This window comes from Siphateles boraxobius, unplaced genomic scaffold (genome assembly GCF_051911475.1).
Source record: "Siphateles boraxobius isolate OS27281-9 unplaced genomic scaffold, OSU_SipBor_1 11, whole genome shotgun sequence".
Lineage (NCBI taxonomy): Eukaryota > Metazoa > Chordata > Actinopteri > Cypriniformes > Leuciscidae > Siphateles > Siphateles boraxobius.
In genome coordinates, this window is record NW_027508711.1 from 5617920 (window position 1) to 5762098 (window position 144179).

Below are 144179 nucleotides of genomic sequence, written 5' to 3' on the forward strand. Positions count from 1 at the left end.
CCACTCTGGCGACCTTTGCAACAATCTTTCTCTTCCTTTCTCTCTGTAAGTCTTTCTTAAATTGTTAATGTTTACATGAACTTTACCTCTCGCGTCTCATTTTTGTGTCTATAGTTGGCTAGTGTTTAACAGTTTTATTTTTGTTAATGTTTACATGCTCTTCTTGCTTTCTCCTTTCTCATGATTTTTCTGTCTTGAACAGTCTTAAATTGCTAATGTTTACATCTAAGGGTGTGGTGAAAATCTAGTGAGCTTCCCTACATAGGAAATTACCCTCTAAGGCATCATACTAACCTAATAAGTGACTGTTTTGAAACGCTACAATGGGCAGCAACAAATACACGACACACAATAGTGTTTTATATTAGCATATTGCTAAGCTAGCAAAGTGATATGCATAAAAATATATAGCATGCACAAATATTGGTTAAAATAGTCCATTGTTAATTACATGGAACTGGTTTTATCAATGCATTTGGGTGCTAAAATGAATTATATTTCTGATTTTGCCCGCATTCTCCACCATTTATTGTGGCCGAGATTGTCACAATGCATTCTGGGATTGTCTTCCCTATTAAGTATACATGTGATTTTAGATTCTGTACAACAGCCTAGGCAGTGTGTATATGGTGTTGTCTAGCCTAGGTAGGGAGGCTTACTAGGTTTTGGAATAAGCCCATGTCTTTCTCTCAATCTCTCATTCCTTGTGCCTATTTCGGTTTTATTCTCAATCTTTATCTCTGATATTGTCAGTCAGTCTCCAGGACATGTGAAACCTCTCTCTTCATAGTTTATTTTGCCAGTCTTACTCACACTCTCTCTCTCTCTCTCTCTCTCTCTCTCTCTCTCTCTCTCTCTCTCTCTCTCTCTCTCTCCTCCTCCTCTCTCCTCTCTCCTCTCTCCTCTCTCCTCTCTCCTCTCTCCCTGTCTCATGGCAGGGTCAGGACTAACAGAGTATGATAAAGCACAACAGATTTAAAATGCATGTTTTTCTCAGGTTTGAATATATACATGACTAAATAGAAATATACAGCTACATAGAGAAAATAAAAACTAGTGCAGATGTTCTACTAATGATATTAGAGGATTGATTTTTTTGCTGCTGCTTGCATTTGAAAAACAAAACAAAACCAACAAAAAAAAAAAGACAATAATAATGTTGTCCTAAAAGTGCCAGTGACAGGGGTGCCGCGTGCTGTGGGTGTTTTTTCAATAGCGGATTTTCTAGCAGAATATAGACTATTTATCATTCATATTAAAGCAATAGCGCCTCCTGCTGGTGTGACTGCTAGTACGTAACTGGTCGAGTAAAAAAAAAGTCTGTGTAAAATGTTAGAATTCTCTTTTGGTGGAATTTTTGTACCTTATTTATTACTACTACTAATGATGAATTTAAAAGTGGCTTTGCTAAAATGTTTTTGTTTTGTTTTCATTTTGTTTAATTTCAAAGCTTGTACATTATCCTTTTTGTATGTGCTCATTTTGTAATAAAAACTGTTGAAATGCTTGAATGGCTGTTTTGTGTCTTGCACTTTTACAAGCACATTCTGCTTTCAATTATCTTTCTATATAATTCCATTGTCATTTGAAAAATCCAGCTGAAACCTTGTTTTACATGGTTTCTGGCTGGTGAAAGCAGGTTGGTTGAAGCTGGTATAGATTTGTAATGTGCTCAGTGTTTTATTTAGTTGGATTGTAATTCGGTCAATGTATTGAGGGAGCAGTTCACCCATCTTAACAGTAGAGGGCCAAACAGACTCTTTTGAATGCTTATGGAGACAATATATGCACAATTTAAATATAAACAAAATTAACATTTTAATGTACACTACATTCACTTAAATATCCTGTCATCTTTTACATTTATTGGTGAATATATTCAATAAGAGATGCAAGAAAGTATATATAATATGCTAATTTATTTTAATAATGTATGAAACCACTTACATTCTCTGTTACCAAAGCAATAAATAATTCACTCTCACTTTTTATCACCTAACACTGCTGTATGTATGACACAGATGAACTCAGAATCATTAGAGTCAAGGTGAAATTGTGTTTGCAATGTAATATCATTTTGCAATGAGGCATATACTAAGTTTGGGGTTGGTAATATATATATATATATTTTTGAAAGAAGTCTCTTATGTTCCTCATGGATAAAAAAAAAGTTATATTGTGAAATATTACAATTATACAATAACTGTTTTCTATTTAAATATATTTTAAAATGTAATTAATTCCTGTGATGCAAAAGCTGAATTTTCAGCATCATTACTCCAATCTTCAGTGTCACATGATCGTTCAGAAATCATTCTAATATGCTGATTTGATGCTCAAAAAAGATTTCTTATTATCGATGCTGAAAGCAGTTGTGCATTCAAAAGAACATAATTTATTTTAAATAGAAATCTTTTGTAACATAAATGTATTTACTGTCACTTTTGATCAATTGAATGCATCCTTGCTGAATAAAAGTACTAATTTCTCTAAAAAAAAAAAAAAAAACATTGACCATAATGAATTTAAACACTTTTGTGAAATGTTTCATATTTTTGGTAAATTAAATATTTACAATAATTTATACATCTAAGAGACACACATAAACAATCCCTGTCCATTCTAGCCCTGGGTGTTGTCATTATTCAGAAAGGAGAGTTTATCCAGGTAGGTCATTGCTTTGCAAACCACCAAGCTATAATATGTTTCCAGCATGTTACAGCCCCTCCCTTTCCCCGCCCCTAAATCCTGCCAAGCCACACCCATCAGCCCCGGCCCCATTCCTGCCGAGCTGAATAGGAAGTCATAACAGCAGGGGTTATAGCGAATGTGTCGGTTGCCAGAAAATCGAGCACTGTGAGTGGCCACCACGCCTGCCCGTCTTACACACAGGCCAATCAGAACGTCGGACGGGAGGGGCAGCGATACGTCCTCCGAGGCGACATACACTTTTCTCACAACATCTTGAGATAGAAGGAAGGCCGGGCCAGAGCAGTAGTCTGGAAGGTATTTATCAGGATACACCTGATAGGGCAGGTAATGCGATTTGTCGGGGTTTCTCTCAGGTGCGGCCCGATGGATGACCCTGCCGAGGTAAAGGTCATCCGGATTTGTTCTTAGTCCCAGCAGGTATGTTGTAAGCGCAGGAAGATTTAAATAAACAGAATCCTCAGAAAGAACGATAAATTGGGCTTGTGGGCAAAAAAGTAGGATCCAGCGGAGCGACATTTTAACTTGTTCCCAGTTTCCTCTCTGCCAGTCTCCCCTTGAAACACCTCCTTCGAACTGCACGATGTCACCATACCGGGCCGACTCCTCCCTCATCCTATCTTTCCCCGCCCCTAAAGGGGAGGGGCCAGTGAAAAACAACGTCCGCACAGCAACACGGTGCACCGAAGTCTGATTGGCCCAGGAGTTTCGGACCGCCTCCCTCTGGCTCAAGTTACCAGGGGAACTCAGGACCACCGTGAGGATGAGGAGGTCCTGATGATGAAGGCAGGGTTCGGTATTAATGGGATAGAGCTGCGAGGTGTTGACCCTGGCTTCAGTCAGGTCCAGTTTGCGTGCACGCTCCCGGACCTCGAGGACAAAGCGATCAGTGTAGGCAGCGGGTGAAGACTGCAAGAGAAACTCTTCGACTATGTCACCTCCAAACAGCAGCGCATGAAACAAGATGACGTTACACAACAGGAAACACCATTGATGAGTCTGCAGCCGAAACACACAGATCTGGGAGAGAGAGTGGAACAACAAATGTGACCAACAACTTGAGTGTAGGGTCAATCAGTTGCAACATTTTCATTTTAAATCAAATACACAAACAGTTAATCTCTAATCTCTGCTAAAAGGAACACCTTAGACCATGCAGCATGAACATGGCTGTTCTAGTTGGTGAACCAGCATAGGCAAGCAAAATCTAGTACAGTAGTGCAACATTTGAAGTGGATCAAAAAAGTTTATCAAAGATGTCCTAAGACAAGAACGGTATTGTTTAAAATTCATGTATAACATTGATGACAGGTTTTGATCCACTTCAAATGTTACCTATGGTATTTAATCAGCCTGGTTTCCGGTGTCCATATTAAGGACCAGTATCCAAAACATAACATGTGTTGAGTTTTTTTTTGCAATTTTGCAAAGAGGCTATAGGCACCAATAGAGAGGAACAATGATAGGAACTGAGGGACAAATATTTACTTACCTTCATGATGTCCCTTTAGGGTGTCTTTTTTTCTCTCTTCCCTTCTAAATCAAAATTCCTATTCAGTTTTCTGTCCCATGAACTAAAGTACCTGCTGCTCACCTGGACGTTGTTTCTATAGTAAACTGACACCAGACAGGTAATGGTAACATAACACAGCTCCGTCTCCACTGGGCAAAGATGTCCAGCTTCACCTACAGTAATAATGGATGATGTCAGGATACATTACTCAAGAGGAACTCACATACTGGCTGTTCCCAGGCCGCTTATATTTTCCTCGGCCCGTATCACTTAAAGCTGCTGTTCTGTTCTCATCTAAAAGAACGTTTTGTAGAAATTTCAGATGTACAAATTAAATTGCAATTTACATACTATTGGGACTATATAGAATGCACGCTTAGGATTAGTGTGTCCCAAATCAAATATTTAAAATATTAAACCAAGGATTGTGCCCAGATTGTGCATACTGGATTTTCTGAAAAGATACTTGTGGACTAACATGAAAATAAAATAAACTATTGTGTGTTTATTAGCTAACATTAACAAAGGTTATTAAATGCTGTAAAAAATATATTGCTCGTAGTTTGTTCTTGTTATACAACTGGGCTGTTAAATTCTTGAATCTGATTGGTTGACTAATGTTCTAAGGTGTGCAATTATTTTCAGGGAAACGCACAGCTAAAGTATTCCAGCATTACAGTTACATATGACTTCGTCAAATAATTTCAGTTATTTCAAAGGTGCTTACAGCCTACAACAGCAAAATAACCAAAACCCACTACGACACTGACCAAGAAAATAAATATAGCAAACAATAGAATAAAAACGATAAATTATTTCCATGTTTTTTCTGCCACAAAATTACGCTTTTTTATGTAAGGAAAGCATACTCTCTTTCTCCCGCTCTCTCCCACTCAAAAGCACACACACGTACGGATACACACTCACACAGAAACATTTAGTCAGCGCTGTTCTGATGATTTTATCAGTAAAATAGTTTAGCAACTTAAAATCATGACTATTCTCACTAGTGAGGTATAACAGCGCTGTTCTTGAACCAGATAAACATACAGTTTCACTATTAGTAGAGATTCTACTTCTGAACACTGAGAGAAGCAGATTCAGGTAATTCATAAACGCTTAAACTCTCTCACTTTCTCTCTGTAATAACTGCATTAATAACTGACTTTAGTCTGCTATCAATGGCTGAAGCCTCCTTTACTAGCTCTAAAATTACATTTTGGAATTAAAAAAACTAGGTGTGGGATCGGGTGCATAAAAAATGTATCCTACACACAAGAGTGTTTGAAGGCCAAAAACTTGACAAATGTCTTGAAGTACAACATCTCAATGTCTTGAGGTGTGGTAACCGTTGTATAAGCAGAATAATTGACTCTGGTCAATTAAAGGTGCTCTAAGCGATGTCACATGTTTTTTATGCCAAAACATTTTTTGCCACATACAGCAAACATCTCCTCACTATCCGCTAGCTGCCTGTCCCCTGAACACACTGTAAAAAAACACGGTCTCTGCAGACACCCCAGGCTCAACAAATGGCAACAAAAACAAACTGGGCTAACCCGCACCACGAAACATAACAAACTGCTCCAGCCAATAACCGACAAGAAGGATTTGGGGAGTTAGTGCTCGGATGAGGAGGAGGGAGGGTTGACAATACTTTAAACGTCAACAAGAAGTGACGTCACCTGACATCGCTTAGAGCACCTTTAATTAGAAAATAATGCACACCCGAGGTTTAACGCCGTGGCTGCATTTCCACCTCCGGTGTGCATTATTTTCTAATAATTCAATGGCCTGTAATCAGTTATTTAACTAATGTTTTACCTAATGTTAACAAATGAGACATTATTGCAAAGTATTATTGAAAAGGTTTTTGAAATGGTTTTCTGTAGAATCTTTCAGTTGATAAATGGCAAGCAAGTTGAAAATAAATCTTAATGGGTTGTATTTTGTGACCGTGACCATCTGAATGTACAGCTTGATTTGAATGGCAAAATTTTGTAAGAAATCATTTGCCAGGGACAACAATTAAATCAATGATGCAGGTTTAACTGTGACTGACCAACTATTCCAGAGCACCTTGCAATGAAGACGAGGGCTATCATTAAGTGTGTACACTGTAAAAAAATATTTTCCTAAATAAAACAAAGATAATTGATTTTACAAAATTTTACATTTAATTCAATGTGTTTCTGCTTCTTTGTCATTGTTTGAGAAATTCTTGAGTGAAAATTGTTTACATCAAATTTATTTCAGTGTATGTGAGTTATGGTTGTCTGTAAAGACTGGCTTGTTCCTGGGGTGAACATTTGCCTTCTGTAAGAATGAAAGACACGTGGGTGATGATTCACATGTCAGAAGAGCTATTTTTTCTCTTCTATGATCACATTTACATGTTGTGCATCATTCATTGTCAGCACTAACCTACATACCTACATATCATATATACAGTCTCTCTTTCTCTGTCAGTCACATACACAAATAAACCGTTTACAGTGTCTTCACTCAAGATGAGTGAGGCTCTGTCTCGTACATGATGCACTGCAGAGAACGAGTGGGAGAGAGAATAAAGAAAGAAAACCAGTGGCAGAGAGTTTGACAACAGGCAAAAGGCAAAATTAACATGACATCAGAGAAGTGAGTACCGTACATTCATAAACACATTCATGACAGAAAGACACATAAATATGAAAAGAAGAGAGAATTTTAATTTAACTTCAGTCTCAAAAAGTCATTTTACATTCCTGAATGTTCTGTGCATTCAGATCAAAAGTGTAGATTGTCAATTCTTTAAAATGATCAGCCACAATAATTGCTCAAAATCCTTCTGAAATTAATCATTTCACAGAATGGGTAATTCTCAGAACAATTGCATGCCAAGTGTGTTTTTATGACGTAGGCTACCACTGATTTATTTTGAGTAATATTTATTTACTGAACTTGGTAGTCTATGCAGGACTAGATTTGTTTTAGCCACATAATACAATAAAATAAAATAAGAAAGTTAATTGCAACTTTTTATCGTTTATCTTGCAATTCTGACTTTATTTCTCACAATTCAGAGTTTATAACTCGCAATTCAATTCAATTCAATTCAATTCAAATTTATTTGTATAGCGCTTTTCACAATACACATTGTCTCAAAGCAACTTTACAGAAAGTGCATTTCGGAAATGTACATAGAAACATACAGTCAGTTAATCATGTATTAATTTATGGCATAACATATCGCCGGCTTTGAGTCGTCTCTTCACAGGCGTCGAGTCGTCTCTTCACAGGCGTTGGGGCATCTGAAGTCTCCGTGAGAGGCTGGATACAAACTGGAGCTGACGAACGCTATTTACCTCGGGACTAGCGTCAATGATGCAGGTTTAACTGTGACTGACCAACTATTCCAGAGCACCTTGCAAGGAAGACGAGGGCTATCATTAAGTGTGTACACTGTAAAAAATTATTTTCCTGTTTTAACAGGAAAGTCTTAATATCTAAGTCCTCCTTTAGTGGACTTAGATATCCTAGGAATGACCAGAAGCCTCGAATTTAGTGATCTTAAAGAGCGCGATGGATTGTATGGCGATAGAAGGTCTGTTAAATACACAGGAGCTAAACCATTTAGGCCTTTATAGGTCAGTAGGAATACTTTGTAATTGATACGTAACTTAATAGGTAACCAGTGTAGAGATGATAAAATAGGTGTTATATGATCATATTTTCTTGATCTAGTAAGAACTCTAGCGGCTGCATTTTGCACTAACTGTAGCTTGTTTATTGAGGATGCAGGACAACCAGCTAATAAAGCATTACAGTAATCTAGTCTCGATGTCATGAATGCATCAACTAACTTTTCTGCATCAGAAACAGATAGCATGTTACGTAGCTTAGCAATGTTTCTAAGGTGGAAAAAGGCTGTTCTTGTAATATATGAAATATGATTTTCGAAAGTCAAGTTGCGTTCTAGTATAACACCCAGGTCTTTTACTGTAGTGGATAAAGTAACAGGACATCCTTCTAAATTAAAGTTGTATTGTAAGGGATTTTGTGGGTAGTTTTTTGGACCAATAAGTAGTACCTCCGTTTTATCTGAATTTAATAGCAGGAAATTACACGTCATCCAGCATTTTATATCATTTAGACACTCCGTCAATTTAGATAAGTTAGTGTTTTCATATGGTCGTGATGAGATATATAATTGAGTGTCATCAGCATAACAGTGGAAATTAATTACATGTTTTCTTATAATATTACCAAGTGGCAGCATGTATATTGAGAATAGCAGAGGGCCTAACACCGATCCTTGCGGCACTCCATAGTCTACTGACGTTATCTTTGATTTTTCCCCATTTAAACAGACAAAATGGTAACGGTCTGATAAGTACGATCTAAACCAGCTTAATGCCTGTCCCTGAACACCAGTGTAGTTTTGTAGTCGGTCCAAGAGTATTTTATGATCTATAGTGTCGAACGCAGCGCTAAGATCGAGTAGAACTAGTATTGAGATACAGCCTTGGTCAGAAGCTAAAAGTAAATCATTTGTAATTTTAACTAGCGCAGTTTCTGTGCTATGATGCGGTCTGAATCCCGACTGGAATTTTTCATAGATATCATTTTCTTGCAAGAAAGAGCACAATTGAGCGGACACAACTTTTTCTAGTATTTTAGACATAAATGGAAGATTTGAGATGGGTCTGTAATTTGCTAAGTTATTTGGATCTAATTGCGGTTTCTTAATGAGAGGTTTTATTACTGCCAGCTTGAATATTTTTGGAACATGACCTAAAAATAAAGATGAGTTAATAATATTAAGAAGAGGCTCTTCCACTACAGGTAACACTTCTTTCAGTAGTTTAGTGGGTATTGGATCTAATAAACATGTTGTTGGTTTAGATGCAATGATAAGTTTATTTAGCTCTTCCTGTCCTATAGTTGTAAAGCGGTGTAGTTGTTTTAGAGGGGCCATAATTGAGGTTGAATCATAAGACATCATAGAGGATTGTATATTTACAATTGTGTTTCGGATGCTTTCTATTTTCTCATCGAGGTAATTCATAAAATCATTACTACTATATTGTAACGGAATATTTTGCTCTGGTGATGTTTGTTTATTTGATAGTCTAGCCACGGTGTTAAATAAAAACCTTAGATTATTTTGGTTATTTTCTATTAGTTTGCGGAGATGCTCAGCCCTGGCTGCTTTTAGAGCCTTTTTATAACGTGACATACTGTCTTTCCACGCGATTCTAAAGACCTCTAAATTAGTTTGTTTCCATTTACCCTCTAAGTTACGAGTTTCTCGCTTGATTGCATGCGTAGCACTGTTGTACCATGGTGCTTTAGTTTTCTCTCTAACCTTTTTTAATCTAATTGGTGCAACAATATCTAGTGTACTAGAGAACATGGTGCTCAAACTGCTAGCCATTTCCTCTAGTTCATCTGTTTGTTTGGGTGCACTGAGCAGCTGAGATAGATCAGGTAAGCTATTTGAGAATCTATCTATAGTGGTTGGAAGGATTGTTCTGCCTGGTCGATAACGTGGCGCAACATGACAAATTTCAGCAGTACATATTACGCAAGATACCATGTAATGATCAGTGAGATCGTCACTTTATAATTAAATCTAGTGTATGATTTAGACGATGAGTGGGACCACCGACGTTTTGCGTGACCCCAAAGGAGTTTAATAAATCTGTAAATGCAGCCCCTAACGCATCATTTGTATTATCTACGTGTATGTTAAAATCTCCAACAATTATTGCTTTATCGACATTGACCAATAGATCTGAGAGAAAGTATGCAAACTCTTTTAGGAAGTCAGCATAGGGCCCTGGAGGTCTATAGGGTAGCCAAGGCTAGAGATAATATGGATTTGTTTCTTACATCTAAGAGCGTAACATTTAGCACAAGTACTACAAACGAATTAAACCTGTGACCTGTTTTCTGAGTAACATTAAGAATATCTCTATAGATCGTTGCAACACCGCCGCCACGACCGATCAGACGGGGCTCATGCTTATAACAGTATCCTGGTGGAGTAGACTCATTTGGACCGAAATAATCATTTGGTTTAAGCCAGGTTTCAGTAAGGCAAAGTACATCGAAACTATTATCTGTGACCATTTCATTTACAATAACCGCCTTAGGTGTGAGCGATCTAATGTTTAGAAGACCTAGCTTTAGAAATTGTTTTTGTTCGCTGATATTTAGATTTTCTGGTTTAATTACAACAAGATTTTTGCTAGATCCTAGACTAGATTTATTGTTTGGCCTCACTAAGCGAGGAATAGACACAGTTTCTATATAATGTTCTATACTACTTATATCAATTAAGTTGGGACAGCAAAGACTGTGATTTGGACTTTGACTTACTAGTCATATGGTGTGTAACGTCTTGGAGATGTTGTCCGACAGAACAGCAGCTCCGATTCTGCTGGGGTGCAGGCCATCAGCACGGTAGAGCCTAGGTCGCTCCCAGAACAGATTCCAATTATTTACAAAGAGCAGTTTCTGTTCATTACACCATGACATTAACCATTCATTTAGAGCAAATAATCTACTAATTCAGAGGGGAAAAAAAGTCAGAATTGTTAAATAAAAAGCTGCAATTACCACATTTTTACCCCATTGCATTGCACACTAGTGTTCTATTAATAACAATTCTAAACTATTCATAATCATTGCATTTTGATGGGTTATATTAAATAAATTCTTTCAAAATTATATTTTATTGATTTAAAATAGCATTCTTTTTACTAAGTCTCTAAAATTAGTTTCTGATGGACTTTATTATATTTTGCTATGATGTGACCCTTTTCTTCCATCCAAAAACAATGTGTTTTTTTTTTGTTTCGTTTTTTTACCACATGGTACAGACAGAGGTACATTTCTCTTGCAGTCTTCTACTTTTTCTTTAAGTTTACCATTGTCAAGCAAAATAGTAACTCTGTTATGGGCAAACACTTTTTAAATGTTTTAACCAAAAAAATAAAAACCTTGGTACAAAACAAGCAAAATAATATTGAAACGAAAATAATGTGGTGCAATGATGCTTGCAAGTTAAGGTTAGTAGATATAGAGTTTCCTGATGTTAATAAAGGTAAAAAATCAGTAGATTGTAAATGTTACAGGGTTGCAGGGACAAGGAGAGATGTAATATGCAAAATGACAATGCAATATGTAAAATGGCAATGCATTTCTGTATATGAATTTACATTTTCCATTACATTTGTGCAACGTTGGTGCAAAATGAAAATGAAAAATCAATTATATGATTTACATTTGACAGTTCATACACTAGCTTTAATATGTAAATTGAATACATATTTTAACGCTCTATAAGTTACAAAATTAAAATGTATTACAGAAATGATTAGATATTTTAATTTTCACGCAAAAACTGAAGCAAAATGATTTCAAAGTTATTTTTCTTAATTGCATTTACACTCACAGTTAAGACACTTGCGATTTCATTTTCATCAAATGTCCCGCAATGACTGTAGCAAAATTAAATGTGCAAATTGAAAATGCATTCCGAGCCGATCACGTCCCCTCCCCCTCTCGCCCCCTCTCGCCCCCTTTCGCCCCCTCTCGCCCCCTCCCACCCTCTCTCGCCCCCTCCCGCCCTCTCTCGCCCCCTCCCACCCTCTCTCACCCCCTCCAGCCCCCTCTCGCCCTCTCTCGCCCCCTCCCGCCCTCTCTCACCCCCTCCAGCCCCCTCTCGCCTCCTCTCGCCCCCTACCGCCCTCTCTCGCCCCCTCCCGCCCTCTCTCGCCCCCTCCAGCCCCCTCCCACCCTCTCTCGCCCCCTCCCGCCCTCTCTCGCCCCCTCCCACCCTCTCTCACCCCCTCCAGCCCCCTCTCGCCCTCTCTCGCCCCCTCCCGCCCTCTCTCACCCCCTCCAGCCCCCTCTCGCCTCCTCTCGCCCCCTACCGCCCTCTCTCGCCCCCTCCCGCCCTCTCTCGCCCCCTCCCGCCCTCTCTCGCCCCCTCCAGCCCCCTCTCGCCCCCTCCCACCCCGTCAAGCACTGCATCAAGGCGGGGCTCGGCAACAGGTAAGCATAGGCTATATATTTCATATTTTGAGTTGTTGGAAGGGAACATGTCGGCGGCAGAGCTGATAGGAGCGTTAAATTTACTGGCAGATGAAGGGGAGTGTGAACAGAGAAATTGTAGTGTTTCCGAAGATTATTACACGTCTGCAAGTGATAGAACCAGTATGTTGTTGGAACGTCTGTGATAATTTTCTGCCTTATCAGGCGTCGACACCCGTTTGGTGTGAACATTATGCTGCGCTGTTGTTGTCTGATGATGGACTATGATGGTTTCGTTTTGTATTAAATATTCTCCTTGTCTGATAAACATATGCTTATCTTTATTCTTACTATTAACTATAATTACCCAATAATGTTGGAGATCCTACATTTTTTCCTTACAAATGCATAGGCCTATTACTCTGAGATCACAGAATATGACGCGTCAAATTCATAGCTACCGAAAAATGTGACCTCACTTTATTTCTTCATAACTGACTGTAATGTTCAATAAAGTGACTCATTTGATGTTCAACCATCTCTCCTTTCTATTTTATAAAGCATATTGATCAGATATTAATAAATATATAAGGTCACGGAATCTGACGGGTCAAAGTCGAAGACTAGTCTTTTTTGGGTGAATTGTGGAGCAGGTCCGGGGCTGGTGACATCATCGTCTATAATTCAGTGTCTAATATTTTAAAAACCGAAGCAGCAAAACAGCCCAAAGAAGCACAAACAAACAAGACTATTTTGCATGGATTTGGAGCATGTGGGGGGCTGAGTGACCTCAGAATGACCAATAGTCAACAGCAGGTGATGGCGGTGATGGCGTCACCTGCCCCTAACTCCAAAATAGGCTCAATCGTTTGTGCTTCGGTCAACTTTTATTTTTTGCTGCTTCAAACCGAAGGTGCTGGTCATATAATTACAATATCATCAAAAAGTTAATTTATTTCAGTAATTCCATTCAAAAAGTGAAATTAGGATATTATTTTCATTCATTACACACAGACTGATATATTTCAAGTGTTCATTCCTTTTAATTTTGATGATTATAACTGACAACTAATGAAAACCCCAAAATCAGTATCTCAGAAAATTAGAATATTGTGTAAAGGTTCAATATTGAAGACACCTTGTGCCACACTCTAATCAGCTAATTAACTCAAAACACCTGCAAAGGCCTTTAAATGGTCTCTCAGTCTAGTTCTGTAGGCTACACAATCATGGGGAAGACGTATGCAAGGCATGGGTTTCAGCTGTCGCAATCCTTGTGTCAAGCCACTTTTGAACAAGACACAGATCAGAAGCAACTTGTCTGGGCTAAAGACAAAAAGGACTGGACTGCTGCTGAGTGGTCCAAAGTTATGTTCTCTGATGAAAGTAAATTTTCCATTTCCTTTGGAACCTGGGCTCTCATAACACCTGAGCAGTGCCACAGACTGATTGACTCCATGCCACGCCGCATTGCTGCAGTTATTCAGGCAAAAGGAGCCCCAACTAAGTATTGAGTGCTGTACATGCTCATACTTTTCATGTTCATACTTTTCAGTTTGCCAACATTTCTTAAAATGGGGGTGGGGCAGACTTCACACAGTGATTGACAAGAGCGGGGCGGGGACGTGATAAGCTCGGAATGCAATTTCAATTTGCACATTGAATTTTGCTACATACATTGCGGGACATTTAAAGAAAATGGAATCGCAAGTGTCTTAACTGTGAGTGTAAATGCAATTAAAATAAATAACATTTAAATGATCATTTTGCTACAGTTTTTGCTTGAACATTTTAAACATATCTAATCATTTTAAACATATCTAATCATTTCTTTAATACGTTTTCATTTTAATTTTGCAACTTATAAAGCGTTAAAATATGTATTCAATTTACATATTAAAACTAGTGTATGAAATGGCAAATGTAAATTATATAATTGAATTTTCATTTTGCACCAAACGTTGCACAAATGTAATGGAAAATGTAAATTTAAATAAAGAAATGCATTGCCATTTTGCATATTACATTTTAAATTGAATATTGCTACCCAAATGCTTCAATAGAGATGAATTGTAGCAGTTTACTGAAGAAAACACAAACAAAGATCCAAAAGATCACTGAAGATGCCAATAATCCATAAAGGAAACGGAAATCTAAACAAGAAACCAAACCATCAGGAATAATGATGAAAACCGCAACAGTTTACAATGGGATGTAAAGACAACAACCGACAACAGACTGCTGAAACACATATAGGCTACACTTGGATAACAAGAGGCTAAACAAGGCACAGGTGAAGGTAATGAATCCCTATGGCAACAAACAAGGGTAACTATGGAAGCAAACAAAGCAGCAATGGAAAGGCAAACTGGAACTAAACACAGGGAGTGAAACAGTAAACGATAGGAACAGAAAATACATATTTAAATAAAAGTCTTTAAACACAAAACAGGGGAAACAAGACAGGAATTGTAACAGTAGATAAATAAATTATATTTAGTTATGCTGTGTTCTTCTGATGAGAGATTTAGTGATCAGTTTCGCATCTCTGTCAGATGTAAAAGAATTGAGAGATTTCATCACTATTTACAGCAGCATGTATGCCTCCGTTTCTCATTCAGTCACACATACAGGGCATTCCCATTTCTCTGTCAGTCTTTGTCTCTGATAATTATGAGTTTTAAAAGTCATGGGTTGAGTGTGATGTCTGCCAGAAACCCATGGTGACTGGTTGTGAAAACGTGCGAGCTCTGGGTTGTCATGGTAACAAAACTGGTTGCCAGGGTGATGATTGCATTATCGGCATATGGAAACAGCATGGTGAATTGGTGACCGGTTTAGCACTCAGCGTTTCATGGTGTTAAGTTAAGTGACAGTGCAATTGGTTCTCAGGGTTACAGGAGAGCGTAGTTGTCATGGCTTGATTGTGTTTTGACTGTCAGTGCAATTATTTTCTCGTCACTTTGTTTGTGTCAGTGAAGAAGAATTTCGTGCACATTGCATACATGTCTGATGTGATGCTATGTTTGTCGACAAGAGGTACTATATTTTATTGTGGCGACAGGCGCAGCCCACCCATGACCCCTGAAACACACAACCCCCATCCTCTGAGCTGTTGTCCTGCTCCAGCACTGCACTTACCTAACATAGCACTGTAAACTACGTCTCAAAAAAAGAAAGAGAGAGAGAATATCAGCAGAATATCAGAAAAGCATGAGCACTAAAAGCAGACAGAGTCAAGGACATTCAGCTTCCACCCACATGCGTGACTCACAACTGTGTTCGTGTATATCAAAAACAATTGATCGGTTCTCATTGAAAAATATAGATTGGACCAGACATGGTTGTGTATGAAATGAAAAAGCTAGATAAAAAAAGAAAGAAAAGTGAAAAGTGTTTGCCTATGCAAAACTTAAAGGCTTAGTTCACCAAAAATGGAAAATTCTGACATTAATTACTCTCATGGATTTCAAATGAATCCATATGAATCAAGTGACTTAATCTAAGTCTTGTGTAGAGATACGATTGCTTTATATGATCAAAAGATTTAATTTCGGCTTTTATTCACACTTAAACACATATATGTAGAGCGCATCATGGTCAAAACGTTGCTTTTTACTAAGTTTCTAAAATGTCCGTTGGACTTTGGTCAATTTTGTAATGCTGTGACATTTTCCTCCATCTAAAAGATAATGGTTTGCACTTCCTGGCATTATGCATATATATTTTTGAACACATTTTTCTACTATTTCTTTGTGTGAAACCAGAGATTTCTGTCCCTCCACTGACAGATTTCAAGGCAAGATTCAAAAAGGTCATAAAGGCATCGTAAAATGAATCCATCAAAATTTGACAAACTCAGCATAAAGTGCAGTCTCTTTTTACAAACCAATTGCAACATTTTCTTTAAAGTGCAATCTACTGAATGCAATCTACAAATTCCATTAAATATGAAATGTCTGTATAATGTGTTCTTTTATTAATGTTTAGAGCTTGTTTTTGTGTGTTGTATGGAGGGCTTCATGGCCAATCAGGCCAATATTAGACAATTAACTACAGTCCTTTTTTATTATAGCTTACAAATGAGCAATTGAAATTATATTTTTAAATGTAAAAAAATATTAACAATAGTGCTTAGATACTGTAACGAGGTTCAGATGTTATGGGAAGAAGGAGGCGGGAACCAGCGAACATTCAACAATTTAATAATAAAATAAACAAATACAAAATGAAAGTAAAACACAGCAGCCCCTCACGGACGACTGCTGTCACATAATAAAACACAAACAAAACAAAACACAAGTTCAGGCCTGTTCATCTCCACTGTCGTCACTCCTCCCCTTATGCTTCCGCTCCTCCGTGAGAGATACGAGACCGGTGCGTCGCGCAGGTGGTGCTCATCAGTAATCACGCCACCGGCCTCGTGCCACTCTCTCACGGCCATCGGCCTCATCCTGGTCGCCACATACCCCCATCGCCCCTCGCAGGCCAGGGGGTATTCTAATCGCCCTACTCGATTTTGCCAAGTAAGACATGTTCCTGGATTAACATATTTTGTTGATCCTGGAATAACATTCCTGTCCCAAAATTTAGTCCTTACCCTGTCCCTACCCCTAAACCTAATCCTACCCATAACTTTTCCCTAAAATCAGAGGGAAATGATAGGTGAATAACACTGATGTTGAAGCACCTAACCCTGGTTCTAAGCCTAAACTTGACATAAACTATAAACTTGTCCCTCAAATCTGATTGGTTGATCTGAATGTTGTTCAGAGATCAACAAAGATGTTGATCCAGGAATATGTGGTACTTGGTGAAATCACGTTCACCTCCCCGGCCTAACCCCAAACCTGCGGCCTAAGTCAAGTCTTTCTGATCTTCTGGTCTATGGCTCAGGTCCCTCGATCATATGTAAGATTTGTCCCCTTATTTTTTATAAAGCTTATGAACATTATCAACACACATCTCCTCAGCAGACTGTAAGATCTGAGTGTCATTCAGTGAGAGCAAGAGACACAACAGTGATCTACTGTACAGCATGTTCACAGCAGAACAGATGGCTGTTTTGTTGTTTGCCTGCTTTGTTTTAAGTGTGATGAGTTTGCACATGTGTTGTCTGAAATGCATTTTCAGGATTTCCTTTTTTTATGTGTGTATGTTTAGTAAACACTTTAAGGAAGATGAGGACCTTTTGGTCATCAAAAATAATATGCAGGGTGACAGCACCAAGGGTCATTGCTGTAGCAACACCAGCTCAAAGAGGAATAAAGCGTCGTCCAAAGGCAAACCCTCTGACATGATCTATGTGGGTAAGTATTTCTGTCCGTCTCTTTGTCTGTCAATGACTTTCAGACTTTTCTACACCTGCCTAAACATTTTAGGAAGTTTGGTCTGCTGCCAGTGGCAACTATAAATGTAAACAGTATTAATAGTATAAAATCACAAATGAGATCTCAGTTGTTTCTCTACATGTTGTAGGTTTTTTGTGTTTAAATCTTTTTATTTGGCATTTTAACAGAATATCATTTGTAATTACACTTTTTTTAAATGTAAACAAATAAAACACATACAGGCAAATATGCATTAAACGAATGTTGTAGGTTTTTAAATGTTTGTTTGTGTTTAGTTGGAGGCTGGAGTAAAGATGACCCGTCCTGTCCAGTTGAGCAGTTCTGCCCCCAGTATAACGAGTGGAAGATGACCGCTCCAATGCACCATCAACGTGGCGACACAGGGGTGTGTGCTCTGGGCGGGATCATCTACACTGTGGGCGGGTCTGATGATGTCACCTGTTTGAGCAGCGTGGAGAGGTGGGAGTTTTCATCAGTTTAGAACTAAACAAACTGTCCTTCAAATAGAGTTTTTTTGTGAAGAACACGAGATCCTACTCAAAGTTGATTTCAATAGAGTTTGGGATTAAAGGGATAGTTCACCCAAAAATGAAAATTCTGTCAGTATTTACTCACCCTCATGTACCCTCAACCCCGTAAGACCTTCGTTCATCTTCGGAACACGAATTAAGATATTTTTGATGAAATCTGAGAGCTGGATCACTCCTCCATACTAGTCCATAGGCTTCTTCAGGGATTGAAACTTGCCGGCCTCGAAAAGTTATTAAAGACATCGTTAAAATAGTCAACTGACTCGAGGCCCAGAGAGAAGGAAATGAATAGTTGAAATAAAGTTGTTATTTTTGTTTGTTTTTGCGCACAAAAAGTATTCTCGTCGTTTGATAAACTTAAGATTGAGCCACTGTAGTCACATGGACTATTTTAACGATGTCTTTAATAACTTTTCGAGGCCGGCAAGTTCAATCCCTGAAGAAGCCTATGGACTAGTCAAGTCAAGTCAAGTCACCTTTATTTATATAGCGCTTTTTACAATACAGATTGTATCAAAGCAGCTTCACAGTGATAACATGAAAATAATATAACAGAGTTTGTTTCTAAAAAGAAAATTGAGTCAACGTCCACCTTAAGCAAGGCAGATCAATAATATTATTGAATATTAAATGTCCCCAACTAAGCAAGCCAAAAGCCAAGGCAACAGTGGCAAGGAACCAAAACTCCATCAGGTGACAGAATGGAGAAAAAAACCTTGGGAGAAACCAGACTCAGTCGGAGGGCCAGTTCTCCTCTGGCCAACGAAGGAACAGTGCATGATTTATGATTCGGGCAGCATTACAAGGCAGATTGGATCGGAACATTTAGAATATTTATCCATTTCCATCTTTTGGAAGTCCAAGTAATCACGCCGGTGTTGAGACGAGTTGTTGAGGATCAGTGCCGTCCACCATAGAGGGTCCATATCGCCGGTGTTGAGTCGTCTCTTCACAGGCTTTGTGATTGGGGTATCTGAAGTCTCCGTGAAAGGCTGGATACAAACTGGAGCTGACGAACGACGTTTTTCTCGGGACTCGCGTCCCGATATAACAGCAGAAAAGCAAAAAGGGAAAATAATTAGCGTAGCTGCTGTTCATAATGATTTCCATAACACGGGCGTAAATGATAAAAAACATGAAGACAGTGATTCTTGCGTCCCACAGTCACCCCCCTCCGTCCCCCACTCAACTCAGCCCTGCTTACTGACCTCTACATCCCTCCTACTGCTGAGACCCAACCACAATCTCACAATCTCTCCTATGTATGGAGGAGTGATCCAGCTCTCAGATTTAATCAAAAATATCTTAATTCGTGTTCCGAAGATGAACGAAGGTCTTACGGGGTTGGAACAACATGAGGGTGAGTAAATACTGATAGAATTTTCATTTTTGGGTGAACTAACCCTTTAACTAATCTTCCGGTACTCTTACTAACATAATTTCATTTTTAGCAATAATAAGCTATTTTTTTTAAATACATACTTTTTAATGTTAAATTATTAATATTTTAAGTATATATATATTCCTCTAGATTGTTCCACTATCTTGTTTTTTTGTGTTTTTTTTTTTTTGTTTTTTACTGTTGTTCTGGGATTGCATTCTATGTGAAGAATGCATTCCAACAGGAATCCTTGCTTTTTCTGCTCTATTATGTTTAGGTCCCACTTTATATTAAGTGGCTTTAAGTACTATGTACTTACATTGAAATTAATAATTTGATACAATGGACTTATTGTGTACATACATGTTTTTACATTGTACTTATATTTTGAAAATACCTGCATGTAATTACAGCTGTAATTAATTTATGTAATTAGATTTGTAATTACACAGTTGACCCTTACACCTTAACCTATCCTTAAACTGACCCATACCACCACACCTGACCCTAACCTTACCAGTATCACATCTCAATAGTAGCAAAAGTGTTTTACAATACAACCTGAACACAATAAGTACATTGTACATATTTTTCGATGTAAGTACATAGTACCTATACATAGTACCGTCATTTTAAGTTCATCCTGGGAAGAAAATCTTGAGCATCTCAAAGAGGGGTTACAGCGTATTCAATCAGCTGGCCTTACTATCAATTCCCGTAAATGTGCCATAGCCCAGAAAAAAACCGAATACCAGGGGTATGTTATCGGCGGTGTTGTTATTAGGTCCCAAACGCAAAAGATACAGGCAATTCAAGACTGTTCCCTCCCTCAAACAAAAACTCCTGGGCATTGTTGGGTGGTATAGACAATTCGTGCCTAATTTTGCTGTTAGAGCAGCAGCCTTAACCGACTTGACATTTATTTTTTGGAAAATTTGCATTTGGCATTATTGCTTTTGAATCTAATTTGGATGTTTTTTGATACATTTTTTCCATATTTTGTTTAATTTTCCATTAATGTTATTGATATATTTGGGTTAGGATTTTTCATGATTTTGCACGTATGAATAAATGTTCATATATACTTGAAGAGTATGTGAAGAGACTTTCAACCAGTATAACAAAAACAATTTCTGTAACAAATTGCCTACCCTGCCTTAATTTTAAGGATATTCAAATACAATCCTAATTTCTTTGCCTTTGTCTGCCATTTCATATTGATGTGTTCACTCAATGCATTTTGGGATTACATTTTCCAAAAAGGAGACATGCAACACGGCCTTAGAAATTGGCCAATAGTTTATTCCTATAATCTGTAAAATGTACCTGCATTGTTTAAAACAGCTTTCACATTTTACAGCATGTATATGATGCCTAAAAATGCTGAGTGAATGTGTTTGTTTGTTTGTTAGGTATGATCCAGAGTGTAACACCTGGTGTGTGGACGTGCCATCGCTCTCCTCGCCACAGTCAAGGGTATGTGTTGTAGAGATGGATAGATGTCTCATTACACTCGGAGGTTTTGACGGAATGACCTGCATTAACACAGTAGAGAGGTATGTATAATAACACACAATAACACATATACACATACAGAGAAACATAACTCTGGAGATATGAAAATCTCCTTTAGACAAACTCATAAACACTTGTTGTAGGTATGACCCATTGAAGAACTCCTGGTCTAAGTTGACTCTAATGCTGAGGAACAGGGCAGCTGCATCTGCCGCTGTCCTGAACGTTCAAATTTACATTGTAGGAGGAACAGATGGAGACATGCCGCTAGATTCAGGTACACAAACACATATATGTGCAAATAAAAAATAAAATAAAAAAAAGACCTACTGAACATTCTTCTGACCTAGTGGAGCTTTTTGAACCATTTGCGGGATGCTGGTGTCTCTGCCCCACCATGTCCACCCCGAGGGTGGCTTCAGGATGTGCTGCGTTTCTTGGCTGTCTGTATGTAGCCGGAGGACGAGACGAACTTGGTCTGTCATTGAGCACCGTGGAGAAATACGACCCAGACACTCTCCACTGGAGCCCAGTTAGGGCTATGAACAACAAGAGATTTCAGGTTTGAGTGAATAAAAGCTATAGTCTTCTTACTGCTTCTCACCCTCTTGTCATTCCAAACCTTTAGAATATTACCATTCTAAAATTATTTGTGGTAAGATTATTGTGTTTAAAATGCACAGGTTTCTTTGGTGCTGTTTAATGGCTTTCTATTGGCTATCGGAGGATATGATGGTGTAAGTGACCTTAAAACAATGGAGGCTTGCAACCATGAGCAAAACTCCTGGAGTCTTGTATTGTTTTAAGTGTCTCATACACAGACACACATACACATGTAAAGCCTCACAAATGCTGCAAATAGGCAGTCTTTTAAGAATGGATTTAAATATGCCGTTAATGTGTTAAAAACACTCTTATAGTTGAGACTGTCATGAAATGAATAGTTCATCCAAAAACAAAAATACTGTCATTATTTATACCTAAATGAAGATTATACTACTTTTTTCTTCATCTCTCACATTCCTTATATCTTCTCTTGTGTTTAGACATTTTGGAAGTATGAAGTCCAACCATCCAGGTGGACATGTGGCTCTGGTTAAGGCTGTGTGAAATGTATTGATTGAAATTATGTCTGATGATATCATTGTAATAAATGACAGTGAAATGAAATTCTGTATAATTTCTTGACCCTCACAAAAACATACTGCTGTTGTACCATGTTTTCCGGTATCATATTGGATAATAATACCCTGCTATTTTATTCCAGCAGTGGTAGATGAATATGTAAATCATTCAGTACTATGCTAGATGTCAAAGTAAGAAAACAGCATATCGTACTGTTTGGTACTTTTCTGTTCAGAAATTAATTTGACCAGTTTCCACAGAGCAATTATTTGTCAATTAAATAGGCTATTATAAGTTAAATCAGGAGGTACATTTTGATGACTTTTCCCCCCAGGCTTCCAATGACCTTGAAAAACCTTTATGTAACGTTACCCGTAAAAAAAACATTAATGTCAGATGAAGTTCTGTTGCTATGTTACTGTGAATAGAAGTAGCCTTGACAACTAAAGAGACACTTTTACAGAGTAGCTGCTAACAGTTATAATTCGTGATGAATAGGAAAGATGATGCTGTTCAAGGCTGTCCAGCACACAGCGCTGTGTCTGACACTTTTAAATGCCTCCACGATCTTACCTCTCAATGTTAACGTTAGTTGATGTAGAAGTTGAGAGACTTCTGCAAAAATATCTGCAAAAATAAATAAATTGTTAGAAAGTACAAGTGAAGACTGATTAATTTTCAGATCAGCCGACTTTTCACAGGGTTTGATTTCGTCACCATGTTTTTTTGGACAAAATACTTTTACATCAAAAAGTTGTATCTTTCTATCTGATGTAGACACATTTTTGACCGTTGACTGAATACCGGATTTATTTAATTTTTAAAACATAAAAGCGCGCGATGCCTGAACCTCTGGCTCATGAGGAAGAAACAGTGACCGTTACGTTTCCGTCCGCGCGCCGCTCGCCGGATGATAAGATGAGCGGCGCGTGCTACACCAACCACACATTTGAATACGATGATGGGAGCACCTCGCGCCTGAGGTAAAGTGCGCACGCACACATTTGTCTTCTTCAAAACTCAGCTAGAAATGCAAGATAGATAGATTTATTTATTTATTTATTTTAAACTAACTTACCGGTGCCTCATACCACAATCTAATGTATTATAGTAAATTTTGTCTTGGTCGGTGGTAATGCAGCACTTCTTTTCAATCTTCACATTGTCTTGAATCAGTTTCTAACGTTACCCTCAAAACGAGATTGTTATTCAGAAGACACCTAAGACTGGCTTGCTTTTAAAAATGTCAAATAGCCTATTTTCCCAAGTCTCTGTGTCTTTTCTTTCACTGGTAGTCCGAGATGTGGCTCCAGTTGTGGGGGGAGAGGGGTGGTCTTAAATGTGCAGGAACTCGAGATGATCACTGGAGCATCGTTGGTTCCTTCCCCTCAAACCTACTTCAGGTTCAGAGACCTGTTGCTTGGAGACCAGACGTTTTATGATGACAGGTAAAAAAAGTAGGCTACATAATGACAGGCTGAATCCAAAATCGTCCCCTAAACAAGCATTCACTATTCCCTAATTTAGTCCACTAATACTGTTCACTTGAGGAGTGAATGCAAAGGAATGAGCGAATTCGGATAGCCTTTGAGCTTATATCGGTTGTACACTCGTTATTGCAGTGCAATGTGGGATTGAATAAGTGCACTCAGTAACGTCCAATATGGTTTTGGACACCACTTCAAATGGCTGTCCCCTCAAATAACGCCCTATTTGAGGGTATAGGGTGTCAATTTCGGTTTCAGCCAATGTTTAGACCTTTTGTAGCCCCGCTCGTTGTGTTCTGTCTTCCAGTTTGTAATTTCCACAGCATAAAGGTAAGATCTTACGGATTTATGAATGAGCCGCTACGCTCGTCTTAAAATCTTCCCGGTCTACTGACATTTGTTTTGAGATCTGCTTCAAACATTACAACGCTTATGATAACTTTCATTAACTCTACAATAGTAAATCCACTTCACCAGCTAATTACAGCGATGCCACAGAGCTACCGTAAAACTAAGAGTTCAAACACAAATTTCTAAAGATGGTTGCGCGCATGTTTCACTGGCGCATAAGGTTTATATTGCCCAGTGTCACCATTGCTCCATCTGCAAATTCATACCTGCCTCATTGACGACCAAGAGTCAGAACTAAATCCAAATGACAATTATTTATGAGTTATGATGTTTCTGTAAAACAGCCCCTCCCTGCTTAGCACTTACTGACTGCATCAGAAAAATATATGAAGTTGCGGGCAGTTGTCCTAGGTGTATAGGTGTCTCCCTACAATACCGGTACACCTAAATCGAGTGTATTGTATGGAATGGAATAGAATAAGAAATTAAAAAAGAAAGCAATTGCACAGCAATATCCTAAAAACTCTGAAAACCTCAGCAACCATATAGAAACACCTTGGCAACCACCCAGAACATTTGATATGGAAAATATAACTGTTTGATAATCATGTAGCTCGTTGACTTTTTTATACTGGCAAACCTTGAATGTTAAGAAAAAAGTCACACTGTGTGTGTGGGCACAGAGCCACATCTCTCCAGATCGACAGAAATAGCCTCTTGAGCAGGTTATTATCTGTAATTTCCTGACAACAGGAGGGAGAGAGAGAGTGAGCAATGCGGAAAGGTGGAAAGAGAGAAAAAGCAAAAGAGCTGCTCATTTCACTGAAATTTTCGTCTTTTTGAGTTTGTTGCTCATTCATTCAAAGTTCTCTTTGTAAACAAACACATTATGATAACACTACATACACTCCTGTGACTTTGCATTATTACAAAGACAAACAGCATCGCTTGAGGCATGTAGCAAGACTAACATCATCCACTATACAAAAAAACATTTATTTTTAATAAGCTTTATGCATTAGCAGAACACGTAAGGTTTGCCACGTTTTACAGCTGCTGTGCATGTCATAGACATAGAGATGCTTGTAAAACTAACAAAGTGTATTGAAATCGATTGCAGAGGCATACACAACAGAGAGAGAGACACGCTTGAGCGCCTGCAGTCAGGAGCGTGTGGGCGGGTTATTTTGAACCGTGCCGCTGAAGATTATGTACTTCCATAACAATCCTCTCAGCTCAGATCTCTGCACGTCCTTGTCTAGAATCCCTCTGGGTTTTCTCTGTTATGGAACAGAAGAATACTGTACCATCCTGGGTTAACCCGGCTCTGGTCAACTGGAGACTGGACTCTTTTGGTAGCGATGCTGGGCAGAGGTAGGATGCTTCTCTAATAAGTCACTGCAGTCTTTTGAATGACTGGAAATGATCACTGAGTCTGGCTTTTTTCCCGTTTTGCTAAAGTAGGAACGCTGTAGTGGATTTTAGATGCTGCTAGTGCTGCACTTCTCAGTCGTTGTCAAAGTTTTTTATAAAATTAATTCTTTGTTATTCCAGTTTCACTGTTTTTATTAGTAAAACATGCTCAATAAATTATGACATATCTAACAAAAACTTTTGTGTCCTAAACTTTGGACACAAAATTGTTCCAGGGGTTGTAATGTTGATGGCTCCGTCTCACTTTATTACGGCACATAAAACCACCATTCTGTGGTCTCCATGGGAACTGGCGGACATATAGCATCTCCCGTCAGAGATTGTAATGTAGAGAATTGCTCTTCGTGCTAAACTATGTAAACAGAATAAAACATGGTAATGGACAGAGAAAACAAGGGAGAAGAGAGAGTCCTAATGCATCAACATATCACTGATCAGTTTCAGGAAAACTCACATATACTGGCACATATTTGTATTGACATTATACAACAGTTTATGCATTATGATCATGCGCATTCATATCTACATGAGTATTTGATGCATAACTTGTCTGCTTTTCAAGATTTTAGGTTAAAATGTGTGTTTATATTTCACTATTTTTAATCACATTTTGATTTTACTAGTTTATTTTAAATAGTTCTGCGACAAGTGATTGTTAAAAAAGTACTAATGCATGCATAATTATAAAATGATTCACAAATTGCTCTTTAAAATAGTTTTAGATGGAGTTTAGCATGTCGCACCACAGGACTTGTGGAACAGGAAAAGTATTTCATGTCAACTACCCACATGCAAGTATTCACACTGTCTTACCCACACAGAGCACTGACTTTATAAGGCAGTATTGCTGTAGCCTCTGGCAGGTCCACCTTCACCAATGTAAATCTTTCATGATAAAGTAAACTTTTATTTGCCCTCTTTCACTTTCTCTTCATCTCTGTATATATATGATCTGTCTGCCTATATATTGCGACAGAGTACCGTTGCTAGAAGTGTGATCTGTTATCCTTTGAAAAAAGGTAATTATGGTGACCCCAAAAGATACTAGTCACACTTAAAAATGATTTCAATTAATAGTTTTAGCATGCTCTTTAATATGACAAATGTAACTGCTACATTGCTGCTGCTGTTGATTATTGCTGCTGCTGCTGCAGAGCAAGCACAGGACTTGCTTCTGCTAATAAATACACAGAGCATATGAGCTAACTGTGAGCATAGAAGATATGCTAGCAGATATAGGCAGGTGGAGCTGGGGGAGGCGGAGGGTTTCAGAGGAACTCTGATAGCTCTGCAGGACTAGCTTGCAGCAAACAATAAACCAGACCATTTAATTGTTGAGCAAGCAATCTCTTTGGCTGCAGGATCAGCAGAGGCCAATCAGCTTGTGCCATGCGCAGTCCTTGAAGTGGGCCGATATGGACTTCTCACATGTTTTGTGCTACTCTGACCGGCAAACACAAAACTGTGGCTGTTAATTGATTATCATCGCGTGTTTCTGAACTTTTATAAGCCGTATGAACTGAATGGACAAATTATCTATTTATTTAAACAAAACAAAGGCATGGCGTGGCAAGAAACAAAACCGTGGACATGAACGTGAACATAGACTTACACAACAGTGGTCACAGGAAACAATTCTTGCCAAAACACATGACAAACATGAGGGCTTAAATACACAAGACTGTGAACAATGAACCAATGACAACATGACACATCAACGTTTTTGTAAGAAAAATATCCATAACCATAACGTTATAAACTGTAATCACTAGCTTCCAGCAACGGCTGGGATATTTTTTATGTAACTCTGATAGATTTTTCACCATGAATTTATATTACAATTGTGGCATGTTGTAGCTATAGTTTCTAGATGTGTAGGCTGCTATTTTTCCATAACAAATGCCCCAGTTGATTTAATAACGAGATATTAAATTGATCTTTCCGTTGATTGATTGTGATTTATTTTAATGCTAGACTGATGTTTTTAACTGCAGGGTTCATGTGGAGTTTTATGTGGATGAGAACACGTTTAAAGAGAGACTCAAACTTTTCTTCATCAAAAACCAAAGATCCAGTAAGTCTCAAACCTGTGACTTTTTGCCTTTAATTTGACCTCATTTCATGGTCTTTTAATGCGTGAACTTTTGCCCCCCGCCTTCCCCACCCAGGTTTAAGGATCCGAATATTTAATTTCTGCCTGAAGCTTTTAACATGTGTTCTCTACATCATACGAGTCATGACGGACAATCCGGCCCAGCTCCGACACTCATGGTCAGAACTGTGTTTTAATGTTTATGAGTGTGAAGACTATGATTTCAAAGTAGTATGCTCACATCCAAAGATCACTTCAGCAGGTGCTCGATCAAAAGAATACTGAGCTGAAATGCAAAAGAGCCGGCACAATGCTATAACGAAGACCTTTTGTTGTCAATGCGTTGGTATTTATTAATCTTCCTTGGGAGCAGAAATGGTGTGCTGGCTCTTTAGCATTTCAGTTAAAGAGTATGATTACCATGACAGAACCATTACATATTTCTGTATATTTAAAGAAAGTTAGTGACTAATCTCTTATGCTAGACTGATGTGTCTCAGTAAGCGACCCACAACTCCTCTCTCTACAGCATCAACTGCAACAGCACCACGCAGACTAATGAGATCAACTGGTGAGAAAAACCATCAGCATCAATTTGCAGTTATGCAGATGGGATTTGAGGTTGATTTTTTACTTCTAATGTTTTTGCTCTAATCGGTCTCTCTCTTCCAGGGGGCTGATATTCTGGGTAGACAGAAAAGAACCAGTGTGGGCCATTCAGGTGAGTCCCAGGAAAACAAAGCATTTATATTTAAATGTATTGATTCAACACTGCTTAGTGAAGCTTCGAAACATTAATAAATCTTTTGTTTTGAATCAGTGGTTTGATGGTTGAATCAAACTCGATAAGTCACATGATTTCAGCAAACGAGGCTGTGTTTGTTACGTTTCGAACCTTGGTTTCTAAATTTTTCAAAATTCGGATGATTCACCACTAGTGGCATTGATCTAGTTGAACCATCTATGAGTTGAACTCATGAATGATTGTCTAATGTTTTAAATAATCTCGAGTCACTTTTATAATGTAGGTTCATTTTAAAATAATTTAATGAATTTATAATTCATTTATATAATACAAAAAAGAAAATTATACTTAATTGCTTTGAATTTACCTAGTTTGACAAGCCCTGCCTAATAACACATAAACAAGGACTTCAGATTAATCAAAGAGACATTTTACATAACCTTCAAATTGAATGTTATCTAAATATTTGTACATTAAATAGATTACACTTTCATAAAAAAACATTTGCAATTGGTTTGTAAAAGATGTCATGATTATATATATCTGGGCTGAGTTTTCATTGCATTTACACCGTTCTGACCAGCAGGTGCCGCCAGCCTGTGCTGTTTCAAGCACTTTAAAACAGTGAATCATTTTGCGAAGCAATTGGTTCAGTTGATTCAGAAAACTTTATCCAAGACAGTGTTACCATACCAGATTTCCATAAATACTGGAATAGTACAATGCTATTACACCAGAAGTGCAAAAAACACTTTTTTCCCTGAAAAGGCTAGTAAGTCAGGAAGGGTGTTTTCCGTAATTTTTTAAAGGTCTCAGTGGATTCCGCTGTTTAGACAAAAGTTCATTCCACCACCAAGAAACAATGAATGTGAATGTTTTTAAAGTGACCTTGCCACAGTATGATGGTTTCACTCATTGATTGATGTGCGGAACAAAACAAAACAAAGACAAGCATTCTAGCCCATTCAAAGCATTCTGACCGAATGTCAAAAGTTTAATTCCACACCCGCATCTACGTCCACTTATTCACTTAACCCTATAAATCCTACTGTATCATATTTGATATGCAAATTTCTAAGGCCTGTTCATAGTCAGTAAGAATAAATGTATATATTTTTTAATATTTCAAGATGCACATTTGAAGCAATCTAGGTTTACTTTATTATCCATAGCCTACTTATCCATCCATCGATCAGGCTTTTGATTTGTTCTTCTCTCAATCACCATTGTATTGCATTATTTGCCCCCCACAAAATAAAAATAAAAACAGAGCTTTAATCATAAAATAAGCCTTTAAATATCATCCTCCTAAGACATATATTATTGGAAGATTTAGGGCCCTATTTTAACGATCTAAAACGCAAGTGTCAAGTGCAAAGCGCAAGTAACTTTGTGGGCGGATCTCGGCGCTGTTGCTATATTCCCGGCGGGATAAATGGCTCTTGCGCTCGACGCAAATCTAAAAGGGGTTGGTCTGAAGTAGCTTCATTATTCATAGGTGTGGTTTGGGCTTAACGGGAAACAAACCAATAAGAGCTTTATATCACATTCCCTTTAAGAGGATGATGAACGAGGTGCGCTTGCTCCATGGCGCAATACTATTATAACGGCGCATTTACCAGGCGCGCTTCAGAATCGGTTCTCAGTCGAGGAGATCAATGTTCTCGTCAGGGCCGTAAAAGAAAGAGAAGTGACATTGTGGATGGGACAAACCCACCCAAATTGGCTTTGGCTAAACATGCATATAATAATTTGGGTAAATGTGTAAGCTTTATGCCTATTTTTCCCATCATCGTGGACACAACAATGATTTCCCTCGTGTTTTAATATTTTTCCTTATAATAATGTATCATTTGTAAAAAGGAAAATGCATCTGTGTAGATGAGAGAATCATCTACAGGATATGCGCGTTGTTCACACTCTGTATTATGGCCAAGCATGCACGCTTAAAATAGCATCTGATTCTGAATGTACGCGCAAAGCGTACTTTTCTGGAGCTGCAAAATAGCACCAGGGATTGTTTGCGCCGGAACACGCCTCCTTTTTTGCGCTGAACCGCCCAAGGAGCGCAAATTCATTACCTAGTTTGCCGGCGTGCGACTGTGGAGGGAAAAGTCCGCTTTGCTCGGGTGCAAAATACGAATGATTCACTGCGTCGGTGTACAAATTCAATTGCGCTGGGTGCAAGATAGGGCCCATAGAGTGATGACTGATATTCATATGCATTTCATGTAAGTTGTCTGTTATACTGTTATAAAGATCTTATTGATTTACATGACAAGCTATCAGAATTTCATCTTACCCTTAGGCTATATAAATATCTGCATCTGCACCAAAATAACTTATTTTTGCTCAGTTTGGGCCTCTGGATAAAACAGGTGTTTTTTCCCCCTCTCAGATATAAGCTCCATATTCTCACTATATCAGACTTTAGGAGCCTGATGCGTCACATATGATATTTAACAAAAAACACATGCATTTTTTTTTGTCTGTTTGGACGTTTTTTTCCTCAGGTGACTGTAGCATCCATCAGTTTCTTGGAGGCCATGTTGCTAACGTACCTCAGCTACAAGGTGAGCATGTGCATATTTTTGAATGTGAAAGTGTTCATTAAATGTTGATTGATTTGATATCAAGTTTCACTGTCACAGACGTGAATATCTAGTTACTGCTTTTTCCTTTGGCACAGTAGTATAAAGACACGGATGGTCAAAATAGATCATGCATGTGCATGTGTTTTTCCAGGGAAATTTATGGGAGCAGATATTTCAGGTGTCTTTCTTGTTGGAGATGCTAAATACTGTCCCTTTCATCATAACGGTAAGATCCCAAAACTCCCAAAATCTCAAACTCCTCACCAAAGCTGATAATGTAACCTGACCTCTTTCTGTGTGTCAGATCTTCTGGCCTCCACTCAGAAACCTGTTTATCCCAGTGTTCCTCAACTGCTGGCTGGCCAAGTGTGCTCTAGAGAGCATGATAGTGAGTATTAACCATTCCCAAATAAACCCACACCAGTGTCTGTTCAATGCTGTATGGAAACCAGGCGATGTGTGTGTGTGTATTACAGAATGATCTGCACAGAGCGATTCAGAGAACACACTCAGCCATGTTCAACCAGGTTCTCATTCTTATCTGCACTCTCTTATGTCTCGTTTTCACCGGGTAAGAATGATTTTATTCTGGTTTAGGGCTGGGCAATATATCCAAAAATGTATATCGTGATATTTACAAAAATATTGGTTGATAACTATATAAATTAATTTACGCATTTTTATAGAAAAATACTTTTATATTCTATATTATATTTTGGAATTAATTGAAATGTATCGAAAACTGTGGTAATTAAAAGCTATTTAATTCTGCTCACCTTCATTTTTAAAATCCAGACAATAAATACAGTTTCTCTATAAAAAAAACAAAAGAAAACAAGCATTTGCAAACCTCTCAATTGACAGGTTTCATGTTACTGGAGAATTTTTCCAAGTCAAGATGGTTAATTTATTGATAAGATTTATTATTATTATTATTCTATTATTTTTTATGTAAGAAATAGTTTTTATTTACTCTCTTTTAAAAGATTGAAAATATTATTTTATATATAAATATAAATTTTATTGTCAAGATTAGTTCATCATTTTAAAATTATGTTTGTTTAATTTATTATTTTTTATTACATTTTCTTTCTTATTACAAATTATATTTACAAAATAATTTTTTTTAGAATTTTTACTCAATTACTCAATTTTATATCTAGCAACATTAACTAAGGAGGGCAGAGCTTAACAACGACCAGCCACTCTCTTCCATGCATCTTGCACGACCTCAATATAAATGATATTTCTATTAATTTCATTGCTTCAACTGGTATATCGCCCGCCTCTGCAGTGCCTCTTTCTTCTTCTCTATCTCTCATCACCTTCACTAAAGTCTTTGTGTCTCTTTCAGCACATGTGGTATCCAGCATTTAGAGCGTGCTGGTAAGAAGAGTCTGTCTCTCTTTAAAGCTTTGTATTTTTGCATCGTGACCTTCTCTACGGTGGGCTTCGGCGATGTGACACCACAGATTTGGCCGTCTCAGCTGTTGGTGGTGGTGATGATCTGTGTGGCCCTGGTGGTGCTGCCTCTACAGGTTAGACTACTCAAATACTGACTCTGAACACAGCCAATAACCTTTCCAAGTATTTTATTCATCGTCTGTCTATTTCTCCTCTTCTCTGACTTTAGTTTGAAGAGTTGATATATTTGTGGATGGAAAGGCAGAAATCTGGGGGAAACTACAGCAGACATCGGGCTCAGACTGAGAGACATGTGGTCTTATGTGTCAGCACTCTAAAAATCGATCTGCTTATGGACTTTCTCAACGAATTCTACGCCCACCCACACACACAGGTGTGTATTCTGTCTGTCTATGTCTGTTTAATAGTTTAGAATGTCTTGTTTAGAATGTCTGTCCATTTTATTCTAGTATGATGACATGTTGTGTTTGTGCATGTTTAGGATTATTACGTGGTCATCTTGTGTCCATGTGAGGTGGATGTCCAGGTGCGGAGGATTTTGCAGATTCCTCTGTGGTCACAGAGAGTCATCTACCTTCAAGGCTCAGCCCTCAAAAACCAGGATTTACTGAGAGCCAAGTGAGTGACAGCCTTATTGACCAATCACAGCATCTGCTCATGCATAGGCGGATCTGCAACAACTAATGAACAAAATGCATTAAAAAAACGACAAGTGCTGGATAATAGTTTATTCTGCTCTCTTATATTGTAACTTGTATTTTAAGCCCTTTTTTCACACAATTTATACCACATTTTTGTTTTATACAGCACGGTTTGCACATTGTTTGAAGGCTAGCATTGGACAAAATTTGGAATAACAACAAATGTAGCTTCTGTGATTAGTCTCCTTTGTTAATTCCCCTCCGTGATTGGTAGCTTTTTTTCTGTAGGATGGATGATGCGGAAGCTTGTTTCATTCTTAGCAGCAGGAATGAAGCTGATCGCATGGCGGCAGTGAGTGTTCTTTTTATTTTATCATACACGTGTATCGATATAGGTAGACGCATCAAGATTTACCAGATAAAAAATATTTCTAATCATCAACTAGAATACCTAGAATAAGACTATTATCTGTAATTTATCTGTCAGCTATTGACTAGTTTTTTCTCTAATATCTAATACCAATTATCATAAAGCAACCCAAAAGCAGATTTAACCCAACAAAAACAGAAGAAAAGAAAGAAAGAAATATATTTTCTTGTAAAATGTGTGATCAGTACCGCTGCTCCCTATACAGAGTACACTCGATCGCGAATTGGAAAGCGAAAGTAAAAAGCCAGCATGCATTTAAAAGCGATTTTAATACCCTGCGTATTGATAGCCGCTCCCTGGTGCCCTCAAATTATATTCAATATAATTATTCAACTAAAAAATTTCGAGAGAATGCAAAAGCATTTTTTCCATCAACATATCCCTTTAGGGTCTCCATAGAATGTGTGATTTCCTTTCCGAACATAGTATTCATCTTCGAGCACATCCCTAAAGACTAGTATTGATTTATTGACAGGATCACCAGACCATTCTGAGGGCCTGGGCTGTGAAAGATTTCGCTCCAAACTGCCCTCTTTTCGTCCAGATTCTTAAACCTGAAAACAAGTTCCATGTTAAATTTGCAGGTACTAATTTGGCTCTTTTCACTTCCTTTAGTTCACATTCTTTTTCTGGAATATTGCTCACTCTTTCTGCATTATGTATTCTTCTCACTTGGACTCTCAATATCATTTGAAGCCCTTAGACGACTCATTTTTGTAACCCACGGTCATCTTGCCTCTGAGCAGCATGTCCGTTTCTTTCCACAGATCACGTTGTGTGTGAAGAAGAGTTTAAATACGCCATGTTGGCTTTGAATTGTCTGTGTCCGGCCACCTCTACGCTGATCACGTTACTGGTCCACACATCTCGCGGACAGTGAGTCGCTACTCTCTTAGCTTCTTTAAAGGTGAAGTGTGTTATTTCTGTGCTTCTACCGCCGCCACATGGAATTCAGGAATATTGACTGTTTTCAAAAAGGTTTCCTCAACACTCCTCTTTTCATTATCATGTTTTTTCAACAATGTACGTGGTAATGCCATGTTTTTCGGACACTATCATGATACACTACTGTTCAAAGGTTTGGGGTTCAAAAATTTGGAAAGAAATTTATACAAAAATTTTCACAAAAATATGAAGTAGCAAACCTGTCTTCAACATTGATGATGATACAAAATGTTTCTTGAGCATCAAATCAGCATATTATAATGATTTCTGAAGGATCATGTGACATTGAAGACTGGAGTAATGATGCTGAAAATTCAGCTTTTGCATCACAGGAATTAATTACATTTTACTATATATTCACATAGAAAACAGTTCAATTTCACAATAATTCATTTTTTTTATCAAATTAATGCAGCCTTGGTAAGCAGAAGAGACTTTAAAAAATATTAAAATAAAGCTTCTCTTAAAAAACAAAACAAAAAAAAGTATTTGCAAACCTCTCAATTGACAGGTTTCATGTTACTGGAGACTTTTTCCTAGTCAAGATGGTTAATTTATTGATAAGATTTTTTATTATTATTATTGTATTTGATTAATAATTTTTTTTATTATTAGTTGAATTATTTTTATTTAAAAACTAGTTTTATTTACTCTCTTTTAAAAGATTGAAAATATTTTTCAATTGTATTCGTAAAACTTTTTATTAATAATTCTTTTTTTTTAAGAATTATCATTTTTTTAAATAACTTTTTCATACATAATTTTATTGTCAAGATTAGTTCGTAATTTTTTTATTATGTTTGTGTAATTTATTATTTTTTATTACATTTTCTTTCTTATTACAAATTATATTTACAAAATAATTTTTTTTAGAATTGATTTACTCTTATTCAATTTTATATCTAGCAACATTAACTAAGGAGGGCAGAGCTTAACAACGACCAGCCACTCTCTTCCATGCATCTTGCACGACCGCAATATAAATGATATTTCTATCAATTTCATTACTTCAACTGGTATATCGCCCGCCTCTGCAGTGCCTCTTTCTTCTTCTCTATCTCTCATCACCTTCACTAAAGTCTTTGTGTCTCTTCAGCACATGTCGTATCCAGCACTTAGAGCATGCTGGTAATATTAAAAACTCAGAGATCCACTCGTTGACGATCACACGTAGACCTGATTGGTTACTTGTGACGTCAGAAACACCAGCGATTTCAAACCGTGTTTTTGAGCCTATCTTTGGTTCACTGCAGTTTTAAGGAGAAAATACTAAGCAATGGTGTTTATTTATGAATTTGTACTTGGTTTGTTCTAAAGTATATTAAAAACACCACATAGACAAATAAACAACATTAAAAGCTTGATTTATAACACAGGCGGACTTTAAGTAATTAGTTCTCTTTCATCATCTCGTGTTCGAGATCCACCTATGGGAAGGGCATCCGTACCTGACCTCTGCAGAAGCATCCAATTGCACCAAGTCTGGCTAGACAGACAGAAGCGCGCAGCCAATGCCAGGTGAGGCCACACCCCCTCACCTAAGGGCATATAACATCTGGGCGCGCTGCTATTCCTCAGTTGACATTCGCTTCTCGCGATCTCTGCATCTCACAGCTCGGTTGGATTTTTACACTGCTCACCTCGTGTCTTCAGGAGGACATATCGACCAGATCAGCCTCCGCCGGACGTGACAGTTGTTTATTTTTCAACTACTGCTGCTTTGCATTCGGAGCCGCCCACGCTCTCGCTATTTTCACCGTTTCTCCTCACGGCTGCCCGCCACGGATTTCTCCGTTTTCTTCGCTGGTATGTCACTGTCTAAGCCTGCAGCCTCTCCAGGGGATAGCATGTCACGGGCCTGCCCGGCCGCGTGTGGTGCCCTCATCGCAGCTAAGGATCTTCATCAGCTTTGCGTGGTCTGTTTGGGTCTTAAGCACGCTCGGGAAGCCCTTGAAAACCCGGAGAATTGCAGTTTCTGCCTCTTGCTGCCTAGGAAGCTGCTAAAACGCCGTCTTAAGGTGGCAGTGACACAGTGCACCGGGCTCAGCCCTTCTGACTCGGACGGGGGACACGGTGATGACGACGCGCTACCGGGGGCCTCCCGGGGCGCAACGTCTCTCGTCTGGGCTGACCAGCCCAATCCCGCCTTCCCCGAGGAGGACATCTTCGGGGACAACCTCACTCTCGTCCACGACCTGCCCGGTTCTGGCGAAGAGGAGGATGCGGCCATTCTTGGGGTTTCAGAGGACGAGGAGGCCATCCCGCCCTCTGGTGTTCCCCAGGCTACGGCCCACGCGGTTCTGCCTCAAGCCATCCTCCTGGAAGTGTGTGAGCGAGCGGCCGCTCGTCTCAACATCGAATGGCCGGCACCGCAGAGCGCCACCGACCAGGAGAGGGATATTTATGATGGGAAAGTGCTGGGACCCCCTCCCGGCCCGAGGAAACAACTCTTCCCCATCCTCCCGGCGTGCGCGAAGCACATGAGAAATTATTGGAGCGACCCGCTCGACTTCAAACACGGTCTCACGGGACTCGAGGTTAAGGACATGGCGGCGCACGGTATGGGCGAACCTCCCACCGTCGAACCTTCCATCGCCAGGCACCTTAACCCCGCTCAGGGCGGGCTGCTCGCTCCCCCCAAGCCGGTCTTGCCCAACAAGATGGACCGTTTTGCTGCCTCCGTTCACCAGGCAGCTTATAAGTCCTCGGCCGTGGCTGTCAGGGCCCTTAACGTTTCTTCGCTCCTCTCCGCCTACCAGGCGGAGATCCTTGAAGAGTTAGGGCAACAATTGGAAAAGGGAAATCCTTCTGAAACCCTGTGGAAGGAGATCCTAACGGTGAACGACCTCGTCCTCCGTAACGCTCGGCAGGCCGTCCAAGCTTGCGGGCGCTCCATGGCGCTTTCCGTGGTCGGAGAGCGCGCGCTCTGGCTGAACCTGTCGGGACTCCCTGACAGTGAGAAACGGCGCATCGCGGGCGCGCCGGTGGAGCCCGGCCGGGCTCTCTTCGGCCCCGCCGTCGCACTGATGCAACAACGGTGTGACGATAAGAAAAAGGAGGATGAGGCCTTCAAACTTTGCCTTCCTAGGAAGTCAGTCCCACGCCAGGCGCCCCCTGTGCGTTTGCCTAACCCACCGGCCACGGGACGACAGTTTCATCAGGGCAGAGAAAAGCCCCGCAACAAACCACCCCCTCGGCAACATAACCCAGCACCTACACACAAGCACTGGGGTAAGCCCGCTCCCGCCGCGGCCGCGGCCGGGAGACCTGCGAATTCCAACCCCACCGACTCGAAACGCAAGCGGCCTGCCTGATGTTCAGCCGATGGGGGCTTCGAGTCCATGTTCACGGGCCGCAAGCCCTTCGGACTCCCCTCCTCTTCTAGGACCCCCGTCCAAAAAACCCAGGGGGTCCCGCGGATGGGTCAGCTCTCCGTGTGTAAACGAGACTGCCCAGCTCGTGTGTTCGAGAGATGTGTGTTTTCCCCCCACGTTCAGGGGGCCCTTTGTAAGGGAAAGTTTAAGCTCAGTGACACCACACTGCCCACACTCTGTTCCCCTCACTCTCTCAATAAAGGCTTCGGCCCCAGTGTTTGCCCAACACATAACACACAAAACACAAAAAAATACGAATCAAATGAATTCGTTTCGGCGGGAAAACCTCTCTCCGCAGAGAGAATTCATCTCACTGCAGAGAGAGGAAATCCCTCCGAACCCCTGCATGTCGCCTCTAGTGTACCCACTAGATGGCGCCATTGCATCACAAATAAACCTGTCGGTCTCACACAGCTCCGCTCTGGCCCGAGCGGGAGCTCTCGCGAGTCACGAAGCGGCTTGGCGAACCGTTTCAGCTCCCGAGTGGGTGATGCGTACAGTAATGCAGGGTTACAGATTGCAATTCGCAGTAAAACCCCCGCATTTCAACGGCATTCTCTTTTCTCACACGGAAGAGAACGCCTCTCACATTCTGAAAGAGGAAATTTCATCTCTCTTAAACAAGGGAGCGATTCAGGTGGTACCTCCCAATCTGATGAACCAGGGTTTTTATTCCCGTTATTTTCTGGTCCCGAAAAAAGGCGGCTCTCTCCGCCCTATCTTGGACCTTCGAGTGTTGAACAAACATTTGAGGAAATACAATTTCAGAATGCTGACACAAGGCGCACTCGCCCGTGCCATAAAACAGAACGACTGGTTCACATCAGTCGATCTGAAAGATGCTTTCTTTCACATAAGCATCTATCCTCCGCACAGGAAGTTTCTTCGTTTCGCCTACCAGGGCATATGTTACGAATTCACAGTTCTTCCGTTTGGACTCAGTTTGAGTCCCCGGTCTTTCTGTCTGTGCGCGGAGGCGGGCTTAGCACCTCTGAGAATATCAGGTCTGAGAATCCTGACTTATATAGACGATTGGCTCATCATAGCCGAATCAAAGGAGAAGGTGTTGCAGGACACCGACCGTGTGCTCGCGCACATCACATCGCTCGGGTTTCAAGTGAATGTGAGCAAGAGCAATTTCACGCCCAGTCAGAATGTCATTTTCTTGGGCTTGGAGTTGAATTCGGTCTCCATGCGAGCGCGCCTCTCTCAAGAGCGCGTTCGCTCTCTGATGAACTGTCTGACGCAGTTCAGAGAAGGGGCGAAAGTGCAATATCGCACATGTCTCAGGCTACAGGGTCTCATGGCTTCATCCACCCAAGTTGTGCCATTGGGACTTCTGAGGATGAGGGCGTTCATGAAATGGGTCTTGTCACTACATTTCAGCCCGATTCGCGACCTTTGCCGCTCGGTAACAGTGACACGCGCCTGCTCGGCGACCTTGCGCCACTGGGAGAGCGAGAACTTTTACGCACGGGGAACCCCTCTGGGGGCGGTTACGATGCGGAAAGTTGTGACGACAGATGCGTCCTTGACAGGCTGGGGTGCCACCCAGGAGGGCAGAACGGTGAACGGTCTGTGGCCAAACAGACTACGTTCAGCGCACATAAACTATTTAGAGCTTTTAACCATTTGGAAAGCTCTGAATCATTTTCTGCCTCGCCTGCAGGGACATCACGTTCTAGTACGGTGCGACAATACCACGGCTGTGGCTTATATCAACCGTCAGGGCGGCATGCGCTCGTCGAAACTCCACGCTCTAGCTTACAAGCTTTTGGTGTGGAGCAGACGGGTTTTCCTGTCGTTACGCGCAACTCACGTTCCGGGCATTCTGAACAGAGGTGCGGATCTGCTATCAAGGGGAAACCCAATCTACGGAGATTGGCGTCTTCACCCTCAGATAGTGGAAATGCTATGGATGAGATTCGGACGGGCGAGCGTAGATCTATTCGCCTCGCGCGAAAACTACCATTGTCCTATGTTCTTCTCTCTAAGGGACATGGACGCGCCCCTCGGGGTAGACGCACTGGCCCACCCATGGCCCAGAGTGCTCCTGTATGCTTTTCCTCCCCTGTGCCTGATAATTCCCTCATTGGCCAGGGTGAGAGAGCAGGGCCTGTCTCTCATTCTGATAGCACCCAGGTGGCCCAAGGCACCATGGCTGGCGGAGATAATTCCTCTGTTATACGCCGAGCCGTGGCGCCTTCCCGTTCGCACGGATCTATTGTCCCAAGCCAACGGGGAGATTTACCACCCCCACCCGGACAGGGTGGCTCTCTGGGCCTGGCCCGTGAGAGGACGAACCTGAACGCACTTGGGCTTTCGCCGCGTGTGGTCGCCACTATTCAGAATGCCAGGGCCGTCTCTACACGGTCCTTATATGGCTGTAAGTGGCACGTGTTCGAAGGGTGGTGCGATGGGCGCGGTCTCACATCTTATCAGTGCTCAGTTCCTGATATTTTGTGTTTCCTTCAGGACCTCATGGAAAAAGGGAGGTCTTTTTCCACCATTAAGGTCTATTTGGCTGCGATTTCAGCCTGTCATGTGGGTTTTGAGGGCTCTACTGTCGGGCAGCACCCTCTAATCCGCAGATTCATGAAGGGTGCACGCCGCTCGTTGCCAGTCATCAGGAGAACTGTTCCGGAATGGGACCTCTCCATGGTGCTGGAAGCACTGTCTCAACATCCTTTTGAGCCCCTGGGGAGTATTTCCCTTAAGCTGCTGTCCTTCAAGACAGCTTTGCTCTTGGCCTTGGCATCTGCCAAACGTGTCAGTGAGCTACATGCACTCTCGGTTCACCCCTCGTGCACTAAGTTCTCCCTCAGTGGAGATAAGGTTTCCCTTAAGCCTAACCCGGCCTTCATGCCGAAGTGCTTCCCTGCGTTCACTTCGGAGGTGTTGGAGCTGTCCGCTTTTCACCCTCCACCTTTTACCTCTCTGGAGGATCAGAGGCTGAATGCTCTGTGTCCAGTCCGTGCTTTACAGGCTTATATGACCAGGACCAGCGCTTTCCGGAAGAGCGACCAGCTCTTTGTTTCATGGGCCCCTCCGCACAGAGGGAGTCCCATATCGAAGCAACGCCTCTCACATTGGGTTGTGGGCGCTATAACTATGGCTTATGAAGCAAAGGGAGTGCAGCCCCCAAGGGGCATCAGAGCTCATTCCACAAGGGGCTTAGCCGCCTCTTGGGCTTTGTTTAGGGGAGTGTCACTGCAGGACATCTGCTCCGCTGCCAGTTGGGCTTCTCCTCATACCTTTGTGCGTTACTACCGGCTGGATGTCACCAGAACCTCGGTAGCACATTCGGTTTTAGGGGTTGGGTCTTCTTAGCTCTTCCCTGTACCCTGTTGAAACCAATAAGAGTGAATGGCCCGGCTGGTCATGTTCATTCTTGCCACCAAACATTTACTTCCCGTTATGGGTTTAGTTTATGTGCCTTGGTGGGTTGGGGGTACTTTCATGTATGTGTCTCATGCATGCTTCATGTCCTGCGTGTCCACAGCAGTCGGTGTGGCGTCACCTTTGCAGGTTCATGATTAATGGACGTGTCAGGCACCGCCTCCCCGGGGTGACCGTCTTTCTCTGGCTTTCAGAACCTCACTGTGAGTGTATTGGGCAATCGGGGAGCTGTCCATGTCTCTCCCATAGGTGGATCTCGAACACGAGATGATGAAAGAGAACAATAGGTTACTATCGTAACCCCGGTTCTCTGAAACATCGAGTGGAGAGATCCACCAGCTTTGCCCCGCTTGCTGCACGAGAAGCGAATATACTTACTGAGGAATAGCAGCGCGCCCAGATGTTATATGCCCTTAGGTGAGGGGGTGTGGCCTCACCTGGCATTGGCTGCGCGCTTCTGTCTGTCTAGCCAGACTTGGTGCAATTGGATGCTTCTGCAGAGGTCAGGTACGGATGCCCTTCCCATAGGTGGATCTCTCCACTCGATGTTTCAGAGAACCGGGGTTACGATAGTAACCTATTGTTTCATCACCACAATGCTCTTTCATGCACAACACAAAGCATTTAATCCCATGCAGTTCCAATAAACTTGTTCCTGCTATTAGTATACTTATTTTAAGTTTGGTATAGTGACCTGATGAATTAAAATGAAAAATATTATAATAATAAAATATTATAAAAATATTACATGTTAATGTCCTTTTAGAGAGGGGCAGCAGTCTCCAGAGCAGTGGCAGAGGATGTACGGCCGTTGTTCTGGTAATGAGGTGTATCATATCAGCCTGGGTGACAGTATGTTCTTCAGAGAGTACAACAGCAAAAGCTTTACCTACGCGGCCTTTCACGCTCACAAAAAGTAGGTTTACACACTATTTAAAAGATATAAAATGTGTTGAAAACGTGTTATGCCAGGCTGTTTATTTGTAGGTACGGTGTGTGTATGATCGGCGTGAAGAGAGAAGATAACAAAAGCATCTTGTTGAATCCTGGACCACGGCACATCATGTCTACCAGCGACACCTGCTACTACATCAACATCACAAAGGAGGAAAACTCTGCCTTCATCTTCCGACAGGAAGAAGATCAGGGAAAGGGGCGGGGCCGCTGTGACATATTAAACAGCCCGTCTGGCCTACCTGTTCATAGTATCATTGCTAGCATGGGTGAGCGAGAATGCATAGAAAAAGATAGGAAGTTGTCAGAGGGTCTGTTTATGAATATTTGATTTGTTTTCAGGAACTGTTGCCATGGATTTCCAGAACACCAGTCCCCCCGAGAGCGGCGTCAAACTGGCCCTGCCCCCAGAGAACGAACAAGGAAGTCGACGCCCAAGCATAGCGCCTGTTCTGGAGATCGCTGACTCCGCCTCCTTACTGCAATGTGATCTGCTCAGTGACCAATCAGAGGATGAGGCGGGGCACTCAGATGAAGATGTAACAGCTAATGAGTGAGTTAAAGGTGCAGTAAGTGATTTCTGAGAAACGCTGTTGATGTTTGAAATCACCAGATCAAACACGCCCTTACACAAAAGGATCACTCCCCTATCTTGATAGCTCCGCCCCCAAATTCACAAACCCACTTGGCAACACAGGCCCCTCCCCCTTATGAGGGGATACTCCCCTTACTGTTGATTGGTTATAAGTGGGTTTTGGTGCTCTGCCTGATCCACTTTCAACAGCGTTTCTCAGAAATCGCTTACTGCACCTTAAGTCTGTATGAATGTTTTCTGTCTTTCTTTTTCCTAATTCAAACAAAAACACCAATCATTATTATACATTTAAATTTACAGTTAACTCTTTCTAAATTTACAGTTCTCATTCATTAAATTCTCCTTTAGTGTTCCACTGGGGAAAAAAATCATGCAGGTATCAAACAAAATGAGTAATTGTGAATTTTTATGACTTTACTTTGAACAAACCATTGTGGTCATTTTAATGTTATTTTCCTCAGATTTGTGAAAGGATACCCTCCAAATTCTCCATACATTGGGAGCTCCCCGACCCTTTGCCATCTCCTCCCCCAGAAAGCCCCGTTCTGCTGTTTACGGCTTGACCAGGTGAGCAGCAGCCTCCACATGGTACGAATCTCTCCCAAATGTTTTATTTGTGAAAAATGCATTACATTGGGCCACGTAAGCATGTCATATTTGTCTTACATTTTCTGCTGTAGGGCTGTGAGCATGTTACTTTTGAAGATGCTAAAGCGTATGGCTTCAAAAACAAGCTAATCATCGTTTCCGCTGAGACGGCTGGAAACGGCCTTTACAACTTCATAGTGCCTTTAAGAGCCTATTACAGACCCAGAAGGGAACTGAACCCTATAGTCCTGCTGTTAGACAACCTGTAAGCACATACACACACAGACCAACACATTCTCATTCACCTCATGTGTTTCATTAGCCTTATAAATGGTTTATCTACTTCCTCCAGACCCGATGACCACTTCCTTGAGGCCATATCCTGCTTCCCAATGGTGTATTATATGGGTGGCACCATTGACAAGTATAGTTAGATAAAAAAAAACTTCTTTCATTAGGACTGCATGATTTATGATCACAAATTGTGATTTTTCTAATAAACATTGTGAGTACAATTTAAAATGTGTTCAATAAAAAAACTCCCGGTTTGCTGTGCTTTTGTAGGGCTATTTAATTTGACCAATAATTTTGTATATATAAATATGACTATAAAATAATACAAATAATTATTATTGTTTGTAAAGCATTTTGTATTGCATTGCATTGGGATTTTTATATTATTTACATTTTTATATTGCATTGCATTTGGATTTTTATATTATTTATATTGCATTACATTGGGATTTTTATATTGCGTTGCGTTTAATTCGTGAAAATTATTAGCTATTATTATGATAACTATAACTAAATACTATTCATTAAATTAAAAAATGAGTGTTAAATAAAATATTATAATAATTTTCGGCACATATATTTATGTAATTAAATCACAGCTTTGCGAGCGTGATTTCGGTTTATATCTATCAATCATGCAGCCCTGTCTTTGATATATTCAAATATATCCGTCTAGAATGATGTAGATGAACTAATTGGATGTTTGTGTGATTGACAGTTTGGACAGCCTATTGCAGTGTGGCGTTCTGTATGCTGATAATCTAGTGGTGGTGGACAAAGAAAGCACTATGAGTGCAGAGGAAGACTATATGGCTGACGCTAAAACCATCGTCAATGTGCAGACCATGTTCAGGTGAGACTAGATCCGCTGGCCTGCAGTCTGTGAATAGAAACTGACATAATTTGCATAATATATCATTCCTGTTGCTCAAACAGTAGAGCATGGGGCAAGCATCACCAAAGTCATGGGTTCGATTCCCATGGAATGCATGAACTACTAAAAATGTTTACCTTGAATGCAATGGAAGTCACTTTGGATAAAACATAAATGTAAATAATCTCATAATAGTCTTGTTTTCTCTCTGTCTCTCTTCAGGTTGTTTCCAAGTCTCAGTATAATCACAGAATTGACTCACCCGTCAAACATGAGATTCATGCAGTTCAGAGCGAAGGACTGTTACTCCCTCGCCCTGTCTAAGTTAGAGAAGGTGGGAGATGGAGAGAGGAAAGCACATTTATATTTGCATTTAATTATTGAATTCTGTAGTTTGGTATTTTGATTGTTGCAAAATGTGTGATAGAAGGAACGTGACAAAGGCTCGAATCTTGCCTTCATGTTTCGTCTTCCATTCGCTGCGGGTCGAGTCTTCAGCATCAGTATGTTGGACACACTCCTGTACCAGGTAAATGTGCGTGTGTGTGTGTGTGTCTTTGAAAAAAGGAATAGAGGTATGCGCAAATGTTTAGATTATCCCTATTAAAGTCAGTCACAGCGCCCTCTTGTGCTCAGGAATTGAACATTACAATTACAAACAGTAATGTGCATTTATGCATTTGGTGACTTGCAGTGCATTCAAGGTAGACAAAATCTTTCCAAAGTTTAAGGTTGATAAAAGTTCTTAATGTTTTTTGAAAGAAGTCTCTTATGCTCACCAAGGCTGCATTTATTTGATCAAAACAGTAATATTGTGAAATAGTTTTTACAGTGTAACTGTTTCCTATTTGAATATATTTTAAAAATGTAATTTATCCGTGATGCAAAGCTTTTGTTTAATGTTTATTTTGGGTTTGTTTTGTGTGGTGAGTGTTTTGTGAAGGACTACATGATCCCAATAGCCAGATTGCTGCTGGGATTGGACACCACACCTGGATCAGGGTACCTGTGTGCTGTGAGTGCAACACACTGTGTTTATGTGTTTAGATGTATGTTGTAATCTGTTCTAGACTGATCTGTCAGTGTTTGGTTTTGATCATGTCCCTGTGTGTTTAGATGCACATATGCGAGGCTGACCTCTGGATCCGCACATACGGGAGACTCTTCCAGAAATTCTGTTCGTCTAGTTCAGAGATTCCCATCGGAATCTACCGCACTGAATCACACGCACCTCCTGAGGTATGCAGACATCTATCTATCTATTTATCTATCTATCTATCTATCTATCTATCTGTCTATCTATCTGTCTATCTATCTGTCTATCTGTCTGTCTGTTCGGTACAACAGCAAAAAGCAATTAATCCCCAATGCTAGGTTTCTTCTCATTTATTTTGAACAGACTGTAGTGCAAATTACAGTTTGTTCCACCTAGCAGCATTTAGTCCCCTAGTTGGTACAGTACAGCCTCCTTCTGCAGAGGTGTCAAGTCCAGGTTCAGAAAGTAAAATTCCTCCTCAGTATTTTGTTCCAATCACCTGGATTTGCTAATTAGCACAGTTTTTCAGCCAGGAGATAGAACTAATTAGTGAAATCAGCTGGCTGAGTTAATGGGTGGAATAAACATATGGCAGGACTTTTACTTTCTGACCCCTGGAATTGATACCTCTGTCCATCTGTGTTTTAAGCACTAAGCAATAAACAGAATGCACACTTGCGTAGGTCATATGTTTTTGTTGGGCTGATAAAAAAACTAAAAGTATTTGGTCAAAATCAGCTACAAAATTGAAAAGCTTTTCTTGTGTTCCAAAAGTACAAAATAAACCGAAATAAAACTTAAACTATCTATCTATCTATCTATCTATCTATCTATCTATCTATCTATCTATCTATCTATCTATCTATCTATCTATCTATCTATCTATCTGTCTGCCTCCAGTTTCAAGGTTCCGTCAGCATAGAGGGGTTAAACGACACCAGGGAGAAGGGGGAGGAGTCAAAGATCCTCACCTGGAGCTCCTCCAGCAGTGACCAATCAGAGCACCCGCTCCTGAGAAAGAAGAGCATGCACTGGACGAGGCGTCTCAGTAGGCGTAGCGTGAAGAGGAGCGACTCCTCCCTCAGCTCCATCCAGCAGCGTCTGGGCGTGTTGCGGCGCTCGGAAAGGGAGGAGCTTTCGGAACTGGTCAGGAACCGCATGCAGCACTTGGGCCTTCACACGGCTGGATACAGTAAACCACGCCCCTTACCTCATTAATAATATAAATATGTATAATATGTTTATTCTTAAAGTTGGCTTGAAACTGAAGTTGTGATCATGTTTTTTCTTACCTATTGTGATGTATATCTAAGTGAAATAGCTTTTCGAACAAGGAAAAAATGTAGGGCGGGACTTGATTTTGTTCATTGGGAATTGATTGGATGGTTGTGGTTTGCTATTGGTCAATCTCATATGAGTGACAGGTTGTCCCGCCCTCGCGCCAGTAAACACCTCATCAGAGAAGAAAAGAGATGTCACTTAAAGAGGGAGATGATGTTATGTTGATTAACCCTTGTAAAATTTACAAGGCCACTTGAATTTAAAAATAAGCAATGATATTCACTGATAAATCATTTTTAGATACTGCAATATTCAATAAAAAAATGTTTTTGACTTCATGGTCACTTTAAGTACAGTAATTGAATTCATTTTGTAGAACATAACTGGGCGATCTATCCAAATCATATTTATTTTGATATGGTAAAGAGACTGTAACCCGAAAAACCCTTTCTTTTCACAAATTCCTAATGGATAAAATCAAGCCATGTCCTAAATTTCTCTCATATCAGTTTCACTTGAAAATCAATGTATTGAAAAAGGTTTGTGAACACTGTTGAATCCTGAATATGTGGTTACATTTTTGGTCAGAAGAACCTTTGTTTTGTCATAAATTACATTTCTAGATAATCATTTTTATCTTAAATATCCCCTTCATTTCTCTCTTCCTCTTTTTCATTGTGTCTTTTGTCTCGTATAGAAGATGTCACAAATCTAACAGCCAGTGATGTGATGAATAGAGTTAATTTGGGGTATTTGCAAGGTAAACACCTTCCACTTTACTGTTTCAATGAATATGAGGTTGTTTACTCTTTTCTTAGCATTCTATTCACTCTTATTGAGTTATATAGAAGATAAGAGGACATTTTTGTGGGAAAAAGTGAAACCCAGATTCAAGTTAAGTGCATTAGATAATAAACAGTATTCCCATGATTACTCCCACTGAAGTATAATATTACTCCCACTGAAGTTGTTTTCTGAATTGTATGTACATTCTACATAGCATGTAACAAATTGTAGCACCTTTGTTGCATAAAGTTTTTTTTTATCTAGTTGTACTTTATCTTTCCCACCTCCATATGGTTTGAGTGACAGGTGTATCCACCAATCTCTGTTGTAGATGAGTTGAATGACCAGCAGAACTCCATCTCATATGTGCTGATAAACCCCGCCCCCGACACGCTGCTGCAGCTCAATGATGTTGTGTATGTAGCACCATCACACACACCTTTCATATATTTATTCTATTCAGGTATGCTGTTAGTCGTAAAGTTAACTGAACAGAATAAATCATATATCCTATAGTTCAAAGGACAAAATTCAGAAATGTTCAGGTACTTTTTTTGGCTATTGTAAACATAACTACTGTGATATAAAATTGTTCAACACTTCTCTTTTTTTTCAGATTTATTTAATTAATAAGATTTATTTCGATTTTTTAGATTTACTTAGTTTTTAATTAACCCAATAAAGCCTCCTGTCTCATATTTGATATGTGAATTTATAAGGGCTCAACATGATCAAATTTGCTGATAAAACCTGTTGCACACAATCTACTACATGCCTTCTGTCGTCTTATTGATTGTTTGTTCTTTTTTTAGCAAGTAAAAGGCCCTTTTTTAAATGATTTTTATAAAGCAAACATAAGCATAACTTTTATATTGTTAGTAATATTATAAGATGAACATTTAGTGGACTGAAGCAATTTTATTTTTTAAATCATGTTAAAATTTGAGTCTCAAATATGATCCATCAGGCTTTTGAGGAAGGTTTATTTGTTCATCTCTCATTCATCATTGTATTGCATTGCATTATGTTTTACAGAGCTTTGATCATAAAACTAAGCATTTAAATATCACCTTACTTAGACATTATCGGGAGATGTAGAGTTACAACTTATGTTTATGTGCATTTTATGTAAGTCAGTTATACTGTTATAAAGATCTCATTGATTTACATTATAAGCTAACAGAACTTCATCTTATTTAAATATTAGCATCTGCACCAAATTGCATATTTTTGCTTTTTTTTCCTCGAGTTTGAACTTTACATTCTCACTAAATCAGACGATATGAGAGCCATAAAAGCCTGATGTATCAAATATGATACTCATGCAAACTTAAAAAAAAAAAAAAATTTTTAATATTGTCTAAAGTGATCCATAAAAATAAAAATAAAACATTTAATTATTTGTATGTCTGGCTTTACAGGGTTAAGACATTATTTGGTCCCTTTCGTTCTAGAGTAGACCACCCAAAAGTCCCCAAACCGTAGGGTGTTTCAGGTTTTACTACTTTTATGGGGACATTTGGTCATATTTATTGTGTGTTTGTGTGTGTGTGGGTCAGGTTTAAGCAACATTTGGCCCTCATAAAGGCAGCAAATCCTGATCCTCACACAAGCTTTTTCTTATACATATGCATACACACAAACATGGTAGTGCCAAGAGTCACATTATCAGAGTAAAACCCCAAACATGAATCACTCAAAGTGCTCATTGTGTTCCGCAGGTTCCTGATCCGTCCGGATCCACTGGCTCATGTACCCGAAGCACCGCCCGTACAGAACCGACGGTGCCGGTCCACAACTAACACACCAGAACTCAACAAGGTTTAACCGGTCAGAACTCAGGACTAGACCTAGATCATATACAAAGCCTTGATATAACTGGACTATAAAGAGCTGTGGATAATTACACTAATGAAGGCTCATACGAGCTCTTGCTTAGATTCATCAGTGATATTATGATCTGAACACTGCATATAATACAAAAGAAGAGCTTTGAACTGTGAGTGTAGTCATTTGTGAAATATGTTGTGGTGAAGTAAAACTTAATGTTCCTTCAAAGAAGAGTGTTGTTCATCCGGGATTGTTTTCCTGATCTGTGCAGTACTACATTTGACCTGTAGAGGAAACACAGATCATATGGATGAAAAAGCTAGAGGTAGAGGGCGGTGATGACTGATGGAAGTCACACTTACCTCTGTTATTTGGAAAATCAGGTTTTAGCTGGTTTAATACAGGCATCATGCATTTCCCATTTTGTTCGCGCTTTTGTTTCATGTTTGTTTATTGCCTTGCCATGTTTTGTATTCCGAAGATCACTGATAGACTTGAAAATGTATGTCTGAATGTCAATGCATTAGATAAGAAAATATCAAACCAAGTAGCATTTATTTTAAAGAAAGATGCAGCTGTGTGAACTTGAGGAGCACATGCACTTAAAATCAGTTGATTCAAAATTATGAAGAGAAGTGCAGCATCTCTTCAAACAAAAATATGTTAGAAGAACTTTGAGAGAACGTTTCCATAAAGTTATGAAAAAAACAGTATTTCTGAATGTTCTCTGAACGTCCAGTTTTTTAAATGTTTTAACGTTTAAATAACCAAGAAAAAACAGTTTAAGGAAACATTCCATTTGATACTTTTGCAAACATTATGGGATGTTACTTTTGAATGTTCTCTGAACTGTTTGAAACGAATAGTAACATTTAAAAAGGTGTTTCAGGTAAAAATGTTCCATGAACGACGTTCCATAAAGGCCAGATAACTTTGAATGAAAGTTCTATTAATTATACTGTAAGAATGTTTGTTCATAATGTTGAGAGAACCTTACCTGAACATTAGCTAAAGTCCTGAGAATGTTCCCTGTTAGACTTAAGTGTCCATTTTTTGGGGTCACTGTTTCGGGTATTACCTCTTATTATTGCTGTGCACATTTGGTTAATTTTAGTTGTCTACTTACAAGTAATAATGAAATGTGCAATGTGTTGATATTATAATTATAATGTACATTGTAGTTACATAACGTAATTTGTATGTCAGATATTTTTGTGAATTTGGTGCATTTTGAAATTAAAGTATTCAATGCATATATTATGTTAGCTGTGTGTGTGTGTGTGTGTGTGTGTGCGTGTGTGCGTGTGTGCGTGTGTGCGTGCGTGCGTGCGTGCGAACATTTAATAGTATAAGAACAATAATGTGTGTGTGTCCATTTGGAAGAACAACACATGATCATAAGAGAGTGGGAATAAGAGCAAGTGCCAGCAGTGTGGGCTGCAAACACACACACACACACACACACACACAGACACTGCTGAGTGAGTCAGTTTCGGTCGACAGGTCTGAGCAAGAGGGTGAGACAGGGAGGCGTGTGAACAGCAAGGTGTGTGTGAGGAAAAATTTGTGGAAAAGTGTGTGTGCTTGTTTGTTTAAGAGTGATGAATTATTGGAATTGAGTGGGAACATTTTAGTATCAGTCCAATAATCTCTCTCTCTCTCTCTCTCTCTCTCTCACTCTCTCTCTCACTCTCTCACTCTCTCTCTCTATGTATATATAGGGGATTCTTCAGGTAGATGAGCTAGTTTTCCCCTAGTTTGAGTTTAAAGGGGAAAAAAGAAATACATTTAAATTTTAATGGACAGACTATAATAGAGTAGAATTGATTATTTTGTTTAGTTAATCTGAGTGTTACAGATAAACACTTAATTTCTGTCTCCCTAGATTTTAATTTCTCTTCTACAGTTACTTTTTATTTTCAAAACTTTATATAATTTTATATTTTTCTATATGGCAAGTACATGCTATTCCATTTGAAAATAAATGTTGAGTAAATACAACCAAAACTTTATTATACCAAACTCCATGATCAGATTTTATAGCAGGACTGTGAACAATATTGTAACAAATTCATAATTTATAGCTTACAGAATTTTATTGTTTAAGTAGTCAGAAGTGTTCCTAAACAGAGGCAAATCAAGGTGCATTAAATATAAACACTTTTTAAGGAGGGTTTTCTCTCTGTTTTAAGTGTTTTTTAGCCTCAGTTTTCCCACTTTAAACCCTGCCGGCAAATGGCGCAGAAAAAGATCTCCTTAAGCTACAAACAATTTCATAAACCCTTAATTCCTTTATTAAACACCAAACAGTGATTAATAATGAACAAAACATGATGTCAGATGAGTGCACTTCATGTCATGTTTTATTGTTCTTCCTCCAGCTCTCCGATGCTAATCTCTTCATCCTGTGGAGGTGTTTTCTGATCGTACCTTGTCATTAACTCGAGTGTGACGGCCTCAGGCCCAAACCTGCACCCATCCTGAGAGATCACCCGAGGCTGCACTCTTCAGCATCACCGTTCACACCCACAAACACACCCAGAGCATTTAACTGTGCCGTTTCTCACCGCCTGTCCGCATGCAATGCAGACATGTGCGCACACGTGTGCAGGTGCATGCAAACACACATGCACATGGCAAACAAATGGATGTGTATGAGAAGGATGTGCACATGAACATGGCCAGTGTAGGATTGCAGTGTGTGTGTGTGAGGAGCGAGAGGGTGGGCAGACGTCACATCTGTCGCAGTGTCCCATGAGACTTCAGACCATGAGAACCAGCTTCTCCCCAACAAACACACACATTCACTCCTCCTCCAATGAGCAAAAGGTCAGTGTCACTGCCTGAGTTTTCTGCGAGCAAATATTTTTAGTGACTTCTAAACTGACCCAGGCAAAAGTTGGGGTCAATAAGATTTTTTGTTTTGAAATAAATTAATACTTTTATTAACCAAGGACGCATTCAATTGATCAAAAGTGACAGAAAAGTCATTTATAATTCATAATGTTATTTCTGCTTGAAATAAATGCTATTCTAATTTTTTTATCATGGTTTCCACAAAAAAATACGAAGCAGCACAGCTGTTTTCAACATTGTAGGCTATAATTAGAAATATTTCTTGAGCAGCAAATTTTAAATCACCATTAAATCATTTCTGGAGGATCTGTGACACTGAAGACTGGAGTAGGCTAATGATGCTGAAAATACAAACTTGATCACAGAAATAAATAACATTTTAACTTATTGAAACAGAAAACTGTTATTTTAAATTGTAATAATACTTAATAGGCTACTGTATTTTTGATCAAATTAATGCAGTCCTGATGAGAGACTTCTTTCAAAAATTATTGTTTGAACAACAGAAATTCCGAAATCTTCAAGTAGTTTAGTCAAATGTGTGTGTGTGTGTGTGTGTGTGTGTGTGTGTGTGTGTGTGTGTGTGTGTGTGTGTGTGTGTGTGTGTGTGTGTGTGTGTGTGTGTGTGTGTGTGTGTGTGTCAAGGGTTTGTAGTGTCAGGTTCAGAGGACTGTCCGCTCGCACGGCCTTTAACCATTAAACACATTAGCATTTAGCGTGGTTAGCATTTCACTACAACAGCTGTCTGCTACGAGTGATCCTAAAGCAGGCTTGCTGTCTCCCACACACACTAGCATGTGAATACACACATAAACAACTCACACACACACACACATGAGGGATTCAATTTATCCAGAAGGACAGCAGCACACATTCATTCATCACATAGGACTACAGCACTATTTATTCTCACATTTTCCCATAAAGTCAGATAACAACGATTCTAAATGAATCTGAATTGTCTATTTTTATTTTTCCAAAGTATTTTACTTAGAGAAATATTTGAGACACAATGTAGCCTATATACCAGTCAAAAGATTGGAATAATTAAGATTTTTTAAATGTTTTTGAAAGAAGTCTCTTCCGCTCATCAAGGCTAACTTAATTGATCATGAATACAGTAAAAACAGTAATAATATATGTTAAACTGTAATTTATTCCTGTGATCAAAGCTGAATTTTCCGAATCATTACTCCAGAAATCATTCTAATATGCTGATTTGCTGCTCAAGAAACATTTCTGATTATTATCAATGTTGAAAACAGTTGTGCTGCGTCATATTTTTGTGAAAACCGTGATGCATTTTTTTCCTGATTTCTCTGATCAATTGAATGTTTGAAAGAACAGCATTTATTCCAAATATACATATTATAACATTATAAATGTCATTACTGTCACTTTTGATCAATTTAGCTGAATAAGCATTCATTTCTTTCAAAAAAGAAATATTTTAACCAGGGTTATTACTAAAAGTATTCAAAACATTTATTGTAATTGAAAAAAGCTGGGGGGAAAAAAGACGAAAACCTGATAAAGAGCCATGGCCTCGAAACTTCACCTGTGGTGAGAACATGAGATAAAAAAAAATCTATTTTTCAGGCTGTGGTGTGCAAACTTTCCTTTCTTTTTTACATTTTTTTTTGGTTGAACACCCTTAATGAGCTTTTTTTGCCCATTAGATGTGCAAACTTTGTGTTGAATCTTAATTTTAAGTTATTCGTTGAAAAACAAACTAAAAAAAATAGAACTGTTGCCTTGGCAGTAAACTTAAATACTAAAATTATTAACTAGATATACATAAAAAATGAAACTTACTAAAACTAAAACTGAAAAACAAAACAAAAAAACAACTAGGCTATAATATGACAAAATATAATGAAATTACTAAAAATGCATCTAAACTTAACATGAAAAACTAATTCAAAATAAAAATAAAAGCTAAAATAGCACTGAAACTAACTGAGTGCAAACTTTTGACCTGTACAGTATATATAATATTTGACCAGACAGATCAACACACATAAATATACAAACACACTTGCCTGATGCATCTACTTAGAAAATGATGTATGAACACACAACCCCACCTGTGTGCATCTGAGTGAGTGAGAGTAAAATCTTCTTCTCATTGATGGGCTCAAAGTGAAATGTTTTATGATCGACACTCTCCTGGCAGAGACACACATCCGCTCTGAGCGTGAGAAAGCAGACGTTAAGAAAGAGAGAGTAAAGCGAGATGGCAGAGTATCGAGTGAGAGCGAGGTCAAGGAGACAGAGCGAGTGCTATGAGGACAATGCTGTGAGATATTTTGGAGGATGCTGAACGCAGGAGTTGAGTTTGTCTCAAGGGCACTGTCTAAATGGTGAGCAGCTTAAAACCTTCAACAAGAGTACGGACAGAGACGGCTCAGGCCAAATGCTGTACAACCTTCACAAGACGCTGGCAAGGACACAGAACACGCGCTCGATAAGTCAACCAAAGCCCCGGGAGTGTTTAAGGAGTCTGTTTTTGGAAAGCGAGAGGACCAACCCCAGGGCGAGGTCTGGACACCAGTTGTCGGAGACTTAGAGAAAATGATACAGCGAACAGCTGAGAAACAAAACCCTCACACACACACACACACACACACACCAGCAAGAGACAAACATACCAAATGAGAAGAGAAGAGAAACACACAAAAATCTAAATAAGAATTACACTATTTAGCCTAAATAAAAAATAGATGAGAAGAGATGCAATTGAGAATAGAAAAGAAGACAAGATGAGAGATGAAAAAAGAAAGACATGGCGAGACAATGAGAAGGGAATAAGATGGGATAAAGCAAGAACAGAAGAGAGGTTTTATATACAGTATACACAAGAAATGCTGTTCTTTTTATTCATCAAATAATCCTGAGGAAAAAAAACTATCATGGTTTCCACAAAAATATTTGGCAGCAAAACTATTTTCAACACTGATAATAATCAGAAATGTTTCTTGAGCAGCAAATCATCATATTAGACTGATTTCTGACATCTGAAGATTTAGCTTTGAACACAGGAATAAATTATATTTTACAATACATTCACATTTAAAATGGCTATTTTTAATTGTAATAATATTTTACAATATTACGATTTTTTTTACTGTATTTTTTAAATCATATAACTGCAGACTTGGTGAGCAAAAGAGACTTCTTTCAATTTTTTTTTAAAATCTTACCATCCCTTAAACTTTTGAACACACACACACACGTATAAAAATAAAAATTTAAACCACACACAATTCTTTACCAATAAAACATAATTAATAATTCTGTTAACCCTATTTTTTTCTAAAAGTTATCAATTCTATTCTGAATGTATATGCAATCTGCAGTATCTTCATTTTTCAGATTGCCAACTTTGCCGCACTCACAATTCAACAAACTATATGTTGTGTTTCTTGAAACTCTACTCTACAACTTTCTACAAAAGTTCATTCAGAGACAAGACCAGACCAGACTCGAAAAGATGTGAATCTTTTAACACTGAAACGAGAAACGGATCTGTGAGATGTTGAGATGTTGTTGGTGGCACTGCAGCACTGAAGCTACTGAAATATGATATATATATATATATATATATATATATATATATATATATATATATATATATATATATATATATATATATATATACACACACACACACACACACACACACACACACACACATGAGTACACAGTCTGAGAAGATTATCAGAAGTGCATGCACTTAAAATAACAACTTATTGTCTGTTTTTTCAGATTTGTCTTTCCTCAACTGTGACCTAAATGTGTTCCAAAGCAGTCGAGCTCTTTTTAAGGTCTTAAGAGAAAGTTAAAATGATGATTGAAGTTATTAAGCATCATTATTACAGCAAGCGACTATACATATATTCAGGTTGTCAGAAGCAGATTTTACAGTCACTCATTTGTGGGTTCAGCTCCATGTTCTGTGTGAATTGGGCCTGTTTCCTGCCATGAGGCGTGAAGTGTCCTTCTCACCTGCACACAACTGTGTGTGTGTGTGTGTGTGTGTGTGTGTGTGTGTGTGTGTGTGTGTGTGTGTGTGTGTGTGTGTGTGTGTGTGTGTGTGTGTGTGTGTGTGTGTGTAGAGAGAGAGCGCTTGCAACGCCAAGACCATGGGTTCCATTCCTAGGTAAAGCAGGAACTGAATGTAAATGTGCACCTTGAAATGCAATGTTAGTTGCTTTGGATAAAAGCATCTGCCAAACGTAAATGTTTACACAAACACACGCACACATGCTGTAGGGTAAAGAGCACAGGCATGCACAGCTCAGATTTGAGATTCCTCCAATGGGGGTTGTGTCTGTCATCAGCTTTAGAAATGCAAATAAAGCTTTATTATTCAAACTCTCGGAGGGGGAGGGATGGCACAGATGCATCAGGATGGCATGTGAGGACTCGTTCACAGTGTGTAGTGTGAAATTCGTCAGGTGATTACAGTACTTCACTCATTCAGGATCTAGTAGGTGATAGACGGTGTTTAAACTCAGTCACACTCACTGTCCGCTGCTTTGATCATGACTGGACCCTGTGCTGGTTAACCTGACTAGAGTTATTCTGGTCAACTGTATGGCCATGTTGTTTTGTTCAAATAATTTGATCTGGTTAACTCACCATCTCCGTATACAACAAGTTACCTTTTAAACTGCACTGCAATACATCAGTTACATAAAACATTTTAAGTTAAGAAATTCAAAGTTTTAGTTAGCAGAACTGGCAGATTTTTTTATTTTGTACTTATATATTTTAATTACTCTTAACTTGAAATATTTGTGTAAGCTTATTCATACATTTATTTAAAAGTATGTAATCTCAACTTAAATATTTTTAGTAGTGTAAACTTGGACGGCTTTAACTACCTTATTCAGTAAATGCTTGCTAATTGGCAACACAATGCTTTGATAGCCATAGCATAGCAATTGCTGAATGAGTACGACAGTCTACATATATATGTTTTCAAACTAAGCACATGCTCCACTTCACCCCCCAAAAAACGGCAAATAAGAGAAACTCTTCTAGCATAGCAAAACAGCAAAACATCCAATTTAACATTAATCTTGCACAAAAAACATTATATAACAATTTTAGTATTTACTCCCTTTCAATTGTCATGGCAAAGCATGCTGGGAAATAGAAATCCCAGTAGTTTCAGTTATAGGCCTATTTAAGTTTGTCTAAATTAAAAGAATCAAGTTCATAAAACTCAAAACTTTTAATCAATTCAGATTACTCATATTGCGTCAGTTATGAACTCAAAAGAAAAAGAAAGTTCTAAATACTCATAAAAGTTAATTTTACTGAACTAATGTGTTTAATTTAAGTTTACCCTACTCAAACCAATTAAATATTTTGAGCATTAGGGTTTGCAGGGAAAGGTTTTTTGCTTAAAACAAGAAAAAGATAAACAAACAAAAAACTTATAAGTAAATTGATTTAGTTTTAAGGTTGTTTAAACATTTTTACTGGTAAACAAGACAAAAATGTTGTCTTGTTTTAAAAAACAGCACAATAAGCAAGATTTTCAGGTAAACATTACCAATGTAAAACTCAAGCCCTCTGTCCCTGTGAAATGTGTGTGTTCAAATGGGAAGGAAGGGAGTTTTAGGAACAGAGGAAAAAGGAAGTACCGCTGTTCTCAAATCAAAGTTGGCTAAGTGCATTTAGTTGACTTTTTCAACCTTAAACTTTCCTCAAACACTTTGAGATTTGCATTTAGGAATCAAAATGAAACTTCAGTGGCACGACGAGAGGTTATTTGTCTCCTGAGCTCATCAACAGTTATCTAACATCCATCAGTTACAGTTTTGGCAAACTCTCTTTCTTTCGCCCTCTCATTCAACTTTTTTTTATGCCCTGCGGTTGCAGATTTCACAATAAAACGGTTCCCACGGGCCGACACACACAGACAAGCACACATATCGTGGGTGCTGTCAAACAAGATGTGACATTACTATGATTCCTCAGGCAATGAAACTACACATGCAGTTTCATGCCAAAAAAAGGGGTGAAAAAAGGCTAGCAAACTTGTACATGAACAAAAACAATAAGACAGAAATTGCATTAGTGTATATGGATTGTAAATAGAAACATTAAAAGAGAAATTATAGCACTCAACAACACTTGTAAGATCATAAGTACAGTGTAGGTCAATTATAGGTCATACAAAGGGGAATTCGTCTGACGTTATTGATCTTTACCTCTTATTGATAATTTTAGAGATGACTATTGAAGTGCCTTAGTGTGATAGAAAAATAGATTATGACTAAGCAACAGTGTGCTCACATTTACATAAAAGTACTGCAGTGGTACCATGGTAAAGTGACTGTATCTGAGAAATGGAAAAAAATTGTATATACAGTATGTGCGCATGATATATATATATATATATATATATATATATATATATATATATATATATATCTGTGTGTGTGTGTGTGTGTGTGTGTGTGAGTGTGTGTGTGTGTGTGTGTGTGTGTGTGTGTGTGTGTGTGTGTGTGTGTGTGTGTGTGTGTGTGTGTGTGTGTGTGTGTGTGTGTGTGTGAACATGCAATAATTTAGAAGCCTACTAGTTTGAAGTGGTCTACGATCTTACTAAATTATTAAAGGCCCACTGAAGTGCCTTGAAACGTGCAGCATTATTCAGTGTGTTGACGTAGATTTCACTGAAACAGGAAGTCAGGGCGGGACATATCGAACAGTTCCTCCCCTTTTTAAAAACAGCCAATTGCGTTTAGTTTATATCACAGCTCGGCCAGAGCCGTTGAGCTCGGGAAAGCTGGACTTTACTCATAACCTCTAACCATTTCTCCTCCTAATCTCCTCCATATCACTTCAAAATATAAAATTCAAAATTCTTTGCAGAATTCAAATGGGTCCGATATGTTTTGTGGTCTGCGTCACTAAATCACTGGAGCTGTGGCGGTTTGCGTGACACTAACGTGAAACCAGACTTCATTCGCCCCAATGGAAAGCATATTTACACTGTCTGAATTGTTCTCTATCCCCTATAATGCACTATGTGCCATTCACCTAGAAAACAGTAAATGTGTGAACAAGTGAACGATTTAAGCCGCAGCTTCAGCGTCTATTTATAATGAAGGGGCGGAGCTTCAGATTCTAGAGAGCATTTGATTGGACAGAAAATCTGATGAGATGCTAAAGTGAGAGACTGAGTTTTGAATGCTTTTATCTTCTAAATGCAAATTTTGTCATTGTTTTGGTGCACACTAGCTTATAGATAACAGTAGAGTCATAACAGGCTAACATATTTATACTAAAAGCCCAAAAAACTTAAATTTTGATTTCACTTTAAAATGTTCACATACATTTATATTAGATACTCCAAAGTAGCTACTTTTAATGTGTTCAAAAAATACAAAAGAAAATATGTTATTAAACATTTACAGACATGGTATTACCATATATGTTACTAAGGTACCATGTAAGGAAAACGTAAGTATTACTATTGCACATGCACAGATCCATGGCATTACCATGGTACCATGTCCAAAAACTCTTAGCTGGTGATACAGAAACATTTCCCTCCTTTTGAAATGGGTGACAAAAGACACACACTTTCAGCATTGGGTCTTGATTTGTTAATGAGACCTCCCTCCTTTTCTATGGGTCTGAACTGGCGCCAACAGAAAGCAGTGATCCGCCCTAGTCCCTCCTCAATCCTCTATGGGACAGGAATAAACCTGCATATCCCACATTTATCCTGGGAAGAAAGTGTGAGAAAGTTTTTTTTTCTTCCCTCGCGGTGAAACTAAACTGCAGGGAGTGTTCATTCTCTTTTTTTCAGATGCACATTAATTTGAAGAAAATCTCTCTCTCTCTCTCTCTCTCTCTCTCTCTCTCTCTCTCTCTCAGTACCTGCGCGGATGGATAACAGGGGCGGGCGTCTCGAGCGTGAGAAGTCGTTCAGATTCAGAATAGCTCGCGACTGAGTCCCACGCGACAGTGACATCAGCGCACGCGCACGCTCACGCGCGCTCCGAGCTGAGAATCAAGCAGAGTTCCCACGAGCAGCAGCGACAAGAGACGCTCTCGAGAGACACTGGAATTTATTTATTAATTAACACGGATATTTATTCAAACTCTTTTGCACTTTTTGGGAGATTTAAAGAAGACGTCGGGGGATCTATGAGAACTTCAGAAAGGATTTTAAAGAAGTTGTAACGCCGAGGCGGAGTTATGAACCGTTTCTTGGTGAAATTAACGCTACTGACGGCAGCATCGCTCGCGACGGTGGCACAAGGTATCAAAGATCAATGCAACTCTAATAACTTTCTTTTAAATGATATGCACTTAGTCATATGACTCTGTTTTGATTCATCTGATGTTTCCAAACTGTTCTGTTTTGATTTGCTCTGAGATATTTCTGCAGAACTTGAGCTATGAGCGTCACTTGTTGAACTGCATGTTCTGATATTGTCTTTGATATTGATAAACACAAGTTATTGTCTTTCACAACTATTTCTTTCATTTCCATTATTTGTATGTCATTTATTGTCATTTTTGTTGCATGAAACAATAGACACAAACAACAAAAATCAGCCAGGTATCAGTTGTGTAGACTAAAAACCAACATATAATAGCCTACAATAACAGACTTTCAGAAAGAACAACTCGCTCTTTCTTTCTTTCTAATATGGGGTGTATATTGATATTCATTATTGATTCTGTTGAAGTGTAATTCAGTGAAAGCTTATTTTAATGGGGTAAATTGGACCACTTTTTGACAACCGCCTCAGTTAGGCTACAAGAAGTGTTTCCAATGTGTCTAAAATCTATCTTTTTAATTTGTTCATTCACTAATGTAACTTTGGCGAATAGTTTCTGTTCTTGTTAATATGTAGGCTAAAGATCAGATGCATATCTTGACGTTAAGCTTGAGTAACTTCAGAACTTTATGCCAGTGTAAGTGCTTGATTTCTGAAGTTATTGTGGTTGTTTTTTAGTGTTCAGGATTTTTTTTGTCTGCGGTGTCCCTGATGTTGATTGAGTTGCATTGTGTGTGGAGTCTGGAGGAAAGCGATCTGTGAGTGAGTGAATGAATGAAGGGAGGGCAGGAGGAGGGGGTTGTTCTGTTGTTCTCGTGCGCTGGTAAACAATGGCTCGAGACAGTGTTTTATAGGCTCGTGCTGGACTCTGATTCCTTTTGTCCGCGCGGCGTGGGCTCTGCAGCTGTCGCGCGCGCCCCTAGACCCCCCCGTCTCTCGCTCTCTCTCTATCTCTCTCTCTCTCCTCTTCTTCCCCCTCCTCCTCCTCCTCACACGCGCGACGCTCCACCAGGCCACGCTCCGGTAGAGGAACCGAGAGAAGACAGACAGGGAAATGACACAACTAGACAGAAGGGATAGGAAACGAAACACGCTTATTAATGTTAAATTCTTCACATTTCAAGCCTGAGGTAAACCAGTTAAGAAAGAGAGAAATTATGCTAACAATAAGTTCTGTGGGGGTACCACAGTAGGCTAACGTTACAATAATGGTATCTGATGGCAATTCCATGCTACTTTTGGTTTAGCCTATTGTGTGTGGATGTTTTCTCCATACTAGTCAGTGGGGTCCATCAAATGTTGGTTTCCCAAGAAACTCATACATGTTTAGTATGATAACCTGAGGGTGAGTAAATGATGACAAATAAAATTTTTGGGTGAACTATCCCTTTAACTTCCATTACATTTAATAATTAAATTTTATTAAATAATGACATTGTGATATTTAATAACTCCTGGGAAAAGCGTAGAAAAATTCTTAACTTGAACATATTTAATTGGCAATCTCAATAAAATGACTTTCTGAACCTCTTTCCAATAACTACAAATGACCGAAAAGGTCATTTATTCAGCCAAAAATTAGCTTAGTAAGTTCTGTGCGGCCTATTCTGTGCATAAGTTTAAAGCTGTGCAACATCTGAATCGGACACAAAAGATAAGGGAAAAAAGGAGAATTAGTAGTGGTGTAATCTATAACAAGGAGGACCAATCTGAAGGTTTTGACTTAGAGCTTTGTCTATAGACAGTCGTTACCAATTAAAGACGCCCTGCAGGCAGCTGGTTTCCTTCAACAAGTGCACAACTGCGGTCTATGGTGACTGGCTTCGATGTGCTGTTAATCCCTAAAGTGTGACGTTGCACGCTCCTGCTAAAAAATACACTTCCCTCCATCATTGGACACATTTGGCTTATTAAACGATATAGAATGCTCACTCAAAGTCAAATGTGCACATCCCAACACTGTCAGCTAAACTTAAACTGGCGTGAAGCTGATATATTAATACTGAAACAGGAAGGAGTGTATTTTGGGTTTAAACCCTTGTTACAGGCTGACTGCCACATGGAGAGGGAATTGTAGAGAATGTGGAGCTATTTCCAAGCTCAGGGTTAGATAACTGGATTTTCAGGATGTCTTTAGATGAATAGTCAAGAACCATTCATCAAGAACCCCCCTCCTTGCCAGTCCCCCATCAAAGTCAGTTATTCACAATTCAACAAAAGGCCAGTGGCGCTACATCGGGGCCACAAAACAAAGGGCTCCGGGCCCTTTATTGATGTCTGTAGGTGGCAAGGTTCTTTTGTAAGGAGTTAGCATGTGTGTTTGCATTGACAGGTGTGCTATGTGTTGTACAGGTGGGTAGGTGAATGCAGGTTTGACCTGATTTTCTGCAGGTGATTTGTGTGGTTTAGTTGATTGCTGGGATGTACTAACATATGTTTGTGTTTGTTTAGGGCAAAGATGCTCAGAATACTGTCAGAATGGAGGAATATGCGAGCTCAAGCCGAGCGGGGAAGCATCATGCAGGTACGTTACAAAAACATTAAACTGTACTCTTAACTGTTCAAGGTTCTTTGGAGAACCCAAAATGGTTCTTCTATGGCATCGTTGGGAAAACACTGTTATTTTTAAGAGTTTAGGAACCTTTTTAAGTTCCACAAAGTTTTTATTCTCTAGTTCTGTGGAAAACCATTTATTCTTTGGTGCTAGAATCCAAAACACGGATCTGAAAAACTTTTTGAATCTCCAAAGAACCATATAGCGACTCTATATGCACCAGTTCTTTGTTGAACTTTGAAGAACCTTTATTTGAAAGAGTGTAACGTGCATAATATTGAGTTGTAAATAAAACAAAGACTATTAGATTGTTTTACAGGAAAATTCTCTATTTCTACTTAAATTTCCCATTTTATTCAAAGTGTTACTTGCTGTTAGTTTGTATTTATTTTTTCAGTTTGCCTAGTAAAATGGTTGTAAAAGACCATGTTTTTAAAGTAATGTGTGTATACCTGTGTATTTTTTTGTAAGCTGAGATCTACTATGTTAAGATTCCATCTGTAGGACGAAACCCTTCTTAGCAACCAGACAAAGCTCTCTGCATCTTTCGAGTGTGTGCGCATGTGCGAACATGCACGCGGCCATAGTCATTTGGTTTCAAACTTAGATAAAAGACCCCCCTACCAACCCCCCAGTAGTCCGTTGGTGCCCTGCTGCAGTGGGAAGCTGCTTCTGTCAATGTCTATTCATGCCATTCAGCTCAACAGCTGGCCCTCACCTCCTATTGTCTCACACACACACATTTAGCAAGCATGGAATAAAACTTGCATCTTTTCTTATAGGATGCATACACTAAGATTTCCTATGATTTTTTTCATCAAAATCAGATTTGGTTGTCTTTTTTGCTTTTATCTGTTTTCTTACACTCTCGGGAGGCTCTCTGTATGTGTCTGAATGGTGTCTTTTTTGGAGGGCAGATGGCGGAGGGGGTAACAAGATTGCAGGAGCTCATGAGAATGGCCTCAGTGTGTGTGAGACGCTTTAAAGTGGGGAAATTCAAATGCAAACAAGTGTGTGAGACTGTTAGCCACATTTCTCTTTCTCCATTTAATCTTGCAAAATGTAATCAAGGAAAAGATTGCCATATCCTTTGTCACTTTTACAATTTCAAGTTCAAAATAAAATTGAATTTTGATTGCGAGGGAGTTCTGGATGTTCTTCACGCTAAGAAAACTGTTCAATGATGGTTCTCTGTGGCATCACTGTGAAAACCCCATTTTAAACTTTATTTCACTGCAAATCTATGGGTTTCACACACACATTCAGTGGGGGCCAAACCCAGAACATCCTGTTGTGATGACCACGTCAGTAAACAGGAAGAGCGGAGATATTTTTTTATCCCAGAAATATCTCATCTGAACTTTGACGCCTTTCCTGTGTGGTCCGAATCTCAGCCTTGGAAATTGTTTGTAAATCGCCAGTGTTTGTGAGTGCGTCAGCGTGTGGGGATTTCTCTGGCTTGTTGCACCTAAATTGAGGTCGGCCCTGCTTGAACTTGTTAAAGTTCACATGAACTTCTGACATTTAGTGAGAGGATGCCCTACTTTACGTCGAGTTAAGTGTTCCTGTAATGATCTTTGATGACACAGGCTCATTTATAATGCAAATAATCTTCATGTGAAGTGGTGAAACTCTGACAGTCTATAGTCATACTAGATTACATACTCATTCTATACTAGGAAACTTGACTTATTTGGGTGATGCCATATTAAAACCACTTATTTCAAGTATTTGTAGGTGTGGTCAGAGTTATGGAGGTGTTATGTATAAGCTACGGCTTGTTATGTATGCGCAGCAGTATTGTTATTATCTAAAACAATTAAAGATCGCTTTTGTTTATTGAAATGAAACCAATATTAGATGAAGAAATTCAGCTTGGAAAACTTTTTAAACAAAAATGTAGAAATGTTGCCTTTGCAACTAACTGAAATAAAATAGGTTTAAGTGCTAAAATAACTCAAACTAAAATATAAAGTCAAATAGAAATATATAAAAACAAAAACTTAAAAACATGACAAAAGCAGATGACAAAATTACTAAAGACCTAAATTAAAATATAAAAACAATAGCTAATTCAAAATATTAATGCATACTATAATAATAATACTAAAATAACACTGTGTAGTCTTGTAAAACATCCATTTACCATGTCTTTGATGGTCATTCAGATGTACTGATTAGCGAAAACATTTTATTGAATTAAATAGTATTTTTAACTATTATTTTGTCTTGTGTTAATTCTTCTAAAGGCAAGATTTCTCAAATCATTAGTGCACTTTGTCTTTCTGGTCAAATGTTCCTGATTGTATCCTGATGATTGGAAAATGTCAACAGCTCCAACCTATTCCATGGTTTTCAACATTTTTGGGCTTCGTTTTACTTGAGCTTAGTGCTTTAGTGATGTATATGAATAGAAAATTGCAAATTGTGTCATAACACGATTCATAATGCAACAAGGTACCTGTGTGTTTTGTTAGTTTTTTCGTATATGAACAACATACAATGTTCTTTGACTCCTGATCATTCCACAACACCTGAGTCAGTTCTGGAACTGTTGGAATGCTGGAGGGTGGGAAGTTAATTGGAAGCGTGGAATCAGAATTCCAGAGTTCTCTATTTGAATCCTGGAATGCTGTATGACCTTGTATCGCTGGATTGGTGACAGCTTTTGACTGGGCATTATAATGATGGCGAATCTACTCTGTGTGGTGTGTTTTAAATGCATCATCACTAGACGTGTGTGATGTTGTGCAAATGAGTTATTTGTAGAATGAAACTGTGTGAGCTGGAGACAGTTCGTTGTGATGAACATGCGCTTCTAATTTTGGCCTCGCACCAAAACTGTTTGAAACAGCTTGTGTCTGGAAGCATGACTTCAGCTTTTTACCTTTTGTTGAGTAACTTCTGCATTATAATATTTCACTTAAACACACTTCCATGTCATGTGTTTGTTTCTAATGTGTGGGTTTGCATGCACGGTTTATGGTTTAGCGACGTGCTTTCCTGCGATCCTCTTCTCTGAGCTGAATTTAAACCCATTACAATTCAATTCCAGTTCAAAATCAACTCACTTAAGCTCTGAGAAAACGACGATGGAGCGGTTTTGTTGATGAAAGTGAAGTGAGCGACTTAAATCTAGTTAGTTAACATTAGTAAGCTAACATGAATAACAATAAGCAATAAATCTTTGACCGCATTGATTAATCTTTTTTAATGTTAGTCAATAAAAATAAAATTCTTCATTGTTTGCTCATAATAGTTAACAGTGCATTACCTAGTGTTAACAGATACATCTTTTGATTTTAAAAAATGTATTTAGTAAATGTGGAATTGAGCATTAAGATTAACAACTGCTCTATTTTTCATTTGTTCATTCATGTTCACTAATGTTAGCAAATTAAACCTTATTGTAAAGTGTTACTGATATATACTATTTGATAAGTTCACTGCCTGTAGTGGCCACCAAAACAGAAACTGACTCAAATTGATCTGTTTGATTGAAATGTGTCGTCTTTGCAAAGGTGTGAACCGTAAGAACACTGTGGGCCAGACAGAGAAAATGAAAGTTTGGTGTTTTGATTCACACTGAGGGGCAGGAAGTCTGCGGTGTGAAAACACACACACACTTGCACAGAAGGCCGTGGCAGCAGCAGCAGATGGTAGACCAGCCCACTGGAATGGGGGGGTCTGTTGCCTGCAGTCACAAATGTGCTCAGGGTTCACAGGTCACCGCAGCATCTGTTCAGAGTCGAGTCTCACACGCACTCCTGCTCTCGGACCTGTTGCCGCGACGGGCTGCAGATGACTTCTGCTGCTGCCTCTGGGGACAAAGAGAGAGATTGCGTTAATGCCTCAAGTAAACTCACACACTCATCTGCGCCTGCAGGTGTTTGCATTGGGATGTCTCTATTATTAAACTACTGCATGTGATTTGCAGTTGTATTGTGATTTATGGCTACCAATTAACATATTAACTAGATTTGAGTCATTTTTCTACATTTATTTTTAAAATATTTATAGTTTTGATATTTATTTATTTATATATATACACACACACACACACACACAGACACACATATATATTTTACATTTTAGTGCTGTCAAATCGATTATATATTTACAAACTTATGTTAGATGTGATTAATCGATTAGACAGCACTAATAAATTTATATCTATTCATTTAATTTTTTTGTTTAAATTAAACTTAAGTGCACTACATACAATATTGATATCTTTAAAAAGTTATGTAATACATTTATGTAGGTATATGAACAATATATACATTTATAAAATTTTTGTATACATTTTCTATTTTTCTTTTAAAGAGCATTGGATTCATTAAAGTGCAATGCGCTACGTTTTGAAAATAAATGTCATTTTTGGCCAAATTTCAGCAAAAAAAAAATTTCATCGCAAATTTGACATTTAAGAGAGAAACATTCAATGCTAATATATCTACAATGATGTGTTTAATAAAGACAAAACGAATAAATGAAAGTGATAAATATGGATGAAAACAAATCATGTCAATCGAGATTCTGTGCAGATAAAAGTGAGATTTCCAATAGTTTGGGAGGGGCGGAGTTTTCTCTTCTCTTGGGAGCTGCCTTAGTGACCTTATGCCACTCGCCATGGCAACAGGCTATGGGGGAGGGGCAGAGTACAGTGGGAGGGGCCTGCAGCACAGCTGCCCTTATTTATGCACACACCTGCTGCAACACACACACACTCGTATGAATAAAGCACACTGTATTTACTATATCTTTTACTTTTGAGTTCACATTTTGAAATTTGCTTTAGTAGCTGTTGAAGAAAGGGTTCAAATGTGTAATTTGTATGTGTCCATATGAGAGGGAGAGCATGTGACACTGTGTGTGTGTGTTCTTGTGGGTCCTGATCGCCCTGAGGAATTCAGATGAGTTAGAACAGTGTCTTTCTTTCACACCCTGTTTATATCCACACACACACACACACATTTACTTGGTCAACTAAAGTAGAACATATCATAGATGTCTGCTGTTTTTGTATAAATACCAGTAACCCTGACCTGAAGCCTAAAAGAAAACATTTGTTTGTATAAATAAATAAATATAAACGCTTATAAATACATAAATATAAATTCATTAATAAATAAGTAAATAGAGTAATGAAAATTAAATGCATATAAATAATCCTAACCTTAACCCTAAAAGAAGACATTTGCAATTCTAGACTTAATTTTTTTAAATAAATAAATATAAACAAATTAAAATTATGTATATAAATTCGAATAACTTAATTATTTTAAATGTATATATAAATACATTAATAAATGAATATTTATATAAATAAATAGATATTAAAATAAATGATGTATCTAAGCAAACCTAACCATAATCCTAACAAAACTTTCTGGAATTAAAAAAAATAAGTATTTATAAATAATAACTTTTTACTTGGAGGCTTTGTCATATTCAGCTCACTGTTATTCTCAAAGTATTAAGTAATAATAATATAATCTGTGTGCATTCTGTGTTTTCAGGTGTCCTGCAGACTTCGTTGGCCCCAAATGTCAGTTCCCGAACCCGTGCAGCCCATCGCCGTGCCGTAACGGAGGTGTTTGCCGTGCACGGACGCAGGGGAATGACGTGGAGGTGACCTGTGACTGCGTCTTAGGATACAGCGATCCGCTCTGTCTGACACCTGTCAATCATGCCTGTATGAGCTCCCCGTGCCGTAACGGAGGAACCTGCTCTCTGCTCACGCTCGACACCTTTACCTGCCGCTGCCCACCTGGATGGTCAGGTATGACCATCACACACTTACATCACCCAGACTAGATGCTCTTCCTTGCGAGCTGGAAGATAAGTTACCCTCTGCTTTTTCTTTTATGTGTATAGGTAAAACGTGCCAACAGGCCGACCCGTGTGCGTCAAACCCCTGTGCCAACGGTGGTCAATGTTCAGCGTTTGACTCGCACTACATCTGCACCTGCCCTCCTAACTTCCACGGCCAGACGTGTCGGCAAGACGTGAACGAGTGCGCTCTCTCTTCCTCCCCCTGTCGTAACGGAGGCACCTGTACAAACGGGGTGGGCTCGTACCTCTGCCGGTGCCCACCGGAGTACGCTGGCACACACTGTGAGCGCCTGTACCACCCATGCCACCCCTCGCCCTGCAGGAACGGAGGGACCTGCTTACAGACCAGCGACACCTCCTATGCCTGCACTTGTCTGTCAGGTAAGTGCGCATAGTTGTGTGTCAAGTTTGCCTTTTTTTGGAGGGGGGTTAAGAAAAAATATTTTATGAGTGAATAATATATATATATATATATATATATATATATATATATATATGTATGGATATACACTACCCTTCAAAAGTGTTAGATTGGTATGTTTTTTGTAAATGCTTTTGAAAGAAGTCTTTTCTGTTCAAAGCTCCATTTATTTGATCCAAATACATCAAAAACAGTAATATTGTGAAATATTTTTACAATTTAATATAACCGTTTCTTAATTGAATATATTGTAAAGTGTAATTTATTCCTGTGATCAAAGCTGAATTTTCACCATCATTACTCCAGTCTTCAGTGTCACATGATCCTTCAGAAATCTTTCTAATACGATGATTTGCTGCTCAAGAAACATTTCTGATTATTATCAATGTTAAAAAGAGTATATATATATATATATATATATATAATGTATATGTGTGTATGTGTGTATATATATATATATATATATATAATTATTATTTTTCTTTCAATATACATTTAAATGTATGTATTTATCATGAAGTATATATGTAGCTAATGCAAACAACAAAGAAATTAATGAATAAATAATTATATATATATATAAATATTTTAAAGACAATATTTCTACTTCAGTTGCATTACATTTCACCCTACAAAAGTTGAATAGTTTTAAATCCATATATAAATAGAATAAAACAGTATAAACAGTAATGAGAGTTTTGAAAACAATAGCTTTTGTCTTAGCAGAAGCTATTAATCCTGCATGTGCTCAGTTACTCATTACCAGCATGCCAATCTTGCATTAAATGGGATGCTTTTTGGTTGTAGTTTATATTTAATCCCAATGAGTGACCAATATGACTCAGTTACTCACTCAAGCACATAAACACAATCTGTATACGGTCTCAGACTCTTTGATGTGTATTAAATGTGAATCATTTTGTCTCTCGCAGGGTTCACGGGTCAAACGTGCGAGCATAACGTTGACGACTGCACCCAGCATGCCTGTGAGAATGGAGGCAGGTGTATAGATGGCGTCAATACGTACAATTGCCATTGTGACAGACACTGGACCGGTACTACTTTGTTATACTTTACAATAATAATGCAATGAAAGAAATATTTTGCCTCACCTCGCATTTGACCTCTGACCCCTTTTTCTTCAGGTCAGTACTGTACGGATGACGTAGACGAGTGTGAATACTCGCCTAACGCCTGTCAGAACGGAGGAACGTGTCACAACACCATCGGCGGATTCCACTGTGTGTGTGTGAACGGCTGGACGGGCGACGACTGCAGCGAGAACATCGACGACTGCGCTAGTGCAGCGTGTTCCCAAGGCGCCACATGCCATGATCGAGTCGCATCATTCTTCTGCGAGTGTCCACATGGCCGCACCGGTACGTTTGTTTGAGCAACTTCTATTTTTTTTATTGCCATCTTAATTTTACCCAACATTATTGTTATTTTAGTATTATTTGTATTCTTTTATAGTTAGAGCTGCACAATTAATCGTTAAAAGATTAATCTGCATTCACGCTGCCGCTGAGCCAGAGAGAGCATTTGTCATGTTTCGGTATGAAACGGCTTCACAAACAGTCTTTTCAATGATACAGTATCAGTATTTCTGTCTTACAAAAATTCTTATTATCACAGAAGTGCTGGGATAAAAGTTTATAGTACAGATATTAACACTGATGTTTACGGTAGCGATCAAAATAGAGTGACTGTGAAAAATGTATTTGTTATTGAATCATTCATTCAAGACATTTGTTCAAAAACACTGATTCATTAAGTAATGAAACAACTGAAGTATTTATGAGTCAGTCATTGAATCATTCATTCAAGAGATTTGTTCAAAAAAGCTGATTCATCTAGTAATGAAACAAGTGAAATCTATGAGTAAGTCATTGAATCATTCATCCAAACCAATTTTATTTTTCATATTCATTCAAATTAATTCAACATTTTTTTAAATAGACTGCAGCAGTTAATATGTAATAATGTTACATGGTATGTTACATGTTATTTTATTTAGTTGTCTGTTCAGAATCGTGATCTCTATTTGAAACAAAAAAATCGTGGTTCTCAATTTATCTAGAATCGTGCAGCTCTAATTATAGTATTTATTAGTATGTTGAATTATCTTTTATTTGTTTTAATTTGACTATTTATGTACTGTTATAGTATTTATTTAATTATTCTAGTATTTATTATATTAAGTTTTCAGAATTAAGTTTTCTATTTTTATTCCATTTTATTTTATTCAAGTGACCAAAAATGATCTTTAATAGTTTTAGCTTGCAATAACAACACTGTTACCCACAGGTCTTCTGTGTCACCTTGATGATGCCTGCATCAGTAACCCATGTCAGAAGGGCTCAAACTGCGACACGAACCCGGTGAGTGGAAAAGCCATCTGCACTTGTCCGCCCGGCTACATGGGATCAGCCTGCAACCAAGACATTGACGAGTGCTCGCTCGGTAAGAATCACATATGATTGGTTAGAAAGAATTTGAAATGCTGTATGTTTTTGCATTACAATAATATTTGATTGATGCATTTTAGGTGCAAACCCATGCGAGCATGGCGGACGGTGTCTCAACACTAAAGGCTCCTTCCAGTGCAAGTGTCTCCAAGGCTATGAAGGCCCACGCTGTGAAATGGATGTTAATGAGTGCAAGTCAAACCCCTGCCAGAACGACGCCACCTGCCTTGACCAAATCGGTGGATTCCACTGTATCTGCATGCCAGGTATGGGTCTTTTACCATTTACCTGCATCAAAAGCACATCACTGCTGTTGTCTGACTGATTGTTTTGATGTATAGGTTACGAGGGTGTGTTTTGTCAAATGAACACCGACGATTGTGCATCACAGCCTTGTCTCAATAACGGAAAATGCATCGACAAGATCAACTCGTTCCACTGCGACTGCCCCAAAGGTAACTTCACAATTTTTAGAGATCTGATCATAAGAATTAGCCACGGTTATGTCTTTTTATAATGTGCATTGTAGTTGAGCAATCAAAACAAACAAGGTATTTATTTCTCTCCAGGGTTCTCTGGGAATTTATGTCAGGTGGATGTGGATGAGTGCGCCAGCACACCGTGTAAAAACGGCGCTAAGTGCACAGACGGACCAAACAAATACACCTGCGAATGCACTCCAGGTACACCTTTTCTAAGTCTTATTCTGTATATTGTAGCAATAGTTTCTCCCATTTTTTTTTTTTGTGAGATGTGATAGTTTCACCAAAAACCTTTCACATTTGTTTTCGTTAAAATATTTCACCTTTTTCTGACCCTTTTGCAATTGTATCTTATGATTTACATACTGTATATAAATTACCTGTATTATAATTGGCTAACCTCTTCGAATAGGAAATGAGTCTCTGCCAAGATTCTAAATATGGAACGATGGTTGTGATGTTTTCTTGCAACATCTTTCTGACCCTTAGATTTAGACAGTCTTTTTTTTCAACTGTTGCTGCGTCCGAAATCGAATACTTCCCTACTTAATAGTATGCGGAAAAACTGTAAGCCAATAGTATGTCGGAATGGTATTCGAAAACTGTAGGTAAAAAGTAGCGGGATGATCTACGGCTTCTGCTGAGATTCTTAAGGATGCATTTGATAGACACTTTACTATCCCATGAGGCTTCGGGAGAGGAGTTGTGAATGGCAGTGCAACGCAAATGAAGCCGTAGGTCACATGACAGTGACATAATGGCGGATGTAGTGCATCCAAATTTCATTCATACTACACATGCATACTATTTAGAACATACTTAATGGTCACAAAGTTTAAAAACAAATTTAATGCCTACTATATAGTATGCGATTTCGGACGCAACATATTAAAAAAATTCCATATTCAAATTACCTGTGTTATGATTGGCTGTCCTCTTAGAATAGGAAATGAGTGTCACTGGCAACATTCTAAATACAGAATGTGGGTTTTCTGCAGGTTTTGCTGGCGGTCACTGTGAGTTAGACATCAACGAGTGTGTGTCGAGCCCTTGTCATTACGGCGTGTGTAGGGATGGCGTGGCCTCTTTCACCTGTGATTGTCGCCCCGGATACACCGGCCGCCTGTGTGAGACCAACATAAACGAGTGCTTAAGCCAACCGTGCCGAAACGGAGGCACCTGTCAGGATAGAGAGAACTCGTACACCTGTACCTGCCCTAAAGGAACCACAGGTAACACATGCACACGAATAAAAACCCTTGCGAAGTATGACAGTGAGTACATGATGACACATTTATCATGTCGTGATTGTGACCGCAGGTGTGAATTGCGAGATAAACATCGACGACTGCAAGAGTAAACCATGTGACTATGGAAAGTGCATCGACAAGATCAACGGCTACGAGTGTGTGTGTGAACCAGGATACACAGGTGAGTCAGTGCAGCATCTGTGTATGTGTGTGAGAACAGGTGGCCAGCGAAGTGCAGAGCTTGTGTATCAGATAACAGATATGACTTAGGACAGAGACTGCCTTTCCCAACTGGGACACACACAGGTGTGCTTTACATTAATGCTTCGGCCTGACTGATCACAAAAGTGACCCTTTTTATGTTGTATTTAAGGAGAAAGGTACAATAGGCTTTGCTAAATCGTGAATATAGTCACACGGCTAAAGGGCGGCCAACATACAAACATTAAGGACACAATCACATTTTTTTAATTAAAATATTCCACCTTAAAATTCTGACCCTTAGAATTAAACAGTCTGTTTGTATCTTAGGAATTCAATATGTATATTTCCTGAATTATGATTTGATAACTTCTTCGGATGGGAACTAAGACATTGCCAACTTTTAAAAAAACTGTCATTTATTTTATTTAGGGCTGATGTTGCCCACAATCTTTTTGTTTTCCTCGTAAAAAGTTTTCCAGCCTCAATTTAACAACTAATAGCACTGAGTGCAAAGCTGTAACAGTTTTTTTATGGGTGAATCTAAAAGTTAAAGACTTTTAAAGTAATTAATTTAGCTAGATGCAAATACTTACATGCAAATAGCATGCGGAGGAAAAAAAAACAATTTTTTTAAATCTTGGTAGTATGTCCCAAATAATACTGTCAAACATAATAAGATAAAATAAAATAAATTGTCATTGCAACTTTATTTTTATTAAGGACTGATATTGCCTACAATCCTTTGTTCCATATAAGGAGAGGACAGTTCACTTTTCAACCTCAATTTTACTACTTTTTACTTCTAAAATAGCTCTGAATGCAAAGCTAAAAAAGCATGATTTCCCATTTCATGCTGCTTTTTGTGTATATAGATTAAGCTTGTCCTCAAAGGCCTTATTGTTTGCTACATAATAAAAATGAATTAAAACAATCCCTGAAATGTAAACCAAGGTTAATGGTTAGCAGTCTATGTGTGTTGCGCAGTAGCTAGGTGAACAGGTGTCCTTTAGCATCACTGAAAATTTTGAGCAGTGCTGTATGTATTATAGCAAGTATTACACTCAGTATAGTGTGTTTGTGAGGGAAACTGCAATAAAGTCCCATTGTTGTTAGAGAATCAAACAGTTACCCATTACCCTACAGAGTAGGTGTCCTTTAGCATCACTGAAAAATTTGAGCAGTGCTGTATGTATTATAGCAAGTATTACACTCAGTATAGTGTGTTTGTGAGGGAAACTGCAATAAAGTCCCATTGTTGTTAGAGAATCAAACAGTTACCCATTACCCTAGTACTTTGTGTGTGTGTGTGTGTGTGTGTGTGTGTGTGTGTGTGTGTGTGTGTGTGTGTGTGTGTGTGTGTGTGTGTGTGTGTGTGTGTGTGTGTGTGTGTGTGTGTGTGTGTGTTGATGGGGTAATTGTTGTTCGGCCGTGTGTGAAATAGGGTCTGTCCTTTTGTATCTGGGAACAGCCCTCTGTAGGACCTGCCCTCCCCCAGCGAGTGTGTGAGGGGTGTGTGAGCGGGTCTGAAAGACGGAAAGAAAGGAGGAATGAATGAGCACAAGAGGGTGGAGGAAATCCTTTGTGCATTTGGAGCAGGGCTGGAGATCTGGGATGGGGCCCACACACACACACAAAGGCAGACAAAAAACAAGAGGTCAACACACATATGAGTCCCAAGGAAAATTCCTTTACTACTGAGTGTGGTTTTGTTTTTACATGCATTTTAACTTATTGATAGTTTTAAGGTTCAAACTTTTGGATAGATCACTGTAAGACTCTTTGGAGGACATCATCTAATATTTAAGATGGTCAATTAGGAAAATGATTGACAGGCTTTTCTACACACATATGAATGCAATCTGAATGGCATTTAAGTTGTTTATTATCATGAAGATAATGTGATATTCACCTTAGAAACTACTTGATATCAATTTAACCTCATTTACAGTCTTAAATTAGGTCAAAATTTGTTGTTTTTCAAGTTTCCTCAACTTCTCATTTTCAGTTCTGCTGATGTAACGAATGTCACTTGTATATTTTACTATATTTTGGGAAGCAATGACAGTAAAAAATGTCTAGTTTTACAAAAGATTAAAAATATATTTATGATACAGCCCGTTTTCAAAATTGATCATAACAATGAGAAATATTTCTTGAGCAGCAAATCAGCATATTAGAATGATTTCGGAAGGATCATGTGACACTGAAGACTGGAGTAATGATGCTGAAAATTCAGCTTTGATCACAGGAAATTATATTTAAACATTTTACAATAGAAAACAGTTTTAAATGGTAATAATATTTCACAATATTCCACTCGTGCCCACTTTTTACGACTAAATCAAGCCCATTCTGTATTATTTCACACTGAAAGTTCAGTTTTGCTATTAAGAGCAAGTTGCATTTTTCTGTTGACTTACACACTATTTTAAAACATATTGTTTTTCCTCACAGGCTCAATGTGTAACATCAACATTGACGACTGTGCGATAAACCCCTGTCATAACGGTGGCACCTGCATCGACGGGGTCAACACCTTCACCTGCCTCTGTCCGGAGGGTTTTCGAGATACCACCTGCCTCTCTCAGCACAACGAGTGCTCCAGCAACCCCTGTATTCACGGCAACTGCCTGGACCAGATCAACAGCTACAGATGCATGTGCGAGGCGGGCTGGATGGGACGCAACTGCGACATCAACATCAACGAGTGTTTGTCCAACCCCTGTGTGAATGGAGGCACCTGTAAGGACATGACCAGCGGCTATGTGTGCACTTGCAGAGCTGGCTTCAGCGGTAAGACGCTGTGTACCAATTCACATGCTATCCTTCCTAAATAGTATACAAATGCATTAGAACTACTCTGGCATAATATCAAAGTGTGCATGCTTTTTTGGGCTGATATTGCACACAGTGCTTTGCATTAAGTAAGAGTAAGAGATGTGAGAGTTCAGCTTTTTCTACTAATAATGGTATTGAATGCAAAGTCAAAACAGCAGTTTTTAGAAGATTGAACCTAAAAGTTTAATAAGAAATTTTCAGATGATTAATTTAGCTAGCTAAGCTAATGCTTACATGTAATCGCCAATACAGGGTTTGTGTAATTTTATGCAAGTTTTATAATATTGTATGCTTAGATTTCGCTGCCATGTCAAAATAAAATATATTGAATCTAAATAAATCTTTGTAGTCTAAAATGTTAAAAATAATACAATTAAAATAAAAGTAATATTATTTTATATAATGTTCAATACATTATAAAAATAGAATTTAAGTAAAATAAAAGTCTTAATTCACTCAAAAGTATGCATTTGCCTACTTTTATACATTTGCTGCTGTTTTGCATATAGGTAATATAGTGTTTGATGACAAATCGTATGCCAGTTATGCCTGGATTGAATAATATTTTCAGTGGATTTTTGAAGTTTGCATGCATGCTTTTCTGGCTTAATTTAAATAAATAAATTGGATAAATAAAAATTTAATTAATCATTTAAAAATAAAGTAAAATTTTATTATATTTTTCAATAGATTATTAAACTAAAATAAGTCTTAATACACTGAAAAGTATGCATTTGCACACTTTTGTACTTTTTCTGCTATCTGTCTGTCTGTCTGTCTGTCTGTCTGTCTGTCAGTCTGTCTGTCTGTCTGTCACTCGTTCAGTCTGTCTGTCGTTTTGTCTGTCTACAATCTAAAAATGCACCGTTTTATAATAACATTGTAGCACTACACACTCCAAAGCATATATTTTCTGACTTTTGTACTTTTATTTCTGCATTTTGAGTGTATAATGATTTAACGGGGTGTTTTCTTGCGTTTAGGTCCCAACTGCCAGACTAACATTAACGAGTGTGCATCCAACCCCTGCCTGAACCAGGGCTCCTGTATCGACGATGTGGCCGGATTCAAGTGCAACTGCATGTTGCCTTACACAGGTACAAACACACACACAAACTTGTGCTCTGCTGAACTATTTGCCCCCCAGCACCCATTGTGCAGCTGTTTTTTATTATGAAACGGCAAACTTTGCAGAGGTCTGCATAAAACTATCTGGGGATGTGAAATAACACCACTGTGTCGAGGGTGGCTACTCAAATAGGTCTATTTCCTGTTTGGCCTCTTCCTGTTTCCTGTTAAGGCAATGAATTGACAATAGAAGGAAACTCCAAGTGACTTCCTGCTATGGCTGGTCACAGTGGAAACTGATAAGGAAGTGCCTGCAGGAACTGAGCTGGAAAAATGAGGCAATAGAAGAGCGAGACTGGAAAAACAAAGAAGGATTAACTTCTGTGCTGAATCTTCAGGCTTTTTTCTTATTTTCTGCACTTTTTTTCTGAGGGGAAAAACTGCAAAATTCTACAAGATTAGTTTAAACATGGTCAAATGTTTGCTACACTTTTATTGGTTGCAGGACACATATCCAAATTAGCTAAACTATTTAATAATTGAACATTCAAGGAGTGTACAATGTGGCTTTTACTGTATCGTTCCCATATTTTAGTATTGATACTATTATAGTTTTTACTAATATTTTGAAGTTTTTATTTGTTTTTATAAAAATAAAATAAATTTTCTATATAGTTTTTAATTATTTTATTTTAATACTTGACTTTAAACTAAACCAAATTGATTTGCCTTGTCAACTGAAATTAATTAGTTAACATTTTATTTAACAATAAAATAACCCTGACCTATATGAATCTTTTGCATCCATTTTGACACTTTCTCGATGTGTGTTTCAGGAGAGGTGTGTGAGAACATTTTGGCTCCCTGTGCACAGCGTCCTTGTAAGAATGGAGGCATGTGTCGTGAATCAGAGGATTTTCTTAGTTTCTCCTGTGCTTGTCCTGCTGGATGGCAAGGTAAGGATGTGCAAATTTGTTTGAGTTTCATGCTCTCTATATGACCCTCATCATCATCATCACTACACTCTCGCAACACAGGTCAGACTTGTGAGGTGGACATTAACGAGTGTGTGAGAAATCCTTGCACTAACGGAGGAGTGTGTGAGAACCTGCGTGGTGGATACCAGTGCCGCTGCAACCCTGGATTCACCGGAGATCTGTGCGAGAACGACATTGACGACTGTGCGCCAAGTAAGACAAACCCAGACGGCATTTTTGGGCATCATAGTTTGTGGTGCCCTTTAATCCTACCTATATAGACAACTTGCTAGGTTTTAAAATGGCTATTGTTTGAAACTTTAACCACATTACAATGACATTCAAAACTATATGTGGTTTTGACACTTATTTTTTTTGTTCTATTTAATGTCATTGCATCTCAGTTTAACGTACATGACAAAAACTGAACAATTTGTATTACTAAAGCAGTGCAAATTTATATTTAGGGCCATCATAGAACATTAAACGGTGCTTTTGATGTTCTTTAATGCTGTATATGTACGTATGCATCTTGCTAGGCTTTAAAACAGCAATTGTTTTAAAGGAATCCTCTGAACTTTAAGCACCACTATAATGTGGCAAAACTATTATGTGGTTTTGAAATCAGTCTTCATGATGTTTTATTTACATAAATTTTGAATAATTTGTGGTAACTACTTGATAAACAATAGTTATTAAAAGTTAAGATAAGCCTGAATACTGCAGTAATTATTTATTTTCTCTCTCAGATCCGTGCAGTAACGGCGGTGTGTGTCAGGACCGTGTGAACGGCTTTATGTGTGTGTGTTTGGCTGGTTTCCGTGGGGAGCGCTGTGCAGAGGACATAGACGAGTGTGTGAGTGCCCCCTGCCGTAATGGAGGGAACTGCACTGACTGTGTCAACAGTTACACCTGCAGCTGCCCTGTAGGGTTCAGCGATCAACTGTGAGATCAACACACCGGACTGCACTGAGAGGTAGACACTCCTTATTTCAACGTTTTTACTTAAAAAACACATTAAAGTCGATAAGAGATGATTCAGAGTGGACATCACTTGCTGAATTTAAATACATAAATTAATTTCATTTTTTTAAATTAAAATGCATTATTGTGATTTCAGATTTCTTTTTTGTTTGCATACGAAATGTGTGTTGTTTCTTCTCTACAGCTCGTGTTTTAATGGTGGAACATGTGTGGATGGCATAAACTCATTCTCATGCGCGTGTCTGCCGGGATTCACCGGGAATTACTGCCAGCATGACGTTAACGAGTGTGATTCGCGGCCTTGCCAAAATGGAGGCACCTGTCAGGATGGATACGGAACCTATAAATGCACCTGCCCACACGGATACACCGGACTCAACTGCCAGGTACACAAACACGCTAATATACATATATACACACACACACACACACATATATACTGTATATATATATATATATATATATATATATATATATATATATATACACAATGGTATATTTTCATGATATAGATTTATTTCACACTTTTTATCTACTGATGTGTGTTTTAGAGTCTGGTGCGCTGGTGTGACTCCTCTCCCTGTAAGAACGGTGGCTCATGTTGGCAGCAGGGGGCGTCTTTTACCTGCCAGTGTGCCAGTGGCTGGACGGGCATCTACTGCGACGTCCCCAGTGTCAGCTGTGAGGTTGCTGCCAAGCAGCAAGGTAACAATCACGGCTATAGACGACTACTACTCTACTAAACACCTTAAAACTTAATAGGCTCAAAATAAAATATATTTTATTTATGTGAAAGAAATATATAAAATTTTAGATTAAATGTAACGCATAAAAAGTAATGCATGTTACATTTTGATAACTTTTGCAAAATTTTTCATTTCTAATCCTGAATGAAAGAATGAAAAAAAATGTAATTAAAAAAGTTGAAAAATTGCGATGGTTTCCCTGCATGTCATGTGACTATTCACCAAAATCAGAGAACCATGAACATTCAAATGTGTTGTTAAATTATTGCAATTGTTGAAATATAAACCTTCTCCAAGTAAATATTTTAGGAGTATATTATAATAATAATAATAATAATAATAATAATAATAATATTATTATAATAGTAATATTTGGAGTTCTGCTGACAGTAAGGTTTGGGAATCCCCTTTATACAATTTTAGATTATTAAAATTATTATATTTTGATCACTTGGCAATATTTGTAGTTTCTGAACTGGGTAGAATGTGCTTTTTTTGCCTAGCAGTTTAAACAAACAGCCAATTACTGTCCAAAAAAACACATTAAAGTTGCACATATTAAACTAGCTGTCTCTCTCTTTCTCAGGAGTGTCTGTGGTCGTTCTGTGTCGTAATGCGGGTCAGTGTGTTGACGTTGGTAACACACACCTGTGCAGATGTCAAGCCGGATACATGGGCAGCTACTGTCAGGAGCAGGTGGATGAGTGTATGCCGAACCCCTGCCAGAACGGAGCCACCTGCACTGACTACCTGGGAGGATACAGCTGTGAGGTACGAAAACCCATGACATGCACATCATTTATATGAGATGGATAGACAGACAGACATATTGATGGATTGATGGATAGACACATGGATAGGTAGATAGATGGATGGATGGATGGATGGATGGATGGGTGGGTGGGTGTATGGATGGATGGATGGATAGATAGATAGATAGATAGATAGATAGATAGATAGATAGATAGATAGATAGATGGATAGATAGATAATTTATTGACAGAAATTCAAATATGTTGTATAATGTGCATGTAAAATTAGCTATTCTTTTTCTCTGGAGTGTATGTGAGGTAAAAAAACACATACATGTGTGATCGCACGTGCACATTGACATTCTCATCATTTATATGAGTCTAACGTCTGTTTATCTCTTTCAGTGCGTTCCTGGATATCACGGGGTCAACTGCAGCAAGGAGATAAACGAGTGTCTGTCTCAACCCTGTCAGAACGGAGGAACCTGTATCGACCTCATAAACACATACAAATGTTCCTGCCCACGGGGAACGCAAGGTACGCGTGCACATTCACACGCTCACAGACGCTGGAACCATCACTTAATATTTCAGTTGGTGAATTGTTTCGATTTGTTTTCTCTGCCCGTGTTTGCAGGTGTTCACTGTGAGATTGACGTCGATGACTGTTCCCCAGCCGTGGATCCGTTAACCGGCGAGTCACGGTGTTTTAACGGTGGCCGGTGCGTGGATCGCATAGGCGGTTACGGCTGTGTGTGTCCGGCCGGTTTTGTAGGCGAGCGCTGTGAAGGAGACATCAATGAGTGCCTGTCTGACCCCTGTGACCCCAACGGATCCTACAACTGTGTACAACTGACCAATGACTTCCGCTGCGAGTGCCGTACAGGATACACCGGTACGAACAGACATATAATACACACCAGGGCATTAATGTCCACAAATGTTCACATATGCTGGGAAAATAAACACAATTATCATTGAAAATGACCAATATAAATACAGTAAACGTTAAATAATTAAGTGTTGGTCTATTTCAAACAAGATAGATATTATTATACTGTTTTGTCTACATGACAATTAAGCTTATTTCTCTCTCAAATGTATATTATTATAATGCAATCATTTTTTCATTGTAAAACAGTAATGGAAAGAAGAAAACCCAGTCCAGACACATTTATTTATACCGAGTATACTTATAATTATACTACAGACACAATTAAAAAAAGTGAACATTTTATTTGTTTCTTAGCATAAATTAAATTGTATAAATAAAATAAAAAATTGTACTTCACAAATATGATTTACAATTTAAAAATATTTGTTTATTGCATTTTGAAGGTGAAGTATGACCCAGAGTATTTTGTTAACTTTGTTTTAATGTTTTGTTTTTTTAATTCACAGGCAAGCGCTGTGAAACTGTGTTCAACGGTTGCAAGGACACGCCATGCAAAAATGGAGGAACATGTGCTGTAGCCAGCAACACCAAACACGGATACATCTGCAAGTGTCAGCCGGTGAGTACAAACTCGCATTGAAGGCTAATGTTGTTATTAAAACTTTCTAAACAACATATAAACACCATTAGTGCTCGAGAGCTGTTTAGAGAGATGAATAGAACATACACAACACACGTTCTAACCAGTGGTTCTCTCTCAGGGTTACTCTGGCTCCTCCTGCGAATATGACGCTCATTCCTGCGGCTCCCTGCGTTGTCGTAACGGTGCTACCTGCGTCTCCGGTCACCTGAGTCCACGCTGTCTCTGTCCGCCAGGCTTCAGTGGGCACGAGTGCCAAACACGGATGGACTCGCCGTGCCTCACCAACCCCTGCTACAACGGGGGCACTTGCCAACCGATCAACGATGCTCCGTTCTACCGCTGTTCCTGCCCCGCCAACTTCAACGGACTTCTTTGCCACATCCTTGACTACTCCTTCAATGGAGGGCAGGGCCGGGACATCGCCCCGCCCCCGGAGGTGGAGATTAGATGTGAAGTTGCTCAGTGCGAAGGCAGGGGTGGAAATGCCATCTGCGATACGCAGTGTAACAACCACGCCTGTGGATGGGACGGCGGCGACTGCTCTCTGAATTTCGACGACCCGTGGCAGAACTGTAGCGCTTCCCTGCAGTGTTGGAGGTACTTCAACGACGGAAAATGCGACGAGCAGTGCGCCAATGCTGGCTGCCTATATGATGGATTCGACTGCCAAAGCCTGGAGGGGCAATGCAAGTAAGTGAAATTCATTTTTATTTTATTATTTGTTTTATGATTTCATTTAAAAAAAAAATATATTAGTTTTATTTTTCTTTATTTTTCACTGTTATTTGTTTAATTTTGATTTCTTTATTTTATTTTGGCTATATATATATATATATATATATTTTTTTTTTTTTAAGGTCCCATTTTAATATAAATTGTACAATCTTTTATTATCTGTGGAAAACTGCATTCTAATGGAAAAATCCTAATAAATGTAATGAAAATTTTAAGGTTAAAAAAAGTCCAAAATGTATACAGGGAAATCATTCATTTTATTTAGAAATGTTATTTTATTTTGACTGTTTTATTTTATTTTTTATTGCTTTATCGTATTGTATAACGTCCAACGACAGCTTTATTTTTCACTGTTATTGTTTAATTTTGATTTGTTTATTTTATTTTGGCTAAAATGGGACCTTAATATATACAGTATATATCATATATCTATCGTTAATGTTTTTTTATCATTAAGGTCCCATTTTAATATACTGATATTGATAATATACTATATATTGAAAACTCTGCATCCTAATGGAAAAATCCTAATAAATGTAATGATGATGATAATAATAATAATAAAAAAAATGCTAAAATAAAAACTGCATGCAGAGGAGGTCAGTGGAAAATTTGACATTAATTTGTAACTTCTCCTTCAACCTCCTCTTCAATCTCTCCCTCCAGTCCACTGTACGATCAGTACTGTAGGGATCACTATGCGGATGGTCACTGCGATCAGGGCTGTAATAACGCGGAGTGCGAATGGGACGGTCTCGACTGTGCCGATGACGTTCCTCAGAAACTCGCCGTGGGAAGTCTGGTACTAGTGGTCCACATCCCACCCGATGATCTTCGCAACCGCTCCTCGTCTTTCCTCCGAGAGCTGAGCGGACTGCTGCATACGAACGTGGTGTTCCGCCGGGATGCTAACGGAGAGCCGCTCATTTTCCCGTACTACGGCAACGAGCACGAGCTGAGCAAACACAAACGCTCTGATTGGACCGACCCGGCCCAGCTGCTGCAGCGAGCCAGGAGGAGCCTGACGTCATTTATGAAGCCCCGCCTACGACGAGAACTGGATCAAATGGAGATCAAAGGGTGAGTGTATTGACTTTATGAAATTTTAACTCTTAAATCAAAATAATTAAATGCAACAAATGCAACTAACAATTTATGTTATGTTATATTCATATTTAATGTGCTTTTAAACTTTGTGATTAAAATGTTTACATGTTTGTGTGTTGTAGGTCTATTGTCTATCTCGAAATTGACAACCGTCAGTGTTATCAGCAGTCTGACGAGTGTTTCCAGAGCGCGACAGATGTGGCAGCATTCCTCGGTGCGCTGGCCTCTAGCGGGAATCTCAATGTTCCATACATCATCGAGGCCGTCACAAGTGAGTGCCACATTTAGGCCAAAAACACTGTTATTTCACTATTATTTCTATACTATTATAGTATTTATCAAAATTTAAAATCTTCAGGTTTAATTTTTAGTTGGAGTAATTTTATGTGCTTTTGTCATTTTTATTTATTTACTTTATTTTGTTTATACATTTCTATTTAGGTTTAATTTATTTTTATTCCATTTATTTATTTATTCATTTGCCAATACAACATTTTTTAATTTTCATTTTAAGTATTAAAATTTAGTATTTTAATATTTTCAAGTATTTTTTATTTTATTTTTAGTTACATTTTAATTTTAATCTTATGTGAATTTGTCATTTTTATTAGTTTTTATATTACTATTTATGTTTAATTTTATATCAGGTTTGGTCTTCCTAATTATAGAACTTCACCTTCAATGAAAATTAGAGATGTTGCTTGGCAACTTATTGTTTTTCATGTAATATTTTTTCAGCTTTATTAAAATTTTTAGGTAACAACATTTAAACATACTGTGTGCAACTCAAACACCCATTACATCATTAACTGTGTCTGTGCGCAGGTGAGGACGAGCCTTCAAAGACAGGGGAGATGTACCCCATGTTCCTGGTGCTTCTTGCTCTGGCGGTTTTGGCCCTGGCGGCGGTGGGCGTCGTGGTCTCCAGGAAGAGGAAGAGGGAACACGGACAGCTTTGGTTCCCAGAGGGATTTAAAGTCTCTGAACCCAAACAGAAACGAAGGGAACCGGTCGGAGAAGATTCTGTCGGACTCAAGTGAGTGTGCGGCACTTTGATTAAAGCGACAGTGTCATATTTAAATATTAGATGGAAAAACTTTTTTTAATTTTGGTCAATGAAAACTTTTCACATTTTTGTCATGCTGCATAATGGTTAAATTGCTAATCACAATTATTTTGCTCATAATTATATTTTTAGTAAAGATTTTGGTAAAGTTTTATTTATTTTTTAACTACATTTTAGTCTTATCTTTTTTTTCATCATCGGTATTGCATATTGTTATATTGTCAGTTATTGACTATATAATTATTAATGACATTGATATCTCATCGTCTAGTCTTAGCAATGGAAAAAAGGTTGTCAACGAATATTTTTTTATTATAGTTTTTCATTACAGAACTGTTTTAATATTAAAACATTTTAATAATTTAATGTAATAATATATAAAATGTATATTTAATGTATAATAATTAAATATATAAAACAATTAAAGGAACAGTGTCATATATTTTTGAAAAATATTTTTTTTTGCCCCCAAAGTCCACAAAAATGTAACGTTTTCAACCTTTATTGATAACATACAACTTTGTTTCCCGTCAGGCCTCTGAAAAACTCTGACAGCTCTCTGATGGATGAGCAACTGAGCGACTGGGCAGAAGACGACACCGCTAAACGATTCCGGGTGAGTGTGCTCACCATTCAAAGACTGTTTGCTCTCTGTGTAAAGTTATGTTCAGCGTAATCCCGCATGCATGTGTAACTGTGTGTGTTTGTGTGTAGTTTGAGGAGCAGTCGATTCTGGACATGACTGGTCAGCTGGATCACCGTCAGTGGACGCAGCAGCACCTGGACGCCGCTGACCTGCGTCTGAACTCGATGGCTCCGACGCCACCGCAGGGCGAGATCGAGAACGACTGCATGGACGTCAATGTCCGCGGGCCTGGTGAGCACTTAGACCGTTACCATGATCAGTGTTTCCCCTAGGATTTTGTTCTCCCCAAAACTACAATTGTCGCGTAGCGGGCGTTACAGAAATGTGTGTTATAATAGACGCAGTAGCTGGTTGTTTGAATCGGTGCATTTCTAGAGTGAGCTGAAATGACAAGAGTGCGCATAAATATATACAACATTTATTTACACATCACACAACTAAATAAAATGGGGTTTTTTTCACACAAATTCGGGCCGGCCCCCAAAACAATGGTAGGGGAAACGCTCTGATGATGTTACTGATGTAAACTTTGGAGTTTTCTTTAAAACTCTCTTTGTTCTCCCTCATAGACGGTTTCACTCCACTGATGATTGCGTCGTGCAGTGGCGGCGGTGTTGAGAATGAAAACGGCGAGGGAGAAGATGATCCATCCACTGACGTCATCACGGACTTCATCTACCACGGTGCCAACCTCCACAATCAGACAGACAGGACTGGTGAGACCGCGCTGCACCTGGCGGCCCGCTACGCCCGCTCGGACGCGGCCAAACGCCTGCTGGAGTCCTGCGCTGATGCTAATGTCCAGGATAACATGGGCCGCACGCCTCTCCATGCTGCCGTTGCTGCTGACGCGCAGGGTGTCTTCCAGGTAAAGAACAAATATACCCATTATATTCAGCTTCTGTTTCAGGAGGGTTTCAACTCAATTAATTTGCTATATGAATAAAGGCATGAATGTTAACATAGTAATTCAATATAATAATTTTTGTTTTGTTTTAATCGAAATTTAAATTTTAATAACAATATCATATTTACTTATAATAATATCAATATTTTTGGTAATTAAAATAAAACTGAAATAAAGTAAAATATTAATATAAGATGGAAAAAATGTTGCCTTTGCAACTCACTGAAATATGTTTGTCAAAGTCCTACAATTATTAAAACTGAAATATAAGTTAAAGCTAAAATATTTAAGAACAAATACAAAAACTAGGGATGGGGCCGATCCGATCCAGTATCGGTATCGGCTCCGATACTGCCATTTTTGCCGGATCGGGTATCGGTCAGACGAGGCCGATCTAAATCCGATATTGTGTGTTTACTATTGTGTTAATGTTAAGCCCCACAAAAGCATTATAAAGCACCATTAAGTGTTCGTGCACTATATTATAAGTGTTCTGAAGCCATTCTATAGTACAATGTGAGATAGAAATGAATATTTAAGTAATTAAATTCAAGATCACGTAAACTTTTCCCTCCGCTGCGGCTGTCAATCATTCTCCATTCAGCATTCAACAGCGCGGCGCGTTCGGTTATGACGGTCAACTCGATGAAACTCTCCAAGATGATTCAATGTTACTATTAGTATACTTGATCTGTAGATAAAGCTCTATGGTTTCGTATAAAATGACTATCTTGCTGGACTTGCTGTACCTTAATCATGTTACTTTTTACCGTGTGTCTGTTAGATCACAACACTGGAGAGCACTATAATTGTTCTTCACAGTAACTGAAATTTAAAACTGTTAAAAGAAAAGGCTGAATAAACTATTGCGTAGATAGATACTGTATAATACACTACGCATCAATATGTCTTTCCTTTGTGCTTGGAACTTTTCAATGCGGACTCGAAGCGGTGCGCGCTGTGAGTCTGTGTTGCTTCAAGCGCATCATTCTGCGCTCGGGATGCGCTTAAGCACTTTGTGCCGCACTGTATTGGAGTCTTTCATAATCATATCATAATACTTTTGCGCAATGAAAGATTATTAAATGTCGCATCTATCATATGTTGCTGCCTCAATAAACAGCTGTGCTATACATATAAAAAATGTCTTAATTTTATAGTAGCTAGACTATGTATATACAATAAATGATCTTTTTGATTTTTGTTATCTTGTTTTTCATGAATGTATTTTACAACAATACAAACAGCAATGTGTAACGTTTTACCAGATTTAGTGCTGGTGCCTACACTTATTGTCTCTTATTTGTTCCCCGCTAAATAATGTTTTTTTCACTATGTTCAGATTTGATACAATTATTGTGCACTCGTGATTTTTCTAGACTAAATTTCTAATTTCTAGAGTTCTAATCTAGTGTATAATATAATTTTTGTCATAGGTTATGATAATTTTTTTTTTATTTGTTGTTTTTCTTTATAATGAAGTTGTCTGTATTAAAGGTATTGTAGGTAGAAAGCCACAAAAATACTTTTGGTCCAAATTTGTTTAAACTGTCTTTATATATCAATGCATAATTAAAATGTAAGTACTCTGGAAAAGAAATTATAAAAATCGAGTGTCTGTAGTCCTCTCAGGACTGCAATAAACACAGCTCATTATTCCATTAACTCCCACCCCCTCCCTTCTCGGCTTCTTCCAAAGCCACGCCCCCAAAACAAATGAACGCGCGATCCCGGCCGTTCGCATGAGGTCTATGGTTCGCTCAGTTTGAGGAGTCGGACGCGTTTACCAGCTTTACCAGATGTAGTGACATCATGTCAGAATCACAAATAATAAAATAACTAACTTTATCAGTATGAATATAAACAATTAACATGACAGTTAGTACTCACTATCAAGCTCGCATATCGATACTGGTAAAGTTTAAAATATTTTACTAGCTCGTAACGGAATCAAACTCAATATAAGGCAAAGCTATAAATAGCTTCATTGATACACGTTTGCCGTTACTATCAGTCACACTTTGATGAAGGTGAATTTGTAAGATTCATAACATAAGATTGTTTACAGATAAACTGAGTAACATAGCCTACACTCAAACACCTTCTCACAACTGCATTGCAGACTCAAGATAATATAACACACACACACACACACACACACAACATATATTGTATAGCACATACAAATACAACATAAAGACATAGGTAAACATATGTAGAGCATATAACAACAAACCAAACGTGAAAAAATGGAGCAGGTACAGTTCACGGTGAACATAGGAACAAAGTTTAGGCAGAGGGTAAAGCTAGGTATAAAAATAGATCCCCTAAACTTTTTAACCTAAATTTGGCGAAATTAAACAAAACAGCTTTCAAATGCAGATGGGCCTATTGCTTATTTATCGTCTCAACCCTGGCTCAGTAACGTTATACCAGTCGACACCAAAGTTACACTGTCATAGCTAAGCAAGTACCGTTAGTTATGCTACGTAACGTTAGGTAGCTATATTAGGTAGCTACGTGTGCTAGTGATACATGCTTCATGAAAAAATAAATACCATCAAAATGAAAACAGCAAGATTACCTGTCCAGCAGAAATAAAGCCATCATGGAGTCACTTTTCAGCCCCTTGAGATCCCTCAGTAGTCGCCACCGCTGGAAAGCCACGCCGATATTGACTCTCGTATGATTTCTTTATTTATCCAAAGACTTTTTGTTCATAGCCTTTTCAAATACTGTCTTCCTTTTTTTAACTTGTTTGACTTCGCTGCCTCTATATGCAGGTAACGTTACTGAGAATTTTGACTGTTCTTTCTCTGCCATAATTGTTATTACTAGCTTCCATGCCTCTTCAAACGGGTGCGCACATTTGGGCTGCTCCTGTATCAGCAGAGGTGGTATCCATGGTAGCGAGGGAGAGTGACAGTTGCCCCAGCCAATCATTTCTTTCGTCCCGAATGGAATAATGAGCTGTGTTTATTACAGTCCTGACAGAACTACAGACACTCGATTTTTATAATTTCTTTTCCAGAGTACTTACATTTTAATTATGCATTGATATATAAAGACCATTTGAAAAAAAATTGAAAAAAGTATTTTTGGGGATTTCTACCTACAATACCTTTAAGTAGATTGTGTTTAACAGTGTTTACCAGTTCAACACTAAGTTCTAGAAATTCTGCTTGATTTAAAAAAAAACTGCGCTGGTATCGGATCCGTATTAGTCGATACTCAGAATATTTGGTATGGGATTGGATCGGTTCAGAAATATGGTATCGTTGCATCCCTAAATGTAATAAATATTGACATGACAATCAATTTGAAACACTTACAGTTGCATATTTATTTTCAGAATGGGATTTTTCCTGTTAATCCTGTTTTTCTGACTTCCTTTTCTAACCTTATACTTACCTCAAGTTGCCTTTTGGGACATATGCATACATGCGTACATATCATACTTGCCTGTTGAGAGGAGTTTATTGCAACATCATATAAAATCAACAATTATAATAATAATAATATTAAAGCAAACACAGCTCTGGTATCGGAATAGTATCGGTATCGGCCGATATCCAAATTCAGGTATCGGGATCGGATCGGAAGTGAAAAAATGCGGATCGGTGCATCCTTAACAAAAACTAATAAAAACATATAAGCACAATAACAAAAGTACTAAAATTAAAATGAATAAAAGCCAATTCAAAATATGAATATTTACTATATATAGTAGTTTTCCCCTAACTAATGTCTTTTTGTAGGTAACATTTATATTACAATTTATTTAATATATTAAATGTATATTTAATGTATAAAATAATATATAATATGCAATGTATAATATTTAGTTTTGTGCACATTTTTTTATTTATAGGTTGTGCTCTCTAGATGCTCTTGGTTGCTGAATAATGTTAAAACATGGCTTTGTGTTTGGAAATAGATTCTCATTCGGAACCGAGCGACGGATCTGGACGCCCGCATGCATGACGGAACGACTCCGCTGATCCTGGCCACCCGATTGGCTGTCGAGGGAATGGTGGAAGAGCTCATTAACTGCCATGCTGATCCGAATGCTGTTGATGATTCTGGTATGATCACAAACAAACATTATAATCTCAACCAAATCTCTCTAAAAAAAAAACTTATTTTGAAGATGCATGGAAGTCCCCAATAACCCTTTTTTTGTTTCTTCTGTAGGTAAGTCGGCTCTTCACTGGGCGGCTGCGGTTAATAACGTGGACGCTGCTGTCGTTCTTTTGAAGAATGGAGCGAATAAAGACTTACAGAATAACAAGGTGGGTTTTTGAAGTCGATGAGTTTATTATAGAAGTCAAAATTAAAATGTTTATTCCAGATTAGAAGTGACTTGTGTGTGCTTTTGTAGCAGTGTTATTTATATTACATTATATATACATTACATTACATCATTTAATTACATTTATATATTTGTATATATGCCATTATAGTTATTAATATTTTGGAATTAGTTTTCACTTTAAAATGACATACTTCAATAAATTAGATTTTTTTAAGTATTTTAATGTGCATTTTATTAGGTTTTTGCTTTTATATTATTAATATTTAGGTGTAATTTATTATTATTTTTCATTTTGAGTTAAATTTTTATTTATTTCCAGTTAGTAATTTAAATTTTAGTTCAAGGCTTACTTCAAGTTTTTCCTCAAATATTTGTTTTATTTTAGCTTTATTTAATTCAACAAAAAAAGTTAATGATAATAACCTTGTTTTTTAGGAGGAGACGCCACTTTTCCTGGCCGCTCGTGAGGGCAGTTATGAGACCGCTAAAGTCCTGCTTGATCACTTGGCCAACCGTGACATTGCGGATCACCTAGACCAGCTTCCACGAGACATCGCCCTGGAGCGCATGCACCACGACATCGTCCGTCTATTAGAAGAATACAACCTGGTCCGGAGTCCCCCGCTGCCCTTATCACCCCCTCTCTGCTCACCCAACACCTACCTGGGCATCAAACCCAGCCCGGGCAACAACAACACGGCCAAGAAGGCGAGGAAACCGGCGGGTAAAGGCGTGGGAGGAGGGAAGGACAGCGGAAAAGACATGAGAATGAAAAAGAAAAAGAATGGAGAGGGCAAAAACGTAGGGATTATGGAAGTAGGCGTCCTCTCGCCTGTCGATTCGCTGGAGTCGCCCCACGGTTACCTGTCGGACGTCTCCTCCCCACCTATGATGACGTCACCCTTTCAACAATCCCCACCCATCACTTTGAATCAACTCCAAGGATTGGCTGATTCTCACATGGGCGGAGCTCTTCAGAGTTTAGGGAAGCCGTTTGACTCCGCCCCTCCACGCTTATCCCATCTGCCAGTGGCTAACAATGGAGCTCAAACAGGGGCGTGCGATTGGCTGCAAAGAGTGCAACAGCAACAACAGCAGGCAGGCTTCACACAGCTGATACCCACAATGCTCCCTGCCACCACTATGTCACATATGGGCTATCCAACAATGCAAACTAGCCACCTCGGCGCAGCGGCGCACATGATTCCCAACCACACCCACCAGAATATGGCGCCCATGCAGCATCAAAACAACGCCTCCTCTGGCCACATCCTCTCTCATCACTTCCTAGGTGACCTGAGTGGGCTGGATCTTCAGTCTGGCTCAGGACACGCCCCCATCCAGACCATCCTACCACAGGAGAGCCAGCGCATGGCTCCTCCCATTTCTAGCACGCAGTTTCTGACGCCGCCTTCTCAACATAGTTATTCTCACCCCATGGACAACACGCCCAGTCACCAGCCGCAGGTTCCTGACCACCCGTTCCTCACGCCCTCTCCTGGCTCTCCTGACCAATGGTCAAGCTCGTCTCCACATTCCAACTTGTCTGATTGGTCAGAGGGCATCTCAAGCCCACCCACCAGTATGCAAATGAACCATATACCAGATGCCTTCAAGTAGGCGGGGCATTAGCATCAAGAAGCTTGACTGAGTTACCTAATAGACTCTTTAAATGATTTTATATTAATGATAAGAATTGTTTTTACTGATTTTGTATGCTAAGAACCATTTTTATTATTTTTTGTATTTATTTATATGCATTTTGGACTACAGATATAAAAGATCTTTTTTTAATTTATGCTGTATTTTATTTTTATTTTGAACATTTACTGTTCTGAAAATAATTTTGAATATTGTGTTGCTGCCAGAAAATTGTTTTTGTTTTGTTGCTTTGGTTTTGTTTTTAATTAATTTCAGTATTAATTAGATTTTATATGGTCCTTTTACCAAACAATTAGTTTTCTGTGAACAAAAAAAGTAGAAAAATAGACTTAAAATGGTGACTTTATTGTATCTTGGATGTATTCAAATGAACACATGCGCACTCTACACACGTTTGTTTGTGTCTTTACATAAAAGAGAGTGGTTTATGACTGATTTATTCTATTTTACCGAGTATTGTCTGTAGACACTGTTTTGAGTTCATTGAGAACCCAAATATTTTTCCCATGGTACCTTAAATCAGGTGTTTTGGGGAGCTTTTTCATATGTAGCTTAGCAATCACTGTTATTTATTGCCTGCTGTAGACATGTAGGACATATTCTAACACATGAGTTTGTGTGTGAGAGAGAGAGGGAGAGCGAGAGATGTGTGTGGGTGTCAAAGTGTGATGACATCATTGGTGCTCATGAGGTGTGATTGTTGCTTTCCAGACTTTTTATGTTTTATAAATGCAGATCAAATGTCCTAATGATAACATGAAAAAGACAGACTTGTAGTTTGTGGAGAAAAAAGTATTTTGTTCAATGTTTTTTGTAAAGTACCTTTTCTTGACACAATAAAGGACACCGTTTGGTGACATTACTTTTACTATGTCTCTCTCATCAGTCTTGATTTGCCTTCAAAATATTCATGTGAAAAGCAGAAAAGCATCACTATTACTATTTCTTATACACTACTGTTCAAAAGTTTAGAATAAAGATTTTCTGTAATGTTTTTGAAAAGTCTCTTCTGCTCACCAAGGCTGAATTTGATGAAAACATTGTGAATTATTATTATTACAATTTTAAATATTTTTTTTCTATTATAGTTTATTTAGAAAAAGAATTCACTCCAACAAGAAAGCATTTTTATGTAAATATAATATTAATATTTCAAATAGTTAAAATAGTAGATTTAAAGTTCTCACTCACTGGCTGTATTTTATGTGGTTATTTTAAAAAAGATGACCCCGAAGCATCTCTGGATGGATGAGTGTAAATGCTTTTCCCAGATTCAAGTGGAACCAGTGACATTCAACATTCACTGAATTCATTTTTCACTACTTCACCTCTGTCTGCCATTTAAAGGCTGAACGAGGCACCCGATTCACCTGCAACTCTTCATTTACATCCTGGGAAAGTGCACTAAAACATGATGGATCTAAAATTAAACCTCTACTATTAAATATGATCTATGAAATAATAACAGATTCATATGCATGGTTCTTTGGTTTCCCAGGCTGCTCTGCACATATTAGTGAGAATGGCTTATTCTTTAAAATAAGTTTTGGTTTGTTCCGTTACCAATAGTGACTCTGTCCCTGTGTCACTTGTTTAATCAATTAAACTACATGAGTTTAATCAATTAAACAAGTCACACAGGGACAAGGTCACTATCGGTAACGGAACAAACCAAAACTTATTTTAATGAATAACTTAACTGCAGGAAGTGTCTGATTAATTGATATACACCCGACAGTGTTTGTGGATCAGGACATGCATTAAAAAGTTTTGGCTTCAAATTAAAACTCTGCTGTCAGATTAGATTTTTAGACTTCGCTAATTGCGTTCAATTCATCAAACTTTAAAGGGTTAGTTCACCCGAAAATTCTGTCATTAATTATTATTAATTATTTTGTAAATATGAATCTCCTACACGCGTTGACGTTACAAAGTCCGCTCTTGTGTCAACACAACGCGCATGCGTCGTGGTGGTCTCTCTCCTTTTGGAGATTAATATTTAAATTGTTGTTGTTCGGTTTTTTTTTTTTTTTTTTTTTTTGCAAATACAGCATGTCGCTTCATAAATTTGAGGTTAAAACAATGGAGTCACATGGTTTACTTTTATGATGTCTACCACCCTTCTGGGGCTTGTGGTAGTTGGTAGTTGCGTAGACTGTCAATGGACGAAAAGCTCTCAGGTTTCATTAAGATCTTCAATTGTGTTCCGAAGATGAACGAAAGTCTTACGGGTTTGGAATGTCATGAGGGTGAGTAATTAATGACTGAATTTTAATTGTTGGTTGAACTATCCCTTTAATCCAATGTCATTGATTCAACAGCTATCAACTCTCTTACTCATCAACTCATCTCTCACACACACAACGCTAAAGCTCATCTGTCACCATGAATCGATGGTTCCCAGAATTCTCAGCAGGGGTTTGGTTAAGAATGCACAAGGGATTTGGTCAATGATAACCCCTTCAGAAGTGCTGCTGCAGTCCTGCTTCGCCCTCTGTGACTGAACAGCACATTACCCTCATCTGCTGCAGGGGGCGCTGTCTCTCACACTGCCTGAGAAAAAACCTACCACTTCAAATTTCTCTGAAAATGTGCGAATTTAAAGGGGCCTATTGTGCCCCTTTTTACAAATATAAGGCACCGTTTCCCCATAATGTGTCTGTGAAATTTCAGCTAAAAATACCCCACAGATCATTTATTATACCATGTTGTAAATACCCATTTTTGAGTGGAAGGAAAAACATGCTTTTTTGTAAATGCAAATGAGCTGCTGAGTCTTTAACTGTGCCTTTACAGATCGTGCCTCCAATACTCTCCCAATAACTAAAACATCTGTTTGGTTTTGATTATAATTTATCATCTCTATCATGGTCACACTCACATGACAATTCTTTTTCAATCATGAAAGAATTCACGCACACAGAAAGCTGGATGTCATCGCCGTCGTCCCATGAGTATTAAATAGGGCTGGGATAGGACCTATAATATTAAACCGATATTAGGACCGATATTAAATAGGACCTATCTCCCGATTCGATACTATCATGATATTTGGGTGCAAATACAAAATTTATTGCGATTTTTTTAAGAACTGCGATTCTACAAGTATTGCGATTCGATATTGCAATATATTGCAATTTTTTCTAACTATCTGGAAAAGTTAAATCATACACTTATACAGACTGTACATGATGTATAAGATGAGTCATATTTACAAAAACAAATCATCACATCTTTCTGACTTTTCTTTCAGAAGCATCTGAAAAAGCATCTGCATTCTCTTGAATAAATGATTCAATAACAAATACATTTTTTAACAGTTACTTGTCGCCACTTAGTGGCAAAACAATGTAATCGATATGCATTTTTTAAGCACCATGTTGCTATCAAAAGCTGATTTTGATTGCTATCTTAGACATCAGTGTTCATAGTTGAACTTTAAACTTTTATCCACGTACTTCTATGATAATTTGAACTATTGTATCACAAAAATAATGATATTATGAGGTTGAAAAGACTGTTTGTGAAACTGTTTCATGACAACTATCTCTGGTTCAGCGGCAGCGCCAACACAGCTTAGAATGTTGCGATATAGATACAGCTTAGATACGTCTCTTCCACGCGTCCACTTGGGATATAACGTCACTCAACACTCATAGATAATGACACATTTCATCCTCTGTTGGAACGAAAGTGGCTCACTTCTATCAACCTCATCTACAAGCAAGGACAAAAATAAAGCAATTTAATTTGAATTTAATAATAGATAGCTAGGTGAATCGATTTTTTCTCCCAGCCCTAGTATTAAGTTCTTTTTCAGGTCTTATTTGCGCTTATACTGTCAAACACAAGGTTATGTCAAAAACACACAAAGTTCACATAAATACAGTCGGTTATGTCTGTGAACATAAACAGCAGGGAAAGAAATAGCATGTGTATATACGATCTGTGTATTAAAGTGACAGCAGTGTAATATACAGTACCTACTGCTATATATGCTTTTAATATGAACCAAACAACTAAAGAAAACAGGAATCACTCACTGCTCTTGACTGAATAACTTTAGTAGCTTTAATAAGAATACATTTCTTACTTGAATACTGCTGTTAAATGCTCTGGCATTTCAGCTCACCGAAGGCTGGTCTATAATGAGGCAGAGTCCGTCAGCAGTCGTGGGCGGAACCTTTGCAATGTGACGTCACACTGCTAGAATCTTCAAACAGCTTGTTCTGAGACACTGCTTATGATTTATGGGGATTAAAAGAAGAGGACTGGATATTTTTATTTATTTTCTTTTACATTTTTTTACTATTGTATATGGTGGCTGTGTACACACACTGCCGACACACATTTATGTTCAAACACCATGTAAAAGTGAATTTTGCATAATAGGTCCCCCTTTAAGATGCACATCTTTATCTAATATCTTTTTTTAGATAGACAAATGAGCAATCTCAGATATTTTTAATATGAAATGTTCTTTACAAAAGGACTATAAAATAGCTTTGTTCACGTCAGCCTGAGTTACAATTTCAAAATACTTAGACATTACAAAATTTATGTGTTTTTTTTTTTTCAAATTAATCTTTAACTCAAGTTGCCATTTGTGAAAAAAATGGAATGGGAAAATGCTACTCATTAGATGCAATCATTAGTCGAGGTATCAATTAAAAAAAAAATACAGCATACAGCAAAATATACAAGTCTTTTACTTAAAAAAAATAGATTATTGCGTCTTAATTTTAATTTAAAAATACCATAAAGCAAATTATACAAAATTGTTAACCTACATAAAAAATAAATGATAGCCGCAAGTAGGCTACTTAGTGTATTATTTATTTTATAATAAAATAAGTAAATAAAGAAAAACATATTGTGAATAAAGAATCTTCCATGAATATAATTATGATGATAATAATAACAACAACTACTACAAAAATAAATAAAATTGCCAGGGGGGTAATCATATAAAAATGAGAATTCAATCGGCTATAAATATATTAAATAAATACTTTGCAGAGAGCCTCTTAATCTGTCTATGTACAGCCATTTTTTTGTTAGCAATCTTGCATTTATGAATGTGAAATTTCGTCAAATGTGTTAAACAGGCATCATTGATTATTTGGCTTGTATCATTTGAGGACGCGCCTTTACGCACGCACGCATGCGCACTCTCCTGCCATGAGCGTGCATATATATGTCCATAGTGACAATAACAGCGACGGGCCGCGGCGTCTCCCATGACAACGGCAGCCAGACAATGAACGAGCGCCCGGGTGGCAGAAGAGACACGAGCAAATATGTTTTTTTAAATTGGGACATTTTTGGAAACGTGTTGTTCTGTCCGTTTACGTCATACTTGCTGAATATCTCGCGGCGCGCCATGTAGCGGAGGCCGCGCTCGCTCGCGCTGCTGGGCGGGGAGGGGAACGATCAGACGCCTGGAAGAGCCGTCGGGAATATTCACGAATCTTCAAAGCTGGATTGTGGATTCTACACGGGGATCGAGGTAAATTTCGCCCTGATGGTGTTCGGGTCGCTCGAGCGTCTCTGATGTCACTGGTTGTGGCCGCTGACAGGTGCAGTCAGATTATATTTCTGTGATAGTAAAGCAGCTCCATTCATTCATAATCTCTCTTTTGCTGAGCACGCATTGAGGATTGTATTTAGGAATACATCATGATTAATCGCATTGTTTCACAAACATTCATTATCACTTGTGAGTGAGTATAGTCATTCCTCAGTGCTGCTGTCTCAACTTGGGTTATTGGTAGGTGATTGTTCCTCTGTAACTCGTTCATTGTTTGGTCTGAAACACAGTCTGGATCAGGATCAGGATGCTGGATTGTCTGTCTGGGCCTCTGGACATAATTACACTGTTTGCTGGTTTTCCAATGACTGCAAACTGCCTACATTCAATAAAGGCTGGGCTTAGTAGCTAACGTTACTGTGGTAGAACTGTTAAAAGTGATAGTATTAACCATGGTACATCACAGTCAAAATTTAATGCAAAATGTGCAGCAGTACTTGTTGAAAACCAAATGTTTTTTTCAAACTAGCTATTTAAATATTATTTACTGTTATATAAATAAAAAATGTATGTACTCTTTTTGCGTTTTCTTGTGCTTGAACGGACAAATTCACACAAAATTACGTAAACAAACCTGCCGGTCTCGGCAAGTGTCCTTGTACAGAGAAAAAAAGGTGTAAAAATTGTACCTTTGGGCAACAATTGAGCAGTAGCCTTAAAATTACATTTTTGCACTTTTTTTTTTACCACAAAAAGGTTAATTGTAGTACCTTATGGTACTTATACATATTTTAGGAGTAAAAAGGTACAAAGATTTAGGAGTAAAAAAGGTACAAAGATGTCATTTTAAGGGTACTGCCCCTATGACAAGCTGTTGTACCCCTAAATGTACAATTTTACCCCTTTTTTCTCTGTGTGTAGTCTCTGTTATATCTTAAGTGAACATAAACGGTTGAGAAATAAGATGCATGTGTGTAACAGTATATTGGATCCGTGTAGCTAATAATCCGCCTAATAAACTCGCTGCTGTCTTTGTTTTAATATTAATCAAACAACAAAGGACAAAGAAAATTACTGTTAGACTTCCCTAAAAAACATGAAAAGCAGTGTTTATTTTATTTATATGTTTGTTCTATTGTTTTTTTGCTATTGCTCATAATTTTATTATTTGTTCCTCTTTTATTACTGACAGTTTACTTTAACAATATTTGAAATTTAAATGAGTTTGGCTAGTAGTTTTTAGGGTAACAACCTTGTTTATTAAATGGGTCAAAAACAACGAATACAATAACTAGGCCTATTTTATTTATTATTTTGTTTTGGTGGTGTATATGACACTTTGAATATTTCAAAATCATCTGAAGCCATATTTTGAGGAATAGAAGAAAATATTAAGTAATTTGTTTTGCGCATTCTTTGTAAAAGAGCAGTATGGACATTGTGCTGGATAACTCCTTTGAATGAATTGTCTTTTTTTTTTGTATGAACTGTTAGTTTAAGATGTTTTCAGTGCCTCTTGTGTGTTCAGGATGGATGTAGGTGCGCTGGAAGCTGGGGACGGTGGCCCGAGAAGAGCGGATTCGGTTGAGGGAGGACTTGAAATCGTGCCGCTGGAAATGTACGACTCGGCCCGAGCAAAGATAGAAGCTAACCTGCGCTGGTTGTTCGCCAAAGCATACGGTGAAGGTAGGTGCATGTCTCTTCTGCAATCCCTCATTACAAAAAGGTGATGGTATTGTGATATTTATAGACCTTATGTAGCCCCGACCCCTTTTCAGCGCTGCGCTAGTTGTCTTTTGACTTCCGTTCTGTATTTTCACAGCGATCTTGCATAGGTATGAATGAACTGCTCGTAAAAAAATTCCCGGTCGACATTTGTTAAGACATCTGCTTTACAATGCTTATGATAAACATTACAATGCTCATGATAACTTTTGTTAACTCTACAATAGGTAAATCCACTTCACCAACTAATTACTCCTGGACAGCGATGCCATAGAAATATACAGAGCGACCGCAAAAACGGAAGTTCAAAGACAATATTCTAAAGATGACGGCGCCCACGTTTCTCTGGTGCATAAGGTCTATAGGTTCCCAAAACCATAGAAATACAGTTCTTTGTGCTGGACACTGTATTCTGGGCACAACGCACTCTTGTTTGTTGAAGTGTTTGTTGGACTTATATTGAACTGCTTGCTTTAGATGCTGGCAGAGATATAAAGTGACTGGCATTGCGTAAACAGTTCTGATGTGGCAGAAGTTGTGTGTGTGTAGATTCTTAGTCAGCATTTCTCAGAGTCCACAGTGACCAGAAGAGAGGTTGGGAAAAGACCGGACGGTCTCACAAAAATGTAATTTTTAGGGACACGAAATCTTTCTTTTTTTAGTAATTTTTTTAAATTTCATGTTGTTGTTTTTTTACCATGATAGCACCCTGCTAGATTTTTTTTCTGTCTGTTTGAATTTTTCTGTATTTATGATTTACTGTTAAAATGGAAGAACAATCATATTACTTAACATTTTTTTAAAATAATATTATTATTATTTTATTACTTTGAGAAGTAGTAATATATTTCTGTCACAGTTTCTTCAAACTTTTATATTGATGGGTTGTCATGAAAACCTTAGAGTTTCTGTGTCTATATGATATGATGATAATTTTTATCTAATGGAATTGTGAAATGCTCATAAAGTGACTCTCACAGCAGCTCTAGCCTCAGACGGACCGTTGACTGAATGTCTGATGCAAATGGCACACAAAATAGGAAACACTTTAGAAGTTACTTTTTGAAGTTACCGTCTGATTGGTTGAAATCTACAGGATTTCGGGGAGACGTAGGCCTATGTGTCGCGTTCCTTAAAGGGTAACTAAACCCCTGGTCAGAGCCTGACTCCACCCACTGGCAATATTTGAAAAAATGCTGGAGAGTGGGCAGAGCTCAGCGGAGGGGGGCGTGCACCTGAGATACATCTCTTTGTATGGAACCTGCCTACGTCACCAACACGAACCACCGCAAACATCCAATAGGAAAATACAACTGCAGTAGCCACCGTTCAACCTGAAGAGGGCAGCACTCAGACGTTTTTATACCATTATATTGTAGAATTAAAACACTTTAAACCCAAATGTCAAAAAATTTACTGGAATCAATTTCTGGAATCAGCTGGAATCACTGGAATCAGCATTTATGAAGCTCCATTCTAACAGATCATTAACTAAAAAAAGTTGTTTTAGTGTTTAGTTACCCTTTAACTGCGCGCTGTCGTGATGCCAAACCCCCTTATGGAAGAAGAAAGCCATCATGTTTACAAATGAGACAATGAGCGCTTATCAGTTGGATATTCAAAAGTATTTGAAGTTCTCGGTGCCATTGTTGCAATAAACCTGCACAATATTCTTGAATGAATAATTCATTAGATGCACGTCGGTCTTTTAATGTAGGGACATCGACATCAACATTTTCACACCAAACATGATGCGGAACAAAACAAACTGTGATTGGTTGCATCAAATGTCCTTTTGGGCGGTCCTTGGCCAATGTAAGCTGCGATGGAGTCCAGACCTTCTGCTTTCAGTCTGACTTAATCAGCTGGATGAAGTTGTTCATGTCGTCATATAGTGAGTGAGACGGTGGCCGCTGAAAACAGCACGAGCGCCACGTGTGCTTCAGTATGAGTGTAGTAGATCAAGCTGCGGCGCTCATTCACACAGAGACATGCTGAACATACAGACTTTTTTTAACCGCAATTTTTTTATGCTTTAATATTCACAGACACTAGTCCACGTGACCATTTGATTAATTGTACAGTCTTACTTACTTTTGATTTATTCAGCAAAATTCCATGGCATTCCACTTTATAATGTAAATTCCATTTTTAAGACGATTCCATCTGAGTTTTCCAAATTTTTTAAATCACAGGGCCCTAATGAACATTTCATTTGTGCATATGAAACACACTGGATTTGATAGGCAGGGAGGAAGGGGATGATGATGGTGTGTCTGTGTCTTGAGTTTAATCGGGGGACCGAAATAACGTCATCAGTGTTACATCACAAAGCCTTCAGACTGAAATAGCTGTGATTGTGGGAGAGCACCAGTGCGTTGATAACCCTGAGTGATGCTAAAGGATTTCTGTTTGTTAGTAACTGGAGGTCTTGTAAATCTGGTGATTTCTTCAGAACAAAAACATTCTTATTATAGATCATTAAATAGAAATCTCCATTTAGAGATTGTCTTTCTTTAGACCTCGCTTGTGACATGTGTTTATTTGAGTTACCGTTGCCTTTCTATCAGCTCTCGTCTGACCTCTGGCATCAACAAGGCCTTTTCTCCCACTGAACTACTGCTTCATGGATATTTCCTCTTTTTCAGACCATTCTCTGTAAACTCTAGAGATGTTTGTGAGTGAAAATCTCTGTAGATCAGCCGTTTGTGAAATAATATAATATAATTTGGAGTAGGCCTGAACGATTAATTGCATTTTCGATAATATCGCGATATGATGAAATGCGATTTTGTAACCGCAAAAGCTGCGATTACACTGGTCATGTGACACGCGAGAGAAAAGCAGTCTGCAAATCAAGCATCAACTTGGCACGCTACGCATAGGCCTGGCATACAGGAAAGAACAGTTTATTTTTTATGTATGTGATATTGTGTTATTTATTCTCTCTCCAACAATTCTGGATTGATTCAGAGAATTTCAGAATCGAATCTGAGCTTAGTTTTTAAACACACATGCGTGATGATGCTGCGCGTGTTTTAGAAACAACCATATTCTGCTTGCTTCTAATTTCTCTCTCTCTCTCTCGCTCTCTCTCTCACACACACACACACACACAGACACGACACCGCTCGAATCTTCCGAAAAATAATCTTTCATAAAGTTCGGGGTTTAAGCGAATTACAAGGACAGTCGCGGGCTTCATTGCACAGGTTTTACAGCTTTGATGTTACTCTTGCAGTGCGCGGTCTTGGCCGCCGGAATTTTCCTTATAAATGCTCCACAAAGGCATTATGTCTTTTGGAATGCAGTTGGCTTATATATTAAAATTATGAAAATCACTGAGAAAGCTGCTTTCATTTTAAAATACTTACGCGCGCTTTGTGAAGAGTGCTCGTGCATGCGGCTGTGAGCGACTCATTGGGTAAATGTACTTGCATCTCAAAATGCTTTTGACGCGAAATTAATGTAAACACGGTCAGTTATATCTTAAACCAATAGGAAAAACTACATTTACAATTTAAAAAGAGATATGTTCATTAGTGTGAATGCAATTTATCGTATAGGGGGAAAATCACTCCAGCTTTTGAATGGAAAACGTTCAGACAGCCTACTTTTAAATACTGAAAGCACTCTTTGTTTATTTGCTTGTAATGTTTTTTTTTGTTCCTCTTTATTTACTAGCTTTTATATGTTGAAGCTATATTAGTTTATAGTCCATTTAAAATTCTTAACATGTAATTGGTTTAATTAATATATATATGTATATTAATTAATATATATATATATATATATATATATATATATATATATATATATATATATATATATATATATATATATATATATTTAATGTATGTATATTTACACATGTAATTAAATACATATTTTAAGTATTATTAAGATTAATTAATAATAATGGATTCCCATCCATACTGTACAATGATTTATTGATGTCTTTGTCGACTAATACAGAAGGTAAAGAACTTAAAGTAATCGCATATTAAATCGCAATCGCAATATTGGTTAAAAAAATCGCAATTAGATTATTTTCCATAATCGTTCAGCCCTAATTTGGAGAATATGTAATGTTTGGTTTTGTAATAATTTTGTATATAAATTAAATGGATATTATCTACTTATTGAATTAAATAGATAATTTTGACAACTTACTTTTGAAAGTAGGTTTGTCATTATTGCTTCTAGATCCATATTGATATTGAAGATTTCTTTGGCCTCATCCAGAATGAAGGAATCTAAATAAAGCACCCTCATTTCCCTAATGAGTTCTATTGTCTGTTTTTAAATCCTGCGTATACGATTACAAAAAAGCTTTTACGTTATGCAGGTGTATTTTTTAAATAAACAAATCTGAATCTAAATGTTCAGTTACTGCATGCACTCTAATATTTCAGAATAATGTCGAGTTATAGTACTTGACTGATTGCCCTTTCTCTGAGACTTTCGGGGTCTGAGACCTGAAGCTGCCTCTTCTGCTAAAACAGAGATAATGACAATTTGATGTGATATTGCGGATTCATGTGAAGTTTTGCTTGTAAGCTTTTTGCCCAGCGTTGAAGGAGCGGTCAGATGTCATCGTGAAGGGAAACCCTCCGAGTGTGTGACCCACTTCTGACTGTCAGCCTTTATTTATTAATGAGAAGTAGTGCACACGCCTTTACTGACACACACACACACACACATGTGAAGCGGTCTGTAATGTGTATAGAATTGTTTTAAATATCATGTTAATATTATAAAGTGAATATATATATATATATATATATATTTTTTTTTATTTTTTATTTATTATAATAATATATTCTTTGTATGGTCATTTATGTGGTATATATGGATTATAATACAGAAATGCTTTTTTTAAATTATGGATTATTTAAAAAATATTCTGTGATAAAAATAATTGATATATTATTAAAGGTAACATTTATTATTACTATTATTTAAATAAAAATGGTATTTATTATACATTTAAAAAATATAGTATATAATGTACTGCGATATCAACAACGATATGTCAAAATGCATTTCACAATATAATAAATGTTCAATTATAGTAAGGAATGCCATTACGTTATACTATTAATTAATGAGATAAAGGTAAAGGGATAGGGAAAGCCCTAATTGAAAATTAAGTCATCATTTACTCACCCTGGTGTTGTTCTAATGCTGTATGCCCTTCTTTTATGGACCACAAAAGGAGAATTTTTAAAAAGTGTCCTGCTTGCAACTGTTCAGATAATGGCAGTGAATGGTCGACCAGCATTAATAAAAATGCAACAAGAAATACAATCCATTACAATACTTTTTCTCTCAGGTGAAGATATCTGTTGTGTTCGTCACGACAAAAAGTTATGGCGTTTACATCCGTCAACTGTTATTCTGTCATCAGACAAACAGTGTTCCTGTCCGGAGATTCAACTTAGTGAACAAAATACATGGATACTTTTTTGGGGGATTTCTTTTATGTTGTGTTTTTATTAATCTTGATTTCTCACAACTTGTGTGCTTTTTCTGGGCGAAGCGGAATGAACAGACTCACACGAACGCACAACTGTGCACAGAAGACCAACGGACAAGATCAGTATTTTCGTTAAACGCATTAAATTTGCTTTTCGCCAAACACTCTCTTATACACTCAAAACCGAATATATGGCATGAGATCATTCTGTGATACTTTTCTTTCTTTAAAAAAAAGACGCTGGTCACCATTCACTGCCATTAAATGGACGGGACATTTAAATGCTAGCGGGACATTTTTTAAAAAAAAATCTAATTTTGTGGTTCAAAAAAGAAAGAAGGGAATACGGCATTAGAACAACACCTGGGTTGAGTAAATTATGCCTTAATTTTTTATTTTGGGGTGAACCTCTCTTTAAGGCCATGCCCTATATTTCTCAACACTGTCACTTGACTTTTAAAGGGTAACTAAATCCTAAAACAACTTTTTTTAGTTAATGATCTGTAAGACTGGGGCTTTATTAATGCTGTTCATTGATTCGAGTACATTTTTTGACATTTGGGTATAAAGTGTTTTAATTCTACAATACATTATATGGTGTAAAAACGTCTGAGCGCTGCCCTCTTCAGGTTGAACGGTGGCTACTGCAGTTGAATTTTCCTATTGGATGTTGTGGTACTGCGTGATGTAAGCAGGCACCAGCTCACCACGGCCTTGCCTACAGAGAGACGCGGGTCTCAGGGGCACGCCCCCTCCTCCGCTGGGCTCTGCCCACTTTTACAGCATTTTGCAAATATTGCCAGTGGCTGGAGTCAGGCTCTGACCAGGGGTTTAGTTACCCTTTAAATTACTTTCAATTACATTTGGAAAATGTTAAACACATTAGACTCTGATAACCAACTAGTTTTCATTTAAGACAACCGATCAATGCTTTCTGTGAATTTTTTTCTCTTGCTTGCAAAAAAACTCAAATTTAAAATCTAAATTTCTTAATTACTTTCTCCCAGCATGCGCTCGAGCATTAGACTTTTCCCCTGTGGTGTCCAATCTTATTTACATCTATACAACACATTAATCGCTTACTCTTGCCTTAAAGGGACATTGTGTAGGAATTTCTCCCATCTAGCGGTGAAATTGTATTTTGCATTCAAACGACTTGTGCTCTCCAGCGCCTCGCTTTTTCAAATGCGTGTTGCATCTACGGTAGCTGTTATGTACCAAGCTATGACAGGATGTCTTCTAACAGTTTTGTTTTGCTTCGGGTGAACAGGTTTTTATTTCAAACAAACTGCAACTTGACACAACGAACAAACGAATGTTACAGTATGAATAATAACAGTGCAATGCAGCCTTTTAAACTTGCCGGGGCAGTGACAAGCGCCTCTCACTGCTCTGCTCTGGTCTGCTCCTCTGTTTCTGCTGCTTTCAGCTGGCTCTGAACGAAAACGTGTTGGCCTAGTACTTTTTGACCCTCTCTGCTATTATAGTTTTTCAAGATGGCGGAACGACATGAAAGCCTCCGTGTTCCTACCCGTCACATGTATATAAAGATAATAAATTCTTCGTTTACGAGGATAAGTCAGATAATTGGCAGAGGTATTTGTACACCATTGAGGACATATTTATGAATAAAAATATTGATTTTAGATAATAAAATACCTAAAAAACTACACATTGTCCCTTTAAACAAAAATGACCAATATTCAAATATCTCTTAATTGCCTTTGAACACTCAGATGTGTGCCTAAATCAATGCTGCACTAATATAAGTGCTACATAACACATCATAAATACAATATAGCTAATCTAAAACTCAGAGGATTACTTGTATATGTTATTATAAATGGTTAGGCTATATAATATTATTATTATTATTATTATTATTATGTATGGTTATATATCGCCCAGCCTAAAAACTTGCTCTATGGTAAAACACCAAAGCTTCATTGACATAACAGTACGACTTTCTGAAAAGCTGTTTTGAAAGGATGCGTATTGTGAAAAGCATTATGCAAATAAATCTGACTGGACTTTTGAAGTCCTTTGACTTGAAATTTCAAGTGGCAAGTCCAATTTTCCAGCTTGATTTGAAACGGATCCTTTCCTCTGTCTCTTTCCACACCCTCAAAACAGATCTCACACATTCCCATCCATCAAACTTTAATAGGATGCGGTCTTAAGGTCCATTCACACCAAGAACGATAACTATATTAGCGTCCGCACCAGAGAATGATATTGTTCTGTCTATTCTAATCACAATGTCGTTTTAAATGCTAAAGCTCTTTAAAGCGGGATGGATTATGGTTGGCTGTCAATGTTTTTATCGTTCATCTGCTGGGAAAAAAAACGTTCTGAAAGTGATTTCACCAATATCATTCTTCTGTGCCGTTATCGTTGTGGTGTGGATTCTGCTATTCTTTTACAACGACATCTTATTGTTATCATTAAAGTTATCCTTGTTGTGAACGGGCCTTCGGCGTTTCTATGTAGGATTTGTAAAATGCACGCTTGCATACGTACACACACCCATCTCATCAGGGGTTATTTGACAGTTCGCTTCTGTTAATCTTCCTCAGGCTTTAATCTGACTGGTTGACCTTTGACCCCCTACTTTAACAAAACCTCAGAATGACCTTTGGTGGAGGGGAAAAAAACATATCTATTAGAGAGAAACAGAAAATGTAAAGGGTAAAAGTGGCGTTTTGGACTGGTAATCAATGGTGACCGTTTTCCACCTGCCGGATTGTCGTCATTAACTAAAGCTGCTTATCATCTTGACCATGTGCTCTTCTCACGGCTAAATCAAGAAAACAAGGTCAAACACATGAACAAATGAAATAAACATTGTGTTTATTTCGCTTAGCCACATTAAGCTAGCAGTTAGTTGTAATTAGCCTTGCGCTGAAGCCGTGAATGTATAATCACATTGAGACACACCTGATGTCTTCTCTTTCTGTGGAATTGTTTGCAATTTGCTGGTGTCTGATTCGGCTAGCAAGGACGTGCCCTTGACGTGCGGCTAGGAGTGGCTAATCTCAAAATCACATGGTGGACACTTTAGTTTGCTGCCTGTGTGACGTGACATCTTCACATCTTTTTCTTGCAGTCTTTCTACAGTTCTTGCCTAATCTGATTTGTCACTTCTCCTCTTACAATTTATTGATTATTAGAAAAGAGATGGCCAAATTTAAATTATAATTTAGATTTTTTATAGATATATGCATCACACTATCTATCAATCTAATCTATCATCAATCAGTGTCATTTTAGTATTGTACTGCTATAGTTCTTGTTAATATTTAGTATTTTTTATAAATACTTTTATAATTTTTAATATTTTCTGTTTTCTTTTTTTCTTTTAAAGTTTTAGGAATTTTGTTGTGAGTTTGCCATTTTTATTAGTTTTTGTTTTGTAACTATGTAGTTTTCATTAAGTTTTTATTTTAGTAGTTCAATTTAAACGAAAATGAGAAATGTTGCCTAAAATACAAAAAATACACCTTTTTTCATGCAATGTGTATTTTATTTCAAGTACTTAATGTTTGATTAGTGTTTTTATAATTATAACATTATATTAAAATATATTGTTGTTTGAGGTTATTGCTGTTATACTGGTTTATTGATTCAGTACACGTGTACAGGTTGTCATAATTCTGTGTTTTTGTGTATAAAATGCTTTTTGTCTTTGTGTGTTTCTCTGTCAGAGCACATCCCAACGGACCTGCGAGACCCGTTCTACACGGATCAGTACTGCGTTGAGCACATAAAGCCTCCGGTGTTATCGCTGCTGCTGTCCTCGGATCTCTACTGTAGGGTTTGCGGACTCCTCCTGAAAGGAGAACAAGCGTCTGCACTCACTTCCCATCAGGCCGTCATCCAAACGCTCGCACGACGGGGGATATATGTCAGAGAATCAGACGACACGCCCGTTTCCCACGACGACCTCTCGTCCACCCCGATTAAGATGGTGTGATTTTGACCTTTGACTTTTTCTTACCTGAAGATAGCAAAGTGTTATGGGCTTGTGTTAAAGTCGGTGTCTAAGAGGCACAAATCCCACAAGTACAACTCCCATTAGTTTTACTCATAGCAAAGCTGATTTTTATCAAAAATTTCAATGTTAACAAATATTTTATATATATATATACACACACAAATATATAAAATATTTGTTTAACAAAATCTAATAATTCTATATTCTATTATAATATAATAAATTAAATATTGGTTTATATATACATATGTATATATTATTTATTTTTACATACACAACGCATATTACATACACAACGCATATGCATTATTTATATACTTTTATAGTATTATTAATATTTTTATATTAAGTAATCTTTTAAAATTATAGTCATTAACAGTGTTTATATACTGTTATGATCAATGACTATAAAACCGTATATATGATTACTTACTTTGTAGTAATTCATTAAAATTTGTTTTGTAGAGTTTATAAGTACGGCGTTTTAATAGTAAAGCCCTGTTTTAAGATCGTTTCTGATGAAATCGAACGGTTAAGTTTAAAAAGGGGGGGGGGGATGGGGTGCTACCACAGAAACCTAAAAAATTCTCGGGACAGCAGCATGTGTCCAAATTTTAATCTTAACCGTTCGATTTCATCAGAAAAGATCTTAAAACAGGGCTTTACTTGTAAAACGCCAAACTTACCCTTTAATGTTGTGATTCATCTCAGACTGACTTGGTTTGGTTCATGGCTTTGAACTCTTTATTGCAGAATAGTTTGAAATTACTATAGAAAATATAGATGGGAAAAATGCTCCCTAATCCAAGGCTGAAAAGTGAGCAGTCACTGCTGCGCAATATTGTGGAGCGTGCATGTGTGTTTGTGTCTGTGGTCTTGGTTTTCCCTACGTTATACAAGTATACCAGTAAATGTTGACCTTGTGGGGACATTTTATTTGTCTCCATGACAATAAATCATACGGAATAATATTTTTTTTAAATCTAAAATAGCAGAAAGTTTTCTGTGATGGATAGGGTTAGTGTTAGAGGACAGAATATACAGTTTGTACAGTATAAAAATCATTACGCTTATGGAATGTCCTCATAAAACATGGAAACCAAACGTGTGTGTGAAAGTGATTTGGAGAGGTGTATTTGAGGACAGAACTGAGGCACAGTATGACCATCTGCTCAACCTGCTGGCCGTGTGTGTGTGTGTTGTTTGTAGGCCAATGGAAACATCCATAGTGTTTCTCTAATGGACAAACATGCACCCAAACACAAAGTCTCTTTCATTTAGTTTCCATCACTAACTTTCAGAATGATTATATTCATCACCACATGGCAGCACATCATTTGCTTTTCGATTTGTTATACAAGCACTAAAAGAAAGAAATATGAAATGATTTACTTAACTTATTTTGACCAAAACCACTGGAATGCAGGTCAATTATTTAGTTAGTTAGTATACTTTATTGTCCTTTTTCAGGAAATTTGTCTTGGACTCAAAGCTGCTTGTACACAACATACACAAAACCAAAAAGAAAGAAAGGGAAAAGAAAAAAACATATTTATGTATTATTTATAGTTTGAATTAGCTTATATTTTTATATTTTCAGTTTTCATTTCAAATATAGATTAAGCTTAGTAATTTTGCTATGTGTATGTGTCATTTTTATTAGTTTTATTAGAAATAGTTTTTTTTATTTCATTTTAACTTTTTATTTTATTTTTGTAAATGTTTTCTTTTTTTAAAAAATGTATAGTTTAAGTAATTTTAGTACTTAGTACTGTATTTATTTCAGTCCATTGCCAAGGCTACATTTATAATTTTTGGTGATATTTTGTGATGTTTATCTAAAAAATGTTTTGCCTCATTTCACATACCGATTAAAAAAAAATAATAATAATTTTTTTTTTTTTTTAAATAGTTTTAGTTAACAACACTGGAAAACTTGAAGGCAGCAATACTCAAGTACACAAGCCTGTAAACACAAATGCTTGATTTCACGTGCCATTGCTTCCGAAGGGTGTCACAACATGATTACAAGTACTTGTGCATTCTCAGTATTGCTAAATGAGGCGCTGTAGCAGACATTAGCACAGACTTTCTTCTTGTACGTTCAGTTTGAAGACACTTTTGCTGGCATGTTGACATGTTTATAGAAGCTATCAGAGTAATAACGCATTCGATTGAATGGAATCAAATCAGCCCTTTGAGCTCTGAGGTTTGTGTGTATGAAGTGTGCTTCTGAATGAACTCCCTCCACCATAGACACTCAGACTCTTTCCCAATCATTAAACCGAGGCAGTGGACTTTCTGCACAGCAGCCAGTTCCCTGAAAACACTTGCGCCATGACTCTGTGTTCTGTCAGGCGTGTGTGTGTGTGTGTGTGTGTGTGTGTGTGTGTGTGTGTGTGAAACCGAGATTGAGTACAGCAGGACTGATGTTCTCCTTATACGGCTGAATCTCTTGAGTCTTCCATCTTGTTGAGAGATCATGTAACAGCTCTCTCTTTCTTACAGTGTGTTGAATGTCATACTATAAATATTTGTCTATCGGTTGCTGTATGTATACTGTGCACAGATTTCTGTATGCATAAAATGTGATTCTATTTTGAACTCCTTGTTCAGAACACTTTAACATTATAAATGCAATTTTTTTGTTGCTTTTATAATTTGTTTGATTAACAGTATTGATCGATATAAGATATTGACTCCTTTTTTACTCCAATTTTGATCAGATTGACAAAAGTTAAAATGTATTCAATGCAAAATAACCATATTATTTTGTGAGATAACTGACACCTCTCACTGATTTAAAAATGCAACATAGTGAGTCTATGTGATGTCAATGTAAAAAAAAATGATCTGTTATATATTGTTAAATATTTTAATATATTGTTTCTTTGTTAAAAAATATGTATATTTTAAATGTATATTCAACTATATCTGTTATATTCAATTACTATAAATCAGTATTGATATATTATGCCATCATTTTTATATGATTACTCTTTTTATTAACTTTTTTTATTTACTCCTTTATGTACATTTACTCTGATAAAAATGCAAATCACTTGTGACTTTCAGACTGGTAACTTCCCCGTAGTGTTATTTTAGTATTATTTGTATACTGTTATAGTTTTAATTAATAATTTGAATTTGCTTCTATTTTTATATTTTCATTTTCATTTTTTTGTAAAGTTTGTAGCTTTTAAGTTTTGGCATGTTTTTGTCATTTTTATTAGTTTTAAAAAAAAAATATTTTTATAAATCTTTTATTTTTAGTAATTTTAGTTCTTCATCTTATACAACATTTTTTTACATCTAGGTTTATTCCAGATTTGTTTCAGTTACTGAAAAAATATATAGTTTAAGTTAACAATAACAACACTACTATCATCTGTCCGGTTACATTTGTGTGTGTGTGTGTGTGTGTGTGTGTGTATAGAGTTCTCATATTCCGCTGATAGACGCTCTGATGATGGCGTACACTGTGGAGATGATGGCTGTAGAGAGAGTCGTGGCAAGCGTCAAGCGCTTCTCCTCCTTCTGCGCCTCTAAAGAGCTTCCCTTCGACATGGAGGACGCCATGCTGTTCTGGATCAACAAGGTCAGTGTTTGTTTTTACTTTAACTTGGCCATTTAAGTTCACATAAGGTTAGTCAAGGTTTCTTGAACCAAAACATGTTCCCTCACCCTTCAACAGGCTATTTTTGCTACTGTACCTTTAAGGTGTTTAATAGTGTTTATAGTATATCAGACTATTGTAATGTGCAGTGGAGTCAAGTACGCTGAACTGTTTGTGTTTCAGGTGATCTTGAAGACGAGAGAGCTCTCGGAGAAGGAACTCAAGATGAAACAGCCGCTGATGGATTCGCCGTGCCATCAGAAGGTCTGACCAATCACGAGTCTCGTAACCCATCCAATAGTAGACTGTTAGCATGCAGGCCTCCTCGTTAATTGGCTGAATCACTCACTGTGCATTTTACTAGACTGTTTAACCCTGTTCTGTGATCAGATTCGATTGCTTTTAAATCTGATCGTTCTCTTCTCCCTACACCTCTTTCTCTGCTCGACCTTTAACCTTTATGCTCTTCCTCTTTGTCTCTCTTGTCCTGCCCCTTCCTGTCGGATAGTCTCCCTCAAAATGGTACTGGAAGCTCGTGCCTGTAAGTGCAACAGCGCCCCCTGTGTCTTCAAACTCATGTACCGGGCAAATGACTAGATAGTATGTGTATGTTTGGCAGGAGGAACGTGTGTGTCTCATTGTGCATCTCATGCATTCATCTCTCTGTCCACTTCTCTCTCTTTCTCTGTTGTGCGTTGTCTTGTCTCTGTCTATCTCAGCCTGATCTCATGAACGCTTTGGCCCATTGCATGCTGGAGCCAGTGGAATTCTCTCGTGTGGTACAGTACTCATACTCAACTGTTTTCAACATTGATAATAATCAGAAATGTTTCTTGATTAGCAAATCATCATATTAAAATGATCTCTGAAGGATCATGTGACACTGAAGACTGGAGTAATGATGCTGAAAATTCAGCTTTGATCACAGGAATAAATAAAAAATATAGTCAAATAGAAAACAGTTATTTTAAAAAGTAATATTTCACAATATTACTGTTCTCACTGTATTTTTGATTAAATAAATGCCGTCTTGGTGAGCAGAAGAGACTTCTTTTAAAAACACAAAAAAATCTTACCGACCCCTAACTTTTGGAACATAATTTATCAGGTCCCGTATTGAGTAGCAAACCTTTAACACGCCACGCACACAATACTTCACTCTTCCATTCATCCATCTGTCTTTTCATGCATCCACACATCCAATCATTCAAAATGTCATTCTGTGGTTTATTTTGTTTGCTGAAGGTTTGACTTCAACATTAAAGGTCCAGAAGAGTGTTTGGATTTGTGATGTACTAATATTAGGCATTTTTAGGCATAATATTAGGCACACTAGTGAGTACTAGTGACTAATATTAGGCATTTTATATTATAGATATTCTATAAAACTAAAGATTCTATTATCACAATTAAATAGCATAAATAGATAGTATATATACAAGCAAAGACCTTCAGACCCTCACTATAGAAGAGAAAGTGAAACAAAATTACTTTTAAACTGAATTTGGAGAAATTACTTTTATGATCCTGGCTCCAGGTCCAATCTGATCCTCTCCCTCTATCTCTCAAAAAAACACCAAAAATAATTATCTTATGTCGATTATTTTCATAAATTCATTATTTACATACATTACTATTTTAATAATAAAAAGAAAAAATACTAAAAAGCCAACCCAGGATTTTTAGATTGATTGAAAAAGGTCTATATATACTGTGTGTGTGTGTGTGTGTGTGTGTGTGTATATATATATATATGCTGTATATACAATTATTTGACACAGAAGAAGCCACTTTGCCACATAACACATTCCACATTAGGAAGGTTTAAAAAATTGCATGAAAATATTCTTTTTCAAGGTTTGTTATACTCGAAATGAAAATTCTGTCATCTGTGTGTATCGTAAGGATTCAAAAATATCTGAGAGCTAAGACAGAAGGCAATATTTTCAGCAAATAATCAATTTTTATTATTTTTTATTATTTTCTTTCACATAAAAATTACATTTCAGTGTGTTCCTCTCACAGTTATCACGGAATCCAAAAACTTTTAACGTAATGCTTTAATATTAAGTAATTTATTTATTATTATTAAGTTGTACAGACTACTTTTGTGTTGCGTACTTTTTGGATGTCGGCAGACAGAATTACTATCCACATTTATTTTATGGAAAAGATACAACTAAGATTTTTTGAGTGACATGAGTCAGTTAAATGACAGGATTTTCATTTTCGAGTGAACTGTCATGTTTAAAGTGAGCGTGTCATTTAGTATGTGAGAGACTGTTCATGTGTCTGATCTGTGTTAGATGCTTTACAAGTCCCTGCCTGCTCTCTCTCAGGTACGTTACCGCAGAGAACACCTGTCCAGTCGTTCTTTCCCTCATCTGTCTGTGATGGAGGACCTGATGAAGGACGTTTGTGACGGAGCAGGACTGCTAGCGGTCGTCCACTTCTACTGCCCCGAATACATGAGGCTAGATGGTATATATACACAAACACAAACACACACACAGGGCCACAAATGAGCAGAATAATTTTGTAAATTCATATGTCAACTGTTGCATTCAGTTCAACTCAAAAATGTATGCTACAATGATTTAGAAATTATTTATAAAGATTTTTAAAGTAGTTTTGAAGTTAAAATTGGCATTGATTCAATTTTTTTCAGGATTCTTTGATATTCATACAAGCCCCAAATCTCTCTCTCTCTCTCTCTCTCTCTCTCTCTCTCTCTATCTATCTATCTCTCTATCTATCTATCTATCTATCTAAAGCGCTTTGGTTAAAAGATGAATGATGAATGATAAAAGCGCTTTTGTTATACAAGAATGATTTATAAATTATGGATACAGATTTTTTTTTTCTTTTAAGTTGTTAAGCTCTTTAAGTTTCAAAGTTGTTTTTCTCCATTAGACATATGTCTGAAGGAAGTGACGTCTCTGTCGGATAGTGTGTATAACATCCATCTGCTGCGGGAGTTTTCTAACGAATACCTGAACAGGTGTTTTTACCTGCACACTGAAGACCTGCTCTACGGCCCACCGGTGCTAAAGGTCCGTACCTAAATATATCATTCTGCACTAAAAGTATTGTAAAGGGTTTCCTTCTAAGAAACCATAGGCCAATTTTAAGACAGCATCATATGCATCCTTCACAGTTAAGACAGTCCAGAATACAGTGCATACAAATCTACTTATGCTAACAAATTCCTTGCGTGACTGACTTGCTCTTGTTCCTCCAGCATAACGTGATGGTTTTCATTGCTGAGCTCTTTTGGTGGTTTGAAGTAGTGAAGCCGGACTTCGTAAAGCCACGAGACCTACAAGAGATTAAAGATGGTAAGAACCGAGTCTTAAAAGCTTGATACTTTCAGATGCACACTTAGTTTCTATCTGAAGACGTCCATCTCATTCACTCTTTATTATTATGCTGTGTTGTGATTGACAATCTGACAGTGAGAGCGTCTCTCCAGCCAAAGAGTTCCCGTCCCCATGTGCCCATATCCAATGCCACTAAGCGTAGCTTTTTAACTCCGTCTCCTTCAGCCGACTCGTTGGCGACAGCTGCCAATCCTGACGGTTGTATGCGGTATTACTTGCACCCTGAGGAGTCCTTGTCTGTGTAAGTCTATTTGAAGTACCTAATGATATGTTACACATTGCAGTATGTATTTTACCATTGCATTAAATTACAACTATGCAATATCACAATTGGGTTGTGATTAAAACAACGTTCAGACTGTCAGTCCAAATCTGATTTTTGTGCATATCCGATTGAAATCCTGTTCAAATCGCATTTCTGAAAATCCGTTTCAGTCTGACTGCTCTGATCGTGGTTTATGTGACTTTTTTATGCCAAGTAAAACTTAATTATGAGATGTTGTTATAGGGAATATTAAACTATATTTTCAACTTTATGCAAGTGAAGAGAGACTTTTGGGAGAGACAACCAATAGAAGTGAAATCTAAAGTAGCATGTGATCTGTCGCTCTTCAGTGTCGATGCAAGATGGAGAAGCTCATCTTAGCATTAGCCATCTGTCCTATAATTTATGATTATGTCTCTGTGTACCTACGGTGGTACTCCCCTTGCTGACTCTGAGCCTGAATGGTTTTGTGAGCTCCGATAGACCGGCATTTGCAAATTAGTTGCGATGGCAAAGAGTACTCGCTGTTTCTCGTTCATCTTTAATGTTAGGCATTTTATTTTATATTTATTCTATAAAACTAAAGATTCTATTATCACAATTAAATAGCATATATAGATAGTTAAACAGACATATACACACATTTATATGGCTTGTTGCAACTAGTTGTTTGACTTTTCTTGTAATGGAGCTGATTTTGTTTCAGAAGAAATAGAAGCCCGTCCCCCTCCCACCCGCTCCTCCCGTTACGACAGAGACAACAGAAGACCTCTCAGGGGGAGGAGATTTCAGGTAACTACATCTTCAAATTAAACTTTTAGCATAATATTGCATTTAGATTGATGAGATTGATGAGATTGAATAAATTGATTCTCTAATTGATTATTTTCTTTCTCTCTCTCTCTCTCTCTCTCTCTCTCTCTCTCTCTCTCTCTCTCTCTCTCTCTCTGTCATTCTGTGAGCAGAGCTCAGGAACAGGTCAAACTCTTTGTCCCGTATGGATGGACTCATGCTTGGATCACAGCTTGCCTGGACAGAACGGAGACAAAGGTTAGGGTTAAGTCTAATGTCACACAGTACTGGCATTGTTAACTGAAGTTAAAACTATTAAAATTGTTGCCTTGCAGTCACTAAACTGGTAGAAAAATTAAATAAAATGACGAAGGCACATAATAAAATGGCTAAAACTTAAGTTACCTTAAAATTTAAATGCAATTAAAATGTACAAAAATTTAAATATACTGTACACATAAAAATAAATAACACTGATGTAACATTAAATGGCATTTATATAGAATTAATTGAGTGTGGACAATCTGACCAAAAATATATCATGGCAAGAGTAATTTTGTGACATGGTAATGTATCTGTGTTATCACTGTTATTTTTGCTTGAAATTCTATGTATATGTATGAAAATGTGTTAATTCCTTTTTTTTTTCTTTTTTTTTTTAAATCCAGTAAATTAAATACTTTAAAAGACAGCCACATTATCTCATTTGAATGTGTTTTCCTTTTATTTGGAACTTGCAGAATCTCTACAGGTTAACACATTCCTACCATTGCACAATTTATACAGCCCAGTCCTGGAATAAATGACTAACCCGTTCAAATAAATATATCTGTATTTCTTTTCTCAGACCCATCTCTCAAATGGAGACGGATTGGGAACGCATATGTGGCGATAATATCAGCCTGGCTCGTTCCATTAGCAAGGACAGTTTAGCCTCCAACGTCATCTCCATTACTCCACGACACCGCATAAATGGCCAGCCCCTCCCCCAGACACGTAACCATGACAACCAGGAGGAAGAGGAGGAGCTATTGGCTGTCATTAGCCCTGAGGGCGCTGCTGCATCCAGAGATAGTTTCTACTTGGAACCGTTGCAACCTGCAGTTCTACGACCAAATAAGGAGAAAATGGGGGTTAGTAAACGGGAGGAAAGTGGCGAAGGATGGGGTCAGGGACGCCGGGGGGTGCATACACCCGCAGAATGCATACTCAACCGGACTTTTACTCCAATCAATAGCATCGAGCAAGAAAACTCTCGAGCGCAATCCCCGGGAAGTTTCTTCCTGCACGACGACGCGGAGTGTGTGCGGGACAGTCCGCTCGGAGCCTGGGAGGACATCGTCTCAGACTCTGAGTTTGAGGAAGATGAAGATGTAGAGATTCCAGAACAAGAGCTTTCCAAAGTGCTTCTGATGCAAGCTGGGAGGAAATGCATGGGCTTCGGAGTGGAAGAGGAGTCAGTGAAATTGTGTGAGGACGTTTGTGTGCACGAACGGGACGATAAGGAAGGTACTAGCGGGCGGGCAAGTCCCTGCCCCAGCGTGTTGTCGCAGGCCAGCAGCACATCGACCGGCCGCATGACAAGTTTTGCAGAACGCCGCAGGCATAGAGTCGGATTTCCTGATGGTTGTCCCAGCACAGGAAGCTCCCAGACAACCACTCCCGATGGATCCGAAAGCATGCACTTCCCTTCGGACAAGAGTCCGGGAACACAAAGTGGCCGCCCTGGTCTCGCTTCCGAACTTGTACACCTTCGCATGCAATTGGAGGAAAAACGGCGTGCCATCGAGATGCAGAAAAGGAAGATGGAGAACCTGTCGGCACGCCAGCGGCAACAGCTGGGAAAGGCGGCATTCTTGCATGTCGTCAAAAAAGGGAGGAGCGACACACTGCCACACCCACTCAAAACGGGAATTGTGTTTAAGGAGAAACCGCTTGCGAAGGACGATGCATGCGTTGAGGTTCTGAAAGCTCTTGGAAAGGGCCCTGACCATAAAGAAACGTCAGTAACTCCATTAGAGGATAAGGACAATCGTTTGAGTGTCATGGGAGGGGGCGGAGCTTCAGACAATGTGGGCGGAGAGCCAGATCTCAGTGAATGTAGCCGTTCAATCGAGCTCCTGAACGAAGCGATCGGAGCGATACAGCAGCAAATGATGCAAATGTCTCTCCAGCAGGACTTGCTCATGAAACAGACCGTCCAGTCTCCGCAGGAACAACCGCAAACCAAACCAAGCACAGTGCCGACCTTAAACGAACAACCGCCGGAGCAGCACGAGACCAAGTCGCGCCTTTCCGTGCAGTTCACAGAATCGTTTTCCAATGCGACCAAGCGTCCTCCCAGACTCAGCTCGAGTCGTACGCCTCGAGCCAAACCTAGCGACCTCAAACTGAGCAAAGACACCAACAGTCGTCCAGCACTAAAAGCAAGCACTCCGACGCCGGGTGGCAGGACCCCCCGGGCTGAGAATGAGGAAGAGGGTGGGGTTAAAGAGGGTGGGCGTGGCTTGAAAGGAATTATTCGGAATACTACATTTAAACTGCAGGAATCTGCAAATAGACGCTCAGACATCCTTGACTCTCCCCAAACCAAACTCCCCTCCGCAGAACCACCGCCTGACGATCCAACCCGGGAGCTGAGCGACTCCAGTGGCTCTGGAGAGGATAACGCTCCGGTTCCATCTGAGGAAAACAGAACGAAACAGCTGATTGAAGTGGACCTATTTGAACTGGCTGAGCCGTCAGAAGGTAGCACAGAACCTGATGGTGAACAGAAGTCTGGGCTGGGCTTCTTCTTCAAGGTACCAGAGCGTTTACATAATAATAATGACAGTAATGATAAAACATTTATCAATACATCGTGTCTACACCGGAAATGAGCAATGCAACACAACAAAAGACAATTGAACCATTGTCTACACTGTGGATTTTTAATGATTATTATTATTATTTATATATTTTTAAATCTGTTATTATAATATGATTTATCTAATGTTGTTAGATTGCATATTAACATTAATTTAAATTATATTGCATTATAAAATAGATAGTTGGATAAAGAGTGGTTTAATGTGATTTAATTTTTTTAATAACTTATTAAATAACAATTAAATGTATTTATTTATTGAACATTGATGTCTTTTACTATCTTGCTATTGCTTCCATATCATAAAAGCAATAAGCCATAAGAGTCTATTAAAAGCAACAGTAACGTGATAAAAGACACCAATGATCAATAATAAAAAGAAAGTTAGGTTAAAATGTATTTTAAGGTGACATGGTTACATTATAATATTAATTACTCTAGTTAATTAACTACATGTAGTTCCTATATAGTTACAGTTAGGGTTTGGTTTAGGGTTAGTTACTTGTAATTATGCATAATTTACTTTACATAATTATTACTATACTAAGTACATGTAGTGATGTGTAACTGTCACCTTAAAATAAAGTGTTACTAAAAGTTAAGAAAAGATTGCAATTTACAATTTTGAAACTTGTCTCCTGTTGCTTGGTATTTTTGTTTGTTTGTATGAAAACCATAGTCTCTGCTTTCACTTCCTGTTTGTAGGATGATCAGAAAGCAGAGGACGAGCTGGCTAAGAAGAGGGCGGCGTTCCTTCTTAAACAGCAGCGTAAGGCCGAAGAGGCACGGATACGCAAGCAGCAGCTGGAGGTGGAGTCAGAGCTCAAACGAGATGAAGCCAGGTATCTGTCACGCTGGATCTAGTGAGTAAATAGGAGAGCTTTTCTCTATTTAATGTCATTTATGACTGTTTGTGTCAGACGAAAAGCTGAGGAAGACCGCGTGCGTAAAGAGGAAGAAAAGTCTCGTAGGGAGCTGATCAAACAGGAGTACCTGCGCAGGAAGCAGGAAGAGCTTCTGGAGGAGCAGGGCGTCACCAAACCACGTCCACGTAACAGGAGGCCACGCCCTAAATCACTGCATCGAGCTGAATCTTCCTGTTCTGCTCGTAAGAAACTGTACTTTTAATGCATCTATACATAATGTATTTGATTCTGTGCCCGTAACGCCACTCTTTCTCTCTCCAGCGGTGAGTCTCTGTTCTGCTCCCTCTGGATCTTCTCTCTCATTGGCTTCTGCTGCTACTGAAGGTGACAGTGTGGCGTCAGGAGGGGCCAGTTCACACAGGTGAGCATCACAGATGTGCGGCCCACTTCTCTGGACTCAAAACAATAGCTTTATGCAAAAATGTTGCGTTTCTTCACATCACACTTTGAGTTGACTGATACTCTGTTTCTGACTAAATTCAGAGCTACTTTAACCAAAATATTATTTATTTATATATTTATTCATAATATTAATTAACATGTTTTTAATCTATATTGTGTGTGTGTGTGTGTGTGTGTGTGTGTGTGTGTGTGTGTGTGTGTGTAAATATCATATTATAAATTGATTTATATTTTTTATTTTTTATTGTCATTTAAAATATTTAATTAAAAATTTTAACATGTTTTTTATTATTTTATTTTATTGCATCATTGGTTTTATTTCACTGGATTTCAGTCCAGTCATCAGATCATAATATCATTATTCCCGGATCTGTGTTGCAGGGGGGATTCTGTGGAATCTTTTCCCATATTGAGCCGAAATGCGAGCAGGAGCATGGAACGAGACTGGGACAACGGCTCAACGGCCTCGTCCATCACTTCTGTAGCAGAATACAATGGTGAGATACACACATTTACAGCTCTTTTTTTATTCATTTATAGTTTTATTATGTCATTTGTTTGTTCACCCAAGATAACAAAATATTTCAGCATTATTAGCTCAGTTTGTGTTTTTCCCCTTTCTGTTTTCAGGGCCCAGGTTATTTAAAGAGCCTAGTGCAAAGTCCAACAAACCGATCATCCAGAATGCCATCGCTCACTGCTGTCTGGCGGGAAAAGTCAATGAAGCACAGAAGAACGCCATTCTGGAGGTGAGTGCAGTTACTATGACAGCAGGCTGTTCAAAATAGCATTGCTTCAGTGCTATTCTTACTATTACATAATATTTTGTTATTTATGTAGTTCATAGTTTGAATACTGTGCACAGTATGCACATTTTCTGCATGCTTATGAACTACTGCATTTTTGTACTGTTATGTACTGTTTCTCATACTTTAAAAAAAAGAATACTCTGCATACTTTTTTTTAAAGTATGTGAAGCAGTACATAACAGTACAAAATGCAGTAGTTATCCATCCATCCATCTATCCATTCACCCATCCATCCTCCTATCTATCCATCCATGCAAATAATATAGTACATGGTAATGGATGGATGGATAGGAGGATGGATGGATGAATAGATGGATGGATGGATGAATAGATAATGATAGATGCATAAATAGATGGATGGATGAATAGATATATGGATGGATGAATAGATACATGGATGAATAGATACATGGATGAATAGATGGATGAATGGCTAGATGGATGTGTGAATAGATAATTTGATGAATAGATAGATGGATGGATATATAGATGGGTGGGTGGATAGATAGATGATTAGTTGAATAGATAGATGGATGGATGGATGAATAGATAGATGGATGGATGGATGGATGGATGAATAAATGGCTGGGTGAATAGATAGATGGATGAATGGCTAGATGGATGTGTGAATAGATAATTTGATGAATAGATAGATGGATGGGTGGATAGATGGATGGATGAATAGATGGATGGATGAATAGATGGATGGGTGGATAGATGGATGGATGAATAGATGGATGGGTGAATAGATAGATGGATGAATAGATAGATGGATGGGTGGATGGAAGGATGAATGGATAGATGGATGGGTGGATAGATGGATGAATAGATGGATGGGTGGATGGATGGATGGATGAATAGATAGATGGATCGATGGATCGATCGATCGATGGAGAGATCAAGACAGTATTGCATGATAAAAAACATTTACAATTTGTTGAACAGCTACATACTAATTTGATTTATATAGTTTCTATATTTCTATGCATCTTTATATATCTAGCTGTATATGTTTGAATATGTAACGAGTCATTGCTACTAATCCACAGGAAATCGAGCGATGTGAGTCCAACCACCTGATAATCCTGTTCCGTGATGGTGGATGTCAGTTCCGGGCACTGTATGTGTATTCCCCTGAAACAGAGGAGATCGTCAAGCTCAAAGGCACCGGGCCGCGATCCATCAGCCGCAAAATGATCGACAGACTCTACAAATACAGCTCCGACCGCAAGCAGTTCAACGTCATTCCTGCCAAGTCCGTCTCGGTCAGCGTAGACGCTCTCACCATCCATGGTCACCTGTGGCAGGTCAAACGGCCGAGCACCTCCAAGAGAAAATGATCCTCGTTTCCATCAGCTCATCGGATAGATCCGCTACTTTCTGATTGGCTACTGGGTTATATTTCATCTCTTAAACTGCTGTTATGCAAATGAGCAGGCCTCCTAATATCCTATTGGTCCACAAGCTTCTCAAATTCCAGACTAGACTCCTGCTCTCCTATTGGCTCACCAGCTGCCACCCACCTATTGGCCACTGCGCTGTGACATCACATGAGCAGAGCTGAGGAACAAGTGGAGTTGGTGGAGCTTGATGTTTGATTGACAGAGTTAATGAATGTGTTTTAGAATTATGTCATAATTCAGTGTTGCTCTTTTTTTTTTTTAGGCAGAAATCTGCATGTGGCACTTTTCTGTTTGATTTTACCGTAGTATTAATTTACACAGGAACGACAGGAAACACTCTCACTACTTGAATTATGAATTACGTACTATGGTTACACGAATGTGCGTACGAACACATCTGGTGTTTTTTGCGTTTCTCATACCTCTCCATATGCTGCTGTTCATACGTGACACTTTCTTTAGCAGTGCAATGCAATGAACATGTGACAAGGTGTGTGTGTGTGTGTGTGTGTGTGTGTGTGTGTGTGTTTGTGTGTGTAGAAGAAGAAGATGTTGACCTTCAGCTTTTCATGGTTTTAAAATGTTTTATCATGAAATGGTTCTGTATTCATCTTTTCTTTTTTTCTGACATGTATTCATGCTAACTGCTGACAGTATTAATGTACTTTCATAATTCTTCACTGAGGAACCAGATTGTCATAGAAACACATTGCCACTGATTGTGTGTGTGTGTGTGTGTGTGTGTGTGTGTGTGTGTGTGTGTGTGTGTGTGTGTGTGTGTGTGTGTGTGTGTGTGTGTGTGTGTGTGTGTGTGTGTGTGTGTGTGTGTGTGTGTGTGTGTTCAGTAAAGAATGTATGTACTCCAGGGTCTCCTGTGAGCAGGGCTTTCTGTTGTTTGTTTAGATTGTACAAAACTTTGCTTTCATTTTTTTTTATTTACCATATATTTATTTTAAAGAACACTGACATTTAATAAATTATACAACCAAAATGACATCTCTGGTGTGGTGTAATTTTAGCAATCTGACCAAAATATAAATAAAAACTATCCTAATATTTTTTTCCCTCTAAAACATTCATTTTAACAGTTTTTATTTATTTATTTTTATTACATATTTTTGGTCTTTTTGGATATTACTTTTAAGAGACTAGTTTTAAATGTGCAGATTTTAAAATTTGCTATGCATTATGTCAATGAAGCCTGCAAAAACATAGTAGAAAAGATTCATCTGTCCAGTGCCATTTACCTAACTAAACCAAAAATAATTACCTCACTTTGTAATTCAGTTCCCTTTCAGTCGGTCACTCTCGACGAATAGCTAGAGAGGCTAATCTACTTTGAGTGTAACTAAAATGAGCCAGTGCACATTGACTTGCGATAATTGAAATCAGCTGCTCTGCCTCACAGCACGGGTATATAATGAGCAGAAGGTGCATTGCATCTTCAGCTTTTCGCTTCGGAGCCGAGCGGTTCGTTTGTTCCTGTGTCTAATCTCCAAGCAGTGTTCTCTCTAAAAGTCAAGTCAAGTCAAGTCAAATATATTTATATAGCGCTTTTCACAATACAGATTGTATCAAAGCTGCTTCACAGTATCAATCAAAACAACTTAATGTTTGTTTATTACTGGAAAAAAGACATCCAAGTTTGGTAGAGCTGATCAATGGTATGATTGGTTAATTAATTTGAATATCCCCAATATTCTTCAAGGAAGAAGCTTTCTCTTCATTGGTGTTGGTGTGATGGCGTTTAACATGGGAGCATGACCACGTCGGCATGCCTGTCGTCGGCATGCATGACCACGTCGGCATGCCTGCCCTATGTCGTTGGCCAGCCGCTGCTTGTGTGTGAAAGCACAGCTGAGGTCTGCTCCACACTCTGGGAGACCGTGGAGATCAGCAAGAGCTTCTGAAGGACATAACCTCTCGCTTCTCAGCGTGTCATGTGCTGTCGAGCTGCTGGGCTCTAGGTGCGCAGTCGAGACTCAAGTGCCTCAAATGAGGTGGAGTCCCCTTGCCTAATCTCCGTTGTAGTGCTTTCCCTGGTGGCCACCAGAAGAGGTCTACTTCAGTGAATTAGCTTGGGTGACCTGAGGGCTGAGGCTTCCCCCAGGGAACAAACCTTCGGGGTTTCTCATCATCTAGCGCATCACAAGCTGTGCAGCTTCCGGATGGGATTGCTGGTCCTTCTCTTGGGAGAACCTAGTGTTTCATTCAGGGCTCCAGCTGAGGATCAGATGTCGATCGCTGCATCAGAGAGAGGGCCATAATGCTCTGGAAATGAGGATGATGCTGAGCTTCCCACTGTAATGGTGTGTGCTTAAGCTGTCTCGGATACAGAGTTGACAGCCATGCTTTCCTGGGTCTTTCCCGGATGTGCATGGAAAACTTGGCAGGATGGAGCTACATTGTTGCCAAATATGTAATGCCAAAATCTGCATAAGTTTTCTCCTCTCCCTTACTCTCAAAAGTGGCCAAGGCACTCTTAATGCGCAAGGGTAGTTCTGAGGCGGGGTTGAGCTGCACATGTTGACTAACCGTGATCAGTCACAGCCCGGGCCCTCGGCCAGACGATGTCCACCTCGATGGTCCAGAAGCAAACCTGGCTTACCTTGCAGAGGTGCGAGAGGTCCTCAAAGTACTCTTTCCTGATACTCCCATCTTACAAGGTGGCCTCTTCGGCGACACTGTTGAGGAGTTGGTCCAGCAGTCAGTAGCAGTGGGCAGCAGCGGGCAGATTGAGGATGCCACCAGGCCTTCTCACGCACCCTCAGTCAAACCGTGGAACCAGGTAAGTGTTGCACAGCAAACTCAGACCCCGCTGCGGGCCACCTCAAAGAGAGAGAGAGCCCCCTAGCCGGGTCCCTGCGTTCCACCTTGCTCCCCCACTGCGGGCACACCTGCCTTTGGTCCTGCTTGCACCGTCTCTGAGAGCCGATATGAAGATGGGGTTTTACAGCCCCTACTTCATTGTATGCAAGAAAAGTGGTGGGTTACGAACGATCTTGGACCTGCGAGTTTTGAATTGGAGCCTCCACAAGCTACCGTTCAAGATGTTAGCGCAGAAACGCATTTTTGAGTGCGTCCGTCCCCGAGATTGGTTTGCATTAATCGACCTGAAGGATGCATACTTTCATGTCTCGATTCTCATTCAACACAGGCCGTTTCTGCGCTTTGCGTCCGAGGGTAGAGCACTTCAGTACAAAGTCATACCCTGCGGGCTGTGTCCCCGCATCTTCACGAAAGTTATGGTTCTCCTTGTTTTCATGAGAGAATACAGCGTTTGCATTTTCAACTTGTAAACATTTGAAGTGAATCAAAACCTTTCATCAATGTTGTACAGGAATTTTGAACAATACCCGTTCTTGTCTTGGGACAACTTTGATGAACTTTCTTGATCCACTTCAAATGTTAACTACTGTGTCTTGATGACTGGTTGATACTAGCACAGTCCCGAGATCAGTTTTGCGAACACACCTCAGCCAGTTGGGGCTTCAGGTTAACTGGGAAAAGAGCAAACTCTCCCCTGTGCAGAGGATCTCTTTTCTCTGTATGGAGTTGGATTCGGTCGAACAGAAGGAACGTAGAACGTGCTCGGTCGGTGCTGAACTGCTCGAAAAGGTATAAAGGCAGGACGGTGTTCCCACTGAAATTCTTTCAGAGGCTCCTGGGGAATATGGCAGCGGCAGTAACACCGCTTAGTTTGCTTCATATGAGAACGCTTCAGCACTGGATTCATGGCCGAGTCCCGAGATGGGTGTGGCAGCTCGGCACTCACCGGGTGACAATCACACCGCTTGTTGCCAAACCTTCAGCCCGTGGATATGTGTTTAGGAAGATGTTATGTTTATGTTTTGTTGACATGTCAAGTGTTTTCAGTATTATATTTCGTTTTTTAGACTAAACCGCACAAGACTTAGGCATTCTGTTTGTGCTGCGTGATTTAAAGTGTAAATTGCAGGTTAATTTTTTCACGAAGATAATGCAATGTGCTTACTAAACATAAAGATAAGAACCGCCCACCATTGTTTTGTATGTTTTTTATACCAAAATGCTGAATATAATAAAAGTTGGCTCCACAAATTCCCAAAGGACAAACGGCTGATTCGTGCCTGTGTTAGCATAACTTACCCGAGGCAGAGCTTAGATCGGGCCCAAAAAATCAAGCCCGACCCTCCCGAGGCCGGCCCGCCAGACACATTAACTGTAATTATGAGCCCGAGCCCGATTTAAACCCGACTATTTTTTAATACGTGGGTCGTTATAACTGACGTTCTCAACTACTTTCTATGTTACTTTCTCCCGCCCGCAACATTTATGTTTTGTCCCGCTCCCGCCCGCAAAAAGACTTTTTTTATGTAACTTACCTCCAAATACTTTCAAGTTAGCCTACGTCGCCACCATACACATCAGCATAAATGCTCCTGATAAATTATGGGTTATTAAAGCATTAACACACAAACAACTGTTATAACATAAAAGCAAGCAGACACTGCGTGCGTGCATGGTTTGGCATGACTGAATGCGTGCAAAGTGCGCTCCCTTTATAATTCATGAAAAGCTGACATCAGTTCATCGTGATATCACACATCTCTGTTATTATCAATGAAGCTGACTGCACAATGAATCTTTAATAATATATACACCTTGTTTTCACAAAGATTGTTTTTCAGACAATTTTCTGATAATTATTTGTATGGGAAAAAAGTATCCCAAAATAGTAGCATTTTAGTGGTCTCAGACTTTTTGGACCCTAGAAAAAATAAAGGATGGTTCCATGAAGAAACTTAAACATCAATGGAACATTTCTTTAGTAGATTTTTTTTGGGGATTATTAATGTTCTTCACAGTATGAAAAAAAGGTTCTTATTGAAAGTTTTTTTGGTGAACCATAATGGTTCTTCTATGGGATCGCTGCACAAGCACATTAAGAGTTTATGTATTGAAATTATTAAAATATTTGAATACATTGAATAATTATTAGGTCAAAAATCAATTTCAAACATTGTCCAGAAACTGTTATATAAATCTCTTGTTATTTCCTCCTTAAGATGAATGTATGGATATATTGATGAATGTATTCCTCAGTTGCTTTGGATAAAATATATATTTTATTTAAAATTTTAATTAAGAGGTGATTCATTCATTCGTGAAGCATTTGAAATACTTAGGAACAACATGAATAGAATTCACTTCTCACATGCATGTACATTTAAGACATTTAGCTGACACTCTTATCCAGAGAAATGTAGGCTACTAGGCAAGAGTGGTTCTTGTACTCAGTGAAGCACGTAACCACCCACACACCCCACACATTTTCCCTTTAGTACACAGGTTTTTGTTCATCAGTTTATAGGGACGTTCCATTACCACCCTTGGTTGGTTTTCAAAATATATTAAAATTCTAATAATTAAAATTTATATAGCGCTTTCATGTAGGCCTACTACTGTACACCCAAAGCGCTTTACAATCATGTCGGGATCTCTCCTCAACCACCACCAGTGTGAGCATCCACTTGGATGATGCGTCGGCAGCAACAGTACAACGGCGCCAGTGCGCTCACAACACACCATCTATAGGTGGAGAGGAGAGACAGAGCCAATTCAGTAGATGGGGATTATTAGGCAGCCATAATCGGCGAGGGCCCTTGGAGGGAATGTGGCCAGGGCACCGGGGTTACACCCCGACTCTTTACGAGGCGTGCCATGGGATTTCTAATGACCACAGAGAGTCAGGACCTCGGTTTAACGTCTGGTTAATGGTGTTCTTTGACAGAATAGTGTCCCCATCACTACACTGGTGTGTTAAGGCCCACACAGGCCACAGGGTGAGCACCCTCTACTGGCCTCACTAACACCTCTTCCAGCAGCAACCTGGTTTTCCCAGGAGGTCTCCCATCCAGGTACTGACCAGGCTCAGCCCTGCTTAGCTTCAGTAGGCAACCAGTCTTGGGCTACAGGGTGTAAAGGCTGCTGGCTATTGCCTAATATATGGCTATTTTAGAAAGGTAGTATAAAATTAACTTTTATATCATTATCATCTAACATGATCAATTATTTAAATGTAAAACAAAACATGTATTTGTTTGTAAATAAGTTAATATTGAAGATCGTTGTCTGTCGAAGCTCTTCTGATTCTGTATTTAGTGTCTGCTACCGGTAGATGGCAGCAGATAATCTATTTACAAAAAACCTTTACTATCTCTGCCTTTACGTTTGCATTTGCTAGCATGGAAACATTGTTAATACAAATATATACAAAACAAGATGAAACACACACATTACATTTTTTTAATTACATTGCTTTTGATTTAAAAATAAAATAAAGGTGTAGGCTAATATTCACATAATTTTTTCAATCTTCATTTGAATGTGATCAATAATAAACTCACTCATATATAGGCTAAGTTTAAAGTTTATTAATTCAATAAATAATGGATTATTAATGGATGATTTAAAGGTTATTCCAAATAATACAACAGTTACTGTTCGGTGGTATTTTACAATTTACTTGACAGCAAATAACAGTGAAAAGCAGAGGAGTCCAATTATCGGAGGAGGTAATCTAATTAATATGTAGGCTATGAGCTCTCTCCGTCGCCGCAGCGTAATGTCGTAACCCTATGGGTCGTAACCCAAACTTTGAGCGAGCGCGCATGGTGATGTCACGGATTTAAAATGGCGGTTCCAACGTTCTGCTTTGAAATTACATTCATAATCTACCGCTCATAGTTCAAAAATAACACAACGGACGTCATGTTTTGAGAGAAATACTGTTCACAGATATAACAAGAAACTTATTTTGATCCAGAATGGATTCTGTGGTCGGAGAGGATCAAACGCTCCCGTTTGACATCAATCTGAGGTGCAGCAGTTTATTTTGTTTCATTTCTGTCAGAGTCTGTCAGGTAGCTAACGTTAGCGTTAGCATGTTAGCTTGGAGGGAAACATTTAAATTAAGCACAACAATAGTTTTCTTATTCTGTTTATTCAACATTAGAATTTCTAAATGTTTACTGGTAACAGTTAATCACCTCGACAAAGATATGAGCTAATGTTAACCACTGTGAGCTTGTTATGAATATGTTCCTATTATGTTACTGCACATTAAACTGGTCTCCGATAACATAAGATAGATTTATTTTATATCTGTACTTCGTGAACTGCTGATATAGTTGGTGAATACGATTTTTATTTTCCGACTTTCTCAGAAATTATGCATTGATGCTTTTGTTATAATTCTAACAGTTAATGTGCATTCTTGACAGCTGCTATTTGTGATCGTGTCTAGTGTAGTTTTAATTCATAAATGATTATGGTAATAATATGTGTATACTTATGAACGTTTATTATTTTGCATTGATATTTTGTGTTTAATTTGAGAAGTCTTATAAAGTCTGAATCCAGCTTTGGATTCTATGTCGTTTGTCTTAGTTTGGCTGGTGTTTTAAGTTTGATGCTCATCGTGTTGAAAAACAAAACACATGATCCTCTTAGTTAAATATAGCAGGGACTTGATCTCTGAAGCATCTGGGCACACGAGGCTGTTTTTTGACTTTGTTTACTATGTTCAGGAGTCAAATACATGTTAAAAATATCTCCAGTCTGTACGGGCACAATCCATGATCAACAAACCTTGACAGGAGGGATCATTAAAATGGAGTATCAACATTTTGTAATGCAAGTGCAATGCATTAGATATAGTTGCCTGCATTAAATTGATTTTAGAATGCATTAACTAAATAAAAGTGCATGTAGTAAATAAAGTCATATGCTTTAATGCAATGCAACCAGGCGAGAAGATTTCATTTGGATTTAGTTTGCTGGTGCACAGAATGCATTAATCCATTGCATATAGTTTCTGTCTCTGAAGTGGCATAAGTTGTGTTGAGAAATGATGAGAGAGAGAGAGAGAGAGAGAGAGAGACTGGCTGCAGTTATGAGTTGGTCATGCGCTGTCAAAGAAGAAAACACACTGCTTCCTTCCTGGAATATATACACACATATAGCGGAAAAGCGCTCCTGTTTATTATCTGACGCACTGATCTCTGTCTTTTACTTTTCTGTGGCCATGAAGGACTGATGTAGGTAGGTTATTACACTGTTACACCTGTGCTGCTTGTTTATAGAGTTAGTGCTGCTGTAGATGTGTAGATTTGTATTAGATCACTTGTATGGTGCTTCAATTCAGAGATCAGACTTTGCCAAGCTCAGGAGGTCTTTAATGGGTACGAGTTGAAGGACTCTTGGGTTTTATTGTCAAGTTCGAGATCAGTCTATGTTCTCCTGATGGTTGTGTCATTGTAGTGTCACTTTTATAACCAGCTGGTGAGCCTGTGGGGGGAAACACAAGATGAAAGCTGATATCAGTCAGCTGCTTTATTCCCTGACATCTGATAGGAGTGTTTAACCAATTCAGATATATTTCTTAAACTCTGACTCGTATGTAAACCTATGAAACAGTTATATGATAGTTTGTGTTTCTTTTTGTGACTAGCTCAATGCTAACAGTGCATGAAAGGAGAAGAGGAAGTTGTTTGGCCGTGATGTTGTGGAGCGGCTGAAGGTGGTGCATCCGTTTGGCTCCATCTTCAAAATACTGTTACAATAAATAATAGACAATGTCATAGACCAGGTGTGGATCAGGTGTGTTTCTTTGGGATCGGAGCTAAACTCCTCAGGACAGTGGCCCTCCAGGACTGAGTTTGGAGACCCCTGTCATAGACAAAATAGACACAGTTTGCACTGTTGAGCAAATTTTCACATGAACGTGTGATTTAATGATTGAATGCTATACGAATATTTTGGAAGTTATATTTTTAGGCTACATTTTTTGTTTCTGTTACTGTTATGTGCACACAAATAGGATCTTATGGTCCTTTGAGGGTTGTGTTGGGGTTTTGTTAGTGGCTGATGCTGATATGTACTTTTTACACATTTTCTCGCTGATTAAAGAGAATTTTCAGCTGAATGGTTTTGAGCTAGAGAGATGGACTGATAATTGATTCTTCAGTATCTGATCTGAAAGTCTATTATTATATAATTATTGTAAAATCATAATATGTACTACTGTTGGTATTTATTGATTTAGTATAACAATTAGGCTATTTATTATTGTTTCAAGAAGTAAAAAATTGTTTGTCGTTATCTGGCACCAACAACATAAAAATGTGTCAAAATATACATTTTGGTCAATCTCTATTTTTTTAAACATGGTAAAATCTGTGCTACAATGTTATTAATAGTTAAAAGAAAAATTTTAATAAACAAACATTCATGGGTCTGAAGATAATATGAACTTTGTGCGTGACAGTTTAATTTCTGCATACATCTAAACACATATTTATTTAATATTGACTTATTTATATGATATAATCCAATTTAATTATAGCAAATAAAACATGATTATTTTCACATTTATTTTTTCAGAATGTTATTTTTACACACAATTATGCATTATCCATTCAGAATACTGTGTTGGTACAATTTTGGAACTGACAAACAGTATGTTGATCCAGAAATGGCAATAATCTCAATAATCCCAATTAAAGGCCTGTAAATTGGTCTGGTTTAGATATTGGATGTTTCATAAGAAATTCAAGAATGCATCAGATTTGACTTGTGAGTCTCTTCTGTTTGACAGCTGTTCAGTCTTATGTAAGTTCAGTGTGCCGAGTGTCCTAATGGTGGGCTTGCCATAGGTCTGAACAACTGTCTGATGAGTGAAGGAAATAGACACACACACACACACACACACACACACACACACACACACACACACACACACACACACACACACACACACACACACACACAACATAAAGATGCTGTGATCTGTACAGACATCCTGCTTACATCATGCTCTCCCTTGTAGCCAGCGTTGCACTTTAAAGTTATGATAGCACACTCACATTATTTCTGCTCCTGTTCCCAGCCTTGAGGTTGGATTATGAATAGCATCCATTCCACAGACATATGCACTGTCCATTCTTTCACTGTTGATGCGTTTTCACTATCATGAGCTGGATAGTAAAATAGAATACCGGTAGATTAGATGCTTTAGTATTCAGTGTAACCGCTGGATATTTGCACTTGTTTCATAGATGAATGCTGATGGGTTTGGGATTTGTTGTGATTTCAGTGTATTTTTCTTGCTGTTTTGTAACTTATGTTTGTCTCTTTGTGTTGTGTGTGTGTGTGTTTATGTTGTAGTATTTCCAGACTGCCAGAGTCTCTGAGCAGCAGCAACTTCAGCATGGACAACATAACAGGTAGACATTTCCTTATATCTTTTAATACAATCCATTGAGCACCACATGACTAGGACCGGGTATCGCCATCTACCTCATGATTGAGATCACAATTCAATATATCACGATATTGAATCGGATTCATTCTCTCTTGTTCCTTAAAGAAGTGACAGTGACCACAACAGTCTTGGAGCTTGCAGAAAATGATATTTATGCAATAATATGCAATATATGCATGCTTGAAGTGCAACTCAAACACAAATGAGCAATTTATGCTGTTTAGCAGATTCTTTTAAGCACTTAGATATGTGTGCTTAAGCAAATTTAGGACAATATACTCTGAGTTATAGAGACTGTTTGTGTTGTGTAAAAGAATGAGATTAAAGGCTGCAGATATTTTGTTCCTGCCTCTAGACTTTTACATTTAAATCTGTTATGAAGACACACACGGCCTCATACGCTTGTTGTGTTTCTCTCTGAAGTCTGTCCTTGCGAACCAAACCACATGGTCATTAGATTTTCATCAAAGCCTCAAAGGTTGAAATATTCTAAAATTAAAATAACAAATAAGACACTTATTTGAAATAAGATAATTTCTGGAGTGAACAGAAGTGTGTTTGTTCATACGTCTGTCTGTTGTCTTGTCATCTGCAACGCCTCTGTTTCCAGGACAGAGGATGTCTCCAGCCAAAGCTCTGACCATGAAAGATTACGAGAACGTAAGTACAACAAGAAACCTGAACATTTCTTGAATCTCTTGAATTGAATCAGAATGTTTGCTTTTGTTTGTTTTCTTATAATAAAGAGACATTTAGACAGCCTTTTTAGGCAACTGTGCCTGTGATGCCAAAAATGATGTCTTGATAGGCAGCTCACACGGTTTTGAAACAGCCATTGAGTGTGCTTGTATTCATTATTTTTACAAGATTAGTTTTTATAAGAAGCAATTTTTTTTCATCTGGTGAGTTTAAGCTAAACCAAATCCCCACATTTAGAATTTTTACGTCACAACTGAAGGTGTTGAAATCAGAAAATTTCTAAATCATATTTGAACAGTTTACTTGCATTTTTTTATTCATTTATTTGGATCTAAACCCTTGAAACGAGTTTGAATGAGAAATCATTTTGTGTAAACATTCTCATTGTTATCAGTTTAAGTGCCTTTCTTACTTAATGATGATTTTAAACTAAACAAACTTTTTGTTTCTTTGGCTATCATAATATTCTGGTATAGAATATCTGCCTGTCCATTTAAGGAAAGGGGTTTATTTCTTTGTACTGAGATAAAGATCTTTGTGCATTCCTGTGGCTGTGTGTATGTCTGAGCGAGAGAAAGTGTGTTTGTGTGCTGTAGAAACACAGAGACCTTTCAGAAGAAGGTACAACTGCCCATCACTGTTGTGTTTGTGGTTATTCCAGACTCCATTTGTATTTCTTTCTTTCCCTTCCCCCTCTTTCTGCCCCAGATGTTGAAGTGAAAAACGCTTGGAGTACAATGACGCACAGTTCACTGCCCTGGCAGCCTCTCTTACACACACACACACACACACTCATGCCAACCCTTATTACTGACACACACTCATTACTCTCTTTTAGCTCTCGTCCCCTCCCTCCACATTCCCCTTTCTCGCTCTTTTTCTGCAATTCTGTTATTTGAAGAACATCTCCGCTCATGTTTATTGATGAATGAGTCTGAGTATTGTAATGAGGAAGCACTGAATATTCGTAAATGTTCAGTGTGAAGGGATCGTTCAGGCAGAATAAAAAATCTGATGGAGTTTTTCTCCAGTTCAATGTTGTTCAGTCTGGTTTTGTGAACTGGATAATTTAAAAGATCTGACACACTTGTTCGTGAATCTAGCGTTACTACGATGAACTCTGATGAATGTCCCAGGAGAGCTGTGGTCGATGTTAAAATTGTGTAAATTCTAGTTTGTTCCTTGAAAATTTCCAGAGCTATTGCTTAAATTAAAGATTTGGGTACATTTTCTCCTTGTTTGCATGTCTGTGATTGTATAAGGAATATTTTGAGTAATTTCTGTGTTTCCCTTGCAGCAAATCACAGTTCTGAAAAAGGAAAACTTTAACTTGAAGCTCAGGATCTATTTTCTGGAAGAACGTGTGCAGCAGAAATGTGATGACTCCACAGAGGACATTTACAAAACGGTTACTGACGCACACTGTCACAAACACACATGTGCACAAATATGACATTGTTCCTAGAACTTTTGGGGTCTAACCCAGCACAATAGGAACTACCAGTGACTTAAGTGTAAGCTGATTGGCCGAACGCACACAAAACACCAGTCCCCGCCATTTAAAAACGCCATTAAAAAAATAAAAAAAGCTGTGTACACACACAGAGATTATAGCCTATAGATTTACTCCTCAAACTAACTTTATGAATATGGAAAACAGTGATAAATGGATCTCTAAACCGTTACGATAACTGTGCGTTCACACCGCCACCGGCTAGAGCGTCAAAGTGGCCGAATCACTTTTTCAATGTGAGCCGGTGGCGAGCTCCAGTGAGTGCGGCGCGGCACGTCTTGGACAGCGAGAACGTCGAGGAGAGTTGAAGTCAGGTCAACTTTATGGTTGAGCTATGATGCGGTTCGGCGGCAACCAATCGGAACGTAGAAGTCCTCCGCTTGAGAGGATTCTAGAGAATGCAGCCAAGTAAACTTTAGTTCCGACCACATTAGTTCCCAAGCAAAATGGAGGAGAGGTTGATCATGTGAATTTGATAAGAAGGCGCGCAACACTATAGGCATCATTTTCACACTGGAACGCTTGTTTTTAAGCGGGAATGCAAATTAGACTAGCACTGAACCATGAACACAAAAGCCACACCACACAAATGGCTTTTAATTGGATTATTTATTTAGTACACTATAATTACATTTTTTCCATTGATCAATTTCTTACTTTCACATTTAAAAGATTTCATGAGGTTAACTTATACCTAACTTGTGGTCAGTCTGCACAAATAACGATCAGCATGCTTGTTTGCTTTGCGGCCCCTTTAAATAAAGTTTAAAAAAAGACCAAGCATTCGATCTACGTCAGAGCGTCCCCGAATCTTTCTACGGCTTCGTTGGCAGATCGGCGAGAGCTAATTTTGCCGTTCTCGCCAGCGGTGCTGTGAACACACAGTAAACCAAGGAGAAAATCCAACGCAACTTTGAGGGGGCCAAGCGAAACATGATTGTGTACTTCTGCTCAGCTAGCGACATTGGCCATCAACCACATGGCAAACGCTAATACTTTTTCATATACTGTCTACTTTCTTTGTATAACAGTTCTATCTAATAATGTATTAGACAGGACTGTTAAACAGATGAAAAGTAGTAAACATATTAGTAAACTAATGAAGATGGGGAATGGGAGCGCTGTGTGCTCAGGCTCTGGCGTTTTCAAAATAAATGTCCGCCGAGCCGTGAAAATAAAAGCCACAACAACAAGCGAAGCTTACGTTACTTAATGCCTGGTTCAGATTACACGATTTTAGCCTGATCTTGGCACGATCCGTTTGACGTAGGGTGTCGTGGGGATTCATTAACGACATTGAGCGTCGGGACGCAAGATTCAATCGTTTCATGTCGTATAGTATGTCATAGTGGACGACGACCACTATGCGATGCTTCACGACATCACGATAAAAAGATTAGCATGTTTAATTTTTTTGTCAGTCCTCCACGACGGGTTCCATCAAGAGTGTGTGAGTGCATGTGTGTGAGTGAGTGAGCGAGAGTGAGAGTGTGAGTATGTTTGTGTGAGTAAGTGAGCGAGAGTGAGTGTGTGTTTGTGCGTGAGAGAGTGTGAGCGAGTAATTTTGAGTGAGTGTGTATGTACAATAAGTGTGCGAGTGAATGTGTGCGTGTGAGACGGTACGTGATGACTGGTTGGGAATCAACTTGTAGTCTGACATGTTTCTTGTGCACGACACGACAAGATTTTAGGAGTCAAAATCGCTTAATCTGACACTGTGACAATCGTAACTGACAAAAAAACAAATTGTGTAATCTGAACCAGACATAAGAGTTCCTACTGGTATTGCGAATGCAACCAGGAAAATGGCCCTAGGGGAAACGTAATTCTCAGGGAACCACCCTAGTGGCTAGTTCCTGTAACTAAATTCCTAGAACTACCCAATGAGAAAGGGGCTATTGGTGCAAGTAGTTGCACAATGACCTTATTTTGTTGATTGTAAGTAACTTTTATATCTGTGTGTGTAGAACATTGAGCTGAAAGTGGAGGTGGAGTCAATGAAACGAGATCTGGCTGAGAAACAGGAACTACTTGTGTCTGCATCGTAAGTCTTGTTTACATATTCACTTCCTATTTTTACTAATCATCAATCCTAACTTGATGCGACAAGCGATAAAACCTGTTTCTTTGTTCTTCTTGTTGCTTGTCTGTCTTAACCAATAATGACATGTGATAGACATTTTGTCTCTTGGTTTAGTTTTTGACGGATTAGTGTTTCTCGTACATTGATTTATCTGTTGCGGGCCGAAAATATATTTAAACTTCTCATAATAACATAAAAGTTCTTTTTAATGTCATGTTTTGCGCCATTGCTATCAAACAAACTAAAATCGAAAGCGTGATAAGGCTTTGTGTCCTTATCAAAAGACTGTCTGTTTGCGCTGCGCATAGAGAAGTGCTCACGTGATCAACTGTTCACAGTGAATTCATGTATGTGAACTCCATCTGTGCATGTGCTGAGCATTTGGGAACGCAGTTACGCAATATTTTCACATTTGCATATTTGACGATTACAGCATTTCACTAGATATGTGATGAGACGCGTTTATAACTTGTTTTCCACCAAAATAAAAGCTTGACAGCAGCTTCCGTCTTCATAAAATGCCCCCGGACCACCCTAGAGGGACTGACGTCCACCCACCACAGTTTCACAAAAATCCTGTGGGAAACACTGGATTGTGAAGTTTAGTTCCACCCATATTCAAATCGAATCGGTCCAAAATCCTATTCCACCTAGCCGTTAAACATCAAATTGTTCTGATTGGCTGTAATTTCACTATCAAGTGGCAATATTTTGCTTTACGTTGTCATATTTGTTTAAGTTTATTTTACTGAAATGGTATTTGATATAAAAAAACATTTGACAATATTGTGCAAAGTGATTAAAACATGTCAAACTATAACCCGTCCCAAATTTCCTAACATTTGAAAAATGTATATAAACTACAACATTTTTTGTCAGTGATGAAAATAACATTGCACTGGAAATGCTTGGTCAAGACTAATTTGGGCTTTCAGGTCAAATATTTCTAATTCAGAACATGTAGACGGCATTGGATCTAAGAGACAGATCATAATGGCATGTGTTTGTGTGTGTAGGAAAGCACTAGAGAGTTTTGCCAGTCGAGGTGTTGTTGATGATGGCAGAGAGAAGATGCGCAGAGAAATGGACTCACTCAGAGAAGCATTCAACACTCGGATTCAAGAGCTGGAGGAGGTAAAACAAATCCCACAATGTTTGTAGCAAATGGTTAAGAATATGTTCTTCATCTTTAGCTATTGCCCTGGCTTTCTCTTTTTCTTCAGTCTCTGCAAGCGGCCCAAGAGGAACTGGAAAGCATGGCCACCATTGCTGAACAGGAGAAGCTGAAAAATATTGAATTGGAGAAAAAGCAACAGGCGGCCAACCAATCGGGGCCCTCAGATGATACAGGCTCCACCCCTGAACGGCTCAGAGAGCTCCAGCAAGCCCTTCAGGAGAAGGAGAGGTGATCAAGAAAGAAATGAAAGTACTAAAAGACTATTTATTCATTAACAAAGTGTAACTTTTAGTTCTGAAAATCCCTGATATGTTTTCCACAGTGTTATTGAGCAAATGCAGGTGACACTCAAAGATCAAGATGCAATGATTGGAGAGCTTCAGAGGAATGCCCCACACCAGCCTATAGGAGAGCAGATGACACAGCTGAACTCCCTGATTGGCCAAAAAGACAGTCAGCTACAGGTTAGTCTCTTAGGCACAACTGTGGCTTTCTTACACCAATGTTTATTTTATCTATAGGAAGAAGCACAAACACTTGAGTGATGATGTTTTGTGTATTTTTGTTTTTACAGGTCCTTAGAGAAGAACTAGACCGTGGGAGAGAAAATGCAGAAAGAGACAAACAGGTAAGCAGACAACTACCAGAATGCTCCTCTTCATGAGTGCGTGTATAGAGTAAAACTTTCTTGGGCGGCATGTTACTAGCTATTTCTCACTTGACACAAAATTGTCGTAAAGGGAGAAAGCGGTCTTTGAAAGCTGAATCATCCTTTGAGTCACATTCATGTTTCAGGATTTATTATAAATATTTGTGCACTCATGAGCTTAATAGTTTAAATCTACCTCTTTACAAAATTGGTCCCTGATCCATCCTGAGAAATCTCTATAGAATTATTATTAAAAATCCGATCTTGTAATTAATTATGACTGGAAAGGTCAAAGAGTGTGGGAGCCCTGTAGAAGGACAATGTACTAAGCTGGATTAGCAGGTTGGCAGCAGTCTGTGTCTGTTGCAAATGAAAAATCAAACACAAAAACACAAATTCACTTTTCAGTTTTGATGCTGGGGTGTTGTAGGTAGTTCCCAAAGTGTTGTTTTAGTCATTGCTAGATGGTTGTTAAGTGTTCTGGCCCAAGTCTGAAGACTCCAACCTCAAGTCCTTGTGATCTTCTGATCTCTAGATATGGCTCAGGTGTCTCCTTCAATGCAAGTCTTTGAGATTATTTTCATCTTCTTTATTGCCTGCCAGGTTAACATTGTAAGTCTGATTGGTGAAAATTAATAACCTCTCATCAAACCACACAATTTTAAGATGTCATTCATGTCTGTAGCACAGCACGAGTTATGCACGGAAGTTGAATTCTTAGGGTTCATTGTTCAGATTATCAAAAATACTAATATACTTTTTCATGCTTGTGTTTCATGCTAACAGTTAGGGGCGGGAATCTTTAGGCACCTCACTTTCCAATCCTGATTCCGGGAGTCCAATTGTTTTTCTTATTAATTAGTTTACCGGCTTTAAAATCTTAAGTTTATTTCGTACATTTTTTATTTAATTACTTGTTCAAGTACTAAAATATTAAAAATTTAATTTAAATAATTTTATGTAAAGAATTTTCATCTAAATATAGCTTTAAAACATACAAGAAAATTGTACATAATAAAAAGGAACAAAAAATCACATTACGTAATAAACAAAGAGTGCTTTAAGGAGGCTATCTGAAAGTTTCCAGACAAGAGCGGTGAGGTATTTTTTCTCTTTCTCAACATTATTGCTTTTTGATTATTATTGTTGATGACAATTAACAATAGTTGCAGCAAACAGCTGCAAGACTAATAAGCTGCATTCACTCTAATGCACAGATGACATATCAGATGTTCTGTCCTGTCTGTTTAATACCTTAAAGGATTAATTCACTTTTTAAAAAACTTTTGCTGATAATTTACTCAACCCCATGTCATCCAAGATGTCCATGTCTTTCTTTCTTCAGTCGAAAAGAAATTAATGTTTTTGATGAAAACATTCTAGGATTTTTCTCCATATAATGGACTTCATGCGGTACCAAACGGTCAAAGGTCCTAATGACAGTTTCAGTGCAGCTTTAAATGGCTTTAAACAACACCAGACGATGCATAAGGGTCTTATCTTGCGAAACGATCTGTCATTTCAAAAAGAAATAAAAAAGTTTAAGTTTTATAAGCACAAATGTTCTGTGATGCACGTTCGTGACTCCTGTTCGAACTCGTTCATCAAAATGAACAAATCTTTTTTCGAGTCATTTCGTTCTTTGAAGTATCAGCAAAAGTTTTTCAAAAAGTGAGCTAATCCTTTAAGTCTAGAGGTGCACGATATATCGAATCAATATCGTTATCGCGATATCATGTTGCCCGATATCATTAGCGAAAGTCTTGCGATAATTATGCGATTTTTTTTTTTTACGCAAATCTATGTGAAAGTAAGTCGCAGACGCTTAACACACAATCATCATCATTAAAAGTAAAGAAATGAAATGATCTTACCAGTGCTGTTGCCGCTCTCTCTTATTGCGGTCTTTGATTTAGATTTTAGCTGATGATCAATAAAATGCAGCTCATATCTGTTGCTTTCGGTGGCGTGAACTCCATTAAATCTGCGTATACTGTAGCGTGGGAATTGAAGATCGGATTTATATCCGTTTTGCAAAAACACATTTATGTGACCAGGTGTAAATGGAATCGTTTTGATAAATCAGATAGCTATCTGACCTGAGAAAACACATTAAGTGGCCAGGTGCCTGGGAAAGTGCAAATTGCCTTCTAAAGGCGGTTGCACGGTTGTTGATGGGCCCTGTTTCTCTCGACATTTTCTTTTTACTTGTTTTTTTAGATTCATTTTATTGTTTCTAACATTTCCTGTTCTATAGACATGCTCATTTATTTATTTTTATACTGTACAACCAGTAAAACATGTCCTGTTCTGTAGTAGACATGGTTATTATTTATTTATTTATTCATGTTGTACCAGTCCAATATGACTGTCTGTTGAAAATAAACCTTGTGTTTTAAGAATTTGTAAGAATTTTTTTTATTTGTTATGAATCTATTCTGATGCGTTTTTCCATAACTTTTCTAAATTTAAATGTTTAAAAATATCGAAATTAATATTGATATCGGAATATTCATTATCGATATCGCAATATCAATTTTTTTTCAATATTGTGCACCTCTACTTAAGACATAACTGTGTTTAGATTAATTTTGCATTTTAAAAACATGAGATGCAAGTGCATTTAACTGCTTTCACTGAGTTACGCACAGCCGATGTCACAAGTGCTGTTCACCACGCACACACACACACACACACACACAAAGAACAGGTGAGCATTTAAAAGCAGACATCTGTCAGTAAGTGAGTGTCATGTATTTATGCTGCATTCCACATTACATAAATTATGCCTTTTGTAGAGCATTTGGAAGGAAAAACATTGAAATATAGTCGGGTGAAACCACCCCTACTAACATGTTCCAGCGTGACCTGTAGCATCCCCAAGGCACGGCATGAGCATCAGTGGCCCAAATACAACTCTTCTCATCAGACACCCGCTGAGAGGATTACTCTCTCTGTGTGTGTGTGTGTTTGTGTGTGTGTTAGCAGACGTTGTGCACATCACCCAAAGGATTTCCTGCGTGTGTGTGTTTGTGGATTAGAGGGTTTAAATCTGTGTGTGGCCAGAGCACAGTTAGTTCAGTGCAGAGCGAGATGGACAGAAAGACTCAGAGGAAGATGGATGGAATGATATCATGTGTTAAGATCAGAGAGCTTTGTGATGCCATGTTTTTGAAGCGTGTTTATTTGTCAGTGGTATCAGAGTTTTAGTGTTCGGGTGACATGCGTGACCCATGCCGTGTATGCGGCGTATGCGTGCAGGGCGGTCAGTGTCGTTGGTTGTTCAGTGCATGTGGCCGTCTGAGGCTGGCAGTGGTCCTCTCCCATGTGTTGGGTGTGGAGTTGCAACGGGACGGTCACAGTGAGTTTCTCTGCGGGAAATGCGTGTTCTTGCTCGAGCGTGTCGTGCAATGCGATGTCGCCATTGAACAACTGCAAGAAACACATGCTGCTCAGCTGCAACGGCTACAGATGGAGAGAGATGGACTGAAAACGCAAATCACGAGGAAATACAGACAACATAACCCAACCAAAC

At 38.4% G+C, this 144179-nt stretch overlaps 7 protein-coding genes and 1 long non-coding RNA gene across 17 annotated transcripts in view; 7 read left to right on the top strand and 1 right to left on the bottom strand.

The window, feature by feature from the left end:
• ark2ca (arkadia (RNF111) C-terminal like ring finger ubiquitin ligase 2Ca) overlaps positions 1-1508 on the top strand; it is a 15713-nt gene extending 14205 nt beyond the window's left edge. Inside the window, exon 8 of the mRNA XM_077194361.1 lies at positions 1-1508. This exon is cut by the window's left edge and continues 2254 nt beyond it. The gene's annotated coding sequence lies outside the window, so the exon portion shown is untranslated.
• Positions 1509-1799: 291 nt separating this feature from the next.
• On the bottom strand, positions 1800-4323 carry b3galt9 (beta-1,3-galactosyltransferase 9). The gene is made up of 2 exons (XM_077248245.1): positions 4202-4323; positions 1800-3729 (listed from the first exon to the last, which is right to left on the bottom strand). The coding sequence occupies exons 1-2, from the start codon at positions 4205-4207 to the stop codon at positions 2623-2625; spliced, it is 1113 nt and encodes a 370-aa protein (XP_077104360.1). The 5' UTR covers positions 4208-4323; the 3' UTR covers positions 1800-2622.
• A 13130-nt stretch (positions 4324-17453) lies between these two features.
• On the top strand, positions 17454-22131 carry LOC143704753 (uncharacterized). Its single transcript, XM_077197453.1, has 7 exons — positions 17454-17553; positions 17871-18054; positions 20919-21062; positions 21165-21298; positions 21372-21583; positions 21705-21820; positions 22068-22131. The coding sequence occupies exons 1-7, from the start codon at positions 17454-17456 to the stop codon at positions 22129-22131; spliced, it is 954 nt and encodes a 317-aa protein (XP_077053568.1).
• Positions 22132-22956: 825 nt separating this feature from the next.
• LOC143700401 (potassium channel subfamily T member 1-like) lies at positions 22957-49529 on the top strand. Of its 6 annotated transcripts, none has more exons than XM_077194362.1 (31): positions 22957-23129; positions 23442-23594; positions 27413-27492; positions 27587-27689; positions 28040-28081; positions 28183-28231; positions 30769-30828; positions 31001-31075; positions 31154-31237; positions 31326-31420; positions 32204-32387; positions 32483-32647; positions 32756-32892; positions 33204-33267; positions 33821-33929; positions 34092-34221; positions 41830-41979; positions 42051-42286; positions 42360-42570; positions 43074-43200; positions 43293-43465; positions 43553-43624; positions 44213-44347; positions 44591-44702; positions 44796-44897; positions 45300-45383; positions 45485-45607; positions 46305-46596; positions 47383-47445; positions 47803-47887; positions 49193-49529. In XM_077194362.1, exons 1-31 carry the CDS (start codon positions 22987-22989, stop codon positions 49296-49298), a joined length of 3744 nt encoding a protein of 1247 aa, XP_077050477.1. In that variant the 5' UTR covers positions 22957-22986; the 3' UTR covers positions 49299-49529. The 6 variants fall into 6 exon arrangements, with proteins under 6 accessions (XP_077050477.1, XP_077050478.1, XP_077050480.1 ...); XM_077194363.1 differs by having other exon boundaries at positions 44799-44897; XM_077194365.1 differs by having other exon boundaries at positions 43074-43179.
• A 3171-nt stretch (positions 49530-52700) lies between these two features.
• LOC143700483 (uncharacterized) lies at positions 52701-93898 on the top strand. Its single transcript, XR_013189377.1, has 2 exons — positions 52701-52803; positions 93695-93898. It is a non-coding gene; the product is annotated as an uncharacterized LOC143700483 (long non-coding RNA).
• On the top strand, positions 60191-93898 carry notch1a (notch receptor 1a). The gene is given in 34 exon segments (XM_077194369.1): positions 60191-60447; positions 62924-62996; positions 68549-68811; positions 68907-69245; positions 70218-70340; positions 70431-70664; positions 71593-71748; positions 71834-72019; positions 72095-72208; positions 72323-72436; positions 73234-73467; positions 73556-73666; positions 76144-76482; positions 77511-77624; positions 78432-78551; positions 78633-78785; positions 79322-79508; positions 79510-79548; positions 79741-79942; positions 80108-80261; positions 80889-81073; positions 81460-81592; positions 81692-81949; positions 82456-82568; positions 82711-83282; positions 83994-84407; positions 84557-84705; positions 85260-85470; positions 86035-86116; positions 86215-86377; positions 86716-87014; positions 90991-91138; positions 91248-91345; positions 91804-93898. Coding segments are annotated over 34 exon segments (7329 nt in total). The 5' UTR covers positions 60191-60383; the 3' UTR covers positions 92989-93898.
• Positions 93899-98190: 4292 nt separating this feature from the next.
• Positions 98191-125211, top strand: camsap1a (calmodulin regulated spectrin-associated protein 1a). Of its 5 annotated transcripts, none has more exons than XM_077194370.1 (19): positions 98191-98539; positions 100089-100246; positions 109469-109731; positions 113195-113356; positions 113558-113638; positions 113883-113915; positions 115714-115855; positions 116288-116427; positions 116616-116712; positions 116830-116995; positions 117726-117811; positions 117985-118069; positions 118659-120612; positions 121383-121519; positions 121598-121785; positions 121865-121964; positions 122387-122502; positions 122636-122754; positions 123864-125211. In XM_077194370.1, the coding sequence occupies exons 2-19, from the start codon at positions 100090-100092 to the stop codon at positions 124152-124154; spliced, it is 4317 nt and encodes a 1438-aa protein (XP_077050485.1). In that variant the 5' UTR covers positions 98191-98539; position 100089; the 3' UTR covers positions 124155-125211. The 5 variants fall into 5 exon arrangements, with proteins under 5 accessions (XP_077050485.1, XP_077050486.1, XP_077050490.1 ...); XM_077194371.1 differs by having other exon boundaries at positions 117729-117811; XM_077194375.1 differs by having other exon boundaries at positions 116920-116995.
• A 5640-nt stretch (positions 125212-130851) lies between these two features.
• cdk5rap2 (CDK5 regulatory subunit associated protein 2) overlaps positions 130852-144179 on the top strand; it is a 49053-nt gene continuing 35725 nt past the window's right edge. The window contains exons 1-9 of the mRNA XM_077194376.1: positions 130852-131079; positions 134427-134485; positions 135134-135183; positions 136520-136630; positions 138703-138779; positions 139835-139952; positions 140042-140223; positions 140318-140459; positions 140570-140623. Coding sequence (XP_077050491.1) covers positions 131027-131079; positions 134427-134485; positions 135134-135183; positions 136520-136630; positions 138703-138779; positions 139835-139952; positions 140042-140223; positions 140318-140459; positions 140570-140623 — 846 coding nt within the window. The 5' untranslated portion in view covers positions 130852-131026. The remainder of the gene's footprint in view (positions 131080-134426; positions 134486-135133; positions 135184-136519; positions 136631-138702; positions 138780-139834; positions 139953-140041; positions 140224-140317; positions 140460-140569; positions 140624-144179) is intronic.

Bases quoted from the DNA above. Each gene is read 5' to 3' on its own strand.
- LOC143704753 (XM_077197453.1), top strand. From the start codon at position 17,454: ATGCAGGGTGACAGCACCAAGGGTCATTGCTGTAGCAACACCAGCTCA. The intron at 21,299-21,371 runs GTACACAAACAC...CTTCTGACCTAG, and splicing joins AGACATGCCGCTAGATTCAG to TGGAGCTTTTTGAACCATTT. The intron at 21,584-21,704 runs GTTTGAGTGAAT...TAAAATGCACAG, and splicing joins TGAACAACAAGAGATTTCAG to GTTTCTTTGGTGCTGTTTAA.
- LOC143700401 (XM_077194362.1), top strand. From the start codon at position 22,987: ATGCCTGAACCTCTGGCTCATGAGGAAGAAACAGTGACCGTTACGTTT. The intron at 43,201-43,292 runs GTACGAATCTCT...TTTCTGCTGTAG, and splicing joins TGAGCAGCAGCCTCCACATG to GGCTGTGAGCATGTTACTTT. The intron at 45,384-45,484 runs GTGAGTGCAACA...CTGTGTGTTTAG, and splicing joins GATCAGGGTACCTGTGTGCT to ATGCACATATGCGAGGCTGA.
- camsap1a (XM_077194370.1), top strand. From the start codon at position 100,090: ATGGATGTAGGTGCGCTGGAAGCTGGGGACGGTGGCCCGAGAAGAGCG. The intron at 115,856-116,287 runs GTATATATACAC...TTTCTCCATTAG, and splicing joins CGAATACATGAGGCTAGATG to ACATATGTCTGAAGGAAGTG. The intron at 122,503-122,635 runs GTGAGATACACA...TTCTGTTTTCAG, and splicing joins TTCTGTAGCAGAATACAATG to GGCCCAGGTTATTTAAAGAG.